The sequence below is a fragment of the Candoia aspera genome, chromosome 1 (genome assembly GCF_035149785.1).
Source record: "Candoia aspera isolate rCanAsp1 chromosome 1, rCanAsp1.hap2, whole genome shotgun sequence".
NCBI classification, from domain to species: domain Eukaryota; kingdom Metazoa; phylum Chordata; class Lepidosauria; order Squamata; family Boidae; genus Candoia; species Candoia aspera.
Window position 1 is genome coordinate 98,644,747 of NC_086153.1, and position 144,179 is coordinate 98,788,925.

Here is a 144,179-nt window from a genome sequence, read left to right on the forward strand (position 1 = left end):
AAACCTTAATTTGCTTCCTTTCATGGATCCCTTCCATGAAATTCAGAAACTGTCTGGCTGGGGAATTCTGGGAGTTGAAGTCTACACATCTTGAAGTCACCAAGGTTCAGAAACACTAGAGTGCCCAGACTGAGAAGACTAGTGGCATATACTGTACAACACACAAACCCTTTATTTCATTTTATTTTATTGATAAGGCTGCCCCTGGCTTTGCTTTCTCCCATAGCTTCAACAATTCCGCAGATACTGATGCATATTAGAGCTGGAGCCAAGTTCCTATGAATGCCTGTATTGTTTGTCTGTAGGTGGGGGAGAACAATAAAATATATAGTGTTAATCCTTAATTAATTTAGCAGTCCTTTTACTTTTTTTCTCTTTCAACAGTCTCAGAACATGCTCTTTCTTATCCTTCTTTAGAATCTTTGTATTCCATATCTGTTAGAAGTTGAGAATTTCACTTTATGGTCAATTATTCTTGGCGGTTATTTACTTAAATGTAATAAGCGTTGATATTAACTGAATGGAAATTGTGATCCCAATACATTTGAAAGGTACTGGAATGGGGAAAGCTGCTGGAACGAGTACTATACAACTCAGGAATCTATGTGAATTTTATCACTATACTATTTATGCTAGCACTATTTATTTATTACAATATGATCAATCCTGTGGTGGGAAGCACTGTTCGGAGGAAAAGCAGCAGTGCCTTGACAGGTCCATGTATATTGTAGGTTTAGTTCCTTGAAATCTAGCTAGTGTGAGCACAATCATTATTGATGAAATTTTAGAAGGTATCAGCCTGTACTATCATACAACGGCATAGCTACTTAATTCTAATGAGTGCAGAGCGCCACCTATTGCTTACAGAGAGAAAGTTCAACCATGCCATCATTTTGTTATGTCTTATCTCTACATCTTCAGCATCTTGGATCAAGTACAGGTTAATCAAGTCTGAAATTTGAAAATTAACAGGACACAAAACGTTGCATGATTAATTCAGTATCCAGTAATATTAATATTTTGCTTTAGAAAATACACAGAAAAAAATAACTGGTATTTGGGGCATTGGGATAAATTGTAGAGGATTCAATCCTTTGGAGGAAATGTGGCTTTTGTGAGTAGATCCTAGAAAGCTATTATCAGACAGCACAAGGTACATTGTCTTAGTCAACCACTCTTTACAAAAAGTAGCGAACAGAGAGACAAATCTTAATACTAATACTAGTCATATGATACAAAGTCATATGCCCAATTCATAATAATTTACAGTTGTGGTTCTCTGAGATGAGATAGCCAATGAAGTTGTCACTGTACTTCAATCCAAAATATGTTGTTTGGGATCCAAACTTATCCTATTGAAATTCTGATATAATCAGAATTTAAGTCAGGCATGAGTAATTAAAATCCATTTTAAAGTAATGATTCTATTCCCATTTCAACCTCAGTGATTATATTCTAATCTGGATTAATCTGATTTTCATGAAGCAAAAAAATATACAGTTGGGTCATGGAAATCTTGTCCAAATCATATACAAATACTATATTTTAAACAATACAATCTTTATTATAAAACATAGGTCAATCCTTTGGAATAGGTAAAATATACCAGGAAGAAAATGCTTTAACAATCATTACTTTAACAGGATCAGTTATAAGCCAATAAACCCATACCCTAACTCAAGCAAAAAGTTTATGTTCCTAGATCTTGTGAAGGCATGACTGATATAACACATTTTAATGTGTTTAATGTGTTTTCCTCATGCTGAAACAAAATTTAAAAACAATTGTAGTTGTCATGGATTTACTTTAGAAACTAATAAACAGAATTTTGAGTTCACCACAGAAGCCAGTTTTGAGAAAGCAAAATAACAAATGCACTCAGGAGGACTTCAAAATCCTAGGTGAACTCGGTTCATCTTGACATTTTGAAGGAACAAAAAAAGCATTTTTGTATGACTCTGTACTTCAGTACATTCCTCACTGGAGTTCAGATTTGAAAAAGGTTTCATGGGGTTCATCAATAGATGCATTTCCATTTTCTTTAAAAATCAAGCTTCCTGCTGTGTCAAAAATACTCTGGGTCTTAGCTGCTGGGAAAATTATGCTGTGGTATCAAGGGTGGCAGAGAAATGTTAAAGTCAGCAGAGCAGGAGCTTTCCAGAAGACTGCACCAGACTAGAGTGGTTGCTACAATGGAAGCTGAGGATGGACTTTTTTGGGGGGAGGGAGGGAGGGAAGACGTGTCCTATTTCAAGAATATCCCATATTCCTTCAGTATCCACCAGCTTCTTCCTAGTGTGACTCCTATATGGAGTCTGATTGATAGAGATGGATACCTATTGTGTTGTACTCACAAGGCTTTCTAATGTCCTCATATCTGAGGCATTTTGTGAGAGTGATCGTGAATGTATTATTAAGATGCTGGCTGAGATCCCATGGCTGCTGATACATGGACAAAGAAATTCTTCTGGTATAAGACAGCTTCTTTCATTATTTATCTGTTACAGTTTAGAGCTGGATGCTCCTTTTACTATATTGTTGAAGTTGGGAATTTTTCATGAATTCCTTAACCACAAAGAGCACTAGCAAATTCTCTCTCTACTCTTTAGCAACGTCCTACATTTGTTAACCTTTTGCTGTGTAGTTCATTCAGAGAGTCGTCCTCAATCTAAATTAGCTGACTTCTGTAAGGTCAAAACTTACATATGTAAAGTTGGTATATTCTTGGCCTGGAGTTAGTGATTTTGATATGTGCTTATGTGTACTATTCTATGTATATCATGTGTGTGTGTGTGTGCATGTATGTGCACATACGTAAGCTCACACAAAACCTAATACCTACATTTTATACTTATTATCAGAAAGGGCCCCAAGTTATTAACCAAACAGCATTTGTTGTTGTATTTCATTATTTGCAATAATCAATTGATTGTATTGAACTTCATTTGTTACATGACTGAAAACAATTCTCAATTTTATCTGCAGATACCAGCTGTGATTTGTGAATAAATAAACTGCTACTTGATGAATTTGAAAACATAACTGTAATTTTTTGACAGCGCCATATTCATTTTATCCAGCTACAAATATTTTATATTTCAGAGTCTTGGACACACTGGCAGTGCGGTTTGTGGGTAATCACCCCAAACCAAGCATTTCATAAACATTAGGAATCCATTGTTTTTTCTTCCATCTCTTGGTTTTCAATGGTGGTATCAGAAGTTGAAGCTTCTCCACCTTCCGCTCCTTTAACTAAAGAGATGTGAACATGAGAAAAAGTATTAGGTTTACAAAGAAGGACTCAGTCAAAACATTCAGATCATTAAGAGTTTGGAAGTATTTTGCATTATGTTTGCTTAATGTAATACTGGATGCCCAGAGTTCTACATAGAATTCAGAGAATATAGGCAGCTTAGAAAATAAAAAAATAGCACGTCTATATTATGCAAGAGTTGAAAGGTGGTGTGCTACCTGTTACTGTGGTGAAATTACAAACGAGGCAGCTTCTTGGCCTATGCGACTTCCCATGAAGTTGGAAGGATCCTTAGAAAGTTACTTAGTAATATGATGCTTTTACAAAGAACATTTCAGAAAGGTATTCAAACAGTAAAAGCCTTGATAAAATCAAGGCAAGGTAGTTCTTGATTCTCAAAAGTATTACCTTCTGACATGGAGAGCTCTGCTAGCTTGTGTGGCAGTTCTGACATTCCAGCCCCAGCAGAAGAACCCAGGATGTCCGGCAAGGCATTTCGACGCCCTGCCCGTCCCGACGCAGCAAAATCTGTGACTACAGGCTCAACATCAGTCATCTCTGACTTCTCTCCTCATAGCAGCATCTCCTGAAAAACACCGAGAGTTTCTCAGCTTCAACAGCCTGGTGGCCAAATGCAAACTCATCTTGTTACTTAAGAGAAGAAAGCACCTTGTCTTCTGAAAACCAGAATGTCAGGAACCAACTCTTCCTTGGAAAACATAGACCGGTCTCAGCACATCAATGTTGAAACTTTCTCTCAATCTATTTCCCGTTTTCCCCCACCTTCATTTTCCACTTGCCAGAGGTAATTGTTTGGACTGTGAGCAGCTCATTTCCACTTATTTTATAACAGCATTCATGAACAGAACAAAGAGAAATATCCAGTGACTTCCTGCAACTCTACATATTTGAGTGAGCTGTTTCTTTCTTTGTCATGTCTATATTGTTTCACCAGTCAAGAAAAAGAACACAGACTTAAATAAGTGATCTGTATTTTTTTCTCAACCTGTAATTATTTGGTATATGTAGAATGTGCAAATGTGCAATAAAGTATTTTCCATGCCAAGTTATGAGTCATCAGAATAGGTCAAATATAAACATTCATTTATGAAATATAATGTTTCCAGGAGTCTTTTTGTTTCAAGAATATCAGGACCAGTAGGAGCTGAAAAATGAATAGGCATTGCCTATCTGGGGAAAGAGTGTTTAGAATACAGTGCAAAGTAAAGTAAATAAGCAAGAAGATGTATTCAGATTTTCATACAGACTTCTTTTAAAACCAGCCAAGTTTAAAACGGAAAACTAAGAAACAGAAATTGATACATTCATCTCTATCAGCAATTTAATTTCCATGCCAACCTACCTGAGGGATATAAAACATTTTAGGTGAGTAAGAAACAATGTATTTCATATATCCTATGGACTACAGCAGATGTACACCCGTTTATAGTGGTTGGAAATAGAGTTCTTGCTGAAAATTGCAACGTCCATGTGTCATCTGTCTCCAAACCATGATCATGGAAGTTTGACAAATCTCTCTCCCCTCTCACTGTACCATTATTTCAATATACAGTCCATGTAGATAAGAATTATATCACTGCACTACAACTGCACAGTATGAAAGGAAAAAGTTTATTAGGAAATGTGATATAAAAGAATTACTCTCCTCCTACACAGGATGCTACAAGAAAAGCATCACTACTTGGATGGGGCTGCACTTTGCCACTCAAGACTGGGGCACTAGTTGGGGGTGTTTCTGGACTCACAGCTACTGCTTGAAGAGCAGGTGGCAGCTGTGGCTGGGAGGGGCTTTGCACAGGTTGTGCAGCAGTTGTGCCTCTCCTCAATCAGGAGACCATTCAGACCATTCCTCATGATTGGATTATTGCAATGTGCCCTACATGGGGCTGCCCTTGAAGACCACTCAGAAGCTACAGCTGGTTCAAAATGCAGTAGTGTGAGTAGTAACAGGCACTCTAGGTGTGCCCACATGTCACCACTGCTATGCAAGCTGCATTGGCTGCCAGTTGGCTTCTGAGTGCAATTCAAGGTGTTATTACCCATAAAGCGGAGGGCCTGGATACCTTAGAGTCCGCTTGTCTCCAATCGTTTCTGCCCTCCCAGTCCATTCTGGCAGAGTGGGTGCCTTCCAGGTCCCCTCTATTAAACGTTGTAATCTTGTGAGACCGAGGAAGCGTTCCTTCTCTGTCGCAGCCCCCACCACTGGAACAGCATCCCCCAGAGATCTGCATCCTCCTCCTTTTTCTAGTTTATCAAATTAAATGCTGCATTCTAGTTTCCTTTTGCCATGCTTTAGCAATACTGTAATCACTAAAAGATTGGCAATTTCCATTTTCTTTCTTTATAGTCTAGAACGGGGGGACACAGTCTGGTGCTTTTCAGATCTTTTGGATTCCAACAGTGATCACCCTTCACCACTGGCCAGATTGGCCATTGTCATAATGGCAGTTTAAAATATCTGTACAGCATCAGGTTTTCTACCTCTTTTTAAGAAAACAACCGAAATTATTCAAGATCATCATTTCACTAGCCTGCATAAGAATGCACAGGATCTTCACCAGACCAGGAATAAACATCTTATTACTGCAACTGTTATGAGGACCAGTGCCAAGTCCAGGTTTTGGAAGGCCCTTAAATAAAATGAACTAAGCCTACCTCCTTTTCTTCTATTCCTGGTGCTCATTTACTTGACTTCTCATTTTAGATGCCACCTGACTAAAGGAAGAGAAATAGACAAGTGTTCTTCCTTCTCACTCTTTTTCTTTTTAATATTCAGGGAGCAATCACAGGCAAGGATTCTAAGAGGATGAGTGGTAGAGTAGGGAAGTTTCAGAGAAGGTTAATGGGCCCCTACAAGAACAGGAGGTGGGAATCTGCAGATAATTATACATTTATTATGAGCATTTTTAATTTTTATTACATATATTTTTATTATTAGGACCTGAAATGCCAGCTCCTGATGGCACGGTAAGTAGGGCCCTAATATGAATTTCTGCCTGTAGAAAAAGGACCAAAAGATGTTTTTGTTTTGCAAGAGAGTTATCCAATTAAAGATCCAAAGTCTTTGCAATACTATCCGGAAACAAATAACCAACATAATGTATTCTCCCAATGTCATTCACCTTTTGGCTATTTGTTTCTCACTAATATAACTCAACTCACATGACTTTCCTTATTTAACCCTTACATTCCAGGACAGACAATGAAAACCCATCAGTTCTTCATATTCTTTTTCAAGTCCTGAGGTAGACACAATCAAAGAAAAGCAGCAAGGATTCCAGGAATGTTCTTTATTGTTGTAGGGCAGAATAACAAAATCCTGAAAGCCTGTCAGAGTTCCTCTCTGCCCCATCTTATTTATACAAACAAAATCAAGGAGGGATTATTTTGTGTCTCGTGGTCATGATTTCTATTTTTTCAGGCCTGAAATGTCCTTTTTCCTCCCTAAATAGTTCACTGTCCCCTTCCCAGGCCAGATCTACATTCTTTCACAGGTGTTGAATCCAACACATTCCTACTGCAAGTTCTTTATTCGGTCCAGTTGAAAAGGTTAATGTTTTAAGTTATTTGTGTTTACTGAGTTGATTAATTGGTTATGCAAAGATCTTCCATGAAGCTGTTGAGAAAATTTCACTTAATTTATCCTTTTTAAAAAGGATTTCAAGTGACTGCTAAAACAAAACAGAAGAAAATCAATATGAAAACAAAGTGTTCCATAAACCTGTATTGTTTTTGCTGCAAGATATATATTTAGAAGAAATCCAGTTACTTTTCTGATCATTCTAATGTATAAATCAGCTTATGTGTGGATTTGACTGATTGCATATTTCCACAAAAAAATAAAATTATATAAATTCAACAATTATACAATTATATAATAAAAGTATTGCTCCTTTACAATAGGGAAACAAAATCCCAAACTTTCTTTAGCTACTTATTCAGGTTCTTGACCCCAAGTGATTGCCCTCATGACATCCCCAGTTCATGAATGTTAAATTGTCATTAGCTATACTGGCATTAAAATACTATTTTTCTCCTCATTCCTACAGTGTTGGACAACAGCCCCAGGATATGTACAGTGTTACCCTTCAGCACCATTATGTGGGTGGCAAAGTCAAATGACCAATAGTGGATATTATCAAGGTGGTACTTACTGGATGCTTTAGGCTAATGTGATCCTGACCAGCCCCTTCTGCCTACGTTCTTCTTTTGTCTGCCCAAAGAGATAGATAAAGCTGAACATATAACATCCTGAAGGAAATGCATTATCTAGCATGTATTGTTTCCAAAAGAACTTCATGGATGTGTCCATATGGTTGCTCCAGGGTGCAAGCTTAACCTGAAGACAACTTTGTGTTGGATCAGGAGCTGCTCCATGCTACTGGTCCATTGGATTTGTACAGATATGGCAGAATATGTACTCCTGAAGCACGGCAGACTGTTTTTATGAAGTAGTAGTTGTTGTTCTCTGTCTACTGTTATTGATCCTTCCATGTTGTATGCTTGGAGTAAATTGTGTTAGAGAAAATTCCAAGAACAGTAATAGAAGTGTGACTACCTTGTGCTACAAATGGAAGTTCCATCCTCCAATGAGTTAGTTGAATACTATGGATGTGTTCACATGATCACCAGGAGTTGAGCGTGACTTGATACTTCGCATTACTAGTTAAATGTAAAGAACAGGCGCAGTGAGGGCCATTTCTGGGTCAGCAGTCAGATTAGTACAACACTAGACTGCTCTAATTCATTGTAACTAAATGGCATTTTCTGTTTTTGTGCTTTGCTGAAATAAATTATACTATTATCATAATGGGAAGGGGAGAGAAATCCTAAATAAGAGTGCTGCCTCCCTCAACCTGCTGCTAGTGACTCAGTTTTCTGCGCGGGCCTTTTGTTTTCTCCATCCCCCAGGCACACATTCTTTCTTCTACTTATGTGAGGGTTGGAATACTACTATGGCAGAAGGGCTTGGAAGAGGGAGGGTGCAATATGAGTATTTGCCTTGTATTGTAAAAGCAGTAACAGGATTTTACATGTGTTTCTTTAGAGTAAGCTTTACAAGTTTAACTGCAGCATAAAGATTATTTCACACAAATAATTGCATATCCAAGTCCTGACAGGTTTGAGAAAGCCTCAAATTTTGGACTAGCACAACAACTATTTTGGGAGGAAAAAAACATCCTAGGGAGAACTAAATATCCTGGCTGGTTTAGAGCCATTCCATTCCATTCCATTCATAATAAAACAGAGCCACTCCCCACTCCGCCCAAAACAAAGCAGGTTGGCGCCTTATAGAGAATATTGCACCCTGTAACATTCTACTGTCACTCCCACTCCGGCACTGCTTCTGTTGGAATATATACCATAACACCTTGTCTTTTTAGCTTCTATTGGCTCTCTTATTTTGGAGAACAATCTCACAATAAGCGGGGGGGGGGGGAAAGCATGGTAAACATTTGACATTTTCTAAGAACTTAAAAAACCACCACCACCAAAATTAGGACCATTTTCTCCTAAACTATACACCCTCAAACAAGTCAGATTATTTTCCAGTGGCGGTATTTGTAGTTGGTGACACAATTTTGCAATTGTACAGAGGAAAGGAGGCAGGCAGGCATGGAAAAGAGCCTGCTGCTGCTAACTGAATTGCCCTGTTTGCTTGAGGATAGAGAGAACATCTTAGCCATCTGGATTTTATTATCTTTTGATACATTTATCTTTTTATGTCATTGATATTGTTGTATATTATTGTATATTACATTGTGGTTGAATGTTTTTATTGTGAACCGCCCAGAGTCCCTCCTTCTGGGGGAGATGCGCGGTGATAAATTTGATAAATAAATAAACTGTGCTCCTCTAACACAGCGGCCACTGAGCACAAGTATTATGTGGGAGAGCACCAGGAGAGGGGGAGAAAGAACTGCAGATACCAGCTAGGTCACCATTTGGAACTGGAACCACTGCAGTATTTGAATGAATTGAGCTGCTTTGCAGATTCTGGATACAAACAAAACAAACACACAGGGCAAATAATAATAGGCTTTAAGGCAACTTTAAGGCAACTCCCGAACATTTTTACTAAGATTCATGGGGCTCAGTGGAGTAAATCTGCTTCTCACTGTATATTATGTTCTTTATAATCAATGTTTTGGTTCAATCAAGGTCCGAGGCAGCCTTCCCCACCCAAAGTGCCCTCCAGATGTGGAGACCTGAATTCCTACAAGTCTTAGTTGACCATGCTGGCTGAGGAATTCTGAGATTTCCATGCATTTGGAAGATGCCCAAGGTGAGGTAGCATAGTTTAAGAACTTCCTTAATAACTCTACAAAAGAAACTAAACTATATCCTGGGATATAGTTCTGCTTTCATCAAGTCACTGATGCAACGGGACTTACAGAGCTTATGGCCTTACAGAATGGGACTTACAGAACCATATGGCCTGGTTGGGTGGGTGTTATCCCACTTGTGTATTCCATTTCATCTGTTTGGGCCATCATCAGACAGAATGATCAAACATCCTTCTCAGTTCTGAACAACCCAAGCCTCTAGTCCCTGAAGCGGTGGAGAGACAAGGTAAAACATGCCAGCACTATTATGCCTAGTTGTTTAGTGAAGGATGCATCCTAAGAATGCATCCCATTCATGCCTATTGTTTCAGCAAAATCCGTGTAGTCACAACTCTGATATACACACACACACACACATACACATATATTTATATATATATACACATACACATACATATACATATACATATACATACACACACACACACACAAAAGCACCACTAGTAGACTACTACATGCTCAAAAGAGGAAGGGTTCAATACTACCCACAATGGAAGAATGGTTGGTGAAGACGACAGAGCTTGCACAGATGGCTAAATTAACTTCCTTGATCAGAGAAAAGACAATATCTACATTTATGGTTGACTGGAAAGCCCTTGTCGACTTTTTGCATGAAACGGAAAAATATGCCCTTACAGTTTGTAGTTTTGATGATTTGAAAGAAAAAAGGTAATAGAAAAAAGTGAGCTTTTGTTGTAATCATAAAGTAAGATATAATTTCAAAATCATACTATTTATTTTTTTTAAAAAAGCACTGCTGAGGACTCAGAGAGGAAAGGGCTAGAGGTATTATTTTTAACTCTAGAGAGGGAGCTTCCTGATTCAACATAAAGCATTTTTTTAATCACAATACTGTAGCAGCAGTATGCAGAAGAAAAAAGAACATTTAAAAATTGTTTCACCAATGCTAGTGTAATCCATTGCCCCATATTAAAGGCTGGATTAGTAAGAAAGGAGTTTCAGTGCCCCACAAGGTAGTGCAGATTACAAAAAGAGCTGAGGATAAATGAAAATTCCAACCAAAAATTCACCTAATATAACAGTAAACTACTCAGATCTCCTTCAGCAAAGGACTGTTACCTTGTCGTGGTGCTGGAGCTTGAGCACCTCAATGACACCATGAGCTAAACCATGAAGGGCCACCCAAGACGGGAAGGTAATGACAGAGAGGTCAGACTAAATGCGATCCCTGGGGAAGGTAATGGCAACCCACCCCAGTATTCTTGCCGTGAAAACTCAATGGATCAGTACAACCAGAGATATGTCGGTATACCATCGGAAGATGAGACCCCCAGGTCGGAAAATGGTCAAAATGCTACTGGGGAGGAACAGAGGATGAGTTCAACTAGCCCCAGACGTGATGACGCAGCTAGCTCAAAGCCGAAAGGACGGCTAGTGGCCGACGGTGCTGGTGGTAAACGGCGAATCCGATGTTCTAAGGATCAACACGCCATTGGAACCTGGAATGTAAGATCTCTGAGCCAGGGCAAATTGGATGAGGTTATTGGTGAGATGTCAAGATTAAAGATAGACATTTTGGGCATCAGCGAACTGAAATGGACTGGAATGGGCCACTTCATATCAAATGACCACCAGATCGACTACTGTGGACAGGAAGACCACAGAAGAAATGGAGTAGCCTTCATAATTAATAGTAAAGTGGCTAAAGCAGTGCTTGGATACAATCCAAAAAATGATAGAATGATCTCAATTCGAATTCAGGGCAAGCCATCTAACATCACAGTGATCCAGATATATGCCCCAACCACAGATGCTGAAGAAGCTGAAGTAGATCAGTTCTCTGAGGATCTGCACCACCTACTGGACAATACACCTAAAAGAAACATTGTTTTCATCACGGGAGACTGGGATGCTAAGGTGGGCAGTCAGATGACACCTGGAATTACAGGTAGGCATGGCCTGGGAGAACAAAATGAAGCAGGACATAGGCTGATAGAATTTTGCCAAGACAACTCACTCTGCATAACGAACACTCTCTTCCAACAACCTAAGAGATGGCTTTATACATGGACTTCACCAGATGGACAACACCGAAATCAGATTGACTACATCCTTTGCAGCCAAAGGTGGCGGACATCTATACAGTCAGTAAAAACAAGACTTGGAGCTGACTGTAGTTCCGATCACGAACTTCTTATTGCACAATTTAGGATCAGACTAAAGAGATTAGGGAAGACCCACAGATCAGCTAGATATGGACTCACGAATATTCCTAAGGAATATGCAGTGGAGGTGAAGAATAGATTTAAGGGACTGGACTTAGTAGATAGCGTCCCAGAAGAACTATGAACAGAAGTTCACAACGTTGTTCAGGAGGCAGCAACAAAATACATCCCAAAGAAAGAGAAAACCAAGAAGGCAAAATGGCTGTCTGCTGAGACACTAGAAGTAGCCCAAGAAAGAAGGAAAGCAAAAGGCAACAGCGATAGGGGAAGATATGCCCAATTAAATGCAAAATTCCAGAGGTTAGCCAGAAGAGATAAGGAATTATTTTTAAACAAGCAATGCGCAGAAGTGGAAGGAGACAGTAGAATAGGAAGGACAAGAGACCTCTTCCAGAGAATTAGAAACATTGGAGGTAAATTCCAGGCAAAAATGAGTATGATCAAAAACAAAGATGGCAAGGACCTAACAGAAGAAGAAGAGATCAAGAAAAGGTGGCAAGAATATACGGAAGACCTGTATAGGAAGGATAACAATATCGGGGATAGCTTTGACAATGTGGTCAGTGAGCTAGAGCCAGACATCCTGAAGAGTGAGGTTGAATGGGCCTTAAGAAGCATTGCTAATAACAAGGCAGCAGGAGACGACAGTATCCCAGCTGAATTGTTCAAAATCTTGCAAGATGCTGTCAAGGTAATGCATGCTATATGCCAGCAAATTTGGAAAACACAAGAATGGCCATCAGACTGGAAAAAATCAACTTATATCCCCATACCAAAAAAGGGAAACACTAAAGAATGTTCAAACTATTGAACAGTGGCACTCATTTCACACACCAGTAAGGTAATGCTCAAGATCCTGCAAGGTAGACTTCAGCAATTCATGGAGCGAGAATTGCCAGATGTACAAGCTGGGTTTAGAAAAGGCAGAGGAACTAGGGATCAAATTGCCAATATCTGCTGGATAATGGAAAAAGCCAGGGAGTTTCAGAAAAACATCTATTTCTGGTTTTTTGGCTATTCTAAAGCCTTTGACTGTGTGGACCATAACAAATTGTGGCAAGTTCTTAGCAGTATGGGGATACCAAGACATCTTGTCTGCCTCCTGAGGAATCTGTATAACGATCAAGTAGCAACGTTAAGAACAGACCACGGAACAATGGACTGGTTTAAGATTGGGAAAGGAGTACGGCAGGGCTGTATACTCTCACCCTACCTATTCAACTTGTACGCAGAACACATCATGTGACGTGCTGGGCTTGAGGAATCCAAGGCTGGAGTTAAAATCTCTGGAAGAAACATTAACAATCTCAGATATGCAGATGATACCACTTTGATGGCTGAAAGCGAAGAGGAACTGAAGAGCCTTATGATGAAGGTGAAAGAAGGAAGTGCAAAAGCTGGCTTGCAGCTAAACCTCAAAAAAACCAAGATTATGGCAACCAGCTTGATTGATAACTGGCAAATAGAGGCAGAAAATGTAGAGGCAGTGAAAGACTTTGTATTTCTAGGTGCGAAGATTACTGCAGATGCTGACTGCAGTCAGGAAATCAGAAGACGTTTAATCCTTGGGAGAAGAGCAATGACAAATCTTGATAAAATAGTTAAGAGCAGAGACATCACACTGACAACAAAGGTCTGCATAGTTAAAGCAAAGGTATTCCCTGTAGTAACATATGGCTGTGAGAGCTGGACCATAAGGAAGGCTGAGCGAAGGAAGATCGATGCTTTGGAACTATGGGGTTGGAGGAAATTTCTGAGAGTGCCTTGGACTGCAGGAAGTTCAAACCAGTCCATCCTCCAGGAAATAAAGCCAGACTGCTCACTTGAGGGAATGATATTAAAGGCAAAACTGAAATACTTTGGCCACATAATGAGAAGACAGGGCACCCTGGAGAAGATGCTGATGCTAGGGAGAGTGGAAGGCAAAAGGAAGAGGGGCCAACCAAGGGCAAGATGGATAGATGATATTCTAGAGGTGACGGACTCATTCCTGGGGACCGACAGGAAGCTCTGGCGCGGGCTGGTCCATGAAGTCACGAAGAGCCGGAAGTGACTGAATGAATAAACAACAACAAACTCAGATTTCCCTTTCTCTAACATGAAATCACCAGACGGACTGCATGAAAAAATTTTGAGCTCTACACCCTGGTAGGCAGAGATGTGTTATGCTTTTAAATGCCTAAATAATATAGAAAACAAAATACACTTTCACAAAGTGAAGGAACTCATTCTCTGTTACTGACATATTTTTGCTTCAAAACTAAGCTTGCAAGTCTCATGTTTCGACCTGCAGTTTCCATTAGTGAATTTTGTATTAAAACTGCTGTTGGATTTGAGTGCCAAGATGTCCCCTTTTCAAAGATGGCTTAAATCTGTGACCTTCTCCCCCCAGTCTCTTTTTTGGCTTGAGTTAACATTTATTTATCAAGTTATGCTTTCATCATTCTCCTCCTTTAGTGTCACTTCAGGATATTTATTTTTCTTACATTCCAGTATAACTAAATAATATGTCAGCAAATTTGTAAGCAACTGGAACTTCGCATTCCACAAATGTTTATATCTCACAAATGTGCTTTCTTCAGAAATGAACAGTTTTGCAAATAATCACACCTGCACAATTACTCACTCAGCATTCCATTCCTTTTGTGAACCAGCACATTTAGAAATTCTAACCTGCTGTAGATTGATGGGTAATAAATCATTCCTACCCCCAATACCTGGTTGGTGATGCTATACCAGTCCTGGTGCAATTAAACTTTTGAGTCCTTGTACCAAGCCCACCCTGGACATAAATACTACCATCTGCTTCACATCTGTGGATCAATTCATTATGGCAGAGAAATCTACAAGGTCATGTCTACAAAAGTCTATGCAGCAAAATACTGCTGGAGACCCACCTCTACTCTGTATCCATCATGAGTGACAGCAATCATACCATCTATGTGTGTGAGGTTGTCAACTGCACTATTTTTCCCATTCAAAAATCCCCAAAACCAATAGCACTTCTCCCATTAGCTTGTGAGCCTGTATGTTCTAAACTGGAAGCCTAGCCAATTATTACATTATTTTAAGAAACATACCCCAGTTATTCATCTCTCATTTTCAAAAATAAGCATTTTTTTAAATCCTCATATACATCTCTGGAGTCATTTTATCCCTAATTGTCAAATCTACAGATCTTATGTTAAAATTAGCATCGCACAGATGGACAAAAGGACAAAGCTTTGGTACAAAGCCCTACCCTACTATGACAGACAGGGGATATTGTCTGCTTCCCTTGATTTATGGGTAGGTTAAAAATAGATATTTGTACTTTATTCATGGGAAAATGCTAGTTGCAAAAGGGTCTTATTATTACTTCCTAAATTATACCTTCCTAATATTACAATATTCTCTGGAACATAATTAAGAATATGCCATTATTGATAACAAAAAAAAATCATCAAGCTGAAACAAATGACCTTTTAACTTTATAACAAAGTCATATTGAAATGGCCACCCACTTTCATTGTCAATATTTTTGCAAGTCTGTCACCGTTTATATGTAATGGTAGAAAATTATAAGTTTATAGTCAATGAATGCAAGTTATTATTGCTCTTCTCATAGGGAGGTTCACCTTTTTGAAGTATTTTTATCTACCTTTCCATTTCAAGACCAAGGCAAGGAACAACAATAATAATGCCCATTATTACATTGTTTAAAAAACAGCAGCCAAGAGTCAAGAAATAGAGCAGCAGAAGAAATAGAGAAAAAAAAAAATAAACACAGCAGCAGAACAGCAATACTGTACAATATTCAATGGAAAGGAAGATGCCTCTGAAGGTAAGACAACCTACATCACACCCCTGAGAAGGGAAGAATTAACAGAAACATATAAATACAGAAAAATCATGTGCATGTCCAGCATATACCTTGCCAGTCTAGAGCCGTTGCTTCAGTTGCAACCAATCCTAGCGATTTCTTCCAACTGCTCAACTAATTTATACATGTGACACACTTTCATACGTATATGCAGATATATATTATCATTGAATCTGAAGCCAAAAGGATGTTGCAGAGAGGGTCAGGAATTTCCTTTTAAATAGATGCACCTTTTCTTGGGTTTGTATGGTAGCCTGGGAAAATACAAGCTTAAGTTAAGAAGGCACTGACAGAGTGTAACAAGGTCCAGCTTACGGTCCATAGTGCATGGTCCAGAGGGAAATGGAATGTTCTGACACATTTTGCATGTCCTTAATACAAATGTGCCAGAAGCCACACTGTCCACAGGAAGGCAAGTCCGTTGGGTTAGGTGGGGACTGATTTATTACTGATTAACAGTAGAGTTGGCTGCAAAATAAGGTACATTTACAAAAATGGATCTGCATTTGCATGTAACCACCATTCTCTCCTATGAACACACAGAAATACACAAATACAGGGACTTGCATGCAGAATTCCTTCTCTTTTTCTAGCAAAAACAGTACAAAAAGAAAAAGAAAAAAGAGGAGGAGGGAGATGAGAGATGGGCTAAGAGGAAGCTGTACCTGCACTGAAAGAAAAGTGGATCTGGGAAGGGAAAACTGTATGAAGAGGAGGTAAGAGAAAGAGGTAGCTGGAGAGGGAGAGAGAGAGAAAAGAGGGAAGCCAATGCTTAGGTGCTACTGAAAGGGTTAAATTCACTTGGCACTCCTTGTCAAGCCAAAGCAAGCTTTGGGCCAATGTTCAAGGCATTAATGGTTTTGAGCAGCGAGGTATGCAATCATTTGTACCATTCCTTTGTTTTCCACAACTTATTGACAAATTTAAGATAATTCCCCTTTCCCAATTCACTGGTTATTCCAGAAAATTCCTTGAATATACTATATACAAACATCAGCTTGAATTACATAATAACCAAGCTCTTGAGACTGAGCCTTCCACAAGAGCCAAAAAATAATTCTGCTACTACTAAGGCCCCCAGTGTCATATATCACGAGGAAGTCTTCACTATGTATGGAAATGAATAGGTTGTGTCTGTAGTGTGTGTGTAAAACATACCTACCACTTTTCTACATTTGATGCTAATACTGGGCATCAAGATGGTGTAGCTGCCCAAGTATTGGAATTAAATCAGGAAGACCTTCCTAGATAATTTTTTTCTACCACCCGTCATAGGATTTTGGTGAAGATAGCTTCAGACAGTAGATCAGTGGTTCATAAACTGTGGGTAATTACCCTGCACCCCCAAAATGATCCTGCTTCCTCTAAGGCTCCCAGTGTCATACATCAAGAGGAAGCTTCACTATGTATGGAAGTGAATAGTAATTTGGGGTAATTTGGAGTAATGGAGCAATTTGTAATTGCTTGTTTGTGAGTTGAAGATCCAGTTGAGGATCAGCTGAGACTGCCACGAGCTAAGGAACCAGTTGGGACTGCTGCTTCTGAGACATTTGTGTAAAACAAGTGTGTCTGGGTTTTTGTGAAGGTAAATTACATTATTCGAAACCAAGAAAAGGGGTAACTGTGTGAAACAGTTTAAGAATCACTGGAGTTGAACCATAGGTACCATCCTGCACTCCATGAAGCCCATGAAGGACTAAGGGATAAGTGGATCGATCACTAGTAGTCACTGTTGATGAAAGTTATTCATCAATGGAACAAGAGGCCACTTTTCTGATTCCTCTTTCCCATTGCATTGTAGCCTCTCCACGTCTGTTTTGGAGGGTTGGGGAATTGGTGTAAGGCATCAGACGTAAGGCCTGACGTAAGGAGATCCCTCCGTTGTCTTTACACAAGCTTGCTTCTTCAGTACATTAATTCTTATTACCTATGACTAACAGCCTCTCTCTCTACTTCACAAGGATCCTGTTTTTTGTGTTCATAGTTGCTCCAATTTTTTATATATGCTTGTGATATTTATAGCATTTAACTCTCTTTTGTAGTTTTTGTTCTAAGTACAATTCTACTGAAATGGGGAATAATGATAGTAAAAATTACAACTCAGACTATGGGAACAGCATTATCTTTGATAATGGCTACTGTTATAGAACACTGATAAAATAACCTGGCTTTCACAGGTCTTCCCTTGCTCTTGTTTGGCTTACACACACAATCCCCACATCCCCGGTCTGTTCCAGGGATCCCTATTCTAAAAACTCTGGAAGACTTGGGGGTTTGTATGGTGGAAGGGTCAGTATACTGGAGAGTAAAAAATCACACTGCTGTTGGATGCCTTCCCATTGGTAGGTAGATACTATAGGCTGCAGTTAAGAAACAACTATCACAGTACAACTTTTATTATTGCCAATGTGTACTACATACAGTATTTGCAGCTTCTATATTTCGTCAAGTTAAATGCCCCCCCACTCCATTCTTTTTAATACCAACCAACCAACCAGAATAAAGAACAATGGTTCTATTTGCTTTAATCCCTGCAGCATCAAAGTAATGGGGGGAGGGGGGAGAGAGGAAGGGTCTGCGTACAGTAGTGTCAAATAGAAAACTTGGGAAGGAGTGTGAAAGCATCCATGGGTGCAAACATCTGGGAAAGCAAAGGAAAAGAATGGGATTAGTGAGGAGGGGGGAAAAAAAGTCACTAGAAGTAAAAGGCAGACACTTGGAGATCTCCCTTCCCTGCAAAGACAGGAAGGACAAGAAGCAGGGGAATGACCAATAGGGACCTGCAGTGGACAATCGCCTGGACCTGCAGCCAAACCACTACAATCGGAATTGGAATTTGTTAAGTCGGCTTCAGGAACATCCAGGAGCAGCATAGGAAATAAGCAGCTTAGGCTGTTGAGCTGAACTGCTGAAATTCCTCTGGTCTAACTTCATTCATTTCACGCTGAGCATGCCAGAAAGATTTTATGAATTCCTAGGATATCTGCTTCAAAACTAGAAAAAAGAATTCTAGATACAGAGCTCGGTAGCACAGCAGAGGAGAACCTGTATGAATGGAGCTGTACAGTATATGGGCTCTCCGTTGAATCTTCCCTCCTTAGGACTCAAAAGCACTACAGAGCGGGTCAGGAGGTGGAAAAGGGATATATGCCACAACATTTTATTGCAGTTCCCAGTTGTGTCTCTGCTACAACTGTACTAAAAACAGAATAGGGCTTTCCTTATACACAATCCTAAGAGCAGTCTTCTGTTGACAGTGTGAAAATATCAACTTCTGATACATGAGTAAATTACTTGGTTCCAGTCATTAGAGAGCAGATCATCACATTTGGAAAAAGCATATGATACAACCCTTCAGAACACAGGAAGATCACAATTTAAAGCTCAAGCAAGTACACTCAGACTGAAAGACTGAAGCACTATCATATGTCTAATTCACATGAGAGATGAGAACAAGGCTGTTTCTCAAGAGAACTGAATTTGTTCACAATAGGTAAGACATGTACAGGCTTTCTATAGTCTCAGATCAACCTGATAAATATTAACACAAATTAGTCATGCTATCCTAAACACTTAAAATGGATAATTGAGATTTATAGCATTAAGTCCCAGATTATGGTATTATTCAGTATGAAACCACAGGTAGTCCTTGAGTTATGACGGTAATTGGGACTGGAATTTCCATCGCAAAGTGATGTGGCCATAAAGCACAATGTCACAGGACCATATCGCTTAGCAATGGCAATCCTGGCAATCCCCATTGCTGTTAGCTATATTCCACTGGTCATTAGCCGAGGAACCACCCCAATCCAAGCCACTCCTGGCTTGATCCCTCCCAGCCCCGAGCCTCAATAAGGTAAGGGACTGCCTCCTCTTCAACTCCCCCCAACCACCTATTTCCCCCCCATCTCTGCTCTTTTGGCCACCTTGCATCCTGCCTTGCAGGGGGGCAAGCAGCCCCAGAATTGCATGGCTCTGGGGCTGCTTGCCACATTGTGGCTTTGAGGCTTCTTGGTATGCCACAGCTCCGGGGCTGCCAAGAAGCCTCAGAGCCACAGCGTAGCACGAAGCCGCAACCTCCCTGGGAAGCCGCAGCACCCCAGGAAGCCGCAGCACCCCAGGAAGCCCCAGCCACACAACATGAAGCTGCAATGCCCCGGGAAGCCCCAGTCACCCCAGCCCAGTCCCAGCTTCAGTTGCCCTCACCACCTTGCACTCTGAGGCCCCTGCTACCCTGCGCTCCACCACCCCAGCTGATGTTTGCTGTCCTCTTGCTCCTGCTGACAAGGCATGCCCGGCCTGGCCCATCACAAGGCAGCTGCTGGCCACGTGAGGCCATCTTCCCCAGGTCTTGCAAGGAAACTGCTGTTTATGACTTGGGGAAGAAAGCCTCATGTGGCCAGCATGAGCAACGGCAGTAACTTTGGGAACCAGTCGTAAGGCCCTTCGTTCAGCACCACTGTAGCTTCGAACAGTCACTGAACAAATGGTCGTTAAGCAAGGACTACCTGTAGTTAAATCTGTAAATAAACCCATTAACATGCATAACCATTCGACTGTTACTGAGGAACATGATCTCTTAAACAGGCTATCTAAAATAACCTGAGGGAAGGGATTACAACAAGTTCATCAGCTTTGGGAAAAAATGTAGGAAAAGACAAATGAGCTAATACCGAGGCCTGCAGAGCCCTTTGTTTTTTCTTTTGTAAAGCATGACAGTGGGAATACATTATGCCACTAACAAGCACCACACTGAAGCTTATTCATGTATCATGTTTGGCAGATATCAAACAGCTCCTGTGAGTCACTCCTGCATTCATGCACATCCATGTGTATTACCTACACTAGCCTGACAAGGCACATCAGAGGAAAGGCACAGATACTGAGCTGCAGCGCCAGGCACAAACCAAATGATTCCTTTGTTTTTAGATGACGCTATACTGAGAAACAGATGCTTGCGTACAGCTTTTGGCCGCTGTTTCCCACACAGGCGTATCGCCCAAAGTGTTTTTCTTCCTCTCTGCCTCTGGGAGCTTCGGGGCTACTTCACTTTTCAACAAAATGCAAGGTTTGCAAATAAAATGCACATGGTTTTAAAACAATTTGCATGAAATTGGTGCCAGTTCCTGAAGCTGCAAGCCTTAGAGACTTGCCATTGGATAGATTTTGACAGTGTTTTGGCCTGTTTTAAATAATGTGCTTTTCCTTTCTTTTTTTTTTTGTATTTGATTATATAAATTTGTGCATGGTTTTGAAGATTATGAGGGGCAGAAAAGTAACTTACCATGTGTTTGTGTGTGTATAAAAAACCCACGGAAGGTATACTCCTTTGCATATCAGATTCTTGGCTAATTTGAAAAGACTTTTGTTAAAACATATACAAAACTGTTAGGCAGGTTTTGTAATGAGAATATTCCATATAATTTGGAGGAACTAAGACATTACAGATTAGATCTTGAGGAACCTTGATCAAAGGAATCAAATAATGCATTTGCTTAGCCCAGCTCCTTTCCTGCTCCATGCTAAGATTCCCCTCTATACTTTCAGGAAGAAAGAGAAAGAAGCTGGGCCTTTGATCCTATTCCTGAGAGACTTATTTCTAAATTAGCATGCACTGAGTTGTCCATGTCAAACACAGAAATTTAATATCACATTAGGACAGGCGTAAACAATCCATGACTCACAGTGATGCCCCCAAGCCTTTTATTTGCAGCCTCCAGAGTGAACCATGCTGAGTTGAGCAGCAACAGCCAAATTGTAGAAATGCTTGGCTTTTCAAATTAAAGTGAGGAAAAACTAAATAAATGGAAAGCTAAACTGGTCCTTGGACAGATAGTCATGGAGAAAATCTATCTCTGTAATCGCTAAGAGTTGATGCTGATGTGATGGCTCATAATCAGTCAAAACTGGTCCTTAGTTGTTCAGGATCCACTGACACAGCAAACACATAGTGGATAACCGAGCTATACAATTGAACAACAAACTTAATTGGATATGTGAGCGTCAAGCCCTGAGACTTCAACTCTCTTGCTACTGCCATTACTCAAAAGTTCAGCGCTGTTAATTGTATTGCTCCTACTAGCATGGGTGAGGCTGGCAATAAAACACTGTAGTTGATCACTGAGTACATATTTACTTTCTCTTCGTTAGCCACACAGAACTCAATAAAGATATTTATGTTTTCAAGTTATATTTCAAGTTGCTAGCTTCCCAGTTTGGCTTTCAATGAGACAGACAAATGATTTTAAAAATGGGGGAAGGGGAAGATATAGACCTTTTACTATTGTAAGTGGAAACAGGAAAGTCAAAATAGGAACATAACTACCCAAACTAGATTTCTGCAAGTTTTGTATACAAGGTTGGGAACCAAAGCTTAAATATGTATTTTAAATTGTTGGTCAGGAAGCGGGACTTGTGGGCAAAGGCCTGTGGTCTTGCCTGGCTGATAGTTTTGAAGGCAAAGCTTGAGTGGACTTAAACAGAAGACGGTTGACCAAAGGGAACAGTGATGGAGATTGAAATGGTGGTGGTCTCCAACTAAATGCTGCTTAGATCGCTATCAGATCTGGAGGGAATTTAAGGTAGGACTCACTAGCTGCATGAATCTGTTATTTAGTGGAGCCCACAGACATGAGCGGCCTTCTTCTCCCCAGAGGGATCTGCTAACCTTTAAACACAGAAAAAAGACCAGATGTTTGTCCATTTCACTGAAGAATGTTGTTTATAATACCAGGTACCTCTGCATACCTTAAGATTCTGCCCAAAACCTTTAAGTGGCTTGTAAGTGACCCTGTTTTGCTTTGAATGACTGGCACAGGGATACCCACGACTGCTTTTAGGGAGAATGTTTATTTAGAGAGTATTCACAGTAGCAGGCTTTCCAATTAAGGAACTTAACACAAGGGGATGAAAAGAAGACAAAGAAACAAACAAGGCAGTAAGCAAACTCAGGCACTAATTCTTCAGAAGCACTGGTGGGGGGGGGGGGTTTAACAGCAATGATAATTAAATAGCCTTAAATAAATCTGGGGGAGGGCATTAATGAATCCCATGGCCTAGGCTAGTTTGGGAATACATATATACCTACATACCTAATGAAAGAAACCATATCCACACTGTTGCCAAAAAACAACATGGACTTATCCATGATACCAAGAGGGGTCCAGCTGTACTCAGGAATGTATTTATTTGATCACTCTATAGGCCAGAACATCACCAGTGTAACTCTACTAGATTCCAAGTAATTTTTCCCTGAACACTGATTATTTCCCTACCTCTGGTCAGGTAGAACATCTTTTTAAGAAGCCAAATCTATAAAACACCACAGCTGAAAAGATTAGAAAGTTGAGTGGTCAGTTCAGTAAGCCTTATCATTGCCTTCCCCAGAAACTGGTTCATACTACAGCTGAAGGATGGGGGTTCAGAGCTGCTGATAAATACATTCTCAGTTATGCGCAGGATGAAGGGCAAACCATGGAAACGTCAGCAAGCTGCTAGCTCTTCCCTTTTCATATGATCCCGATGCAGCTGATATTAGCTAAAGGAAGAATTCTCTTTGATCCTCAAAAGGAAGGGGCCTGCCTAGAATGAGGAAAAAAGGCAAATTAGATATTGATTTGGGATGCTATGCAGATACTTAAGCTTGTGGAACCAGAACTTGGAGAAAATAATCCAGAATTTCAATCACTATCAAAGCAGAAACTACCCATTTCAGGGTAGAAGAGAGAATTGTATGAGTAGCAACTCTGACTCGTGTCTTGCAGTCTGAGCATATGAATGTTAGTATGAAATGTACCAAAAATATGCCTGTTCTGTGTGGCAGGACTTTCTCACAATGTCACTAACATTAACACTGAGTATGTGCAGCAAGAAGCTTGTTTCTAGGCATTTTAGGTGTTAGATAGCAATACAGAACCTAGTTAATTTTTCCCCAGTAACAGCTATAGTGTGTTTTTTGAAAAAATCTTTCAATTTAACCATTCAAGACATATAGAAATGAGAGTCTTAGTTATCTCTGAAGTTTGCTCAGGACCATCAGAATACTGTTTTTCCTTGAAAAGTATGTTCTCACCATTCCTATTTAATGCCCTATAATGTCTTTTGGTTTTTTTTTAAATTTATATTTATTGAGAATTTTATATACAGTAAAAGTCAAATCTAAAGAAAAAGAGAAAAGAAAAAGGTACAAGAAAAAAGAAAAGAAACTAAAGTTATAGAATACGATTTTCACTTCAACAGATCTTATAATCCTCCCTCCTTGAGGTTATACAAATCTCCTTCAACCCCTTACTTAGTCCACAGCTTTTTCAATCCTCAAACCCATCCATCATTTTTTTCCCCTTTTTCAGCAAAAAATCCATACAAAGTTTCCAGTCTTTCAGAAAAGTTTTTGTTGTTTCTTCTCTGGCCCTATAACATCAGAGAACTTTGCTTAAAGTCTTGTTTTTGGGGAAAAAAGCCCATGCAAGGGAGGTTGTCAGCTAAGTGAAAGTTGTACTCATCTCTGTAGCTTCCATTTGTAAAGAGTTGAATGGAGTGAAGGTTAAATTCATCCAATTCACAAGAGGGCCTTCTCCTCTGACTCACTGCCTCCCCCCCCCCCAACATATACATGAAAAAAGAAAGCAAACAGGTAAACTAATGGGGGAAGAAACATTAACAATCTCAGATATGCAGATGATACCACTTTGATGGCTGAAAGCGAAGAGGAACTGAGGAGCCTTATGATGGTGAAAGAAGAAAGTGCAAACGCTGGCTTGCAGCTAAACCTCAAAAAAAAAAAACAAGATTATGGCAACCAGCTTGATTGATAACTGGCAAATAGAGGGAGAAAACTTAGAGGCAGTGAAAGACTTTGTATTTCTAGGCGCGAAGATTACTGCAGATACTGACTGCAGTCAGGAAATCAGAAGACGCTTAATCCTTGGGAGAAGAGTAATGACAAATCTCGATAAAATAGTTAAGAGCAGAGACATCACACTGACAACAAAGGTCCGCATAGTTAAAGCAATGGTGTTCCCCGTAGTAACATATGGCTGCGAGAGCTGGACCATAAGGAAGGCTGAGAGAAGGAAGATCGATGCTTTTGAACTGTGGTGTTGGATGAAAATTCTGAGAGTGCCTTGGACTGCAAGAAGATCAAACCAGTCCATCCTCCAGGAAATAAAGCCAGACTGCTAACTTGAGGGAATATCAAAGACACCCTGGAGAAGATGCTGATGCTAGGGAGAGTGGAGGGCAAAAGGAAGAGGGGCTGACCAAGGGCAAGGTGGATGGATGATATTCTAGAGGTGACAGACTCGTCCCTGGGGGAGCTGGGGGTGTTGACGACCAATAGGAAGCTCCGGCGTGGGCTGGTCCATGAAGTCACAAAGAGTCGGAAGCGACTAAACGAATAAACAACAAAACTAATGGGATGCTGCTAATCTAAAGTAGACCCACAAATTTAATTTCATTTTCCATCCTGCTGACTTTTAATCCTTGTCTTAGTGACTTTCCATTTTGTAACAGTCTTCGGTTCCATATCAGTTTGGCTAACTACACTCTTCAAGAAGAACACAGCACAAAGAAGCATCTGCAGCAAATGGTTGCAGTGCATAGCCTCAAGCAGGACTGCTATTATTCAGGGTGTCAGCCAGCTAGTTATACCTCCCCCTAGGTACAGGAAGTCCTCATTTCATGACCACAATTGGGTTCAGTAATTTGGTCGTTAAGCAAAGGAGTTGCTAAGTGAAACTGCAACTGTGCTTATGGTTTTACTTCAGCTTTCCTTTGCTCCACAGACCAGCGAAGGTCTTAAATGCAAGGATTGGTCACAAAGTTACTTTCTTATCACCACTGTAACTGCGAATGGTTATTTAAAGTTGCTAAACGAGGACTACAAGCTGTAAGAAGCTGAAGCAAGCATTTTGTTATTCCCTTCCAATATTTTCTCTCCCAACTGACCATTCTATAGCTATTTAACTTGCTGGATTTTCAGACGACTTCCCTGGAGAAGGAATAAGTTCTTAGGGGTCCCCCCTACCCCAGAGATAGAGAGATAATTCAAAATAACTTATTTTCCTTTACATGCCTGGTTTCTGAGATCTTCTGGAGAAGACCCTTCACCTTGTTTTGCCACCACTGGAGACACATCTGACAGTGAGAAGCGAAAAAGGCCTTATTGGGAGTTCTGGAAGTCAGGCTGGTTCCCTTCATTTCTGTCAATACTCAACACCTTTCCACAAAGGTTTTGAGTCAATAAAACCCCCAAGTGCAAGATGAACTAGGAAATAATAAAGTACAAGCTACATTATAGCAGAGTGTACTGACTATACTAGAAAGGAAAAAACAGGATTGTAACCTGGTCAGGGAGCATCCCTGCCACTGATTTAGGTAACTATTCTTTTATCATAATTAAAGGATAAAAAAGTTGAGAGGAAGTGCAACTAAAGGAAAAGATGTCATCTCATTTGCAGGCCTATCCAGATGAGCACAGAACTAGGTAGACCTTTTGGGAAATGGTACAGACCAACACCATACAGACTGGTCTTATGTTCCTTGGGTTTCGAGGGGGCTTTTACTAACAAGCAATTAACATACTCATTACTTATACTATATCTATACTACTACCTATATCTCTATCTTATTCCCACACCATCTATAACAATCTGTTGCTTGAGCTTCAACCAAAGTCTTTTAGCCACCTGCAAGTGAGCTTCTGTCAGCTGTTTTTCCAAACCGCTGCTGAAGCATTGGCTTTGCAGTTTCTCAGTCTGTGCTGTGGGAGAAAGGAAAGATGCTTTAGCACCTAGGTTGGCTGTAGCTCCTCAACTTTGTTGCTGGAGTGGGTAAGCTGCTAGGCTCTGCTTCTTCCTTCAGCTTGTCTGCTGCTGGTTTGGGAAAGTCCAAGCCTGCTCCTCCCCTACCACAGTTGCTTGTTGAACTGATGGCTGCTCTACTCCCTCAGCTGCAAATATTTGCTTTTGGCTCTCCCACATGACACATACCTTCTTCCAAATGTACCTACTCAAACACCCACACCCTGGTGCTGGTGTTTTACTTTTATAATTGAGACCAGATGTGGTGCAATGTCCTTCAGGCTGCCTTAAAGTCCCAGGGGAGAAAACAAAGGGAAGGAAAAGCTAATGCTAGTCACTAGTTTCTTCCACAACCATTAAGCCATTGGGAATCACATCTCTAGCTGCCTTCTTTTAATCATAATAGCAGCTGTACATCTGGCAGAGGGGGCTACCCTGTCCCCTCTGCAAAGATACTGGGCATCCAAATTGAATAATATGATAAACAGACAGCCTTGAGAAATATGTTCACAGAAAGTGGTACAAAGAGAAAGCATTCTCAATCAGATTCAGGAGCCCCTGCCTCTGTTGAGACCTCCCAATGGCATTTCTAGTTGTGTTTCAAGTGTACAAATTGAGATTATGAACTCTGGCATATAAATTGGGAATTGATATGAAGATACAGTATATGATATGACCCAAGAGTCTCTATGCTACCTGATGAAGGTAACAAGAGTTGGATCAGATCCCCAAATTGTTTCATTGGGCAGAAGGACACAGCTGCTACTTCTTAGGTTTATAAATGAAACTCAATTATATACCACCATTACTACTACTATAGAAAAAATACGTTCTACAAATTCCCATTTAGAAGTTTCCATTCCTACCATCAGTATTTCCAGGGCTGCAATCATTTTCAGCCCACCCTCAGATATGGAAGCTCACTGGGTGACCGTGAGCCAGTCACTCTCTCTCAATTCAATCTACACCATAGGGCTATTATCATGGCAATGAGGGATGCCCTCCCCCAATGTAAGATGCTCCTGGAGGATAGGCGGAATACAGATCTAAGAAGTAAATAATAGTTATTTTCCATACATATTGTGGTTGACAAGTCTTTTAAAAAGTGAAATCCAGCTTCTTGATCAGCTATGATTTTGTTCAAGTATGTTACTATGCTTCTAAAGCAGTACCATGATTTTTCAGCCTAATTTGTATGAATGCTTAGCTTTTATAAATGTGTCTTAAAGCAAAAATAATTTATACATGAAGAATCACTTAAGGCTGCATCTGAAAGGTGATTTTCTAATTCTGCTGCTGCATAAGTTTACTTTTGACATTTACTCTTAAAAGTTTCTTAAGAGCAAAGGCTTTACAAAACAACCATTAATCAACTCTCATCTAGATACATAATGCTTTATGTATTATGCAACCTGCAAATTTATTATGCAACCTGCAAATATCTAACTACTTCAAATGCATTTTAAGGAAAATGGATGCTGTCTATCTCAACATCTAATTCTGCCAGGACATATAAACCTTTCTTCTTTGATAAATTAAAAAAAACCAAACAGGGAGGAAAGAGAATACTTACTTTGGGTGGCAATCTTAAATGAAATCAGCACCAGCATAAATATAAATTGCTGCAATTCTGCTTGCAGTATAGATGAAAAGAACAGCTGTGCCTGAACATTGCAGTAAGTCAGATTCTGAAGATTTTTGGCTTAACAGGATATAAACAGTATGCTGGCACATCCTGCTCAATTGCTACCACGTGGCTTTCTCTACCATTGAGAACAGCTACACTCTTTAACATGACATACAAACCAGGCATTTTGGTTTGCTCCCCTAACAAGCCATAACTGGAAACAAAGAATAGATTCTTGACTCCCTAAATAAACCACAGGAACTTCTGCATTATGTTTAATCCATTCCATTGGCAGGAGAAGTCAATGGAAAACAATCAAGCTTGTTAATACTAAGCTGCTGCTGTTTAGAATTCTGGGTTTGTGTGCTGAGAAAACACAATTTTAAAAGACATAAAATCATAACACTTGATTACTCTGTTGCCAGTTGGCTGTTGGCTGTTGAATACTCTAGCTATGAATTGTAATTTCAGGCAAAATAGCTTGATCAAATGTGCTTAATCTGAGGGAAAAAATAACATTTTGCATCAGCTCAACAGGGTGCTTTTTGCATTTTGGTTTACATGTTTTGTTTTTTTTTGTTTTAATATGAGCCAGGTATATAGTTTTTCTAAATAATAAAGTGTAATATATTAACAAGCAATTTAACGTTACATGGACTTCCAGCAGCTTCTAAAATTATATATTGAGCTTTTACCGATGTCCTTAATATCTGCTATACTACCGGACTTGCTATTATCTCACAGGAGTTGTGTTCTACAATGTTTATTAAGTACGGATGACATCAAACTGGATAACACAAACACGTTAAAGTTTGTGCCATCGTTAATACATTTACAAGGTAGATTTTAGGTTTTAAATGTTTAAAGTCAACTGTTGCTTTTAAAGTCAACTGTTGTTTTTCTTCACTTTGTGATAATATATTCAGCAAAGATCAAGCCTCCAAGCAAAGTTCTACAGCCCTTCAGTTTGTGCCCAATTCATCCACCCCGAGGTAATGAAGTAAAATCAAGAAATCCTACAGAAAGTACACACAACAAAACTTAGCCAAACAAAGTGTCTTTTCCATTCCAATTCAGTTAAGAAATGTACGTGCTTACTCATTTGCATTCAAACATCTGGGTTGTAAATATGCTTAACTACGTATCAGGACCAGTATTTGGGTCTAAAGAGAGATTGAAGACATGCAGAGCCCTTCCTTGTTGTGGTTCCCTCCCTTCCCTCTTTTAAAAATAGTTTTGACCCAAGAACCATTATCTGAATTTGTACAACTATTATATCATACTCTTCTTAGTTTCTTAGTTTTGGTCTAGTATATTGCATTAACCCCACCATTGGGCTTTATAAATAATAACTTATGAATATGTATTATATATGGAACCAACCATTGGAGTTTATTCAACAAACCATGGCTACGGTGATGTAAACCTGAGTCAAAATCCAAAAACAATGACTCTGGATAGTTCATCAACAGCTGCAGTCACAAACCAACACACAAGGTTTGTTGAACAAGCCATATGAGCTTGGTTTACATCTAACATTAAGCTGTAATGGGTGGGCTTACACTGTCCTAAGCAAAAACTGAGCAAAATAGACACATTAGGGAATTATTCACTGGATCTTGATGTACCAGTAAGCTAACATTAAAGCTATATTGAAAATTTCATTCCAGCTACTGATATACATCCATTTAAAATTTGCATTACACCAGCAGCTTGAAAAGGTATAGGTAAGGCTAAAACTCTTTTAAGTCAAGCTTGAATTGGCCATATAATTTTCATGGCAATAGCACAGCAATAGTGTGCCACTACCAACTTCAGGAATATTTTTTCAGTTCTCCAGTCTAGTCTACAGCACTAAGAATCCTATCCAAGAACTAGTCAGTCCACTCCCGGCTCAGATAAGCCTCCCAAGTGTTGCCACCTGCTCCTCACTCATCTGGTCTTTTGGGAACCCTACTAATAAGAACAAAACAGCTCTAAAGCCTCCCTGTTGATATCAGCCAGATGAACAGTCCCCATTTCTGCTTCACAGCAATGAAAGGGGAAGTGAAACACAACCAGCTTACAAACAGCCAGGTGGCTTTGCTTGTTGGGACTGGTGTACCATTTCAATTCCTTTTTTTAGTAGACAGAGTTCACAGTACAGGGGGAGAAATCTCTACTGTACACCAGATCAAGTGGTAATTATAAGAAACAAGTTTCAGGGAAAAGTAATTTAGAAGAATGATGCACAGGAACTACAGATATGAGCTTCACCATACTGTATGGTTCTTTTTCCTGAAAGGAAACCACAAACATGATTTATGGAAGTTAGCTACTGCCCTCATTGTCAAGGATCTATCTATCTATAAATTCATTATGCTTTTTGTTTTTTAAAGTAGCTTGATGATGAACTAAGGATGAAAAACATTCTAAAGGAGAGAAAGTCTGGTTCCTTTGCTCCTGCTTTCTCTCAATCCTCGGCTTTCATGGAGCTGGAACTTAAGGTGGTTCCAGAGACCCACCTGCTTGTTCCTCCTCAGAAACACAATTCAAACCCCTGTTGGGCTCAAGATGAACCCAGATTTAAGAATGAGGCAGTTATTTAAGCAGGTTGCCAGCCTATTGGGAAAAGGATGGTACAAATGCAAGACTGCTTAACAATTCAATTAAATATTGAGGAAAACAAAGGACAGAAGTGTGGTACAGACTGACGATGTCTTCTCATCTCCCCAGCTTGCAACCCATTTAAAACCTCAGCATCTTGGTTTAGGACTGAGCTTTTCTGCAAAACAGTAAGATCTTGCACTGATCTCTTCCTATTAATTGCATGTTACCATTTTCCCTCTTTTTAACATTTTAATAATGCTGTTTAAAAAGATCACCTTCACCCTTGAGCCAGCAGGAATCCTTTTTCAGATGGGGTAGCATTTGGGAGAAGGGCAAGGCTTCTTATTTGCCCCATACAAAGTATTTTTTCTCCCACTACCTTCTAAAATCTTTTCCAATATCTCATGTGGGCTCTTAGGTACCTACATATCGGCATTACTTATATATTATGACAGTAGTAACGTATCAGAATATGCAAAAACAATAAGACAAGATACTGTAGAAGGCAAACAAGATGGACAGAATTATCAACCAACTGCATTTCTTTGGGCCTTTCCCCACTGGCACTTAACCATGGCAACCACGATGCTGCCTTTAAGGGGTGTAAAATCTGTTGCTCTGTCACCCATTACATTAGAACAGTGCTTCTCATGGCTGGCTAGAGGATTCTGGGAGTTGAAGTCTACACATTTGAAAGTCGCTGAGGTTGAGAAACACTGCATCAGAGGGGAATCGGGACAGCAAGGCAAAAGAGGCAGGAGAAAGATCAGCAACGGAGATGGCAAAGTTCATACAGTCTGATGGAAAGATGTGCGCAAAGTGCTTCAGCAATGGGAAAAGGACTTTTCCTAGCCTTCTTTTAGAACAGCCCCAGAATCTTTTCATTAATTTTTTTTATTATGGTTAATGTTTCTTCCACAAAACAAAAAAAACCCATAATGATACTGGAATAATCATTAATAGCACATTTGTACAGCATTGTCCCGTATGCCCCAGCACACCCCAGTCTCCAGCATGTGGCATGAATCCTGGAAGCCACGTATCAATATCTGAATCTTTCTTTCAGGATAAGAGGTGAATGCTGGATTGAAAAACGCTGAAGAGCCATCTGTTTCCTATTAAAGGCTTTTTGTTCACAGCCACAGCATATTCTGATGTAAAAAGTCCTTGGCACTTAGTCTGGCTGATTAGCCCTGGGCTAATTCTGAGATTAGGTTCACAAAGCTTCCTAATCTTAAACCAAACAAGCCATAGGATGGTTAAGTGCAAGGTGCAAATCCTATCACAAAATAAAAAATAGAGCAAAGGCACTTGAGAACTGCATTTAAAGGAAAAATGGAAGGAATTCATTCATAACATTTTGCCAACAAAGAAAGTCAGTTTATTCAAGATACAAATACACATGCATTTATCTTCAAATCCTTTTAAGCTTTTAACCTCCTTCAGAGCAAATATCCAATCACCAAAAGTTTCTAACCCTTGAGAGGCAAATATAACCTCCTTCCATAATTATGGATTTTTATATAATGTCTCAGAGACCATATGCATCCATAGGCACAGACACAATTCCTAGTTAATTTGCAAAGAGAGAAGAGTTTTCCACCTGTTTACATAAGTAAGGCCAGATCAGTAATAGATACAATCCATCTTTCAGGCAGCCTTAAATAAATCCTAATAGCAGATTAGCAGAGAACTTCTATCTCCTCTGGAGACTTCATTAAACAGAAGCTTTCAGAGTCCTTTTCCAGCTGCTGGGAAGCCATTTAAAGATGATGTTTTAAGAGCAAAGAACAAAAATGCTGGTGCTGCTGAATTTTTTATATTTGCTTTTCTCAGAGTACAAAAACATCTGGCTGATACTTTAAAGAAGCTCTCAACTCATCAGGGCCAGGCCTCTTCAAACTATATAATATGGCATGCTATATTATGCAGATTAATGGAGTTATTTTTGTGAATATCTCTGCACAAAAAATCAATGACTGATTGCCCATACGGAAGCCAGTAAAAAGGAGTCAACTCTTTCCCACTCCATAGGGGACTAGAGAGGATTATATTGTGTGAACTTAGCCAGCTGTGGCTTCTACACCATAGTTATGGTATATAAACCATGGTTTAACATAATGGGTGAACTCTGTCACCTCACTGATCTAGTTATACATTGCATTAGCCCATGATTATGTCCCTGTGGTAAATTACAGTTAAGAAAATCACAGCTTATGCTTATAATTAAGATTAGCTTTTTTAAAAAATGCAGAAACAACAATAGAGTTAAACTGGAAGTTTAAGTATTGCAGCTTCTATCTTTTTGTTTTTAATAAAGTTAAGATCCTACTACTCATGAAGAAAAGCAATGACAATCCTTAACTCCCAAACTAGGAAACCAAAACACCACTAGCTTAAGCAATTTATTTTATAAATCTCACTACTTCTAGAGATAGCACATAAATTGAAAATGTTGATTTTCGACACTAAAACAGCACTAGAATTCTTTGGTCTCTGATCTTATAGGGAGTCTACACTGTCACTCTTGGTTCAGTTACTATGGAATATCACTAATATTGGCAAATATATCAAAAGGAATTCCATAAGAAATAAACATTTTTCTTTGAGCAAGCACAGACATTTTCATGAAAATGTTTCCACCGATGAAAAATAATGCAATACTATATGTGAACCCAGTTCAACAAAGATCATCTCTAAAATATGCTAAGTAATCTTGTCACTGTTAGAGCCTTTTATAACTAATCGTTTTTACTTAGGAGCAAATTTTTGATTTCCAATTATGTGCATATGTCCAAATGGCCATATTGTAAAAAGCAAAACACAAAACAGTTACTTAGTCAATGCGTCTTCTTGAAATCAGTGTGAAAATTAAGATAAAACCAAAAACTAATCGGCTGCAGTCTTCTGACTGATGGCTCATGAGAGTTCACAGCATTAAATAAAAGTCCAGATCATGAATTCCACATAATCGTTTTGTTCACCACTCAAAGAGAAGAAAATAAATACAACCAAGATGTCACAACATTTCTTTTTAGGACAGAAAAGGTTGTAAGATCTGAATTTTATAGAATCATAATTGAAAATCATATACAAAAGTTATACCTGTTACTCTACAGTAGACCAGGAATTCTGGTGTCTCCAGATATGCTGGACTACAATTTTGATAATCCTTGCCCACAGGCCATGGTGGCTAGAATTTACGGGAATTATAACAACAGACTGATTTTGTGTTAGTCATAATGTAAAAAAAAAAGTGGGCTTCAACTGTGCAGTTGTGGTCTTTTTTGACCTCCCCCCTTTGGACACTCCTTGAATAAACAAGCAGTCAATTTTAACACCCTCACCCCCTGGAACAACAACTGAATAAATCATGGTCAATTTTAACCTCTTTTCAAAGAATACTCCTCACTTTCCTCCTAAAAGATCATTTCAAAGTCTGTAAGAGAACTTGAAAGCTTATTGCTGAAAATAACCTTAAAGGTATCCCCATAGATGTTAAATGCTGGACTGTGGCCTTCATCAGCTCTTTCCATGTTTTCAAGAATTAGAGCTGGAATATATGAGAAATAATGGAACTTTACCCTAGCAAATTTTCACCTGATTTTTCACTTTAAAAAGGAGTGAATGAAAAATCAAGCCAAAATAAGAATTATTAAGCTTAAAAAAAAAGACTTTTTGGTGAAATTGCCTTGTCTCTATCATAAAAAAAAAAGGAGTTGGTTTACACTGCCTTCTACCTGTAAGACCCACAATTCATCCATAAAAATCTATCATAGAGGGAAAGGCAGAAAAGCCACACAATGCTTTTCAATGGGGAGCAATCTGACTGTCTAGAAAGTTCCATGCCACTCCAATTCCATTCCCCAATCTCCCACAAAAGCAGCTGGAAGCTGGCCTGCAGTCATCTTCTCTTTGACCCTTCCTTTTCTTGACTGATAAAAAGGTTGCCTTGTTCAAGTCATGGTAAGCTCCTGCTGACTTCAAAAACATGTCTTGTACAGTTTTCTTGGCAAAAATACAGAAATTGTTTTCCAGTGCCTTCTTTCAGAACCCTTTTGTTAAAACTTCCCCAATCTATTTTACAGCCCTGGGATTTAGTGGCAGTTTCCCATCCATGTTACTAAGTCCAACCCTGCTTAGCTTTGCAAGACTACCACTATCTAGAAGACCCAACCAACCAACCAACAGGAAAGTTCAGTTCTGTTGCCAAATCATTGTGGATTTGGGGGTAAGAAAAATGTCCCACCATGCAAAAAGGAGATAAAATAAATTGATAGCCCCATCACCATGCATGTTGTCTAATTTCTTTAAACCAAACCAAACTGTGCCATGAAATAAACTGGAAATAAGTGAGCATTGCTGACAGCTTCCCAACTTATATACAGAATGGAATCTTTCCAAATCTATAACTTATATAGCTGCATACTTTTAATTGTCTAGGTCTGAAAAGTAGAAACCCTTGTAATAAAGAAACAGAGAACCAATGAGTCCTATTTTTTGTTCAGTTGTTATTCTTTGCTAGTTCACCACTTTAGTATATTACTACATGGGAATGAATGGAACATTGTCTAGCTTTGTAACTTCTACTCTTCTAACAAAACTGGTCATTTCCAGTTCTCCTCCCAGGGTTCGCAGGTAACAAGCTTTGGCTGGGTCCACTCTTTGAATTAAGCCAAAATGTGGTTGTTCAAGTATCTCCCCTCTTTTGGGGGAGATGGGCGACGACATTTGAGAAATAAATAAATAAATAAAACCATGCTTAAATGAGTTGCTAGGAGCCAAGCAACATATAACTTTAATATATTATTGTTACTATTGTTATTATTATGTAAAGTACAAAGCACATGGACAGTGATTCAAATGCAGCTATCATATCTGAGCTGGAACGAGATACAGAAAACACTGTTTGCTACCATCTAAGGGCTGTCTGGATTTTTGCACCCCAGACATGGTAGCGAACTTGATAGCTACAGTATAGCATAGTGCATTCTTTCATGCAATACTTTCCTGGAGTGCTTTCCTTTTTCAGAAAAGATTTACTTCTGGTTTCAGAATTCCTCTTTAGCCCTGTTTCATCAATGTCCTGTTATAACCTGGGCTGGAATCCATGAAGTCCAAACACAGCTGTGATTTCAATGAAAAGAACAGTAGGCAGTTATTCAGCTATTGGGGCCATGCTTAATAAATGACTAAAAATGCAGAACATACATCGGATCTAGGTCAATCAGATTCTGGGCTCATGCTAGAAGAAGACAAATACTTGCTCACTTTGGAAGGGTAATATTCATTTTAATCTCCTTTAAATAAATTTGTCACACCAACAACCACCTCAAATGTTTAAGTCCTGCTTGTCTGGGAAAAAAAAAACCATACACAATGTGTAATTTGTCAGAAGTACCAAAAGACACACTGGAGCCTCATCAGTCATAATGTAATGTACCATAAGCATGCTAGTTTTTACCTTTCAATACAATGAAAAAGAAAAGAAAAAGAAAACAAAGCAACATGGATGTTCAGAGGACACATCTGACCAGACAAATGATGATTTCTAGGACAACTGCATGAGTGGAACTTTTCAGTTAAGCTTTATTATAGAAGTAATCCTCTAAATCTAGTTCCAAGCAGTTGGACTACAATTCCTGGCCTGGGGACTGTAACCAGTCTGATGGATTGCATCCAAAATGCAAAATTATAGGAAGTGAGACTCTTTCTCAGAGCTAGTCTTAATTTTTTTTTAAAAATCACTCCCTAGACAACAAAGAAAAAAGATATTTGTCAGTGGTACTGCTTTAAGGTTACTCTAGGATATACTGCTTCCCGGATCAAAGCTCTAAAGAGTTTTACACCAGGGAAAACATGCATCCTGACGTAAGCAACTGAAAGAAAGAGGAAGTCAGAAAGGCCAAGGAACGTACTTTAGACTCACTGGGCATTTAACACTTAGCTTTACCCAATTGCTACAAGTGCTCAGATATTCCAGATCAGAGTTCCTAAGGTACTCCAGCAGGAAATGCTCTCAGTGCTGATTTTCTTTTATTTCTGGGTACCTTTCAGGAAATATCTCAGTATGGCTTCCCCCGACATACTAAGGGTTCACAGTGGATGGACAGCCTCTCCCATCTCTGGCCAGAATGATGTACATCAAACAGATACTTTGGGAATTCTAGATCTTTAACTGCCAAATCACCACAGGCAAAGCACAGTATGATGAAGTGTTAAGCTTGCATTTTAACTCAGAAACACCTTTTGGATACAACTCTTTCATTAGTTCATTTTTATTTTTCCTATCATCCAACATCTTATATCTTCCCAAATGGAGCTAGATTTCCAAAGAAATCCCCATACATAAAAAGGTTATAAATTAAAAAATATATATTATTTTAAATGTTCTTCTGACATTGCTTAAAAGCCTTTATTAGAATTGCCACTCACTCCATATCCAATTTTGTTCTCCCATCCTTTCCCAGTGTAGCTGCCCCATCATCTTATCTCCTCTGCATTCAATCTTCATTTTCTTTCTTTTGCTAAATGAATCAATAAAAGTATAACTACACAGAACAACATTAAATGATCAACATCCGCTCAAAACTGATAAGCACAGCATTTAAAAAAAATTGCTATTAACAGAAAACAACAGAAAATTGTTATTAACAGAACAAAACATGGACCATACTGTTCGAAAGACTTCTTCCTTGCTCTTTGGTTGAAAAAAAAAGGTGTTGACAAGTAAGAGATATCAATAGTCCATCGCTACAAATCGGGTGTCAGTTTTTCCTTCTGGTGTTGCATTCTTTTACTCAACTCAGATGTGGACCACAAAACTGAGAATAATCACTAGAGGCAGAGTTTTCTATATGCCCTTTGCTGACATCCTTTGTCTGGATTTTTATAGCACACATCTGCAGCTATAGTCAACCCTCCAAATCCATAAATTGTGATATCTCAATACATTAAAATTACTGCAGCCAAGAATATCATATGCAGCTTTAATATGATCCAGAATCATATTAACCTTCTTTTTTAAGGAATCTGCTAAAAAAAATGGAGCAGAATGAACCTGTTCGCATATGTATGTTTTTTTTGCATGGACTTGTATGGCTCTATGTATGGGATTAGTATATGCGGAGAGGGATCAATTAGTGTTTGTATGTGGGAAGCTTTACTTTACAGGCAATTAATTTTAATTAGCAGTTGTTAAGTCAATGCAAACATTTATTGGGTGGGGAGAATCTCCAGGACTGGTTTCAGCTGGCATTGGCAAACCTAAGTTGACACGCTGGGGAAGCTGGGCATTCTACTAGATATTGCATTATGTTTATAATCGTTTTTTTGTCAACCCTTCAAGGGTAACTTTTCTTTCATGGTGTATTCTTACAGTTTCTTAAGAATATAGACAGTAATTTAAGAGACATGCATATATAATTAGATATGCAGAAATCCTGCCACATTATAGAAGTTTCATGAGATAATCCTTCAAGGTACTTCCAATTTGGTTTCAGCACTGTCTTTGTTAAGACCTTTCTTAACAATCCTGTTTTGTGCTCCAGATATATTTTCAAGATATTTACAGCTAATCTTGGCTAAAATACTACTTTAAACCTTATTTGCTAATAGGATTTGGTGATTTCCTGCAATGGTTTTGCCTACTAGTAAAGCAAATTCCTAATGTAAAAAAAAACCCAGCAAATTTTTAAAGCCTCACTAAAGAAGCCAAAAGCAGCAATGCATTTGAATTAGCCAGAGATAAAGAACCAGGACCAGATGATTTATGTGCAACAAAATTTCACATTTGCCCATTAAGGCATCACGTGCAACAGTCATTTTACTGAGCAAGTCATAACATCATACACTGGATCACGTGTATGCTGTTAGTTCTGCAAATCTTTGTGTCAACTTAATGGAAGCTCTGAATGCTTAATTTGTCTAATCTGATCAAACTATCTGATTCAGATCATGAAAAGGATTTCTGTACACAGGACATCCCATCCATGGTGACTGTCACTGGCTCCAAATAATGGCGCAACTGGGCAAATAATGCCTCACCCTTTTACGTACATGCAAAGTGTGAGGCACATGTTAAAAAGGAATGGGGCTTTGATTGCCAACCATGCCCACTATTTTGAAGCCTGGGCATTTGTTGCAGACACCGTGTGTCTGCACATGCACATAAGATATTTGTCTGAATCAAACTGGACATTCAGCCTGTCTCAGTTCTTGGACAGTCAATTATCCATCTCAAATCCATCTCAAATCCATTCAGACATTCAAACTGGTTTAAAATTGATTCAATTTTTCAGATCAGTTCAACAAATCAGATGGGACTTGACTTGCAGAGGCTTAATACTAAGCACCTATGATGTTTCTTTGGGGAAAAAAATCCTGCTAACTACAGTGCTGTTGAAAATGTACCTGATCAACTTGATGGAGGGGGAGAGCTTCTTCTCATAAGCTTTGCTGTCACAATCCTGCTTTTCATTCACATAAAAGAATAATACATATAACTCGATTGCCTTAGTCATATCTAAAGAAATAACAGCAGTCAAAAGTTGGGGAAAGCTCAGTCCCCAGGGAGCCTCTAAGGCTGGGCTGAACACAGACATATAATCCTAGTTGTGAGGTTTTTTTCTTTAATTCTTAGAATTGTATAAACTGTGGCTGGGTTTGAACAAATGACACATGTGGAGCTTTCGTATTCACAGTACTCATCATTAAATTATAAAATCTAATAGTCTTGGGTGTTTGGCAGCAGGTCTGAAATGTAAACTCTGGTTTAAAAGCTGTTCTTTAAAGCAGATCAATGACTGCTGATTAAAAGGAAAACTGAGTGTACATTCTTAAAGCTATATTATAGATAACAATTCTCTAAAGCTTAAGTATGTAAAGGATACATTTATCTTAGGCAAAGAATAGATGACTTGACATTTTTAAAAGGAGTAAGATGAATTAATTCCTAAGTTGCTAAAAAAATGACATATTAGTCTCACCTGCAAAAAAAGCAATTTTTTAAAGTTGTCCATTTTTGCTTTCTCAGTGCATCATATTAAATGTTATTAATTTGATGTATAGCCCTCTTTTTACCCAGAGGGCACTTAAGGTGGCTAATTTTTTACCAACTTTTGGAAGGACTTGAAGGGTGCGCAATCTAGGTTTTAGTAGGTCATGTATTGCATCCCGTTGCTATAAATTTGTAACAACAACAACAACAACAAATCCTTTACCTCTTGATTTTCTGCTTGCTTACACCACAGTAAAACCAGATGTCAAATTTAGCTGCCATGTAAAGCTATTCATTAAGCCAAGAAATAAAAAGAACTTTCAGGTTGCCAAACATTGCCCTTCAAATCTAGAGCCCAGTAATCAGACAAAATGAGGGCCAATGTGCTCTAGTGGTTAAGGTGCTGGACTAGGGGGAGGAGACCCAGATTCTAGTCCTCCCTTCAGCATGGAAGCCAGCTGGGTAACTTTAAGCCAGTCATTCTCTCTCAGCCCTAGGCTAGAACGCCAAAAAGCATCTATCTACTAACCCCCACTGGACAAAAGTGGTAGATTATGGTCCATAACCTTCAAAGAAAAGACTTTCATCTTACAGTGGATTGATCTGAGTTAAACACAGTAATCAGTCACATTGTTCAAGAGACAACTATTCTAAATTGCCACAATATTTCCTTCTGAGTTTCCACAGAGTCCTTATAACAAATACAAGTAAGTCTGCTTTCTCCCTATCTCTCTGTCAGCATTACATGCAGGAACTGTGTCAGCTATGCCTCTTCACAGACATGGACCAAGAACCCCGGAGCTCCCATTATCTGTAATGTCCTAGTACTCCAAATAACCCTGGGTAGAGGAAGGAAGTGAAGTTTCGCAATGTCTTACTCTATAGAGATCCACAAAACACAGCTACGTCTATGGTGGATTTGACCCACCCCACAAAGATTTTCCTGGTGTACATAAACAAAGCACAGGAAATTCTTTGCTTTCAGGCTGTTGCCAAGAAAACTGCATGGACAGCTTAAGTTGAAGGAGATTTTACTTTGTCTCTACTGATCACACAGAACAGATTTATTTATATTTTTGCCCTCCCAAGTTACTTTTACTAGGAATTTTGGAGTGCACATTTTTCCATTCAAGTAAAGCCCAGGAGCAGAACTAGGATTATATCTCTGCCTAGGGAATGGAGTTTTTTTCTTAGCGGTTTACAGCTCACATGATATGATCAAGAAAAAAAAGACTCCCATCACAAATTAAAATCAGGTTTCATCTTTTATCATTTAATCTTACTGGAAAAAAAATGCAAACCAGTTGGCTGCAGAAACATATAAAATATAGAAGTGAGATACGTAACAAAATGTTGCAGTATTCCTGTTCAAGATTCTACCTGGTCAAGAAAAGATGTCATTCTAGGGTACCCTCTGGATATTTTGTGTGGTTTTTCTCCTTTACTGAGTTAGGCTCCTGTGTCCTCTGATGATGTTCAGTCCTCAATGGTTTGTTTTAAGAACCCCACCAGTAAGTTAAGTTTGTTAAGGTTTTAAAAAACCTTTTAAAGGATCTTCTCTTGAGTTGCTGCTTATTTCTCTTTTGAAAATGGATGGTACTGTTCTGTAGCCAAATGATCAGCACTCAGAGAATCGAGTAATTAAGTACTAGATTTGAGGATGGAACAAGTAAAATAAAATAAACAAGAAAAGGCAATATTTCCCTGCAGTATTTTTGACAAAAGCTCTTCTTCTCCCCATGTTAACTATTTCAGAACAAACCTAACTTGTCAAAATAACTGCATACTTACTTCTCCCTGGCAGTTTCCTATTTATTTGCCCTGGTTAATCAAAAATATATCAGCAGCACCAATGCTTGCCATTAGTGCTTTTCTACATTTTTCTCTGGGAAAGAAATAGCACTGCAGAACAAAACCAATCTCCTTTAAAGCAACATTATTTTGCCTGATGCACAGGAAAATGACTAGAAGACCTATCCTATCCCAGCAATTATAATGAAATCAAGAAAGATTTTAATGTTTAAAGGCCTGGATTTGAGAGGGCTCGAATGGGAAAATGCAAAACCCTTGATCCCCAGCTTTGCCCCCCCCCCATTACTATCTCTCACCATTACTAGCAGCATTGATATAAATGAAATAGATCAAAAGCAGCACAGGAATCTGTTGCCCCACATGACGACACATCCTATCTATAAACGTAATTCATGCTACCCTTCAAGGCAGGACATTATCATCAGTTGGTAGAGGGGTGAGCTGAAAAGTAATTTGTTTGGGGCATGAATGGGAAAATGTTTCAATTGGGAGCTGCCCAACTCACTACTTAGCTGCTCTCTCAGCAACTCTTTAAATTAATTGACAGCCAATTATCAGTACATAGGTGAAATAATTTAAAGGAGTCTCATTATGGCATAAGCTGTCTCCCACCCCAGCTTATGCTGTAATGCATTTGTTATTTAAGATGCCATAAATGTGATATTGTACATTTTGTGGGGCAAAATGTCTATCCTTCTGAAAAGAATTAAAAAGAGTGCCTCTGATCATGTGCAAAATCCTTTTCCTTTACCACAAATTATAAATATATCCAGATCACAAATCCGCCTTGGCAATGCCTTCATTAGGCCAACTGAAGTTTCACAATAGATGCAAGCTTTCAGTTTTACTAGAATTCTTCATTAGGAAAGAGGCTTTAAAAAAACAGGAGGAAAGCAAATGGGATGGGGGGACAGAGTGGTTGATGCTTAAGTCTCTACAGCTCAGAGTCTTATATGATTTAGATTCACTAGAATACATCTGCAGTTCTATAGATTAAACCCTAAAGCTTACTTGCTGATTTTTGATAAGCCACTCTCAGTCTGACCTACCATCCTGTAATTTTTTTTTTTTTTTTGCAAAGTTTTCAGTCTAGGAGTGAACAATTTACGTTCCCAAAGCAGCAGTTCAGAAGGCCTCTGATGGCACAAAGCCTTGCACAGTTCATAACTTCAAAGTTCCCCCTTTGTTCAATAAGACATCAATCTCACATCCCACTAAGCCATTGTTTGCTTAACTGTGGTTTTAAATAAGCAACAACCATTGGGGTCACACAACACATTATGCTGAAGCTGAACAAGCCACAGCCTGGTTTAGCCCAAGCAAATGTTTCACAGTCACATAAATGTGTCGAAGGACTGCAGCCTAATGGAGTCCCTGGAGGTTTCCTTGGAAGAACTGTGGGATGAACACCTGTTGGTGTTTGCACTAGCACCTGCAGTTAAAATGCTCCCCCTGGCTAGAATACATCTTCAGTTTAAACATGCCCTCTTTCTAGCCAAGGTTAACTATACTCAGGTATTCGCAGACTGTGGCCTTAAAGGAGACATGATAACTGAACCCCAGCAGCATCCAAAAAGTAGCCAGCCAGGTCGTGGTGGAGATAATTCGGCTTCCTCAGGGATGCGTTCCCGAGCCACAGTGTCGTGCTTTTCAACAATTCCCATCTTGTTCCTCCCCTTCTGAGTCAGAAGCAACTACTATTATTAATGGGTCGGCATAATAAAAGTCGCAGTCCTCGGCTAACAAGAACCGGGCAAACTCAAGGAAGGATCGTAAAGTATACTTCAAAGGCGCTCACGTCTGGCTTTATTCTTCTAAGCAGAAATACTGGAGAGAGATGAAGCAGCCTGGGTAGATTTCCATGGTACCCTCGCTTCTGAGCGTCCACGGCCCCCCGCCCCCCAATCTATGAAGAAAAACTTGGGGGTCTGCCCCAGCCCAGGGAGGGCAGACACTCGTCCGGTACTTACCGCTTTGTCGCTTCAAACGAAGAAAAGCCGGGGAAGCGGCGCCGGCGGCCTCGAGACGCGCTCGCCCCACAGCACTTCCCGGCCTGCCTCCGCTTTGCTCCACGATCTTAAGCGCCAGCCGCTTGCCGACCGGGTAGGCAGCCTCGCAGACTAACGACCAGGAAGGAGGCCGTCGTAATCTACCAGCAGCTGGCGATAGGAATGAATGAGGAAGGGAAGGAGGCGGGCACTCAGTCTCGGTGACTTCTTAGTGGATCCTGTGAAATCCTTTCTGCCGGCTCCCCCCTCCCGCCGGGAGGAAGGGATTTCCGTATGCTACAGAAACTGGATCTGGTGACACAGCAGGACAGATTGTGTGTGTGTGTGTGGGGGGGGGGAATTCAGAGTCGCCTTTCCTTTTTGTAGAACGGTGTTGTTTTGATCTAAATTGGCTCTTTGTTTTCTGGTATTGGGGAAATAGTGGATGAGTTGTGGGAACGTACAAAAAGCAATCCAGAGATTATTTAAAAGTATATGTTATGGATGATCGCGTGAACATCAACTCTACTGTAGTTTTTTATCCTCTGAAATGTCAGCCCGTTGAGAAATCTCAACTAATTTCTTTGCAATCTTGCACAGGGCTAAGTCCCATTGAAATCAGCGGGATTCATGTCAATCGTTCTGAAGGCGTAGTCTCAATTCTATCGTTGTTTATGTGTACTGTAGCAGAAAAGCTATTTGAGGCCACAATCACACCGCTACGCTTGCACCAGCAGTGAGTCCTGCCTACCACGTCCGCATCCCGCCCGCAAGCGAGGCTCCCTGGTGGCGATTTCAAGCTCCTCAATGGGGCTTTCTGTCAGAGCGCGCCTCCTACGGGAGCGAGTGGCGTGTGGATGCCTGGTGGGCTGGTTACCGGGGATGACCCAGTAACTGGGTCCTCCGGTTGGTTCTACAAATGTGTCTGGGACCATCCCCTTCCCCTGGAGCCTGGGATGTCTGCAGGGTATGGTCAAGAAGTCAAGACGACAGCTGCGATAGTGCGATTGAAGCTCCTGGTTTTTGTTGGGTATATATGTATACGGTGGAACTTCACAACTGTCGTGGCCATCATCTTGACTTTTTTGACCATATGCTGAGGACACTCTCGCCTTGTTTGTGCAACAGTTGGACCACAAAATCTGTTTTCCCGAGGCTTCATTCCTTCCTTATTTTGTTTGGCTCAACTGGCAGACTGTGCAATGGGGCCACACAAATATAATACAATTGCACATCCCCAATATTTATCTCATTTAAGCTATGCCACCCATTCCCCTTCACAGGCTGACTCTGGCAAGCTGACCTTCCCTGTTCATCACAAGTTCATGTAAGGTTTCCATCATCTCATTGCTCTAGTGACTGAATGCCACTGCTCCCCATCCTGAAACTCATGGCGAACTGCCACTAATCATACCATATGCTGGATTGTGGGGCGGTGCTGTTGCTCTGGGTACATTTTGGAGATGTCTGTCCTGTGTGTGCTTTGTTCACCCATTTTGAACTGTGGTGTGTAGTTACATGGAGTTTTGAATCAGGGGCATTTCAGGAGCAATGCCCCAGCCTCTTATGGCAGTTAATGGCCAATTGGAGGAGAATATGGGGAGGACTAGATTCCAGAAGCACTCCATCACTCCACCATTTCCTTGTAGCCCTCCCAAAAGATGGTCAATGATGTCTCAATCACTGATGACTTGAGATGATTTTGTCATGAACCCTCCATCTCCCATGGAAATGATCACTGATAAAGTGCCTATTTCTGCTAACTTGGCTTCACCTTTTTTGTGCCAATAGCACAAGAATTGTGATTCCACCTGTGTGTGTGTATGTCAGTGTTCTCTCCTGGCAACTGCCTGGACTAATCCCTGCCGTTTTCTTAGCAAGCTTTCAGAAGTCATTTGCCATTGCCTGCTTCCTAGGGCTGAGAGAGAATGACTGGCCCAAGGTCACCCAGCTGGCTTTGTGCCTAAGGTAGAACTAGACCTCACACTCTCCCGGGTTCTAGCCTGGTGCCTTTAACCACTACACAAACTGGCTCTTGAGTCCACCACTGCTTGGCTCCATTTCCCTGTGTTCATCCCTGAGATCAGCATCATTATGGCTGATGCAGCACCAATCCCTATTAAGTGTCGCTGGGGCTATATGGAAGTGAGATGAGACCATTAATTCCTTGGAAATCTGGGGTTCAGCTGTTGAAACTTCTGTGTTTGAAAGGATAGCAATCGAACTGCAGGCAGGGCATTTCCAGACTCAGCAACAGAGGGTGGAAACAAAGCAAAGCCAGTGTGACAGGACTACAAGTGTGTCATAACCCACAATGCCAGGTCAGGCTACAATCCTGCATGATGCCTGTTGTACTAGGAACTGCACCACATTCTGTGCAGCCAGAAATGCATGTGTGGCTCCAAAAAAGTGGCACAAGGTATCCTGAAGCCACAACCAGCCAAAGGAGTGGACATTCTACCAGCTGGTGCTGGTGAAGAGTAATCCCTGCACAGGGGTGCCTGGCTTTGGCTGCGACTGAAGATTTCCTGCCTGAGCCACTAGCATGCATGTTGTGGCTGTGCTGCTGGGAAGGAGTAGGCTATAATCCATGCACAAATTGGCAATGTGTTTTCTGGTCTAACAACTCCAGCACTGTTGCAGAGCATGGGACACCATTTCCCTGCCACATGGAAATCCCTCCTTCCAAAGGTAGGACATTACCACCTTGAATAAGCCCACCTATATGCTGATGCTGAACCAGTCCTGATGGCATGGTCACTATGGCATGTGTTCCTGTGCCAACCCACCAACCCAGAGTCCCACTGTCAGACTCCACAATCAAATGATTGATGAATCATCAGATCATGTTCATCTGCCATGATGAGCCAACGCGTGTCAAGAACCAGTTGGGAGGGGGAACACCAAGAGTGTGAAACTATTCTGTTTGGGCTGAGGGGGGAAGTCAAGGTCGTACCATCAGAGACATCTGTGCTTGGCATGACTGACTGTTGGAATTAGGTGGGAAGAGATGTAAGTGGGGAGTGGGGTGTCTGCTAAGTTTTAATTGTGGAGTCTTAATTTGGAGTTTTAATTAGGTAGTTTAGTAGGGAATCTTCAATTGCAGCTTTTCTCTTCATCTGTACACATTCTCAATAAATCTGAATTCTGCATATTTCAAGTGTGCATGAGTCAGGTCATTATTGTTGGAATTATCAGGGATCAACTCAGCATTGTCTCCTAAGCATAAGAGGGTCACTCTAGCAAATCGCATCTCTATTGTGCTTGTGGGATGTCACGTGGGTCAACTGACTTCCTCCTCCTTCTTGGGCTTGGGGATTAATAATCTCCATTCCCTCATGGGCAGACATGCAAGCAGGAGGGCTGCAGAATGCAACTCCTCGCCCTTTCTATTCCACATAGAAAGTGTCTACAAAGAACCAGTGATGATTAAGTGCTTTCTACTATGAATCTACCTGTATCCAGATCTACTGAATAAAAGTAAACTATCTTTATTTTTCTTCATCTAACTACAGTGTGAAGACTGAATTTATTTTCTGAACATAATTAAGCTTAATGTGCAAGTTCCTTTCTTCATTCACGCTTCTACTCTGCAAGATTGCTGTTAGCTGCTTGGAGTTCTTTTATTAACCTTTAAAAACTCCATCAATTGTTGGGATCCAAAGTGTCAGTTCTTACACCCACAGTCCCAAGTGGAGCAATATACAATGTGCACAGTGCTACTTCACTTCCAAAGTAGCTTCTCAATTTGGAAGAATGCAACTCTAGGGGCAGGAATGTTCCTGCAGGCAGGGAAACACGACCCAACTGGCTGCAGAGTAAGTGGCCAATTAGGAGATCCACAAATTTCATTGCTATTAAACCCCTCCCCTCCAAAGGGGGGGGGCAGCGGAAGGGGAGCTCTTACTCTTTGAACTCCCATACTATATTGTTTGCCTCAGCCCCCCTTCAAAGTCCAGGTCCTTTTTATCCCCTAAAACAGGGTTCTCTAAAGTGGCCAATATCAATGGACTATCCAAGCGGTTGTTGTTGCTGTTGTTATTATTCATAGTGCTATTAGTTAACATAGTATTTATTAAATTATTTTCATATAATATATAATATAATTTCATATAATTTCATATAATAAATGTTTGGGGGTCAGTAAACAATCTGAAACTTTGTGAAGGGGTCGATGAGCTGAAGCGTTTAGGGACTGTTGCCCTGAAAGGAAGATGTTAAGGAAAGTGAGTGGCGGAGCCTCCGACTTGATTTCTCTTCCCACTGAGCTTCACCTGCCAGAGAGAAAACCAACTACCAGTTCTTCTCCTTATTGTGTGCAGGCAGGTGCTTTGAAATGGAGAGTTAGCCAGTTGCCCAACCCACTGGACACAAGTACGGAGAAAGAAGTGCAAGGAAAATCAGGGTGCTGCCTCCTGCTTCAGCCCACATGCTTCTCCCCCCTACATGACCTGTCAGCCGGGCTAGCCAGTGCAATGGAGGGAGGAAAGAGGGAAGGAGCAATGGATAACAAGTGAGCTTTGGTCTCTGCTAATGCTGTGCTGGAATGGCAGGGCTGCCAGCATGTGGCTGTTGTTGGCACCACTGAGAAGCTACCCATGGCACAGAGTTGGCAAAATAGTATCAGTTCTGCTCAAAGTAATAAAAACAGTCAAAGGTTTTTATTGCAAAAGAGTTAGAGAGAAATATGCTGAAGGCTCCCTTAGCCTGTGATTGGTCTGTAGGCTTCTATTTTTTCATGGAATGCCCTGAAAGGAAAAGAACAGAAAAAGTGAAAGCAAAACTCCACTCCATGTACTTCCCTGGGACTGGAGAGGTGGAGGGTGACTGATTATGAAGACCTTCTTTTCCCTCCTGTTCATACTGAAGTCACTTCTGCAGTCATAAACTGCTCTTTCTATTGTTGCTACCATCTGGAAAGTCTTCTTTTAACCTTTTGTGACTGCTCTGATATAAAACTACACATCAGGCATAATGACTCTGTTTTGAAAACACATTCACTGCATTTTGGCCACACATGTGATAATCTCTTCCTCGACTAAGCTCAGCAAACGTGCTGCATTAATTTGTAGCAGAAGGTGGCAGTCACAAGAGAACCTTTCTTTCAGATCACAAAAAGTGTGTATGGGGGTGGTGGTGGAGACAGACAGAGAGAGAGAGGTTACCAGGCAGAGCTGGTAGAGAACTGCCATTGCCACCAAGTTGAAGGGTCGAGCAGCTGACTGGTATGTTCAATTAAGTGAGGCTGACTCCCCTGAACTTGAGTATTTCGAGGACTTCATGGGGGCGTTAAAGCTGCATGTTGAGGATCCTCTGGCCAAGGCAAGAGCTAAGAAGGTGCTGAAGGATCTTACCCAGGGCCAGCTGTCTGTAGCTGATTATGCCCTGGAGTTTAAGGCTTTAGCTGGGAAAATCCCCGACTGGTCTCAGTCAACCTTAATAGAATGGTTTAAAGAGAGACTCAACTGGGACGTCCTGCAGTGGGCGTTGTGTAGAGACGACCCAGAGTCATTGCATGAATGGATCTGTCTGGCCGGCAAGGCTGAGCACGCCCAGCATACCTTCATGCAAACCAGACGACCTGAAAAACCACCAGCCACCATGAGGGGACCCCGAAGTGCTGCAACGGCTGCCTGGCCAGGCTATAGAGCCTGTGAAGAGGAGAGAGATCGGCGCTATGCGAGGGGTCAGTGTCTCCGATGCGGAAAGGAAGGGCATCGAGCAGCTGATTGCCCAAAAGCCAAGGCTGGAGATTGAGCGGGCAAGCTGCCGGCCAAATCGCCTCCCCCCTCGCGGTGGATGACAGCAGCCAAGGGTGCAGCCAACGCTGAGGAAGTATTCTACTTCTTGGGAGAGGCTGAAGATGACTCTAAGGAGCCGGTGGGAAACACCAGCCACCTGCCACGCAGAGCGCCTGTGGGCAGGTGGAGGAGGATGGGCGCGAGGATGCTATGGTGAGTGCTGACTGTTGCACTTTAGCAGTAAAAGTGAAATTGGGCTCCCGCACAAAGACTACAGAGGTCTGGGCTTTAGTTGACTCTGGGTGTTCCAGGTGTCTGATTCGCCCTGATCTGGTTGCTGCTTTGGACCTGCCTAGCTTTCCCCTCCAGCAGCCTTTGATCTTCACACAGTTGGATGGTTCAACGGGGGGGGGGGGGGCAGCAACCCATTTCACTGGAACTGTCGCAATGCAAATGGGCAGCCACCGTGAGACTTTAAAATTTGTAGTAGCACCTGTTGGCAATCCCTTGGTAATTCTGGGGATCCCCTGGTTGACCTATCAAAGCCCATTTATAAACTGGGAACACAGAACTGTGACTTTTAAAGATGGCTTTTACCAAGCTCCTACAGCGGAGAGAGCTTCACGTGCGGGGGTTGGAAGGGCTGCAATTGTCATGCCGCGCCCTAGCTTGGCACCTTTAGAAGGCTTGCCCGATCGATACCAAGACTTTGCAGACGTCTTTGGGGAAATGGAAGCAGATCAGCTACCCCCCCATCGTAAAACTGACTGTGCGATAGAGTTGGTTCCCAACGCTCAATTGCCCAAGCCAAAAATTTATCCAATGACTCAGAAGGAGCTTGAGGCATTACGGGGCTTTATTGACAAAAATCTGTCAAGGGGGTTTATTGAACCTGCAAATTCCCCAGTTGGGGCCCCTGTGCTATTCCAGGAAAAGAAAGATGGCATGCTTCGACTCTGTATGGACTATCGGGGGTTAAATTCCGTCTCAATTTGCAAGAAGTACCCTCTTCCGCTCATGAAGGACATGTTAGCTCATTTGTCTAAGGGCAAGATTTTCTCCAAGCTCCATCTTCGTGAAGCCTATTTCCGCATTCACATAAAAGCTGGGGATGAGTAGAAAACTGCTTTTAATTGCCCACTAGGATCGTTTCAGTACAAAGTCCTCCCTTTTGGGTTGGCAGGGGCACCTGGAGTCTTCATGCAATTGATTAATGAAGTATTACATGATCATTTGTTTAAAGGAGTCTTGGTTTATTTAGATGATGTTCTCATTTACACTGAAACCAAGGAGGAACACGAACGCCTCCTCAAACAGGTGTTAAGCAAGCTTAGAAATGCCAAACTCTATGCCAAACTTTCCGCCAAACTTTCCAACTGTGAGTTTCAAAAAACCCAACTTGACTATCTGGGCTATAGGGTGTCTGACAAGGGCATTGAAATGGACCCTGCAAAAATTCAGGCGATTTTAAATTGGGAACGTCCCCACACCCAGAGGCAATTTAGAATAGGCATTCATTACAATGAGTGACCTTGGGCCAGTCATTCTCACTCAGCCCTAGGAAGCAGGCAATGGCAAACCACCTCTGAAATCTTGCTAAGAAAACTGCAGGGACTTGTCCAGGCAGTCACCAGGAGTCAACACTGAGTAAAAGACACCCCTTCCCCCCACCCAAAAGAAACCCAAACAGCACAAAAGTCTGGAGCATCACGAGATGGCAGCAAAGGGGTGCCAAAAACTCCTTTTGCTTCTGTCTAGTGTCTTAATTTTTGCAGTCCTGATCTGCTAGCCCTAAATTTAATAATTTCCAGTGGAAATTTATGATGACTAATTTATAATTGGATTAGAGCCTCAAGCATAATGATTATTTATTGCATGAATTTAGTTCTAAGTTGAATGAGCAGAGGGCACGTGTTAGCAGTTGCCATTTCCTCACTTTGTCTTATCTACACATAAACACGCTTCCAACAGTGAGCAGGCAATTACAGTGTCATTTAGAACTACAATTACAGATAAAAATGTGCATTATAAATGATTACTATGATGAAAAACCAAGCAGATCCTCTGATAATTAATATAATCATCATCTCAAATCAATCCTACTGACAGAGTGAGGATATCGTAAGATGGGGAGGGCTCCCCCCTTTTTATTTCTCCCCTATTCAGTTCTGATGAATATAAAACCAACTGGGATTAATTAGCTGCAAGTGGAGCTTTGCAAGCTGAGTACATTATTAAAAATGGCTGAGTTTGGCTTGATTCTTCCTGATAATAAGAAATGTGTCAAATAATTTGAGAAAAATGTATTTAAATATATTCATGAACCTCTTATCAAATCGGCAGGGGAAAAAATATGAAATGTCAATTTAATAAATGTGTGTGATTGCTAGATGTGTATCTCCTTGATTATTTTTGATATATATATATATATATATATACACACACACATACATATACATATATACACATATATATATATATATATATATATGACATAAAAATATAGAGGCTGAATTGTTATTGTTGCTCAACTATTTATTCCATGGCTAAAGCACTGTAAAATTGAATGCTGTTAAATACTAGTACATGGGAAAGCAAAACAAAATATTTTTCTTCTCACCACTCCAAATGAGATGGTACAAAATAGAGAGCTATCTCAGGTGTTAAAGCAGGCGCAGAGAAAACAAGTTGGAAACTGCAAATATGAATGTTACAATTCAACATTTTACAGAAATAGAATAGGATCATAATTATTGCGTTCACACATTGCACTGAGCCATAATGTATAAACCCAACTAGTCTGTGATCTGGGTTTTCCATTAATGATGTAATTGGAGCTGAGATTTATAGCTTAGCATGATATGCAAATTGTGCTTTTTTCTGTGAATCAGGGTTAATCAAATCATAACTTGGTGTGATTTGCAAACCAGATGAATAGGAAAGTATCAATGTGTATTTCCTCTTGAAATGATCAGAATACCTTCCATTTTGTACAAAATCTGACAACTGAGTGGTTTTTCATTTCAGAATGGGTAATGAATGGCCAATGACCAAAATGCAGAAGAAATATAAACTTCCAATCTAAATAATAAGATTATCTTATAGATACCAAAAAAGCCAGTTTTAAACTATGAGATTTCTAAAATAAGAATGCAATAAAATGCATGCTTTACTCATTTAGGATGTGCTTCCTTAGAAGCAATTGTAGAAATATAATTGGGTAGTTTTCTTAAAGGTCTTGTTTTAGATCAGGAGGAGGGACATAAGACACAGTTCTTGATTCTTTTATTACATTTCTCATGTGAGATTTAACTCTTTCACAAACAGATATGGGCAGTCCTTTCCTGCAGCCTGGAATGAATAATCACCATTTCTATGTTAGGACATTTATTATGATTTAGCACCTTTGCATTGATTTAACCGGCTCCTCACTGATGATGACACTGTCTCCTAAGACATGAAGTTCATCAACTGTATGCCCTGCAGGTATAAATATATTGGTCCAAGATTAATGATCTAATTGGAGCAATTACAGCTGGAATGCAGGGTACTTCAGTGACTGTGAGTTGTGGCTTGATAATAAATGTTGTGGTACATATTCAAGAATTCTCAAATGTATTAAATGCTAAAAAATAAAAATCCTAGTGAGAGTTAATCTAACTGAAGTCAATCAAAATTACTTCTGAATATTCAGGCATTGAATTGTAATTCAAATTCCTTTCCTTTAAAGCATGCCACTTCATCCGGCAAATCCCTTGATTATGAATCTTCTTCTCGCTTCCTAAGTCTCTCCTTCCCAGTTTCCCATTTGAGATTGTGAGCCTCAACTAAATATCCTTTCTGTCATCCCTGAATCGATCATGGTTCTTACTTCTTTCCAATGAATTGGACAGAAAGGAAGGAAATAGAGATCTGGACAAGTCCAAGGAGGGTCTGAATAAGATTCAAACTCCACAAAGCAGCAGCTCAGGCTGACACTCATATTCCAAGGACAACATGCTAAAACATTGGTCTAGCCAAAGCATCCAGAGAGGGTTTTTTTTTTTTAACCTGCTTTCAAAGGCAAATGTCACAGGCATTTGTGGGTTATGGGAGCTACCACTTAGGACTCAAAATACCTCTCGTGAGTTTTTCCTGTTTTATTAACATAGCAAAGTACTGTAAGGAAAACCGGTTTCTATTTTCAGTTTTAGCCAGCATTCTGTTACAAGTCTGATTTATAATTTACAGTGTCCCCCCTTTGTGGGGAGATGGGCGGTGGTTAAATTTAATAATAAATAAATACATACATACATAAATAAGAGAGCTACATTTCATCCTCTATTCTCTCCATCCACCTGAAAACAGGGAAAGTGGCAGGGGAGTAATGAATCAGAGGCCATAGAATTCCTTACCGTTCACCCATTCAATAGATAGGAGTTCACTAAGGCTTTGCATTGCAGCCACCCTGCTACATCCCACCGTACATAATAATTTTAAAAAGCAACAATAATAATATACTCAATCCCATTGTATGTTATTATCATTGTTATATAATTTATATCCCACTTTTCCTCCAGCTCAGGATAGCTTGGGGCGGGGGGGAAGGAAAGTCTCCCTTTATTTTATCCCATATCAACCCTGTGAAGTAGATTAAGCTGAGAGGGAATGATTGGCCTGAAATCACCCAGGTATGAAGGGTAGACTTGAACCTAGTGTACTACAACACCTACTTTTATTTTCCTCAGACTTTTAGTTCTCTTATATAATAAAAAAACGGCTAACAATGTTTAGGAATAAGTAAATTACAGAGTCTAAACATTCTGCCAATATACCCCTCCACTATCCTTACCTTCACATGGTTCTTTAGTGGGAAATATGTATATGTATATGTATATATACACATACACACACACACATACATACATACGCACGCACGGATACATATACATATAAGAATATACAGGAGAAAACATGGGTGCAGTGTGCAACATAGCCATAAACAAGCTTCTTAGAATTCTAGACTAAAGCAACCAGACCTCACTTTTGGTCTCAGCAGAAAATGTTTGAGTTTATAGTTTGTAGTTCTTCTGCCACATTGTTATGGCTGGACCTGGTTGCAAAGCTCAGAGATGTAGATTGCCATGTGGGGACTATGACAAGTGATCCCCACAATCTGTGACAGAAAATTCACTACCCCCTCTATGCACACACACAAACACCATAGACATAAAATATATATCTTATTTTCGTTCAATATAATGTTAATGAATTATTCTACATCAATCAAGGGTAAGGTAAATCCATGTGGTTTAATAATCCAGTTGTTGCGTTACATACTGAGGTGTTCAGGACCAGGCAACAAGGCTCCTTAGTTCTCATTTTAGAACGGCCTTTTGCACCACTTGGAATCTGCACCTTAACCACAGATGTTTCCCTGCTTGTGGATTCCATCACTTTAACAATGCCATTCACCATCTTCATGACATGTTGACCACTGGTTTAGACAACTAAGGTTATATTCACTGCTGCCTTACAGCAAATCTCCTGTACAAGAGAGAACATAGCCACAAAGCACAACTGAAACCAAGAAGTGATCCACTTTCCTCCCATCAAGGAAAGGCTAGTAAATCAGATGAGGCAGCTGATTCTTTTTGGAGAGTTGCTCCCGTTCTCAATCTTCTTGTTAATAGTCCTCATGATCTGTGCTTTATTAAATGCATGTATATGCTGCCATTTCCCAAATGGCTCTGGGCTGCTTTCAAAAACCTAATTTCCCAATGAGCTTCTGTTGCAAGAACACACAATACATTTTTGCTTTTATGCACTTGATCCAATAAATTCCCTCAGCCACCAGTCTGCCTTTTATCAGCGATCAGAGAGTACAATGAGATATAAGCTGACCAAGTACCACTTGGGCTGCTATTCCTTCATTTGCAGAAATATCAGATTCCTCATGACTCATAATGCTTGTTTCAATAAAAGAATATTAAGAAAGAAAGAATATTAACTAAATACAGAGGTTCTGTTACTCCTATCAACAATTGGGAAAATGAACTGATTTCACTTTCAGGACAGGCCATCTTTTTTAGTCCAAGATCGAGCTTTTCTTTCTTTCTTTAAATGTTACCAACCAAGATTCCATCTAAAAAGCCAGCACATTCCAAAACTTTTCTAAAGCCAACCAACCAAGCAGTGTCTATATTATGAATTCAAAATGTTTTGTGTGAATATGAAAGAGCATGATTAGCATAACATCTTGTATATTTAAGCAATTTAACACTGTAGCTCCCTGTTCTCCTAGCCTTTCATCACTTCTTCTCTCTTTTGCCTGCTCCTCCTTCTCATATACCTTCCCCCTCCACTAGATCATTGCTTATCTTTCTGGTAGCTAGCCATTTACAGTGTCCTCCACTTCCATGTTCCCAACTCCCACAAAAGGCTCTTGCAAGGTCTTCATTCTGTAGCTTGGATTGTGATGAACGCCTACCCAGGTTTCCAACCAGACTCACACAAGAAGCTTATGGATATCTGATTTATTACTGGATAGCATGCAAGTTCAAGAGCAGAGCTGAGAATGGCAAAAACACGGGTCTCTCAAACAATTAAAGCTTAAACAGTTCCAATCCCTCCCCCCACCCCGAGTCAGAAAGAGTCCACTCCTTGCAGCCTCAGGTGCTTCTAACGGTTCCTGCCAGTCTTCGGGAAAGTGTCCTTGAACAGGCGAGGTAACCCAAATAGACTTTCCAAAGTCTCTACATCAGTGCCTGGTACAACGAACAAGAGCAGCCCCCTCCCAAACAGTAACATGTGTCAGCACCAGCATGGCATGGGAACTGGTTACGACGTTCACAGGAACATTGAAACAGGGACCATGACATGGATTCCAGTACATGCTGGGGGAGCAAACAGCAACATTCCTGTCCAGCTCTTTTCATGGCCTGCATAAGTGACTCCAGATGTACTCTCATGGGCTAAGCACCATTAAAAAGGTGCTCCAAATACTTCAGCTGAATGTTCGAATGGAAGCCTCCTTCTTAAGAGGATAGATATTTCAAGCTTCTTTTGGTCTCCAACACATAGCTTTTCCAGGAGGAACTTCTGAGAAGTGACATCAACAATGCTGTCATATTTCATTTTTGTTCAGAGAACTGATTAAATGCTTCTGCAACAAATTTGTAAAGAGCAATGAACTGCTCAAAGTATTTTTCTGAGATTAAAAGACAAAAGAGTGATGTATAGGCATAGTGTGTTTTTTCTATTATCAGAATCCACAGCAACAGTCAACTCTTCATTCATTCATTCACTCAATGACTATTAAACAAGGGGTCATACGATCTGTCAGCTCCCCCCACCATCATATTCACTGAAGTGTTCTAACAGGTGATTCAGGAAGATAAAGTGTTGTAGTATCATCAATGAAGTGCAGAAACAATCTGTAACTTTCTTGTTTTAGTTTTATTTGGTTTTGCTTTACCAAGCTCACAAAATAAAAGAAATGATAATAAATACAAATGTCACATTCAGTACTATTCAAATATTAGTAGAACATATGTTTTAATAACTAAAAATATTATATTATCTGATTTTTTAAAAAAAGGCCTGGAAACTTAGTATCGACACAAGAATTATCAAATTGTTCAAAACTCCTTTGCCAACTGTTAAAAAAAGATCTATTTACACACAAATAAACAACATATTCACAATCCACTGTTAAGACCGAGTGTAAATTTATCTTTCCAGTGTAATTATTTTGGATACTTCCTCTCCTTGTACAAGGTATCCATCACACTTGAGATGTTGATAAATTGAAATGCTGGAAGTACAGCCCACAAGGGCATACTTTTCGACTTACCTGAGCAGGCCCACAACTAGGGTCTGTGTCACCTGGGGCAAACATGGATCCCACGCCCATTTTGGCGCGCCCCCAGCACTCATTTTGGTGCCCCCCCCAGTGCAGCGCCTGGTGCACATGCCCCCCTTGCCCCCCCACTAGTTGTAGCCCTGTACCTGAGCTGTGTAAAATGCAATTCATGTTGTAGAATAATGTTTGAAACAGTTTAAAATATATCCCCTGGGGGTATAGCAGAGAAAGTATTCAGAAAAGAAATTGATTTAAGTACCATTTGGACTTGATGTCATTGTAGAAGCTCAGCTTTGTTGATCAGTTGCAAAATGGCAATGCTGTTTAAAATTAAATGGTCTTGCCTACAACCTGATCTGTTAAGCCATCATCCAAAATAATGACAGCAGAAATATCTTCCTGGAGTCCAGGTATCATCATTTGGAACTTCTCTGTGTTTTCCCATTAATTCCTCTTTTTTTTTTCCTTTTCAGCCCCCCCCCCCCAATGTGTTAAAGATGAATTGCTCCACTACACCTATTGTTTTATAGCATTAGAAGTGCCTGCCTAGATGCACTTATACGAAGTTGTTAAGTAGCTGTGTACTTCTGAAAGCAGCATCTAATATAAAAATAAATACCTCTCCCAATCAGAATAACACAAATTTAATTATACCCTTTGGCCTGATTATGAGGAATTAATCATTTCCTATTGGATTGTTTGACACAATCGAGAATTTTGGATTTATACATTTTACAAGGTAATACTGAATACAGTTCTAGCCACTTTCAAACTGAAGTTGTGCTTTCTGTAAAGTATTCTTAAAGCTACCTTGGTTAAAATCAAATAATGCACCCATGTACAATATGTTCTAGTTTAAATGTTTTCAACTGCACTGTACTCGTTCATGTCCCAGGTAGCATGGCTAATGATCGAAGAGTATCAGTGTTGACGACAATTCCTCTTCTGCCCCAGGTACAATGCCTGCAAACATGATTTAAGAGTACAAGGCATGTTAATGACAGGGATTGCTGGATTCCCCCACCTATGTGTTCCCTCCTCTCCTATCACATGACCAGTCAGTGAGAAAACATCTTGCAATCACTTCCTTTAAAGTTGGATGAAGCTGGGAAGAAGGTGAAATCTGACAAATGACTAGACTGGGAAGTTTAGATCTCTGTCCAAACTTGCTCTGCTTTTGTGAAAATATTTTTCGTAGAAGAAATCAAAGAGAGCCTACAGTGCTATTCCAGTTGGTGGCACGGGCAGGGAGAGTTGTGTTACAAAGCAGCCTGGAGCCACTTCTCTCTCATTTCATGAGGGACTGGCTCAGAGACCTGGTGGGGACTGGCAGAGAGCTTGGTGTGAACAAATCAGACTCTCCTGCTCCCTAAAGCAGAATGCCCCTAGAAAACAGGGACCAGGGATCAGTAGGGTCTAAAATGTAGGTTGCCACATCAGCCTAAAATGGCCATCCCTATTGGATGATGCCACCCCATAAGGTCAGTGGACTGTCAGTGAAGTGTGTTGGATTGTATCCATGAAAAATCTACATTTTAGATTAAGGAGGAAATCACTACTTTAACACCAAGGCAGTTAAGGATGAGAAAGCCAGTTTGGCCTAGTGAGGAAGGCACTGGGCTAGAAACCAGGAGACCATGAGTTCTAGTCCCACCTGAGGCAGGAAGGTAGCTGGGTGACCCTGGGCCAGTCACTCTCTCTCAGCCCTAGGAAGGAGACAATGGTAAACCACTTCTGAAAAATCTTGCTGAGAAAACTGTAGGGACCTATCCAGGCAGTCGCCAGGAGTCAAGACTGACATGACAAAAAAGAAAAAGAAAAGGCTGCCTCAGATATGCTGCCTGTGGATGGATGAGATGGGGACAATGTCACAGGGATACAGCAGCTAAAAGAGGTTGCCACAGCATGTTTGTCCTGCATTTAGATGCAAGTAAGGAAAGAGGCTAAGTCTCACAGAGAGATAGCTGTGGGATGTTGGCTTTATCTATATATACTGTGGGAAGTCTCATCTTAACCATGGCATCTAACTTTGCTATTAAACATTTACTAGAGTCTCTTACATGTTTTATCTATCTGCTTTATACATAGTTCATATGTTAAAGAATAAAATAGTCTGTTTTCAAGCATGGAAATAATAAGCCAATCCCCTTCTCAAAGTTATTTCACTGTTCAGATTGTTTCCTGTGCACTGCAGAATTAAGAATACAGTATATGAACTCATTTAGGTTTTAAACAATGATTGTATGGCTTCATTTATACACTTAACAAGAAAGTCTAGTTGGACAGTGTAATCCTATGCACCTGTAGTCATCAGTAACCCTACTGAATTTAATGGGGCTTATTTTATTCCCAGATAATTGTATCCAGGCTGTAGCCTTAGAACCTTGATCTTCCTTTTGCAAAGAAACAAAGCAGGGTAAGGCCGTTGTCATGGAAGTGACAATCACCTTTCCTTTGCTAGAAATGTGGTTTCTGTGTGAACATTTATATAAATAGGGAAATATGCCCACGCAGCTTCACCTTAGTAATGAGTAGATATACTGAGGTCAGATGTCTGTTGAAACTGATACTTTGAATGAAAAAAAAAACTGTTTCAGGCTGGTGAGTCAGTCATTGAAACAAAAGTTTATTTCTTGTCCAATACTGACCTCTGGGAAGTAGGGCAGAATTGCATTCTCTGCAGAAGTGAACTACAGCTCATGAAAGTTTATGCCTTTTAATAAAATTTGTTAGTCAGAAAAGGTGCTACCAAATTCCTGATGCTTGACACTTTGAAGAAAGAACTTTGGGATTGCCTTCTAAAGAACAGGTAGAACTAGTAGGAAGAATTAAATATGAAAGGCAGAATCGTTATATGAACATAGCCATGGTGCACACTATTAAGAGATCAAGGGGATTTATATCTGTGCTGGAGAAGGTCAGAAGCCACCTGTCTTATACATTTTTCTGTCTATTCTTGCACTGTTTTAGTTTCTCTTGTTTCTTTTTTAGACTTGTATTCTATCTGTTCTATATTCTGTATTTTGTGTTTTAATTATATCTTGAAAATTAATAAAGCTCTATGATTAAAAAAAGAGATCAAAGAGATAACTTGTTTATCAACCAGTTTGCTGAGGTCTGCATGCATTTGGTGATGTGCATCTCTTAAAGCAAAGAGAGTACTGTGTAAACCATCTTGAGTCCTGTTTCTAACCATCTGTTTTTCACTGCCATTGCAATGGATTTATAGTTTGAAAAGAACAGAACCTGAAGCTGCTTTAGGTACACTGGATCCCAAGCCATCATCTTTGCACAAAAATGGCCTTATTTTTTATATATGTCATTAAAATAACTTACTCTGATGTCTGATGTGAAAGGTCCCATGTGCAAGCACTGAGTCATGTCCAACCCTTCAGGGGGACGCCACTTTTGTGACATTTTCTTGGCAGACTATAGCGGGGTGGTTTGCCATTGCCTTCCTCAACCGTCACATTCCCCAGCAAGCTGGGTCTTCCTTTTACCGACCTCGGAAGGATGAAAGGCTGAGTCACCCTGAGCCAGCTACCAGAGAATCCAGCTTCTGCTGGGATCGAACTCCTGTCATGGGGAGAGTTTTCGGCTGCAATACTGCCACCTACCACTCTGCGCCACACAGGGCTGTTACTCTGATGTCTATAGATAGAGAGAGAGAGAGAGAGAGAGAGAGAGAGAAACTGTTCTATTTTTTCCACTTCCTCTTTCCACTAAGCAACAGCCTATACTTGTGCTGGGAAAGAGAGGGTGGATAATAGAAAGAAAAGTTGTGTTTTTGTTTTTAAACAGATGTTCTTTAGGGCACATCTTTAAAGTGCAAAATCAAACATGTGTTACGATTTCCAATGATAATGCAATTTGGGGAATAACCGAATAGCCTGCCCTTACCAGGCCGGGCAAGCTACTTTTTCAGATCCTCATCGGGGTAGAGAATAGGTTACTAGCCCGAAGTGTCTCGCACAAAGCTCCTTCAATTTGCAGCATCGGATTAACATCCAGACGCTTCTATCAGGCGTCTCACACACCCAACGCGGGAGTTCAACTGCGTTTGTCCTCCACGCTTTGCAATGCCTTAAGCAGATTCTCGCCTTTTTGCTTTTATCCGAGACACGCGGCGGAGGCGGCTGATCCTGTATTTCTGCATCGTTTTCCTACAGGCAGGCAGCTTCCACTTCCTCTATGAAGGAGTGATGGTGCGGGAAAGGAGGGGGAAGCCAGTTAACAAGAACCCGGAAGATAAACGCCTCTCTCTCAATTCAAACATTAACTCTCTGAGCCCGAAGAGGCGGCGACAGGGCGTCTCTTTCTCCGTCGACCTGGAAATGACGCTCAGCCGCTATCGCTGCTGCTGCTGCTGCTGCTGCTAGAAAGACGGGCAGGAGAGTAAACAAGCCCCTGCTGATCCGTCTCGCCGTCTCCATCTTTAAAGGGCCGTCGCAGAGCGAGGAGCAAGATGGGGGCAGTACTGGGCTTGTGCTCCTTGTCCAGCTGGGTAAGGAGGTGCCGGGTTGCGGCGCCTCTTTCTTTTCTCTCCCGGCGCCGGTGGGGCTCGGGGTGCGGGCGGCGGCGGCGGCGATGGCGGGCAAGCATTGTCTCTAGAGGCGCAGGCGGGCTGCAGGGCTGGACTCTCTCCCCAACTTCATCCTCGCCTACCCTCCTTTCTTTGTTAAGATAAAACAAGCTCTTTTGGCTTTATTTTCCGTGTTTCCCGATTATTGGATTATACCATTTTTCTTTGCATTCCGTCTCCGAATAAGACCGTCGAGGTAGAACTTAATAGCGTTCTTCAAGCGTGGCTAATATCCTAATAAAATTCTAGTGCGGTGCAAAGGCATTCTGCTAGTAAAGGAAGAGGTAGGTGAAGTCGGCGTCATTCTTCACTGCAGTACCTTGACATTTCTTTTTCCCTGGGTTTTCTGGGGAAGAAACACGTGGTGTCTCCTGATTGTTGCACTTTGTGTCCTAGAGGCATCATTTGTTTTCTTTGTTCCTACTTGCCCATCCTTCGTGATCCCGAATTTTACTTTGCCTGATGTTGCTAGAATGACAGGAGAAAACTATCCTAAAGTCCTTTTGAAAACGTTCATACAATACTACTTTTTAGCTCTAGTGTGTTCGGATAATGGTTATTTACTAGTAGTGCTTGAGTGCAGTTTGTAGCTGGGCCTGTTTTCCTTTGGAATGGGATACAGAAAGCATATGATACCCTTTAATATTCAAGTTCAGTGTACAAATTTACAGGTAGGTAGAAGTTACCTCTGGCAGATGTACTCAATTCACAGATCCTATATGAGAGTTTTAAGATAATGCTGTACACAGGATCTTCAAGATGCTTACAGAGTCCCCACTTCAGTCCTCTGGCCTATTTTCTGTTCCACTCCCATATCCTTCAGAAGCTATTTAAAAGCAATTACATGTTCATCTTCTAATCTATTGCCCTTAGAATGCAAAGACCTAGGAGTAAAAAATCATAGAATACATTGAATCCCTCAGGTCTTTCCATCACAAAAATCTTCTCGATCCTCTCTTCACAAGAGAAACTGCTTGGATTTTCTGGCCTCGTCTTTATTTCATGCTGCATGCATTTTGTCTGGTCATATACACAGAAGAAATAAATGAAAATCTACAGAGCGTATTTTATATAATTTCCCCAACAGTATGTGAGTGTACCAGCTCCACAAGGAACAGCATATATTTTTTTTTTAAAGTAAGAGTTTTACTGCAGTTTTGAAGATACCACAGCTGAGCTAGGAACAGATCAGTGGAGTCTTTGGATCACAGACAACTAGAACTGTTTGAATTGATGTGGAGTCCTTGTGTGGTAAGGCCCTTGGTCTGTTATAACCGGTGCTCTGTCTTTTTGCAGTCCTCGACATAGTCTGGCAACATAATCTACTGTCAGGTATGATAGATGATTATTGAGGCAGGCCTTCTCCTTAAAAAAAAAAAGTCTTACCTCTTCCAGGACAATTTCTGGCCATTTCCATTTTCTTTCTTGGCTGACATTTGATACAACCTCAGGCGAGAAATGGCTCCGAAGTGGACATCCACCTCAGTCTCAACTCTGTAATACAATTTATACATCCCACTGTGACCACACTCTAATATGTGTATGTATATTGGGGTGTTAATGAAAAATTAAATCAATAACTTTTTGACAAAGACTGAGTAGAGTCATCCACTTATATCTTAAAACTAAATAATTATAGAGGATGTGTGGTATTGGGGAAGTGAAAAATATCAAAAATAACCTAGAACAGTAATTGTTTGCCTGGATAGCTCCTGCCAACCTAGCAGTTCGAAAACATGCAGATGTGAGTAGATTAATAGGTACCACTTTGGCGGGCAGGTAACGGCGTTCTGTGTAGTCATGCCGGCCACATGACCACGGAAGTGTCTATGGACAAACGCCGGCTCTTCGGCTTTGAAACGGAGATGAGAACCGCCCCCTAGAGTCGGACACGACTGGACTTAATGTCAAGGGAAACCTTTACCTAGGAAATTTAATAGAATGTTCCTTCAGTTTTTGTTAATACCTGAAAAATTGGTTGACTTAGGGTGAGGGTTTGTCCTGGACTGGAAATTCTCTCAAATATGTTTACTAAGACGTAATATCTATGTTGTATTCAAATATTGAAGTATTAGTGTCATGGAGTAAAAGGTTGATTTGGGGTTATACATAGCTTGCAGTCAGGATTATTTCAATTGAATTTAGGTTTAAGACAAAATAAACATAATCAAGGCTTTCCATGTGTTTTTCCTCCAAAGCATTCTTTTCAACATATGAATATACAGTTTGTAATTCAGATTATATCTTTGAAACCCAGCATAAAATAAACACATACTTATTTTTAATACTTATTTTACAAGGCTTAAAAGGCACTCTGAACAGCCTATAATCCCCATCTTTATAAACTCCAATTTAAACAAAAAAGAACTGAAACAGTCCAACAGTAGTGCATGAAGGTGGTACTTGCTCTGTGACTGAGATTCCACTTTTTGTTGACTGTGGTGTGAACAGTACTTTTGGCGAGGAGAACAATTAAGAGCTTTTTATGAGTAGTCTCTTCCTTCCACATAAACTGGCAGTCATGGGAATGCATAAGGGTTGATATTGCAACATCAGCTCTGCTGTTTCTTGCTTGTGACATAATGCTCTAAGAGCCCAATAAACATCTTCAGATTTCAGATGTCCAGTACATAAACATATCTCCTCTAGATGACAAATTGAAATATCTTAGGCACCCAACTGGGCAAGGTTATCCTATCAGATATATTGGACCACACTTCCCATAACTCTCAGCCACCATATTATGAAGCACATCCAGATGGCTCTAGGTGGGAAAGACTGATTTAGGATTATTGGTCACAAATTATAGTTAATTGACGGGGTGCTATTTTCAAATATTGTGAAATCAATTAAGCAAACAATTAAGTCGGTGACCAGGGATCTTTAACCATATTGCTCCTTGTCTTCTTCCTTCTTTCTTTTATCAGATACCATGTTTGTGTGGTAGTGCCCCCTGTCTACTGTGTCGTTGTTGTCCCAGTGGAAATAACTCCACTATAACAAGATTGATATATGCATTCTTCTTGCTTCTTGGAGTGAGCGTTGCATGTGTAATGTTAATACCAGGAATGGAAGAACAACTGAAGAAGGTCAGTTCATTACTGAGACAAGTATGGTAAAATTATTTTGGTACAAACACTGGTGTCTTGCATCTACCTCTTCTGAAGAATTCTTGCTCTGTATGCTATTGATCAAACATGAGTCATTGTCTATGATAGTATAGTAAAGGCCATAATGCTTGCATAATGGCTTAGGAGAATAAAGCTTATGTTTAGAATGATAAGGAAGGAGTCTGGAATGTTCAAGCTAAACAGCAAAAATTAAAACGAAAGTATCACAGCCCTGCTGAAGCAAGCACTCAGTTCCTGGAAATATCTTGATTTTCAGAACCTGATTGCAAATCTGTGTCTATATATGGTTTTTGAAAACAATGTAGTATCTATCTGATGTGCAGTTTTTGTATTGTAAAATATGTGGAATGAATCTATTTATTTGGAAGGTCTCCAGTTTGCCCTATAGTGAACACATGAAATAGTCACTGATACTTACTTATTACAAAACAGACATTTTGGATTCTTCATGAATACCTTTTAATAAGTTTTATGCTGTTTGTTACAGATTCCTCGGTTCTGTGATGGCCAGGTGAATTGTGATGTTCTAGTAGGGTACAAAGCAGTGTATCGTGTATGCTTTGGTATGGCTATGTTCTTCCTCTTGTTTTCCTTATTGATGATCAAGGTAAAGAGCAGCAGTGATCCAAGGGCAGCAGTCCACAATGGGTAAGGAGGAAATACCTGCTTGTGTACATGTACTTGTATCTCTGTATTTGTTTCACTTGGTGCTTTCCAGGTATGTTGGGTTGCAGATTCCAGAATCACGCTGGTTGGAGAGTTGCAATCCTAACAAAAATATGTGGTTGGAGAAAGCTGCTATGTCACAGCTAGACATAGTAGACAGAAACTTAAAAAAATGAGAGGATACAACATACTCAAAACCCACAATAATGATCCAACATAAATTTGGTAGAAGCAAAACACTTCCAACAGGACAGTAAGTCTCATCCTATTGGTCTATGAATTCAGATGACTAAAATGGCCAAATGAAATGACTTATTAAATATTAGCTCTGTAATGGATAAATAAAAAAACTCTCAAAAAAACTAGAACTCAACATGACAGTGATGTAAGTTTCAAGATACACAAAACAAGTTTTAGCTTTTCACTTACTGAATTATGGCTATGCATTATGGCTATAACCATAATTTTGGCTAAGAGCTTCTATAAATTTAAACTCATGGGACAAAGGAAAGGGGTTGCTATCAGCCTATACCATGGCAAGTAATTTCTAGCCCAGGCAGCTCCCTGGCACCTAAAGCAAAAAAAAAAAAAAAAAAGGGGGGGAATGCATGGGAAATGGGAATGCTCCAATTCCCAATTTTAAAATCTTTGAAAACAGGCCAAAATCATGCCATTTAAATTTGCCAGTACAATTCTCAGATTAAAACAACAAAATAAAAATGGCTGTGACAGAACAGAGCCTTCCCATATGTCTCTCCCTGCCTCCCCAACTGAAAAATAGGCCCCATACTTTAGGTAATTTTACTAGGTGATTGATAAGCCTTCTGTGAACCACCAGTCCATCAGAAGGTCCAGCTGCTATCCAGAAAGGATTGCTCACCCTGTTCTACAGCATGATTGCTTGTATGCGTCGTTGAGATGTTCACCTGGCTGCCATGGGGAACTTAAGACCAAGCCACTTAGTCTGAATCTGAATGGTAATTCTTGTATTTTCACAGCACCAAGTGTTTGTTTCCAATAACTAGCCAAATCTTTAGTGCTGGGCATATATTACTGTAGCATTCAAAGTAGTCCACCTTCAGTCATACGATTTGAGTCAGTCATACCTTCTCTCAGTCCAACCCAAGGGTGGTGGTTGTGGGGAAAAATTGGAGGAGGGAGAACTATGTACCACCACTTTGAGGTCCTGTACAAAAGTCAGGATATAAATCTAATAGAGAGATAACATTTTACATTGTGTATCCTGTACCTTGTAGATGTAGGCATTTTCTCTAGGAGTATGACTGTATAGATAAGTTCCTTTTGTAGAGAAACAGCAAATAAGGTTTGACACTCATGACTCTCTACCTGTTGAAGCCATGGATAAGCCAGGGTACAGTATATAATGTCTTTTTATTTGGGAGATTCTGTGCTGAAATTGCTCATCAGAGGAATATGTTATAAAGGGCAGACTTCATCCACTGCGCTGCTGCCTGCTGAATTTACATGTGGATGGTTATAGTCTTATAGCATTTTCTACCCCAGTTATATAAACAGTGTTGTTGCTGTCGCATCAAATATAATGGAATTGATAAAACTATAATATTCAAGAATTATTTTGGGTTAAAAATGTTGTTAAGTATTACTGTCACTTAGATTGTATATGGTGATTCTTTCAGATTCTGGTTTTTCAAGTTTGTCACAGCAGTTTCAATCACAGTGGGAGCATTTTTTATTCCAGAAGGACCCTTTACAACCGGTAAGATTGCACAAAGTCTCTAATATTTCAGCAAAAGTAGTTTCCTGTGGCTTTCTTGGGCTCTATAGAAACCTTATTTGATCACTTTTCTGTTCTGTGCTGTTTTGCTGATGGATGAACAGCCCATTTGGCTAACCCCTATTCTCATTCTTAATTAAGCTACTTATAAATATTTGTAACTGCTTTGTATCATGTTCCTCCTACAATTGTTGTCTCTCTCTTCTCCCTCCCCCTCCTGTCCCATTTTGTATTTTCCCTAAGGTCCATGAGGGGTACACTTAACTATTTCTTAGCCACAAAAAGGTACATTGATTGCTCTGAATCAAACAGTAATAATGATTTGGTGCTAAAAATAATCCTAATGCAAAATTAATATGTTTTCTATTATTTTTCTTAGTATGGTTTTATGTAGGCATGGCTGGAGCCTTCTGCTTCATTCTTATTCAGCTGGTTTTACTTATTGATTTTGCCCACTCTTGGAATGAATCTTGGGTTGAGAAAATGGAGGAAGGAAACTCAAGATGCTGGTATGCAGGTATGTCACAGTTTGTGGTTAAATATGACAAGGTTGGTTTCTTTGGTCTTAAACTGAAATGTATGAAGCCATAATCTTAGTTTTAGGAGTTATGAGCTCAGAATGTGCTCTTGATCTTCATATCCTTTTTTTTATGTTGTTCCTTTGAGTCAGTGTTGACTCTTGGCAACTGCCTGGACTAGTCCCCACAGTTTTCTTGACAAGATTTCAGAAGTGGTTTGCCCTTGCCTGCTTTTTAGGGCTGAGAGAGAGTGACTGGCCCAAGGTCACCAAGCTGGATTCGTGCCTAAGGTGGGACTAGAACTCATGGTCTCCCGGTTTCTAGCTTGATGCCTTAACCACTACAGCAAACTGGCTCTACCTTTATATCCTAGTTACTTGCAAAATAATAATATATACCCATCACCAACCTAAAATAAGGATTTTGCATTTTTCACAATCCTTATGATACCTGATACAGGAGAATTGTGGGAATGCATTTTAGCCCCAAATAGTGCAAGAGCTTTCCTCCCACATACCAGTTGCCCAGTATGAATTCTCCCCTCTTGTAGATCTAGTTTTTGTGAAAGGCCAGTTGCCAATGTGCTGAATGTATGCATTAGTACTTAAGAAGATCCGATGTCATTTTGCTAACCCTTTCAGACTAACATTCCTCAGCCTGGTGTCTTTGAGCTGTATTACATTTAAAATTCCCAACCATCATGGGAAAAATGTGAAGGTACCAGATTCCCTGGGGAATTAGCAGTTACAAAAGTAGCATAGTTTAGCTTTTATTTTTAAAACAGCCCAGTAGTAAAACCTTCTTCAAGGATGCTAATGCAATCTGAATCCCCTTTTGTTCTTGTTTTTTTTTTTTTTCAGCACTGCTGTCTGCCACAGCCCTAAATTATCTCCTGTCTCTGGTGGCAGTTGTCTTATTTTATATCTACTACACTCATCCAGTAGGCTGTTCTGAAAATAAGGCCTTTATCAGTGTCAACATGATGCTGTGTATTGGAGCATCTGTAATGTCAATTTTACCCAAAATTCAGGTATGAGTTTTTAACAAATATTTAGAGAATGCTTGAAAAATTTTAAGCAATCTTTTTTCAAAGTTCTAGTTGGTTGTTTTGCTTCTCTCTCTCTCTGCATATAGGAATCACAACCAAGATCTGGCTTGTTGCAATCATCTGTTATCACAGTTTATACAATGTACCTTACTTGGGCAGCAATGACCAATGAGCCAGGTAAAAAGACTAAATGATTTTATAAACATATTTTCTATACAATTTTGTAATAAAAATGGCTCTGGCAGAACATTTTTGTTTACCGCTCTTAAAGATACTTGAGGTATTGTGCATGTTTATGAGCGTGGTTGACCTAGCCAGATTTCATAATGGAGGCTAATTTAATTGGCACACCATTCCCTTATTCTCCTCCTTTATATATAATGTAAGTCTACATACAATGCATATGTAGGAGGCTGTTCATAAGCATGGTTCTTTATCGTTTGTGCATTATTTACATAAAGTATTGTGTCTATTTTAAATACAGATTCAATTTCAATGAGAAATTTATATTCTGTTAATAGCTTAGAATGTCAATTTTTTATGCCTTTACCCATCTAGACAGACAGTGCAATCCGAGTTTGCTGAGCTTAATTGGATATAATTCGACAAATCCTCCAAGCAAGGGTCAGCTTGTACACTGGTGGGATGCCCAAGGGATTGTTGGGCTCATTCTGTTCTTACTGTGTGTTCTCTATTCAAGGTGAGTGGAACTTTCAGAAAACCCTTCTACCATATTCAGCTGTTAAACTCTGTACCAGCTGGATTTTTAGTGAAAATACTGTTTTTCTGGATTTGTTTCTACATGGCAACCACTTTTTGACTACTTGCTTGTGTCAGAAAAATGAAGTTTTGATTTTGGGTTTTAATGATTAAATGGTTTGACTTGATAGAAATAACATTACTAAGGTTTAACTAACGGTAAGAGATTATATTTACAAATGTATTCATATCTGTATTGGAGAAGGTCAGAAGTCACTTTCTGTTTCTGTTCTCTGTTCTGCACTTTTATAGTTTGTCTTTTTTCTTTAGTTCTGTATTCTGTCTTTTCTATATTCTACATTTTGTATTTTAAATATATTCTGAAAATTAATAAAGTTCTTTACAAAAAAAAAAAAAGAAAACCTCTACATCGGCTGGATTTTTAGTGACTACCCACTTTTCCATTTGCAGTATCCGAACATCTAATAACAGCCAAGTAAACAAACTTACACTGACCAGTGATGAGTCAACGCTGATAGAAGATGGTCTTCCTCGGAGTGAAAGCTCTCTTGACGATGGAGATGATTTACACCGTGCTGTTGACAATGAGAAAGATGGAGTTACTTACAGTTATTCTTTCTTTCACTTCATGCTTTTTCTTGCTTCACTTTACATCATGATGACATTAACCAATTGGTACAGGTATGTAGATTTATAAAAAATTGGGAAAATACAACTTTTTTGTGCCATTTACATTTTTTTGACATATCCCCACTACTCTTTGTTTTGAAAGTGCTTTTCATTTATGAAACTTGAAATGAGGCAGCAGATCAAGTACTGGACTTCAGAATTGGATCCAGAACTCTGCATATAGAATAGGCAGAGAGCTTTTGATTTCTGCACACTATTCTAGTCCATTCCCCATCAGTTTTCTCTGCTGCCCAGCCCCACCCCAATCTTCCTCTGAGAATCAGTGTGGTGGGGGTTGAATAAGGGAGAATTGGACCAATCCCTGACAAGTGGTAGAGGGGAATATCTGCAAACTAAGTGAATTCTCTTTTGAAAGTGATTACCTTGTTCTCACAAGTGAATCCGGAAGCCCTTTCCACATTAATTTCCCCTTTTTTTCAGTCCTGACCCTGCCTCTGCATCAATGACCAGTAAATGGCCATCTGTCTGGGTGAAGATTTCTTCCAGCTGGATCGGTATCGTCCTGTATGTGTGGACTCTGGTAGCTCCGCTTGTTTTAACAAACCGCGAATTTGACTAAGCCAAGCAACTTTTCTGAAGGCTTTTATTGTTTTGTTGCTTATTTGATGCTAATGCTACGCTGTATTAAGAAATAATTGTAAATATGTGTTTGTGCACTTACTATTAGTGTAGTTCATCCTGTGTATTATGCATGGTAAGTTTAAATCAGGTTATCTTGCCATTTCAATGACTGTTTCCTACTTTAGCTTGAATATGATTGCTGCTAAATTCAGGGCCAAACTAGAAGTGGCGACAGCAGTTCCATAGGCTTTACTTAACAAAAGGCAAGCGGGAAACAAAATAGGAAGATTGCTGTGTTCCACCAGCAGTTGTTAGCAGTCAAAGTGTTTGCGGAGCACCTTACACTTACCTAGTGTAAGGTGTAATGAGCTGCGAAAGTGCTATTGCAAGCACATGCAAAATCTAACTGTTTGATGTGTTACTTGCATGGGGTGAAAGTCCAGCAAGTAGCACCGGTAGTGTTTTAATTAAAGAATTCTCTGATTTTATAGAAGTGAGGTATCTGACCTTTAAAAGCAAAATGGATCGCCATTTATTTCTCCCTTGACACCTTTATTTCAAGGGCAGTTCTGATACTCGATGGGATCTGTTTAAGAGGCGGACATGCAGAGAGAGGATCTTAGATTATAATCTTAGAGGAGAAGCATTTAATTTGCTCATCTTTGTGTCTGTTATCTTTATTGTGTCTGTTATTTTAAAATGGGGATGCACCCTAATTTCCACACAATGGGATTTTTTTTCTTTTTGTATTTTTGAACACATTGAGAGATAGTCGTTTCATCTGCATCTGCTTTATGTGAGGACTGTGCCAAAATGGGAGGAACCCGTATCAGTGATTCGGGGAGAAAATTAAAAGTAGGATAGAATGTTCTTCTTCTTAGAGGGACCAGACCAGTTTAAAGAGTCACCTGCAGTGTTACTAGAATGTGCAGTGCAGTCCTTGCACTGAATTGGGTGATTGATTGATTGATTGAATTGGTTGAACAAGGGAGGACTAGAAGTTAGTAATCACTATACAGTATATTTGTTAAAATAGTTGAAGCAACCAGTTTAAAGGCATTAGTTTGTTGGGTGATCCCTGCCCCTACTTTGAAAACGTGTTGTGCAAAAAGAGGGACTGACTTTAATTTTCCAGTGAGAAGAACGAAGCAGACATAGTCAATACAGTTAGACTGCATTTATAATTCAGAATCTATTTTCACGGAAGTTTCTCCTTTTCAAAATTCTACCCTAAAAGCCATTCTGTTTAGAGGTTGATAAAGTTGTCACACAAGCACCTAAGAAACCAATTATTTGCTCCTTGCCTAAAGAGTGTGCCTCTCTACATGATGTTTAGTTTAACTACAGGACTTATATTAAAAGAATCTGAAGCAGTCATAGTTTTACTTAAAATGGATGGAAAATCTTGAATTTTCTACCCATGAAAAATAGTTGCATTTTGTACACATTGTGTTTGAAGTGGAATGCAGTGTTAGTTCTATTAATAATGCATGTTATTGAAGTTATTTTTGTATCCACTGAATTAAAAAAAACCCTTTAAGTATTTAAAGGTGGTATTAGGCTGCTTGAAAGCAATTCAAACTGAGGCCTAAGGGTCTCAAGTCCCTCACTGCTAGTAACTGTAAAATAACATAGGAAATGCTGATAAAGCATCAAAAACAGGAACAGTAATCTTTCTGGCTTAGTGATTGTTAGTTTGCAAGTAAGAAAAAATTAGACTCATTTTAATAACAGCTGGATGTATTGACAGGTATTAATATTCTTAAAAACATTTGCATTATTGCAGCTGATATCTACAGTGATGCCATGTTTTTTCTGCACAGGATATTAAATAACTTTTAAGTAACTTTATTTCATCTTGTTACTAGTCCGGTCGGGTGCAACGCAGGCAGTCTTTACAAGTGCAAATTCTTAGGACTATATACTTAGAAGCTATTGGTTCTACTTTGCAAAGTGCTTGAAAAATATTCAGCTTCTGGTTTTTGTTTGTTTGAACTGTAACTACATCTACACATTGCTCCAACTTGATTTCTCCAGTTCGATTTCAACTGCAGGTATTTTCTCCAAATTCCTGAGTGTTCCTAATTGTTAAAATTTATTCAGTTCATTGTAATACACAGAAAGGCTGATGAAATTGAACCTAAATGCAATTACTGCTTAGTCACTTGAAGTGTATATGCTGTAGCTATCAATAAACATTCATATTGGCTATTTAATCTTGATATCTCTTAAGATGCACCTTTGGGGTTAGTTTAATGAAGCTGTAAGAATTGCATGGATGGAGACCTCAACCTGGTTTATCTTGGCTATTTGATCCGTTATAACAATGTGACTATGGTCTCAATATATTTTTAGAGGAATTAAGTCAGGTTGCTTCGTTGACCTTCAAGAAAACATGTAGCAACTTCTTGATGGAAGTAAGTTAAAAGTGCCTGGTACTACATGTTGGATCTCCAGTTGATTCTATAGAGAGGACAAAAAGTATGCCATGCAGCATTGGATGCCACCTCTTGTATTCTAACTGAATATAATTGATAGAATAGGGTAATGTTTTTATTTAGCCTACAATGTAGGCAGTTGCAACAGTGGTTTAACTGTATGGCAGATTTGCTTTGTGCCTTCACAGCAGTCTTGATTCCTGATGACTACATGGACAAGTCCAGTGTTCTTGGCATGATTTTTGGAAGCGGTTTGCCTTCTTTCTAGGGCTGACAGTGAATGACTTGGCCCAAAGTCACCCGCCTTCTAAGTCTGTGGCAGGAAGAAAACTTGGGTTTCCCCACCTGAAGTCCAGCACCTTAACCACTAGACCAAAATGGTTGTCATATGTCACATACTACACTTTAAATAATTTAATATAAATAATATAGCCCTGTACCACGTACTTAGTTTTTAACACTACGAAGTCTTTCTTAGAAATTAAAGCTAAGTGTGCATCATTAACATATACTTTAGTTTTTAAGGTCACTTTGCAGGTGCTATGACAGTGTAAAACCTTTACTCACAATCCTCCTAAACAGTTTGCCAATGAAACTTGAGCTTTTAATAAACGGTGGAAATTCATTCTTATTGAAAAAAAGGGCACAAAAATTAAATTGTTTTGATTGCCCATTCTGGCTAATAGAAGCCCAACTGTCCTCACAGGTTCACTGCATGCATAATTTGTTTAGAGCAAAGTGCCAGATGCCTAGCTATGACATTCATTCAATTGTTCTTTATACCCATGTATTTCAGAGCTACGTGTCTCCACTTCTTTAAAGCTATTTTAAACACACAAAAACTGAAGCTACTGTGTATGTAGTGTTGCATTTGCAGATAGACGTTCAGATAAAGGTTCTATTTTCTGCCACATGCCTGGAAACTTTTTTCCAACCTTCCAGCACCAGGGTTGGTATGGAAGGAAAGAAGAGCCACTAAGAAATGGCTTTCAGTTATTAAAACATAGATTTTTGTATGTCTGAGGCAAAAATCCAGCTACATTGTTAGACTAGGTTGATCCCACTATCCCACAACCAGAAGTATCTTCATGCAGAATTCCTTTCAGGGCTGCCAGTGGAAAAGATTAACCCCAGGCTGGGAGCAAGAAAAAGTCACCCCCTCCCCCAATCTTCCCTCTGCTTGCAGCACTCTTATGTCCTTAAATATGCAGTGCTTAAATAAAGGACTGGAGGTTAAGCGACAGATTAAGTTCTGGTCCCCCAACAGTTTTATTTAAACAAAGTTGTAAAAATAAAAAACAATGAGTAAAACTTGGAAGTCCATGACTTCAAAGTCAAAAAATCAAAAACCTTGCATCAGTCATACATTAGGACCAAAAGTGAACATTAACACAGTGGTTAAAACAGAGCATCTGATCATATGTATTCAGAAGATAGCTGGTAATTCCAAGTACAACAGCACTAGAGTATAATGGACTAGTGTGAATGAACTGTTGATGGTTTGTGTAAATATTTAAACTGCTCTGATTTTGTAGAAGCAATAAAATCTTTTCAAATCCCCATTAGCTGCTTTCACAAAATGTTTACAAAAGATAGACCCCCAAACACAGCCTAAATAAATAGTTTGTCTTAAACATAATTGGGTTAGTTGTTCAACAATGGCATATCAGTGTCCATCGGCACAGGAGCAAGTTCACACAAATAAAATAACGTAGCTTCACTGGCTTCTGCTTCCGTCAGCGGTTCCAGACGAACAAGTTTACTTTGGGTTGGTTGAGTATCCAGACTGCTTTCGAGGAGCTCATCTACTTCTATTGGTTTATCTACAGAAGGTGTGGTTTCTGGTGTACTCTCCGTTGCTGTGCTTGGGTTTCCATCAAACAATGCAAGGAGGGGGAAGGCAGTATATTGAATGAGCTGCTTATCTACAGTGGAAGAAACAAGCCAAACCAAAGCAATTATTTTAAACACCCGCAAACATCATTTGTGTATTTTTACAGAATGAAAGTGAACAAAAATATGTTCAATATAGGGCATTATCAGTATGCATTGATGACTACATTATGCTCGTATCTAAAAAATAAACAATTTCCATAAAATGTGAACACTGGACAAACAATTTTACAGTATGAAAACTCATAGTCACCTGCTTTAGCATTAGAATTAGGCACATTTTGCGAGTCTTGTTGAGGACTACTACTTCTCATAGTTTCAATTCCCTTTGTTTCTACCTACAAAAAAGATGAGATGAAGAAAATGTTATACTAAAGAACAGAGCCTATCAAAGTAAAATACAGGTAGCCCTCACTTAATGGCTATTTGTTCCACGACCGTTCGAAGTTATGACGGCACTGGAAAAATGGTACTTATGCCCAGTTCTTGAAGTTATGGCCATTGCAGTGCCCCTGCAATCACGTGTTCAACATTTGGGCGCTTGGCAACTCACCCGCCTTTACGACCATAGGGTGTGCTTCAACTTCCCCCAACCCACCTATCTCTCCCCCCATTTCTGCCCTTTTGGCCACCCTGTGCTCCGCTGCCCTTGCCGCCCTGTGCTCTGCCACTCCCAACTGACCTTTGCCGTCTTTCTCCACTGTTGGCGAGGCATACCCAGCCTGGCCTTTCACAAGGCAGCTGCTGGCTGTGCACCTTTTTCCTGAGGCCGCACGCAACCTTCCTGAAGTCACAAGCGGCCAGCAGCTGCCTCATGAAGGGGGGAAGAAGATGGTGAAGGTGAGTTGGGGGCGGCAGGGGTGGCAGAGCATAGGCTTGCTTGCACCCCCTCCCACCCCCGGCAGCAGCCATGCCCAGTCCAGATGCAGTCCCGCTGGGCCATGGCACGCACTTACCAGCCTGCCAGCCTGCTTGCAAACCACCCAGGACTCGTGACTTCCTGCCAGCTTCCCCATTCACTTTGCTTGTTGGAAGCCGGCAGGAAGTTGCAAGGAGGTCCTCACTTAATGACCCACAATTCTTGTTTAATGATGGCAATGGGGACTGCCAGGATTGCCACTGCTAAGCGATGTGGTCATGTGATGTTGCGCTTTATGACCGCATCTCTTAATGATGGAAATTCTGGTCCCAATCACTGTTATTAACCGAGGACTACCTGTATTCTGCAGCAGTCTTTAAAAATCTGTGAGATGCTATAGCTAGAACAAACAATAGAGTATTCAATAGAACACAGTGACAAACTTACATTCAGCAATGTACTTAGAAGTAAGTATTTGGAATTTTAAATATTTAAAATTTGTATTTCCTCTACACATATGAAAAACAGCCTGGAGACATTAATACTATAATATACAAAGAGTAATTTTATTCCAACCACATAAATACTTTAAGATGTGCAAAGCATTCTGTACACACAGCAGCTTGTTTTGAATGGTCTGGTCCTGAACCAAAATATACATGTATGCAATATTCTGGTCCATCCATGGAACAAAATGGGGCTGTTTTGATATGGGCAGAAATGGTTTTAAAGGAATGACGAGGGAAAAAGCCAAGATGCTGGCAGATGAGGAGAGACAGGGAGAAAAGGAGGGTTATTGGAAGGTTCCGACACACGGGTCTGCCAGTGGGACATGCTGTGCTGGAATACTGGCAGCGGCTGAAGGGAGGGAAAAAAGAAAAGACCCTAGAAAGGTGGAGTGAGAAGCAGGCTGGGGATGTGCAGTGCTGCAAGCTGCTAAGGGAAGGTGCGGAGAAAGGAACTTTGTCCAATTTGCCCAGCCAGATTTTGTTTCATCTGAAACGTGAAACAACCTCATTCAGGGATTCAGTACTGCCAAACTGTGGGTCACCTGAAATTGTTCGGCAGAGCTTCTGGAACATAACAGCTCGTTCCAGGTTCAAACCAAAATAATTTTCCTCATTTTACATACCTCCATAGTTCTAAAAACATTTTCATGAAATTGTAGCACATTCCTGTAAGGATGTACTAGATAGATAAAATAAAGAACGTGGAAACTAGTAAACGTGTAATGTAAAAGAGGCTGAGAACAGTCTAGTACTAGACAGCATGGCAATTAAACAGAACTAGTCTTAAATTATGACCTTGCTAAGATTCGTATATTGTTATATAAGAACATGTTACATTTTAACACATTTCACTGCTGTGCTAATGTAAAACTTACTTTTGTACTACTGATATGACCTGTTGGGTTCATCTGCACGGAACTTGAAAAAAGCTGAGCAAGACAAAATATATATCACATTAAAAAAAAACATTCTAAATAATAAAGCTGGCTATTTTTAAACTGCACCAATGCTTTGTTTCTGAAAATATCTATATTAGAAATATCCTTCAAAAAACTTAAGTACAAACTTTTTTTTTGTTTTCTCTGAAACTTTAAACTTTGCAGTTGGCATTAATATAGAACCTTAACATAATATTTTTTTAAAAAAAAGAGTTTTTTTATTTTATAAAATTGAAGCCAGAAAAAAAAAAAGCAGTCAATATTTACATCCACCAGAAGATCCGGATCTATGCTGAACTGCCGTCCTGACAGCATGGCCTGAAAATCCTCTAAACTGCAGTCAATGCTCTCAAGGTAATCCAGGAGTTCCACCCTAAAAGAAAGACAAGTCCATGACACCCTAGCTTTTTGAGCAGTAAGTTCTCAGAGTCCGTCTTTGGGGGGAGATGGGTGGTAGTACAAATTTGAGAAATAAGTGAGTTGTTCCCTGCTTGCCACCTTGCGCTTCTAAAATAAAAGAAAAAGATGCTCTTCTTTTCCATATAATGTAAAAATATTTGAATATTTTTTTCTCCAGTCTCCAAAGTATCAACTAGTACAAAGTATGAAATCCAAGGAAAGCTTGGCCTACATAAAGCCTTAGAGACAACCACTCAGGCTGAAATTCATCTGTAACTGATGCATGATATTTATCAAGAAGAGAGACCAACAGTGTCCATGGAAATTGATTTGACAGAAAAACCTAATTATTTAGGAATTTAAAGATTTAGAATACATGTTTATTATTGTGGATTCAAACAAGCAGCCCAATTATACTAAAACCACTGAATTCAAAATTTAAGATTCTACAGTAAACAGATTGGGATCTTGTGCATCTAGCCTGTTCCAAAAAGTAGAACAGATAATAAGCATATTTAAAATATATGTGCAATGCAAAGTTTTTAAAAGGGGGAGAGAATAAGATGGTGCATGAACTTTAAAATTAAAGATAATGTGAAGAAAGTAACACATAACTCACTTTCCAAGAAGATTGATATTTTGTGAGATCACTCCATTTTCACTAAGAATGGAATCCATCATTGAGACTGGGTCTTCTGCTGTTAAAGTTGATTGGCTGTTTAACTGAACAGCACTAGACATTAATGGGTTTGCACCCTCAGTGGAAGGACTCATAGATTCATCAGATGAAATACCAACTGGTTCAGCATTTGTATTTTCTTGAATTATAGGAGTATATTCATCCTCATTATCATCTTCTACTATTACAATGTCAGGACTATAGCTGAAATGAAAATGTAAGATTAAAGAAAAGAAAGCCTTTTCTTTTGCAGTTTGATTGAAGTAAAGAAAAGCTATAAAACTCTTTTCCACATGTGATGTTAGATAGGATTTCTGTTTCTGTACTCACCTCTGAATAATCGGATGTTCAACATATTTTTGAGGTGGTAACAGAAGGGAGACTACAGGCTTACACAACAGACGTAATTTCACACATTCCAAATTCACATTTTCTTAAACTGAATAATGTGACACCCTAAAGACTAACCAATGTATATTTATGTAGGCTTTTTTTAAAAAATCACAATCCATTTCATTAGACCCAAAAAGCATTTCCAACAATACATGTTAGACTTTATTGCTTTCGCTGCAAAAAACAAAAACAGTTTCTTTAGGTGAGCAATTTCCAAAAGAGCTCTGCAAAGCAAACCAGGATTATTAATAATTTAGTAGTTGTTTGCTACTAGTTCTTATGGCTGAAATGATCTGAATCAGAAACTCTTACCAGATCTTAGCACTACTATATTAATAAAAATGTATGAATTCTTACAACTTTATTTACAGAAGTACAACTACAGACATCAATGAAGGATTGCCCAAAATTGCAATGCTCATAACATATAGATGTTTCTTACTTTGAATCTGAAACGGTGTCTTCACTGGCTTCTGGAGTAACAGGTGCCTTTTCTTCATCCCCACTATCATCAGTGATGTCATAGATAATAATGTCATCTGACAGTTGTTCTCTTTGCTTTAAACCATCATTCCTGTTGTGTGAAACCTGTCCATTTACAAGCTGTAATAACATAATTGCATAAGAAATAAAGATAAAACATAGGAAATAAGGGTAGAAATACCACTTCCTCAAAGTGGATGAAAAACAATTAAAAGTACTACATTCAGAATGTATTTGAAATGGATTTACAAATCATTAGTTCAAACACATAATTTCAAAGAAATTATTTGAAATATGATTTCTAACAGGATAATTATTCTTACAGCATTAAGAGTATTAGTTTGACTAAAAGAAACACTGTATTGTAACACAGAGGTTCTTCTTTGATTTGGGGATTTTGCGGGAGGGGAAATGAACACACTTGCACCTAATCCCAGCTACCAAAGGAAGAATATTTGATTCTTCCAAAGGTTTATTAGTAGTTTTCACTTCTGTCCTGGAGACATTAAGTTTCTCAATTTAAGCTATACAGGAGATGGTTCTATCTTTTATCTGTCTCTTTTTCTCCCTCCCTCATCCAGCTACATTCCTATTTACAATTCATTATGCAAGGAGCAGTGATCAATCTTTCCTTACATCCCAGTGACATCAATTAACAGCTAAATTCCAGAGGTACAGTTCAAATGTCTGTAATGAGGAACCTCTGCTTATGTGCAAAGTCTTTCACATTGAGCCAGAACTCTGATAGTGGGATTCCGGTCCAGGGTTTTGGACAAGGCTTCAATCTCTTAATGTTATCTATGCCCTTAATTTAACAGGCTTTTCTGAGGTTTCTGCCTATGGTACTGAAGGTTTCTATATGCTGCAACCATTAAAATTAACTAAAGCCTACCAATACCTCCCTCTTGTAAAGTGGTGCAGTTCTGATTACTTGAATAGAACTAACATTTTACCAGATCTAAAACTGCCCTTTTAAATTTGTCTTTTAAACTGCAAAAAAAAAAAAAAAGCAATTTTAACCCAAGAATTTAAGGGTATTATGCAACCCACCAAGAAACCAAAAACCTTAGTTAGGGAAATGAAGATATGCCACAAACACAAGAATAATTAACCTCATGATCTTTAAATTACAGTTTTCTCTCAACTGGAACTAAAACTTTTGCATTACATTGTATACTATGGTTTAATATAAATAATTATTTGGTGTCTTTGTAATTCAAGCCATTATAGTTTAAGGAGAATTGTCATATTCAACAGAGGCAAGAAGTGTTGTATTCTCTTAAAAACAAAATAATAGGCACAAACATGGACCAGCCATCAGTGTTATTAAAAAATGGACTGGTCACAGAAAAGAAAGTAATGGGTAGAATCCAGGCATGTTTATTCCAGTGGAAACCATTTCTACTGATAAAACCATGGGGAAGGCAATGCTCTCTATTCCCCGCAACTTGAAAAATGGTCATGGAGAGCTCAAAGTTCAAGGGCAGATTTAAGGAAGCACTGAGGAAGGAGTCTGTCTGTGCAAAGTGATCTGTTTCTGCACAACTTGGATTCTGCCGTAATCTCCTAGTCTACAGATTGGCTCATTGGAAGTCTCTGTTTAGAAGTGCAATCACTAATCTCCACTTCACAGTATAAAACAAAATTTCATTTTAAACTGCTTTTCACTTGTGTCTCAAACAGCCACATTAAGATAGTTTCACCAAGGTAGATAACCTTTCACTATTTTAAGTATACTTTAAAACTAACTCACATGATGTTTGTTTTCTGCTGGCTCTTTAACTATCTGCTGAAATAAGTTGGACTTTGGAGCCCCATTAGTATTCAGAAGCAGTGGGCTAAATCAGAAAAAAATAAAAATATGTTAATTCCGTTCTAAAAGCTGTTTTTTTTTAAAAAAAAAAACACTTCTTCCCCAGAATTTCCAAAAATAAGCTTACCGTTTGCGTTTCAGACTCACAAGCTGATTATTCTGAACAAGAGTAACAATGAACTGCACAATCTGCAGAAAAAAACAGAAGGTTCTGTCACATTTCAATCTCAAACAAAAATACATATCCCTTATTAGAAATAAGTCTAATCTTAATAGAATTTGTTAACTTGCATTGGAAGAGAATAAATTGTTAACCATGTTTTGCAAAAGTAAAAGAAAAATTAGTAAGTTCTCTTTTGGATCTTTTCAGCAAATAATCAAATATCAAAGCCTATATCTCAAGATTCACTCCAGCCTGCGGACTCAGATAACATAGGGTGTTCTGTAGCATAAGCAATACCACTTTGGAACCATGTCATTCCTAGCTGCCTCAGGTGGCTCTCTGATGTGTAAGGGTAGCTGGTCCAGGAAACTCTCAACACCTCTCTGGTCCCTTGATACCTTTAAAGAGATACTGGTGCACTCCCTTCTGAAGAAACCTCCCCCAAAGCAAGCAATATTAGGTTACTATTGTCCTATCTCCATTCTTCCCCTTTTAGGAAGGTTGTTGAGAAGGTGATGTGGCTCCAGCTGCAGAATGCTCTAGAGGTAACAGATTATATGGACCCTTTTGCTCAATCCTAGGCATGGGAACAAGATGGCACTGGTTGCTTTGGTAGATGACCTTTGATAAGAGCTGCAGGGTAGTGGGGACACAGCCTTCTTGGTCCTACTTGACCTCTTAGGAGCCTTTAGACTGCCTACTATGGTTGGAGATTTGAGACACTGTTTTACAGTGGTTCCACTCCTTGCAAAAAAAGCAGTTCCAGTCAATGGTAATGGGGGAGAAAAGGCTGGTTCCATGGATGCTCCCTGTCAGCTTCCATAGGGACTGAATCTCTTGCCCTTGTTGTTTAACATGTACATGAGACTGCTGGGAAAGATCGCAAGTATGTTGATGATACTTTTATTTATATATTTTGCCATTCAGGGCAAATTAGGAACTATTTTTTTCTATATTCATTATAGTTTTTAGAAAGCGATCTGTATTATTTATTTGTGTTTGTGTATGTATTTTCTTAATAATATCAACATTTACATATACAGGGCTGCAACTAGGAGGGGCCAAGTGGGGCATGTGCCCTGGGCGCCGCATTGGGGGGGTGGGGCGCCATCAGTACCTTCAGCTGGGGCTTTGGCAATGAGCACAGTTAATGGGTAGCCAGTAAAAAAATCTTTGAAATAATTTCTACATTACAGTGTAGCCTAAAGCATCAAGTGTTATATAAATGGATTTCTGTGAAAGTAGTAAGACTTCACATTCCTTCCCCACACACATTCCATATGTGCCCTGATCTATTCTGGAGAATCTTCCAAACTTTCAAAGCTAATTTTGGGATATACAAGGTAGTACTTAAGAACTTAAATGTATTGACAAAGAATAATAAAATGGATGCAACCCAGTCACTCCAAGGGTAGTGAGGTTTATTTCTCCCCCACATAACTGAAGAGAACAAAGATATGATTTCTCTACTGCTGCAATCTAAACACAATGCTTTAAGGCTGTTGCAGTTGTCATTACTTAGAATTGGGAGAAGTCTTATGAAAAATTAATCTTACATCCCACAGCGGTTGCAATTTCATTTTTGTTACGTAAATAATTATTTTTTCCAAAGACCTAATAATCATCGTATACAGCATTTGAGTTATCTTGTATGGACAATTCAGTTTTGGACACATTTTGCTTATATGCATTTTTAGTGCATATTGAATAGAACAGCATCAAATGTATTTCGTTCCTGCCTTCTGATTCTCAAATTATTAATCTGTATATAGTGGATTAATTTAAACATTTTAATATATGACAAGAGCCAGTTTGGTGTAGTGGTTAAGGCATCAGGCTAGAAACCGGGAGACTGTGAGTTCCAGTCCCACCTCAAGGCACAAAGCCAGCTGGCTGACCTTGGGCCAGTCACTTTCTCTCAGTCCTTCCTATCCATCCATCCATCCATCCATCCATCCATCCATCCATCCATCTATCTCAAACTGAGATAGTAGTTTCCTTTACGACTGCGTACAATTGTACTCTCCACTAGTGATTTAACCTTTTTTGCCCTCTCTTATCTCAAGAAAATACCATTTTAATATGTTTTCAAGATTCCCAATTTTGCTTGCATTCTTACTTTCCAATTGCTGTCAGTAAAAATGATTTAATCTACCAATCTGTGTTATTTTTACTAAAGCCAGTTTTTTGTTTTCCGTTGCACTGTAGATTATATATGAAAATGAATCTCAGAAAAATTAATATAATTACCTTCCGAATAACTTGTTGCTGCTGCAGATGTTTTGCTCTCAGTTCTGCTACCTCCCGCCAAAGAGATTCGTTTTCTCTGTTTCAAGACATTTATAGTTAGTGCAAAGATAAAAATGTTTGCACGTGAATACTTAGAAATATATTCTGAAAAGTAATATTAACAATCACTAATATGACATAGATAATTTTAAGGTTAAATCAGAAATTTTCATGTTAAAACATTTAATATTAAAAGGCCAATTTTCCCAGTTCTGATAAACAATGAAGTTACATCACACAGACTATCATGTATTTACCTCTTCAATGCAGAAAGCCTGGATTCAATAGTTTCTTGTTTAATTTGAACCTTCTGAGCACTACTTATAATTTTAGACAGGTCTTCTTGACGGATTTTATTTTCTTCAGGCTTTGAAGAAGAAACCTGTAAAAATAAACATTCCAGATACAAATGAATGATAATATCCATCCTGATAATAGCTTGAAATAGGTCTTCTGCAAGATTAGGACAGGTAATTGCTATGTGCAAACAGAAATTTGTTTCAGAAATGAATTCCAAAGTGCTATAATGCCTATGAGATATACTGTCTAATATAGGTTAATTTCAGCAAAAGGTTATATGGAGAAAAAGAACGTTCAAACATCTATAAAACTTTTCACTAACCTTTCTTTTAATATGTTCCAGTAAGTCTTCCCGTCCTTGCTTGAAATAGGGGTGTTGGAACTCGACAGGACCATCTCGTTCCAGTTTAACAATGCCAGAGTCCACATGGACCACTTTACGGAAACCATCTGAAAAATTAGATCCACAATGCAAAAACCAACTAGAATATCCAAGGCTTCAGTTCTCATTCAACAGAGTGAAAATTTCCAAACTTATACAATGTAACAAACTGCAATTCTTGGGTAAATAGTTTCACTAATGCTCACAGTTCTATCTTTCGCTATCACCAAAATCCATTCTGTTAAAGATACTTTTAATTTCTACAGAAGCCAGTATCATTATACAAGACAAATGACAAACATACTGTAGGAGGCAGTACCTGATCTCTTCGTTTCCCTTCTAGCTTTACAGATAGTGCTCTATTGCTGGGAAGTACAGGGCATTTGTACATGCAGCAATTTTCTTACTATACTGCAATTTGATATTAAAAAAAATACTATGAAAGTATAATTCACCTCTTCTGCTAACTACAAGCCAGTTAGTCTAAATCTGGAAGCAAAAATAAGGAAGATACTATATACTAAACAGTGCTAAGCATGAAGTTCTAAATATGTTTAAGAAATACATACAGTTATCATAATATAATGCATAATATTGCAAGGAAGCTGCACTGATGTAAAGTTTACTACCATGGATTTCATTTGAAATTTTAGCCAACCAGTAGAACTTTCTCCCAAAAGATTCCACTCAGCATACTCATACTGATGAAAAGGGAACAGAAATGGATTTTAATCAATTCTCACTCTCTCATCACCTTTTTCTACATTCCAAAGAATGCCCTAACCTTCTAGAATAAATTTTTGGGTTAGGGTAAAGAGGAGTGCAAGGATAGAGGGAAATCAGCAGAAACTGCCTCCTTTCTAATTCAATCACTGGGAATGCTCTACTGTATCAAACGTTTTCCATTGTTGGAGGGGATTCTTCCAACTCGCATGAAGGCTATGATGAATCCAACCCATAAAGTATACAGTAGATTTTCTTCCCAACGTTGGAAGATAAACTGGCCCTGCTACAACAGAGCAAAATCTAACCTTTCTAGGTGATATTTATTATCAATGCCATAGAATTTTATCCACAAAATCCTTGTGAAAAAAATATTTTCACTGATGTTTAAAGACATGTTGCAAAAAATCAAGTACTTTCATAGTCCTGCAGCTATAATAATCAATAATGGATATAAAGCATGAAAAAAGTATTAACTATCCTTCCCTGGTTTTAGTGTTTCAGGGGACTTAGAACACAAGGGACTGAAAATTTACAGCAAATGCAATTCCTGGGAAAGACAGCAACTACATTCCTCAGAAAATTGTTTGTGTTCATGACCACAGACAATTTAATCCGAACGACTGATAGAATGTACTAATGCAAAACACAACAAAATGAACCTACTTCAGGATTAATAGCATAAAATATTCTATATTTTTAAGTGTAGATTTAAAAACGTAATACTGCATATTACTAAAAAAAACCTCACACATATTTAGCTGTCTCACAAAGCTTGCCATGTTGTTGTGCTTGAAGTACTTTGGAAGAATCTCTTTGGCAAACCTTTGTTCATCCAATACGAGGAAACTCTGGCCATTCTGAAATTAAGAAATCACACACAATTATGGTCAGCACCTAAACAGAATGAAAAACATTTTCCAAATATTTGGAAATCACTTCTCACTGAAGCATTCTTTAAAATGCAAATATAATCTCTAATTTTTTTAAAAATATAGTTAATATCCTGTACAAGATCGGAAATCATGGAGAAAGCTTTCTTATGGAATCACCAAGAGGTGGATATGACTGAATGGACAATTCAATTCGATAGTTAATATCAAAGTTACTAAGAGCTTTCACTGAAAATGGTCAAGATTATGAAGAAGTTTAACATGGAATTTTGAAGAGGCAAGTCGTGAATGTGTTAATGACACCAACTCAGACCAATGTACAGGACAGTTTAATATTGTGCTTGACCATGTGATAACTGCCTAACAAAGTGAATTTTGGTTACAGGATAATTGGTTGGTTCTCAAAGACATAATTTTTATTATTTCAACCTGTTTCTATTGTTTTGTGGTTATTACGTGTCCAGGGAAGAATGTGAAGAATGATGGTGGTGGCACAGTAATGGCAAGGAGACAAGCTAGAAAAGATGCTCTTTTCCTTTTTGATTATTTATTCAATTGGGGAAATATTATTTGCCTAGTGAGGTAAGTAACTCAGACTGTCAGGGAATATGGTTCTCAGGTTCTATGAAAAAAGGGAATATACATGTGAATAAATTTGTACATGTGAATAAATCTATGAAGAAAACTAAAATTTAGAACAGGAGAATAAAACCAAAATATGAAGGATAAAGACAAGGTGTCTAAGCAAAAATGCAGTCTAATTAATGGACTAAGAATAAGGGAACAGCAAACTGATTAAGAACCCAGAGGATCTAACAGCAAATTATCTACTAGAACAGCTGGCTAAGAAACCAGAAGAAATTAACTGGTGAACTAGAAAGCAGAATATGAGGAAACACTGGGTAATAGAAATAAAAAAAAATGAGATAAAATCACTGTAAGGATCAGACAAAGCTTTGTTATATAAAGAAACTATGTATTACTTACAAAAAAGAAGAAGAAAGGTAGAAAGAGAGTTGGCACATCAAGCACTATAGCCCAACTGGGCCCTGGATTGATATAGCCACAGCCTGGCATATGTGACACAGACAACTTATTTTTAACTACTGTTTTAAAATAGCAGCAATAGAATCTCTAGCATATTGCCAGATATCATTATTTCAATTACATAGACTTTATTATGTATACGTATGTTTGTATGAGACCCAGTTTAGTGTAATGGTTAAAGCACCAGTTAGAAACTGGGAGACCATGAGTTCTAATCCTGCTTTAGGCACAAAGCCAGTTGGGTGACCTTGGGCCACTCAATATCTCTCAGCCCTAGGAAGAAGCAGGCAATGGCAAACCAATTCCAAAATTTTGCCAAGAAAACTATAGGGACTTGTCCAGATAGCCGCCAGGAGTCAACACTGACTTGAAGGTACCAAAAAGCAAAAGGAAAAAAAGTGTGCATAGCATTTTAAAGTGTTTGAAATGTTTCATATACATTAACTAAATTCTTGCAAAAGAGGCTTATAACACAACTGAATATTAGGTATATAATCCGAATGAAGAGCCAAGCCTCATGGCTTTCCTGAATCAAGCCAGTATTCGAATTTGAGATTTTTCTGGTCATGTCCCTGAATTATATGCTTTGGGCAGAGTAATCTTAAACACAGCTGTGATTCTTAAGAGTGCCAACGATAACATCAAACATATGACAATGATTGCACAGCAGCAATGACAGATATTCCAAAAGCAATACAGGTAACCTGCCTATCATCTGTCCATTATGATTATCAAGAGAATAAAATTTGTCAACAGTGCAGAAACACTACAATAACATTACTCTACTCAGTCCATATCCCCTCCACACGAGATATAAGATCATCATTTTTTTTTTATACCAGAGCTGTCCTGCCAGTGTATGGGTTTTGTTCGTAGTGGCTTACTAATAGCATCAACATAAAATCACGTTGATACAGATTTATTACACCAGTGTATCATGGGTTCTGCCAGCAAAGGGGATTTAGAAACTATTCATATTCTAGAAGACTAGGATTTATAGACTTATTTTTCTTCATATTCTTTCTTCATATTATTAAGATGACCCAATAGCCTATTTTTACCTACTAGTGATTAACCTCAAAATCAAACATTAGGATCAAGAAAAAAAAAACAGTTATATTTTATCATATGCTAAAAATAAAATGACACAGGCAAGTGGCCATGACATAAAGGCAATGTAAAATATGAGTGTCTCCTAGGATCTGCTCAATGTTTGCTTTAGTCATCTAAAGAGTATGTATGAAAATTGATCGCCCTAGTTTCCAATCCCTCTGTTCCAACCTGTACAAGGTCTAAAATAATCTTGGTAGTAATAAAACACATCTATTCCCTATGCCAGCAGAAATAGAAAGAAAAGTGGTACAACATAGCTTCATAAAAATGTTTTTTTTCCTAATATAATTTACATTCTTTTGAGAAAAAAAATGATCAACTTTGAAGTCTTAACAAGGAAACAGATTTCTTACAACAGTTAAACCATCTCTTGATTCCCAAACATAATTATCTGACACAGGAACAGATGCAGTTATAAATTCTCTCACCCTTCATATCCAAGAAATTATTTGTAAGCACATTCCTTGGAACAAAAATAGTAACTTAACTGTTACTGTTTCATTCTATTCTCTGTAACATTTTGAAACCAAATACGGATCTATGGAGCAACTCTCTCTCCTAGTACTGTAGAAGGCTACATTTGCACTATTTCTACATATTAAATCAGAGTCAAGACAATGACATTCATATCCTCAAAATACTCAAATACCTACAAAAAAGTCTACTGAAGTAAGCTCTATTTGTGAACCTTAAATCTACTGATATTATACAAGTTTTTTTTTAACATGAGGCTGATGAAATAAATTTACAAATAATTTTGTAATTATTTGCTATTTACAAATAATTAAGGGATAGTATTTATTGCCCCAAACTGTTTCTGTGACAAACAGAAAAGCAGCTTGGCTACCTACCAACAGTCAGTAACTAAACCCTAATTGGATTTGCTTGCTTTTTCCTTACCATGATGTTTGAACCCAACCATTGTAATTTATGTGATCAAAGCTACTATGTTTGACATTTTATTTACAGTGATGCATGAATGTGGCTAGTAAGCTCTTGCTAGAGTAAAGCAAAGTAGGAAGTCAGGGCCCTTTGGTTGACATTCCAGATGACAGAACAAGTGAACCCATTTAAATGTGATCAGTAAACAGATCAGAGCTAAGATAGCTAACAATAAAAATAACAGGCCATGGACACAATACATAAATACAATATAACAGTGACCCCAAATAACTATGTATTATCCTATACAACACTCCTTCAGAAAATGGTTTCCTCATTGTAATAGCCACTGACAGATACTTAGCCACCAAGAGTAAATGTTGGGATTTTATCTTCCAGCAAATATTGAATAAGTGGATCTGCCTGGCAGTGCAATCAATACAGGTATAATCAATCAATGGTGGGCTCCAGTTTAAAAATTGCACAGTGAAGAATGTGGGGCACAAACTCCACTTCCTGTTCATTACAAGAACAAACCCTCAAACACAAACACATTTTTCTTGCAGAAACTGTGGGGGGAGTACATTCAGTCTTGCCCAAACAAAGGTAGCAGACTTCTGCTAAGATAAACAGCTGGCTGGGGGAAAAAAAAAACCCCTTTCAAATAAAATGCCAAACTGACTTGCTGAACAAGAAAAATAAACATAAACCAAGAAATCCTTAAGAAACTTTTTATTATTGAAAGTGCAGAATTATATCCTACCAGATTAAGAAAAGCAGATGATAGCCTAATAAACTGGCTGGGTGACCTTGGGCTAGTCACTCTCTCTCAGCCCCACTCACCTCACAGGGTTGTTGTTGTTGGGAAAATGGGAGGAGGAAGGAGCATTAGGTTCACCATCTTGAGTTATTTATAAAAACAATAAAGGTGGGATAAACATTACATAAATAAATAATACAACAATGAGCTCTTCAGGCTACCAGAGCCACACTAGAAAATGTGTGGCCAACCACAGGGAGAGAGGACAATTACCCTGGGTCTAATATCCTAAAGATCCTGAAGGCTGTTTCCCCAGGTGCTTGGGCCAAGAGGCTAGGCAAGCTCTGCTGCCTAGTGGTTTTTATGATTTATTATTTACCTCAAGTGTCAAGGGTCATTGCTTGTAGCTGCTGTTTTAAACCTTGTAAGCTGCCCCAGAGTCACCATTATGAGATGAGCAGCCATATAAATTACTTAAATAAACAAACACTCTCAGCCAGAAGTTCAGGGCATAGAGCCAGTGTAGCAAATGTTGAACATTAAATTGGAGAGTGCTTTTCAGAACCCTCTTTTATGTATAGAGTTATAACTACAGAGAAGCACAATATACACAAAGTGCACATTCCTTATCCACGGAAACAGCTTGTGTGTGAGCAAACGTGTCACAAGGGATGCTTGACTGGCTAACAGATCGGCTTCCTCACCCAGGACTACAGGGCACGTCAGGGCTCTCTCAGTCGGCACCAAGGGACCTCTCCAGTCCTGCATACACCCCCAGAGACGTGCCCCGTGCCGGTCTGCAATGATGCTTTCCATTAGGAGGATCCCGCGGCGGCCTTGCAGACCGCTTTGGACGCCATGTGACAGTTGAGGCCTCCCGACGGTCTCGTCCCTGGAAAGGACGACTGCGCGCTGCGCGGGCCACGGGAAATGACTGATGGGGCAGAGGGAGAGCTTGCTTGAGGGGTCGGAGGATCCGATGCTCATCACTGATCTCAGGAGAAGACTTCGCCAGAAAAAAGCGTGACTCATGCCGGATCACGCCCCCTTCCAGGCCTTTTGTCCCGCCCGAGGGGCCGTACAGGCGAGAGAGGGGGTCTGACCGCGAAAGCAAGGCTCTAGGCCAGGCGGGAGAAGGAGAAGGAAAAGGCGCCCCCCCACAACCTCGCGGCTGGCCTCCCCCAAGAGCGCCTACCTGGCTCCAAGTGATGAGCTGATTACTCGGCGCGTCGCCCACCAGCGCCCAAAGTTTACTCAGAAAGGCCGGGACCGCCGTGGCGGCGGCGGCGGCGGCGGCGGCGGCGGCGCCAGTGCTGGCCGCCGACATGACCGGCTGCTGCTGCTTCATTGTGGCTCGGCGGAGGGGTTAGAGCGGAGCAATCAGGTCCGCTGTCCTTCCTCCTCTCGGCGGCGGCGGCAGCGATCGCTCCTCCGCAGGCGCGCTTGCGCATGCTCGCGACACGCGCGCTGGGCCGAGAGCCGCTTCACCCCACCCTTTACATAACGGGACCACGTGCGAGGCCCTCGCGAACCACAACAGCCAGAAGCCTTCGCTGCCATTGGAGGAGAGCTTGCGTGCTCGCCATTGGCTTGGCGCGGCGGGAGACGGAAATTTCCACCGACTGGAATGCAAAAGAGCGAGTCGAGGCAGCCAATGAGAGAAGGATTCACCTAATAAGAATGAAAGAACCGCGTGCGTCAGGTGAAGTGGGGTGGTTGTTGTCTATTGTTGCTGCTGCGGTGGGAAAGTTCACCATAGCAACGCAGTACAGCAACCTTGGAGAAAACACGTCGGCTTTTAATTGAAGATTAACTTTCAGTCTACGTTCCTCTGCTTACGTGTGCAACCCTGTCCCATCCAATCTGAAGGAGCTAAATTGGACGTAATCAGCCTTTGTCTATAAAACTCAGTTCGGAGTGAACTGTCCGCAGTGAAATGTATAAGTGTGTTCATAAGGAACTCATGTGTTTTATAATAAACAGATTGGCCATTTCCGTAGCTGGTACAGTAGTTGTATTCATGCTGCAGAGTCTTTTACTGAGGTATGTACTTGAATAATTCTTAGTTCATTGTTATGATGACTAGCAGAAAAGAGCTGAGGACGGCAGGAATGAGGTGCCCAGATCTAGAGTTAGGGTGGAAAATTATTTGGATCTGGCAGATGTACAACTGACTGTTTCCAGAGAGGTTTTGGAAATGAAGCTAAAAGCTGCACAAATTAGGTCAATGGCTACAGTTTGCCCAGGCCTGATGTAGGAGTTATAGTAACACTCATCCAGTTTATTTAACTCAGGTTTTCATTGCATTCAGTGGGATTGAGTTATCCCATTAGAAGGAATTCCCTGCCAGACAGAGTGACAGTCTATTAAAAGCCAGTCAATAACCTTAATAAATAGATTTAAATAGATTTAAATTATGCCTTGCTGATTTTTTTCTTTGTTGTACCTTATTATGTTTTTATGTGTACTTGTTTTTTATTGTGGCTTGGAGCACACACACCTGCTCTTAACCCCAATGATGCCAAACTGACAAAGTATGAGTCATGATGTTGCAGCGCTAGCTCCTCTCTTTTGTACTTGGGTCATGACATTGCATGCAAATGCAACAGGGGTGGAGTTTTCTTCCAAATGTCACAATGCACATTTTGTTACTTGCCTCACTCCTGTGATATCTATGGCTAGGAACTTCAGAAGCTGGAGAGAACCCCAACAGCTGAATAATCTCAGGACAAAAGGCAAGAAATGCCTACAACCATCCACTGCTATTAACTTTTAGTTGACCATGAAAGGGAGTTCCACCAACTTGGAAGCTGTTCATGAGTTATTGTTTCCTAATCTATCATGATCTTAGTTGACTATCGTATGCTCAGTGCCTGTGTGAGAGGAAGAAACACTTATTGGGTTCTGCCATGTTTCCTAATTTATTGATTAAAAACATCAAGATCAATGCAGGAAACTAAAACCAAAATAAGTTTTGAAGTACATTGAACAACATTTTGTTATGGCATATGATGTCATGGGCTGCAGTCCACTTCAGTAAATGAATGGAGGATTTTTGTGAGATATATTTTTATACATAATGAGAAAGATAAAAAGCAGAGATACACTCTGAAGCTTAACATCAACAGGATGTTAGACCCCCCCCCCCACAAAAAAAATTGTAATACAAATCTCTATGTGAGAGGTGCCATATTAAGAATATGGAACAAATACAAACCCAGCTTATGTCCAAAAATACCTTTATTGGTTTCAGCACAGGAAGCATTTCACAGACGAGAAACTGCAGGCAGAGAGACATGGTTAACATATAAGGATTTATTAATACAGGAAGATGGAGAACTTAAGATGAAGTCAAGAGAACAATTGATTGCAGAAGGACATAGTTTTCAATGGTTCTCATATGCACAATTAAAAGAAAGATTTAATGTAGACAAGAGGGTAATTGGAATTGAAAAACATAAAACAATTTGAAAATGAGTTATGTACAAATGATGAACATGTAATTGCAAAAATGTATAAAGTTTTGTTAATATTTGAAACTTAAGAGGAACAAATTAAGGATTGTATGATAAAATCAGCTACCAGTTTTGGCCATAATATACAGAAGGATACATGGGAAAGAATGTGGGTTATTGGGATAAAATTTACATTATGTTATAATCTAAGAGAATTTTTTATAAAATGTATAAACATATAAAGATATAAAGGTACTTCAAATCAATGTTGGAAATGTGAAAAACGTGAAGGACATTTTACCATGAATGGTGGACTTTAGAAAAAGCCAAGAAATTTTGGATAAATACAATGATACAAAGAATTTTAAAGATTAATAATGCAAAGAAACCAGACATTTTTTTATTGGGACTCATGGATACTGAATTAGAAAAGACTCATGGAAGATTAATTTTGTATATGGTATTACATGCACAAAGATGGAAGAGTATTGAAATTCCCACAACAGAGGAATGGATCATACCGTTAGAATTAGCAGAAATGGCAAAACTGACCTGTTTAGTCAGGGAGAAAACAACAAGTGCTTTTATAAAAGACTCAAAACCTTTTATGGACTTTTTGCTAAAAGAAGAAAAAAGTGAAATGATGATTTATGGATTTAATGATTGAAAAAGATGATAATTTAATATGGGGTTGAAGGGATTCCTGGAAGAGGTAAGAGGGAGGAGAGATGATGCGTTTGTCAATATCTGTTGAAGAGAAGGTCGTAAGTCATTATATTTGTTTATTTTAGTTTTCTTCCTTTTTTCTTTTTTTCTTTTCTTGAACTTTTTCTTTCTTCTTTTTTCTTTCTTTTTCTTTAGATTTGTCTTTTACTTTATGAAAAATTTTCAATAAATATAAATAAAAAATAATAATTCCTTGTGGTTTGACATAGATAATTTTGGAATTCTGTTCCTTCAGTCTATTATTTTTTTTAAGCTTTTCCTTAGCTTTTTTCAAGAACAGAGTGTAACAAATATTCAAGCAATAGGCCTAAGGACACCAATGTTCTTAGATGTTTTCACACCAAGTAATCAGATACTTTTAATGGAAGTAGCCCAACTGGGGCCAAGTTAAATCTTAGCCAAGAGTCATACTTTGGTTTCAGTTCTGGAGGAACAATCCAAATACTGCATTGGTGGCACATCCAGGTGTTATAAATAAGGGCCTCAAAAATCATGACTGTACTTTGTCAAAAGGACCAAAGTTGAAAAAAAGGGCCTAACTGCATCCACATGAAAATTGTGTGACTATTCTTGCAGTAAATAATTTGATAGCATCTGGAACTGAATTCCTTCCTTGTCTAATGAAACTTTAGCATTGCAGTTGCATAAGGAAAAGTAACTTTCCTTCTAGAAGACTGAAATGTAGCTCCTATATATTTAAACAGTTAACCTGTCCTGTGGCCAACGGATGTATGTAAATATCCTTTTCATTGTACAATCCTCCCTGCAGCCGCCCTGGCTTGCCATTAATTCTAAGGGAACACATCAAAAGAAGCACCTCCCAATGGTGGCCTTTTGCTCTTGTCACTGTTAAGGGTTCTGCTCTTGTCAGCCTTTTGAGGTAGTCCAGATCAGGAAACCAAAATCATGAATACTAATACTACTTTTATCGTAAGATTACAGTAACAGAATCTTGCAGGTCTGAAAGTGGTTCTCCCTTCCCCTGCTTTTATGTTCCAGAGAACTAGGGAGGATCTCTTCTGAGTTGCTTTCTCCACCCCTGTTCCTGCTTTGGACTGAGATTTCTCTTATCAGACCCACCTGTCTTTCAAGATTATTCTCACAGCACATTACATCTCTTTTTCTCTAGGAGAGAAAAAGGACAAAAAGAAACAATTTAGGGTGGTAGAGAAAAAGTACTGGAGTCATATGGCACAGAGATGTAACAGTTGGTGTCCTAACTGATAAAAATTGTGGGACTATTACATAAATAGCTGGCTGCAAGCTCCCCTATTTTCAGCAAAGAGACCGGTATCTCACTAAATCAAAGAAAAGCTGTTGGAACAAAAATAGAGCTGGCTAGTCAATTTCAACCCATGGATTCCTTGGTGCTCTCTGAGCTTGGTTGTTTGCTTGTAGACATTTCATTACCCAACTAGGTAAGATCATTAATGAGAGTGAGTGTGGGGTTTGCTCCCTGTTTATATACAGTAGCTTGCCCTGCCAGTTTGGGTGGGGGTGTGGTTTTCTCCTTGGTAGTCCTTTGATTAGGGTATGGTTTTCTGCTTGATTGTTTGTCTGATGTTAATCCCTGCTTATCTGGGTGTTGATTGCTGGAGAGGATTTTTTTGTTTCTGTCTTAGCTTTTTTATTGTCTCTTTTGAATGTTGTATAAATAGCTCAAGAAGAAAAAACAAGAGTTATCTACAACATACTATGTAAGGACTGTAAGAGCCACTATGTAGGACAGACAGGCAGAAGACTAGCAGAGCGCATCCATGAACACCAACTAGCAGTCAGAAGACATGATGAAAACTCCTTAATCTCACAACACATGGACAGACTCAACTGCAGTTTCAACTGAGAAACTGCGAGCATCCTTTGTTGTTGTTAGTTGCCGTCGAATGACCAAGCTAAATCCAAAAACACTAGGGAAATCCTTGAAGCTTGGCATTCAGACAAATCAGCCATCAATAGATGCATAGAAATAAACCATATTTACAGACCATTTAAAAGAAACAATAAAAAAACTAAGAAACAAAAAGACCAGGACACATCCTCTCCAGCAGCCAAGGGCTCCATAATTCAACCCTGAGCTACATATATACTCTTCTATTGCAATTTCAACCTGCTAAAACTCTTGGGACAACCTGTTCTTTTGGGTCCTTTCAAAGCTTTGGAAAGAGGAAGAAAAAGGCACAATTAAGAAAATGGGAGGGCACCCATGGTCACATCACAGTCCCCACAACTTATTTGTGTACCTATGGGAATATCACCCTCACTGAAGACTTGCACTTGGTCTTCTGTAAGGTCAATATTCTCATGACCGAACCAAAAAAGATGAAACAAGCTATTCTGGTGAGGTATCCAGTTCCTTTGGCAGCCACAGCAAAACTTGCCATGGAGACACAATGCTTAGCAGCTGGACAGGAAGAGTCTGTCCTAGAGTGGGCAGTACAGACCTACTGTAGCCCAGCAGGTCACTGACCTGCAAAGATTCCTCCTTCATGTGGCCTAGAATATCCTTATAAGAAGTCTTCTGCTGTGATACATGGGAAAACACTACTTTCCTGCTGAAATATCTTGGGCTATCTTCAGTGTAAATTAAGATTATGTATGGGTTGTGTGCTTGGGTAACTTTTAGGATAATTTTTTTTCTATTCATGCCAGTCGGGGGTTGGGTTAAGGTTATGCTTCCTGAGGTTTATGGTTAACTTTAAGTGTAGAGTTAGCTTAGTGAGTTAGTGAGATTTTATAATTGGTGGTAACTTAAGTTAGAGAGGAATTGCTTTTCAGATACCTTTTTGGATGAAGGCTGGGTTAGGCTTAGACTTCAGTGAGCTGTTTGGATATATTTAATACAGTAGTAGATACAGCTTTGAGGTGAGTTTTTGTGCTGAGGTGTATAGATTTATGTTACATGGGCAATTGCTCTTTGGGAATCTTGTAACACTAGGGTAAAGGTAGGGTTTTGCCAAGAAAACTTCAGGGACTTGTCCAGGCAGTCTCCAAGAACCAGACGTGATTGAATGGATTTAAAAAACGGTATGGTTAGGCTCCATTGAAGACTTAATTTAGTAATTTTAGTAAATTTAACTGTGTGGTTTTGTTTTGGGGTGAGTTTTTGTGCTGGGTGGAAGTACGAGATTTATTTTATGAGAGCAACTGGTTCTCAGGAATCTTTCTGGACTAAGATTTTTCTGTTGCACAGGAGGGAAAATAGGATTAGCTTCTATGAGGTCTTTGGCTAAATGTAATAATTGGGTTATTTTGGATGTGAGTTTTTATGATTAATGGTAGACTTTGATTCAAATAACTTCCAGAATACTTGCATCTTAAGTATCTTTTAGGATAAGTAATTTCTGCAGGCATTGTAATGAAAATTGTGTTAGGGCTCGGTTACTAGGTGTCTTTGGTTAGCTTTAATAGTAGTGTTAGCTTCCAGGTTATTGTTTATGCTGAGTTGTAATCTTCAACTCATAGGGAGCAACAACTTTCCAAGTATCTTTTTGGAGTGAAAATATTCTAATGGTAGCAGATATAAGGTAGGGGTAGGATTAGTTGTGCTCTTACATTAATGTCATGGTAGATACAGCTTGTGAAAGTAACTCTTCGAGTAGAAAATTTCTGTTGACACTAGGTTGAACGTAAGGTTAGGCTTAGACATTCTTGTGTTCTGTTGTTTAGTCTGGCATTAGGGTTAGATTAATAAGAAGCTAGTGAAGGTTTATTGGTGAATCAAAGTAATTATGGATCTCTCCACAAGCCCCCCACCCATCTCTTTTTTTCATCAAGGTTGTGTCTTTGGGAATGTTATGTCTTCAAATTGTTGGTACTAGCCTTTTGAGGTGTTTGTACAAAAAAACTCTATTATTTGAGAAACATGATCACAATTCATGCTCCTGTATGCTCAGCTCAAAAGTTCAATCAAAACTTATTAGTTTTTTTCTCATATTAAAATTGCCACCTTATGTTTTGGGGCCTTTTCCAATTTAGCTCCTATTCTCTTGGCTTCATTATGAGTTTCATTTTAAACTTCATTTCCTGAAGTTTAAAAATGTCCTTAAAATGCTTCTTTCTGCAAGATCTTTTTGAAGCTGGAAAAACCTTCCCTCTCATCTACTGTAGATTCATGTAAAAATAGTGTTAATATTAGGATTGTTTATATTGATTATTATATATTGCTCTTTTCTTACATTATGACATTATGATGATACTGTTTTATATTGTATATAATTTGGATACACCTAGACTGAGCTTTGTTATAAGTAGACGTTAAATAAAACTAATATTACTACTACTAAGATGGAAGCATGGAACAATATACCATAGAAGGGGTGTTGGCTCAGAAAATGTTGATGTTTAAGGTGAAATTAGACAGGGTAAGAGCAGTTCTGTGTGTTTATTGAGAATATCTAAGTGATACTGGGTTTATACTAGTCCTCCATACCCAAATAATCCAAGCCAAGAAATAAGGATAATGCAAACCGACTAAAGCCATACCAATGGATACTAATCAATTATTGGGCATTCTATCTAAGATTTCTGAACATTGCATAGATTTAGGTCTAGATATATGGTCTGCTGATGTTTCAGGTTGATCAGTTATGAACTGTGAGGGCCAAAATTGGTAAGACAGAAGCAGAAGGCTGAAGATCAAACAAGACTATTATCAAACACAATTCAGGTGTTCTTCATGTTCAGTGCTGAGAAGTGAGCAGTAAGAAATCTGTTACCAGATAAGGAGAGGAGAAAGAGATAAAATAGTTACATCCCAGGGTTGTTATAAATAGAGAGTTTGATTGCTTGATTCTGCAGTAGAAGATCTTCTGTATTATTAGGGATTCTTGTTATCAGCAATAAAAGCAATTTATCTCTCCGAGACTTGTTTTTGGCTCTTCACTATTAATTCCTGAGTGTCGGTTTGAGTTTGTAGAGAGAAATGTATTGCCAAGCCCTGGGTAAAGGTCTGGCATGAAGAACCAGTAATATTCTACAGTTCCTACCAGGGGTGGGCCTCTGGGTTTCAGAGGCAAGAATGGAAGATTATAATTATCACAGTGCACTGCAGTTTCATGCATAGCAGACTCGAATCAGATGTACCCTATCCTGAAGCATTACAGTATGAAGGGGAAAAAAGCATTACAAGTTTGAAAAGCTATGTTCTTAAACCAAGTTGCCTGGCATGGCTTTCCTCTGACATAACCATGTATAAAATAAGAATTTTCACACCTTGGCTCATCGCTGACAGTGATTGAAAAAAACATCAGCATTTCCTAAATAAATGCCCTCCAGAAACATTGGGATAATAACGCTTGGCAATTTTGGAAGCCGTAATCACCACACAAACTGAGGATACCAGATCACAGAAGGATGGCATCCAGGGGTGGGAAATACTCCCAGCCACCATTATCTTACCCCATTCTTTCTGTCCAAAGGTTTATTTTCTTGTTCGGTTTCATCTATAGCAGTGTTTCTCAACCTTGGTAATTTTAAGATGTGTGGACTTCAATTACCAGAATTCCCCTAGAGACGATGGTCAAAGTGGGGCCACTGAATTATGTAATTTAAGGGGTATCAAAAAAGGCAATTCTTCTGAGAACGAGAATATGAATATTGTTTGCTGTGTTGTACAGTTTTTTATAATTTTGAAACTCTATGGAATAAAGACAAGATCTTACTGTATTCTTAAATGTAACCTCTAGATGGTGCCAGTGCCATTCCAATATTTAATTTTTTGTATAAAAGAAACTTCATGACAGAAATAGATCATTTTTGGGATGAACTATGTTCTATATACCTAGTAATTCTGGTTTGTGGATAGAAATACATCACAGTAGTCACTTCTACCAAATAATGTACTGATAGATAGATAGAGGATTTATACAGCTGACCATCTCACTTTTATGTGATTCTAGGCGGCTGACAATAAAATAAATAAAATACATAAAATTAAATTACATTATCTAGTTATAATGATGGCTTGTACTGTAATTTATGTTTTATGGTTTTAATTGTTTGTTTTATTGTAAACCGCCCAGGGTCCCCCTTTTGGGGGAGATGGGCAGTGATAGAAATTTGAAATATAAATAAAGAAATAAAGAAATAACACCCACCCACACCTAGTCCTAGTCACTAGGACGCAAGCGCTCAGGGCAAGGTAGAGTTTACCTTTCTAACGCATGATAAGTTATGATTTGCAAGGATGCAAAGGATTTTTCTATACAAATTAAAGTGGTATCTAAATAACCTTTTAAATAAATAAATAACCTTATAAATAAACAAATAAATAAATAGATATTCCCATCCTATGAATTCTAAGGTTGGGCTGAAATCCCTCTTCCTGAAAGTATGGTTCCTTTGTTAAAACAAACAAACAAGAACCAATGTCCTCCTGTAAAAGAAAAAAAAATTACCAGATATTTTCCCCCACCCCTAACTCCCTCACAATTTACTCAGGTCAGATCCAGACATACCTTTTGGCCCATTGTCAGAACTAGCTGGCAATGACAATGTTGCTCTCCTTTGACCCTCCAGTCACTCTCAAAGCAACTTCCAAGTGTGTTTTTCTGCTCCAAAAATGCAATTTTTCTCTTTATGTCGGCTCAGGCGTTCTTGTCCATTTGGCTGGAGAGCTTCAGTTTGCTGCAGGTTAATTTCCACAGGTTACTGATTACTTTGTGGAGGAGAAAGCGCCCCTTCAACTGAGTTGGTGCTTATCATGCACTTGAATAGGTTCTATACCTCCCTGTAGAAGCAGTAGGAAAACAGTATAGCAGTTAAGATCTTCACTTAGCTAGTTTGAAACATTTTTGTTTGTCTTTTTAATTAGGATTTTTCTGGAGTAGGTAGTTTTTTCCCCACACTGTTTTGGGAAAATAAAACATCTCCAGTTTTATTCTTTTACCACTTTTTCCAGTCCCCTGAGGTAGGAAGCTTTCACCCCCAGTTCCCAAATAGACCAAGTAAACGTATGAGTTATCTGGAACAAAACTACATCCTCTCAGTCATTTTTTCAGCTGGAACCTGTGATTCCGTGGTTCTTCACCACATGTCCCTAAATTATCATTAGCCACTGTTTTGAGAGTCTCTCAGAGAGTTGGCACTTTCCCTAAACAAGCAGGTTTGTATAACTTGGGGATCTTCCTGAATTCATGGCTGCTGCCTAATGGGCAGATGGAGATCATGCTCAGGAAGGCCCTTTCCCAACTAGTTCCCAACTACTATCGGAACACCAGTTGAGGCCCTACCTGGACCTCCATCTCTACTCATTTGGACTACCTACGTGCAATGCATTTGAAGACCACTTGGAAGCTTCAGCTAGCTCAGAATGCAACAGCCCATTTATTGGTTGTGGTTTGTTACCATGAGCAGATTACCTCTGTGCTTTAGGTCCTGCATTGGCTTCCTTTTGGCCTTCAGGTACAATGCAAAGTGCTGGTTGCTGCCAATAAAACCCTATGTGGTTTTCCTTTGAGGTACTTGAGAACAACTTTAGAACTTTTCCAAATGGAATCCACCCAGGCATCCAGGGAGAAACTGCTGATGATCCTCCACTTCTGTGAAGAACATGGGGTGGAAGCTCATAGATGCTGCCACTGAAAGGCAGTAGCTACTGTAGATTATGGCATAACTTCCTCTTGGAAATCAGGCTGGCCCCCCACATGGCTAGCTTTCTAAAAATTCATTAATTAAAACAATTATTTACAGTAATAAAGTCCTGATGAATAATAAGGCAAGGTCGTTCCAATCAAGACCACCCAGGCAATGACAGAAGAATGGCAGGAATGGCAGGAGGAGGATCCTCTGAAGCAGCTTTTGCAGAAGGCAATTCTTTGGAGGTAGAAGACGCTGGTGCTGATTCCACTCTGGCTACAGGTGAGACCTCCAAAGCAGGTAAGGACTCTTCCGCAACGGCTGTGAGCTCAAAGGATCAGTTGTCTCCAGCAGCTTGCTCTTCGTGCATCTGCCTTTTATGCCGATCCCTTTCGAGCCTTTTTTCTCCAGCAGCCAATCAGGCTGCTTTCTGGTTTGCACTCTTCTCAGCTCTCCTGTTTCACACGCTGATTGGTGAGTTCAAATCCCCCACCAGAGCTTGTCTAATCCCTGTTTGCCATTTCTCCCTCTCTGCTGAGTCACTTCCTGGTTCAGCTTTTTCAAGCCTCTCCTGAGCAGTTTCAGTTTTCCCGTCTGACTCTGGATAAGTTTCGTTTTCAGTGTCAGACATGGGCTGAAACCTCACACAAATATAGACCAGAAGTTACAAAATCATTATATTTGTTGGATGTGTAGGCCTGTATATATTCATTATCAGTGTTCTTAAACTAAAAATAAAGAACAAAACTTACCTCTTTAACATGAAGCTTTCTAAATTTGAAATAATTTTTAAATAAATCATGATCTCTCACAGAACCCCTAGTGACCTCTTGCAGAACCCATGGAACCCTGGTTGAGAAACCCTGCTGTAGGTAAATGATTTCTACTACTACATTTATGACAAATGCAGGACATTTTAAAGGCATATCTTCTCTAGAACACCAAGGACAAGCATTTTTGTTTTGTAGCTCTGCACTCTGCACTTCCAATCTTCTGCCCTCTTCTTCTGAGATAACTTTTCATTGCCTCCTCCCTCCTACAAATGCCATGCTCATTTTTATCTAGTGACAAAGAATATGCCATAGCCTGAAGTTGAGCTCATATAACAGTCATGCTTTTATCTGTTCTTTAATACTAAACACTAATTTGTCTCTAATCACGTTCAGTAGAGACCCCAACTCACGATTATTAGCTTTAAGTTTACAGTCAGTCACAATGTAATGCTTAATTTCATCAATATGAAGCAGAGCTTGAGTTCAAAAGAGATAAGGTTTAAGCACATTTTTATATGAGATGCAGTACATTTTAAGCTGCATGAAGATTTCTTCATTATTGTTGTTTGACTTTCTGAAGGCTTATCTTCTGCCCCCATTGCTGTCAAATACAATTTAAAACTTTGCTGTCAACATTTAAAATTAAGTTAAAATTCATGAAAAATCATGTAAAACATTTGGCTATTTCATAAAGCTACATGACATCAACATCAATTCATCCTCCACTCCCTATTCATTATTTCTTTGATTTATATCCCACCTTTTGTACAAGAACTCAAGGTCCTTACGTAATGCTCCTTCCTCCAATTTTTTCCACCAACAACAACCTTATTTAGGGCAGTAATTTCCATGTTCTGTTGGAGGAGCTCCCTCTCTCCCGCCCCTTCCTCCCCATTTCAAATGAATAATTGAAAAAGTAAGTTTCACCCAAGCCTGAAGAATTAATTGGCTGGTCAGTTGTACATATTACTTGTTTTTTATTATAGAGATAACTATGCATTTGGGAAAATGTATTCAAAGTATAGTTGACCTATAAAAGACCATACATTAAAAAAGCTTGTAAAAATTCATTTACATAAAAAGGAAGTAATCCAAGAAGTTTTACCCAATTTGGGTCATATCCTTAAAACTAAGTACTATAGGCAGTTTCTGTGCTGCTACATTTGGCATCCTTTATCTTTCCTCTCTATAGGACAGTGGCTGTCTGAAGGACCCTGGGAGGTGCTTCAGCCACCACTGATTTATTAGGTAAGGCTGCCAGGTGGCTTTTTGATGTTGGTCATCAATAACTACCTGTCATGAGCACCGTTGCGCTGATTGTGTCAGCACAACGGCACACATAACAATACAAGGAAACAGGGCCGAGGGATTAAAAAGATATGCAACTAACTCACAAAGAAAGGCAACAGACACCGGCAACAAGGTAACGACTCAAGCCAGAAAAACCCAATCAAGAAGATACATTGTTGCAAAGGGTGAAACTGACAACGCCTGAGCACGAGGCACACCCGGAGCTGTCAAAGAAACATGGAAGATTATCGCCCGGCTTAAAGTCATCACCGGCCGAAGGAAGAAGATTAAGCAGACGCCCGGGGCACCAGCAGGGGCCCCGCGACCCCTCACCCACCGGCAACGGAACATTCGGGGCTCGGGGCTTACACAATCCCAGGAGGGGGGAGCGCTGACCGGCGCGGGCTATTTAAATCCTGTACCGGCGCGCTCCCTCCACTCTCAGCTTTTCACTAGGCACGCATACTCTGCTTAAATAAACCAGAACCTGATTTCGCCAGAATTAGCGTCTGTGTATTATTGGGCAGCAGGCAAAGCCTGACACTACCTAAACCAGTGTTTTCAACCTTGGCAACTTTAAGATGTGTGGACTTCAACTCCCAGAATTCCCCAGCCAGCATGAAGTCCAGACATGAAGTCCCCCAGCCAGCATGAAGTCCACACATCTTAAAGTTGCCAGGGTTGAGAAACACCGACCTAAACATTTGACATTGCCCTACATTTTTTAAAATAACTGTATTGGATTGGGGGATCCAGACTTAGGCAAAGTAATAATGAGTGGGGCTTAGGATAGTTTTTAGCAGACCTGCAAAACAGCTCATGGAACAAACGGCTCACTCATCTTTCCTAACTTATACTGGTTTTCATCTTTCCTTGGCTTCATTTTCTTTCTTTCTTTTCCTGTTTGAAACTTTTCTCTGCTTAAAATGACTGACATGATGCTTATGATGTTTCCACATAAGCCATAGCATATGGGAACCAAAACATATCGCAACCTTGACTTCCTTCTCTTGTGGCCATTTCTCTCATTTCTTTCCTTGAAAATCATGGAGAGGAAGTCATTTGCAAATGAGCTCCACCTAGTGACAGTGTGGGTTTATATGGATGAAGTCAAACTGAATTTAATATATCATTTAATTTTGCACCGAAATAATACTTGTATATATAAATGATAAATGTCATAGAGACAGTAATTATTTCTGACATCGTCATAAATTAATGTAATGTAATCTGTATGTTTTATGTATTGTCTCTTTCCAGCGGTGTCTGCAGGATGTGATAAAAAAAAGATGGCAACCACAATGAGGCAATCGAAGATATTTTTTTATGTGTGTTGAATTGCTTAAGACACAGATACTGTCTGCTGAACTGAAAGAGAATTTTGTTTCTAATATATACAGTAGATAGCCTTATCAAAATCTATCTTGCTGCCATTTATTAATGCCAATCCTGAAACTTTTTTCATTATCACAGCAGAAAATATTGCAATCTAATAATTTTATTTTCACAGAATTTTCACCGGCACCAAGTTTTTTCATCTGTAATACTGCACTATCCTTTTCAAACAAAATACCGATAAGTGTGAATGACTAAATGTGGCATACTCTAACTATAGTGGGTGTTCTTGTGTGGAGAGATCTCTACGGAATTGATTGGTGTTGCTGCTACCACCAAATATTTTCCTGATCTGGTGATATGACTTGGTGGAAGGTAGGGAAGGTAGAGAATAGCACAGTCACTTTGTTTAAATGTTATAAAATTTATTTCTATAACTTAAAAACGGATGTAAACAGGTCTTCTTAACATTACAGTTTAGGTTAACTTCTTTACAGTATTCTCTTAATTCACAGCAAGATGATTGCTAGTAACTTATACAAAAAGAATATCTTGGCTACTAATCTTTGTCTTCCTAGGTAATAAATATTTGTTTCAAACCTGTCATTCTGTGTGTGATTATGCTTACCAGAGAGTTTTGTAATAGGTATGCACAGAGTACCAATAAATGAAGCATTACAATTGTAAGCAAAATACAGTTTTCCCCCCAGAAAGCAATGATGAATAAATTGCACAGTGAACTGACTGTATTTTGATTTGAGCTAATTTTCTTCCACAGAAATTTACTGTTTGGGACTGAAAAAATCTGAAGCTAACAATGGAATTTCAATGGATCCCACATATTCCTACCTTTGACTTTTTCATGATTGCTGGTAAAGATTTCTTTTTTTTTTTGTCTTTCCTAGCTTAATCATCATTTGATCTACCCAGCTTCTTTGTAATGATTGCCTATCTCAATAGACTCAGACTCACAAGCAGGTACTTAATGATATCTGATTTATTAGAAGAATAGTATGCGAATACAGAGAAAGCTGAGAATGAGTAAAAGCGCGCCAAATACAAACTAAAAACCTTCGCTCAAAACATAATCCCGCCCCTCGCCCTGCCGTTGCAAACTCCCCCCCCCCCCCCAGGTGCTGGTAACCGTTTCTACTGATGTCCTGGGAAAATAACCTTGAACACATGAGAGAACCCAAACACATTCCAAACCAGCAGCCAACAGATAACAACCCCACGAGATGGAATCCTCCTCCCTTCCCAGATGAAACACATATCAGTGAAATGACATGTGAAACGTTATGATGTACCAGCAACACTGGAATGGCGAACATGATATACCGCCCCCCCAAAAATACTAAGGAGCAGGTTTCATCGGATAAGCCAAATGAAAGCGTCTAACTAAAACAGGAGACTGAACATCACGGGCAGCCACCCACTCAGGGTGGGGAAAATGCTTCCACTGAATGAGGTACTGCAAGGTGCCACGAAGCCTGCGAGAATCAAGGACCTCCTTCACCTCAAAATGTTGTTGTTCGTCAATCATGATTGGCGCAGGAGGTGTAGGTTGCAGGTGCCACCAATTGGAGTGGTTGACAGGCTTGAGCAAGCTGCAATGAAAAACAGGATGTAAATGTTTGAGATTGTGTGGCAAATCCAATTTAAACGTGACAGGGTTCACAACTCCTACAATGGGAAAAGGACCAACAAATTTAGGAGCCAATTTTTTCGAGGGCTGAGGAGACTTAATGAACTTGGTGGAAAGGTAGACCTTATCACCAACTTTAAAAGTAGGTTGAAGGGCCCGTCTCTTATCAGCATGCAGTTTATAGGCGGACTGGGCATCTGCCAACGCTTGTTGAATTACCGGCCAGGAATCAGCCAGGTGTGCAGCCCAATCAGAAGCAGAACAGGGCGGTGTAGTGGGGTGAGGCAAATCAGGAATGGGAACAAAATCCCGGCCAAAAACAGTATGGGAAGTGGTGTGCCCTGTGCTCTGATGGACGGCGTTGTTGTAAGCCACTTCAGCAAAAGGCAGGAGATCAACCCAATTGTCTTGCTGATAGTTGACAAATGCTTGCAAAAATTGTTCAAGGGTCGAATTAAGAGCCTCTGTAGATCTGTCAGTCTCCGGATGCGACGCAGTGGACAATGCTTGCTTAGTGCCCACCAGCTTTAAAAATGCCCTCCAAAACTGAGAAGTAAACTGTGTTCCGCGGTCTGTGACCAAGCGGGAGGGGCTCCCGTGAATCCTGTAGATGTGGACTAAGAAAAGACAGGCTAATTGCTGAGCAGACGGAATGGAGGCACATGGAATGAAATGGGCTTGTTTAGAAAAGTAGTCCTTCACCACCCAAATCACAGTCTTTCTCTGACTAGGAGGCAAATTGGCAATAAAATCCATGGAGATCTCCTCCCAAGGATGGGAGGGGCTGGCCACCGGCTGCAGCAACCCTTGCGGTTTGCTCCCCTTCCGTTTTGACATGGCACAGACAGGACAAGAAGCAACATAGTCTTTGACATCACATCTCAATGTAGGCCACCAGAATTGCCGGCGCACCAGGTGTAAGGTTTTCACAAAGCCAAAATGACCAGCCACTTTATCATCATGAGACCTACTCAAAATCTCCATTCGCAAACTGTCAGGGACATAGAGTTGGTTTTGCCTCCATGCGAAGCCTCTGTCAAATGTAACATTGTCTCTATTCGCTTGCAACCAAGTGTCAGATTTCAGTTCGGAGAGAAACTGTTGTTGCAATTGCGAAGGAATTGGCGTCCTTCCCCCAGCCGGTGAAACTGAAGCTGAGGGCAGCTGCGCACGAGTCTGACTGCGAGTGACAGCTTGCAAACCCAACTGGGGTTCTGTCCACAGTGTACCCACAATGTCCGGTGCCTGGACCAAATCTTGAGGCAGGCGGGAAAGCGCATCAGCCAGGAAGTTTTCTTTCCCGGAATGAACTTCAATTTAAAATCAAAGCGACTGAAAAATTGAGCCCAGCGGATCTGCTTAGGACTGAGCTTACGGGGCATGCTGAGCACTTCCAAATTCTTATGGTCAGTCCAAACCTCAAAAGGACATTTAGCCCCCTCTAAGAGGTGGCGCCACGCTTCCAAAGCAGCCTTGACTGCAAAAGCCTCTTTTTCCCAAACATGCCATCGCCTTTCCGTCTCAGAAAATTTGCGGGACAAATATGCACAGGGCTTCAGGCGGCCCGCAGCATCCACCTGCAGCAAGAGCGCTCCAATGGAGAAATCGGAAGCATCCACTTGCACCACAAAGGGTCTAGTGGGATCAGGGTGTTGCAGAATAGGTTCAGCAGTGAACAGGCTTTTGAGTTTGTCGAAAGCCAACTGGCATTCAGGTGTCCAACTGAGTAATGCTCCCGGGTTCTTCACCTTCCGGGTGTCCCCCAGCCCCTTTGTACGTAATAAATCAGTGAGAGGCAATGCAATTTCTGCGAACCCCTGGATGAACTGGCGATAATAGTTGGAAAAGCCAAGAAAACTCTGGAGCTGCCTGCGAGTACGCGGGCGCTCCCACTCCAAAATAGCTTGCATCTTCGCAGGGTCCATTTCAATACTCCTGTCTGAAATTCTGTACCCCAAGTAGTCAAGCTGAGTCTTATGAAATTCACACTTAGAAAGTTTAGCATAAAGCTCAGCCTTTCTCAGTTTTGCTAAGCACCTGTTTCACCAAGTGCTCATGTTCCTCCACCGTTTCAGTATAAATCAAAACATCATCCAAATAGACTAGTACCCCTTTGAACAAATGCTCATGTAACACTTCACTGATCAATTGCATAAACACCCTGGGTGCCCCCGCCAAACCAAACGGCAAAACCTTGTACTGGAAAGAGCCCAGAGGACAATTGAAAGCAGTCTTCCACTCATCCCCCTCCCGTATAAGGATGCGGAAATATGCTTCCCTCAAATCCAACTTAGAGAAGATTTTCCCCTTAGCCAGATGTGCTAACATGTCTTTTATTATTGGCAGAGGATATTTGTTTAATATTGAAACCGCATTTAATCCGTGGTAATCTGTACAAAGTCTCTATGTCCCATCCTGCTTTGCTCGAAACAAGACAGGGGCGCCCACTGGCGAATTTGCTGGTTCAATAAAACCCCTGGCCAAGTTTTGTCCACAAACTCCCGCAGCGCCGCCAGTTCCTTTTGTGTCATGGCCTAGATTTTTGGTTTGGGCAGTTGTGCATCTGGGACCAACTCTATTGCACAGTCAGTTTTTCGATGAGGTGGGAATTGGTCCGCCTCCTTCTCACCAAACACATCTGCAAAACTCTGGTATTGCTCTGGCAAGCCTTCCAGTGGGGTGACAGCGAAATGCGGGGTTGCTGCTGCCGCCCTCCCCACTGCAGCCTGCGGAGCATCGTCCTCCCGGGGGGCTTGATAGAAACCATCCCCAAAAGTCAAAGTCCTGTGCACCCAATTTATATATGGGTTTTGCTGGACCAACCAAGGAATCCCCAGAGTGACTAAAGGACCCCCCACAGGCGCTACTACAAATGGCAGCCCATCACGGTGGCTGCCCATTTGCAACGCCACCATGCCCATGGAATGGGTGACTGGCTTCTCCCCCGCTGTAGAACCATCCAGCTGGGTAAAAATCATGGGACGCTTTAGTGGAAAACTGGGTAATTCCAAAGCAGCCACCACATCAGGGTGCATCAAGCAGCGTGAACACCCAGAATCGATCAAAGCCCACACTTCAACAGTTCTTGTGCGGGAGCCTAGCTTCACTTTCACTGTCAGTATGGGATAGTTGCCACTCACCGAAATATGGTTGCGCCCTTCCTCTACCACCTGCCCAGAGGCGCCCTTTAAAGCAGGTGGCTGGTGTTTCCCGCCGGCTGGAGTATATCGGGCTCCCCCTCGTCCCTGAAGTAAGGAATTTCCTCCACTTCAGTCTCAGCCAAAGCCGCCTTCATTTTCCTGGGTAAAGAGGGAGATTTCCCCGACGACTTTCCCGGACGTTCCTCAGCCTTTCCTTTTGGGCACGCCGCCACTTGGTGACCTTCCTTCCCACATCAGAGGCATTGACCCTTCGCATAGCGGCGCTCTCTCTCCTCTTCCCAAGCACGTTGCCCGGACTTTCCAATGGGTGCAGCAGTGTGGGAACCCTTGCCGAGCCTAGGATATTTCATCACCCTCCGGTGAGCAAAAGTTTCATGAGCATGCTCAGCCTTCCCTGCCAGCTGTATCCACTCATATAGAGAATCCAGGTCGTCTCGCCCAAGTGACCACCTTAGGACCTCCGTATTCAGACCATCCTTAAAAAGCTCTATCAGGGTGGATTGGGACCAATCCTCAACTTTCCCAGCCAAAGCCTTAAATTCCAGAGCGTAATCTGCCACTGATCATGGCCCCTGGCACAGCTCCCTCAATGCCCGTTTTGCTCTTTCCTTAGCTAACGGGTCTTCAAAGTGTAATTTTAATGCCCACAGGAATTCCTCGAACTCCTCCAGCTCAGGGGCCTCCGATTGACATAACTGTACGTACCAATCGGCCAGCCGCCCCTTGAGCTTAGTGGCAATGGCATTAATTTTGGCTCTTTCTGAGCGGAAACACTGTTCCCATTTGTCCATATAACTCCTTGCATTGGTAAGGAAGAACGACAGCTTAGTTGGATCTCCGTCAAATTTAACGGTAAAGTCCTTTACCCCCATTCCGGGTGGTCCCTTCGCCATCTCTGGACGATCGAGCTTCCTTCTAGCCCCCAAGGACCTCTGCTCTCGAGGAGGGGACCTTGAAATTCTTACCCTCGGCGCTCTCATTTCCTCTCGGTGCCGGGTTCTACTCCTTTCCTCCGGGGAAGGTGGGGGCGAAGAAGGAGTCGAATACCTATGACTAGACTCCTCTCTCCTTCTCTCCCGTGGACCCCAGTTCATGGACATTTTCCGAAACATGAAATCTAAGGACTCCAATTTAGCCTCCACCAGTTTTATATGATCAGGGGTTTGGGAATCCTCTTTTCTCTCTTGCCTCACCACGGTTGGGGACAACAGGTACTGCTGCTTCCAAGACGTTCTTGACGTCCCTGGTAGGGTTCCCTGTGTCTCATCCCAGGTGAGCAACTCGCCTGGTGACTCGCCGGTCGGTTCAGGGGCTCTTTTACCTCCAACCTCCTCATCTCCTGGGCTGAAGCTCGACCCCTCCCGAACTTCTGAAGTCTCTCGAGGAGGGACTTTTTCCATTCTTATTACTGTAGAGTCGGGTTCGCCCTCACTCGATTCCTCGCTTTCCATGGTTTGGGGATTTGGTTTGCTCATCGCTAGCACTTCCCCTCACAAAATAAATTTGGGAAGGGGCTAACGAAATTTTTTTTTTGTTTCTCAGCTTTATGTAATGATTGCCTATCTCAATAGACTCAGACTCACAAGCAGGTACTTAATGATATCTGATTTATTAGAAGAATAGTATGCAAATACAGAGAAAGCTGAGAATGAGTAAAAGCGCGCCAAATACAAACTAAAAACCCTCGCTCAAAATGTAATCCCGCCCCTCGCTCTGCTGTTGCAACCCCCCCCCCCCCAGGTGCTGGTAACCGTTTCTACTGATGTCCTGGGAAAGGAACCTTGAACACACAAGATAACCCAAACACATTCCAAACCAGCAGCCAACAGATAACAACCCCACGAGATGGAATCCTCCTCCCTTCCCAGATGAAACACGTATCAGTGAAATGACATGCGAAACGTCACGATGTACCAGCAACATTGGAACGGCGAACATGACATTCTCATCCTATAAATATTCAGAACTGGCTCTATAAAGTGGAAACTACTTTTATTCATCTTCTTCCTCTCTGAGTTTTGAATGTTTCTGGTTGGGATATTATGTCTGGAAAATGCCAATTCTTGCCAAGGAAAAGACTCAGTAGGAATTTTTTTGCTGTACTAATGCAGATTACATGGGTAATGTGTGAAAACTAGGCAGTTCAGCTGCTGCAACTAGGCATATATTCCATTATTTAGAAGTAGTCATTTTTTTCAATATATTGTTGTGTCCCAGATATGTATCAATAGGATTTGAACTGTTCCCTTTGCATAATTAGGATGGCTGCAAAACTAAAAACCCAGCTATCCATCTTACACAGAGATGCACATTTTTTTAGATTTTGAATCTCTTGATTAACTTCTAAAATCCACAAACCTCTGCAGTCCTTCACATGAAAACCAAAGCAAACACTGATATCTTTGTAGTTAGCTTTAGCATAATGTACAGAGAGATCCTTTGTCTGGCACTAATGAAAAAAACATTTTGGAATTTCTTCTCAATATATATTGAAGTATTGCCTATATTTCAGGTTTGGTGTAGTGGTTAAGACACCAGGTTAGAAATTGGGAGATCCTGAGTTCCAGTCCCACCTTAGGTATGAAGCCATCTGGGTGACCTTGGGCCAGTCCCTTTCTCTCAGCCCTAGGAAGAAGCAGGCAATGGCAAGCCACTTTTGAAAAATCTTGCCAGAAAACTGCAGGGATTAGTGCAGGCAGTCATCAGGAGTTAACACTGACTTGAAGGCACATGCACGCACACACACACACACACACACACACACAAAAGAGGCACCTCTATTTTGGGTGTACTTATCACAAATAAAAATGCCACTGTCTAAACACTGCTGCACCACTTACAAGGTTTTGAATGGGGTTTTATTACATGGGTTGGCCTAGCAAGTGAGGTTTACCTTCCCAGTTTGGCATGCTATATCTGTATGTATGTATGTTCAGACATCAGAAGGAAATTTCAAATGAATTGTACAGAAAAAATCCTATTTTTTTTAACTTTTAAAAACAGCTCTTCCCTATACCATTTTCTCAAAATAATATAGTAATATAATATTTGCCTTGCACATTGAAGAACTGGAATGAAAAGTTGGTGAACAGATGCAGGGCATAGTTGTATATTTTTTATTAACTATGTTACATCCATCTTAGGCTTGCACTACAGTCTTCATGTCTCCTCTCTTAAGCTTTGGAAAACCATAAATCGCTGTTGTAGTAACATGTTGTGGAGCTTGCAGAAAAGGTCAAGCACTCTGGAAGCTTTAGTGAGAGCAAAAGGCCATTCACCTTTGCATCCTATCATTTCTACAACACTCAGCTACTGAAGGATCTGCACTTGTTTTCCAGATGAATTCAAGGTGTTGGTCTTAAGTCATTTAAAGCTTTACAGGCTCTCCTGGATATTGGAGGGACCTTCCCTCTTGTTCTGAGTCTGTCTGGATATTATGATCTGCAGGACAGGCCTTTTTGAAAACATCTGTACTCATAGAGGTCTGGCTGTCAGGTTTGTGGTAAAAGAAGTTCAACCTCCCTTCCAAACTGTAGAATGCATCAGCTAGCAGAACTTTGATTTTGCTCTCTTTCAAACTATAAATGAAGGCATTTGCAAAAAAGGAAGAAATCCTCAATGGGTGCAACTCATGGGAAAGGTTTCTTTCCTCAGCATGGCCGTGGTCTGGATATAAGAACCATGTGAGCACCTAGTATTCCTAAGAACCTTCAAAGAAAAAAGGCATGTCTTGGTTATCAGGTCGTCCACCCTATAAACAAAATAGAGAAAGCAAGAATTGGCAGTTGATGACACTGCCTGCAATTTGTGCTTGGAATAGTTTATAATATAATGAAGGATTGCAGCTTGCTGTGACATAGACTTCAATCATTTTAAGACAAAACATTATCAACTTATACAATAAAGTCTCATCAGTAGGACTCTATTTTCAGCTAAAGGAGATATCCATGCTATTCCAATTGTTTTATTTTCAGAAAGGGAAGAGCTTGATAACATGTGATGAAATTTCTTGATACTGGTAGACAGTGATTATCTATTTGATTCCAATAATAACTAGAAGTGTAAAGTGTAATGTCCTGTACAAGTAATAGATGAAGAGAAATGTACAGTAGTTGGTTGGCTTGCCTAGTATTCTGATCATCGCTGTCTTCTCTCAGTATTTCCATATCTTTATTTTTTTTATTCAACCCACTTGAACTTTAGACTGGCCTGTAATATAAATAACAGAATAAGAATATAAAATTTGAAAGTAGCAATAAACTATCCACTTTATGCCACCACCACAATTTTTGTTACTGCTTTTTTGTGTTCCTTTGGCAACAAAAATTAAAATCTACACAACCCATTCACCCAAAATTATTTTAGACTTCTAAGCTTCCAGGTTGTTTCTTAATGTGTAAGTGTCAATAAACCATGTGGCTATATAAGGCATCTTCCAATCACACAGAATCATGCTTTCTGCTGCAGATTCAAATGGAAGAGCAGAGTAGGGTCCATCACTGACTTTGCAGCTGTGGCACAAATCGGATGTGGTTGCCTTAAGACCTTGTTAAGGCAAAACCCTAATTTTATATCCTTCCTGTTGTATGCTTTGTTTTGGCACTAGCTGGAATTGCCAGGTAAATTGCTATCTTTACACATCTTTAGGAGCCCATGTTAACCTTTGGAAAATCTTGTGGCATGTATTTTTGTACAAAAGAAAAAATAAGTTAGTCAAAAACAGAGTGTCAAAAACATTGTTTAGTTTAGGTTAGATTTTACTACTGGGGATTGACAGTTTTATTTTAAAAATGAAAAATGGAATATCTGTACAACACGCAAAAGCACTGTGGCAGCTCCTTGTGGTATATCATGGTAACTTTTGCAAAAAGTTCCACATTTCTGAGTTTTCACATGAGTTTGTCATATTGGGTGAAGTTAGGGAGACTACTTTCTCTTAGCATGTGTAGCTGGATGTTAGTTTCCAACCAACTTCTTTGCCTTTAGAGTTCTATAATATTGCTTTTTATTGTTGGTTATTGCCTTCCTCTGGACTGGCCAGGCAGCATTAAGTTATGAAATAGTCCCTGTCTGGCAAGTATGGGTGGGGACAAATTTAATCAATCAATTAAATAAATAAATAAATAAATAAATAAATAAATAAAAGTATGTTGGGATTATATGGCACAGAAGGCACCGTATGAATCGCAAGTGCTGTTACACCGGCAGGCTGTAAGTAGGGGCTAAAGAAGACCATTTCTGTGTAAAATATTTTCAGCCATTTATTTTGGTAGGATTTTACGAGGAGAAAGCAAATTTCTGTGGTCAGTTGTATATTTTTATTCTAAGGCTTCAACTGGTTTTGAGAGTTATGAAATGGAACCACTGCTGCTTAACGGTTCCCAGACACTGGCAGTGTTAAGTTGATTATTCTTAACTTTTCATGTGATTGTTCTAAAATACTTTCCTGTGATTTTATATATATGGTATCCATGCCCAGTTCACTCCAGTTATTTTATTTGTCAGTTTTGTATAAGTGCAACAGCACTGGTATTTTTGTAGGAACTATTGAAGCAAAAGCGGTAAACAGGGCTTTTAATGTTTCTTGGGTGATAATGTGTACAATTTTTTCATTGACACCTTGACTGAAAAAGCATTGGCTGACATCCAGAAGGCCCAACACTGAATTTTCCTTGATAGCTTTGGAGAAATCTGTTTGAGAGCCCAGCTTTTAGTTTTTCTTTAGCTAGCCATTGAATCTTGTTTGCTTGTGGTCTGCAAGCACAGTTTCCTTGAGATGTACAGTATATGGATGAGGCCAACTCCTTCAAGTAACATTAACAATCTTCATTTGCATAGTCTTAATGACATTTTCAGAGAGCAATTTAACTATGCAAAAGGCTGATTCATGCCTGAGAAGTTTTCTTGTTTCCATCAACTTCTTGGAACAGAGTTTGAAAAACCCTGATTTAGAAGACTATCCTTCTGATGCCTTGTAGCAAAAGTGGGGGAAAAAGCAGAAACACCTGAGAAATTAATTGGATGACTGTAGCCTGATACTGCCATTGAAGATGGCTCAGGAGATTCGGAAGGTTCAAAATGATAGTTCAAACATGTTTCATCTGAGGATTTTGAGAAAGACTAGACAATCATATTACACTTGCAGCCCTCACCCTTATCTACTGGTTCCTTCTTCTTGGTTTCCACACCAAAATAAGCCTAGTAAAGAAAGAAAAACAAAACAGCTGCATTACTGCTTTTGGAGTGGAAAAACAAGGAATTCTATATCAGAAAGACAGTTCAGGCTAGTCTGCCTTTACATAACACTTCAGTACAGTTCTTAATTGAATTCTCTTGAAAGCAATGAACCAGCATCTGACTTACATTAAAAAAGAAAATTGGTTTATTCCACTAATATTCCCATGACTACAGTTATTAATGTTGCTAATGCAGGCATGGACTTAAAATATATTAATGCTTCTGTGGCAGGTTCTAATAAAGGAGTTCCATGTGTTTCTGGTTAGCTCTTGCATGTGTTTGACTAATAAGCTCTTTCAAGGTAAAAGAAAAAAAAAACCCCTCTTTGTTGGCTACAGGCCTTGCTGTAGCAATGCTTGGATCTATATCCTGTCTAACATTTTGTTTCAAGGGTTCTGAATCGATGGTATCAGTCTTGTTTTGGCTCTTGATGGCGTTGTGTGATATGATACAGCTTGCATGCTTGCTAGATGAAAGCTGTCCCTTCAGGTTATTAAAGTTAATCCATATAATTGCTCTTTTGGAATTCATGCAAACTGCAACAGTAATACAATACTCTGAGAGAGGTAAGCAGCCTATAACAAATGCAGTATGACAGTATTATGCCTAAACATTTATATCCCCACATTTTCAATTTATTAACAGATCCTGAAAATATGTAGGAATTATGCTGAGTCATTCTATGCTCTGAGTCATCCTGGAGAGATGGGACACATCATCTGTCATACTGCATTTGTTATAGGCTGTTTACCTCTCTCAGAATATCATATTATTGTTGCAGTTTGCATGGATGTGAACAGAACTATATGTTGTTGCTGGGAGCGAGAGGATCTCACATTCCACATGCAGAAAAAAGAGAAGAGAAGAGAAGAGCAAGTGGGTGCATTTGTGGAAGCTTTTGGAAATGGAAGGATCTGACACCTGCAAGGAAGACCAGACAGAGGTAGTCTTGGGCAATAACGTAACCCTGCTCAGATAGAAAAGATGCTCCATCCAAGGAGGGTTAAGTGATTTGTCCAAGGACAAGTAGGAAATACATAGAGATAATCCTTTTGTATATGACCTACCAAAGCTGTTTTTATAAAACGTGTTTTCACTCAAAATAAACAGGATTAGTAAACATGACCAGTACTGTATAGCCATGGATCCTTCACATGGAATACATTGAAACAGCTGGGAGAAACATCTTTCGCCTATTAACACTTGGTTCCTATGGCCTTCTAGTGTGTGTGTGTGTGTGTGTGTGTGTGATAACTATCTAACAGTAATGTTGCTATCAACCCTTTTATACTAAGAAATACCAAGAACATTTCCATAATGCTTCAAGACATGGGCACTATTAGTTAGGAACAAATGGGATATTACGTTAAAAGACTTGAAAAATGAAGTTTAAATGGCAGTAATTGCCTGTCTTTCTGATTCTGAAGCGAGCCGAGGAAGTAGCCAAGGAAGTGCCCTTCAGCTCACTTTATGAAGTATTAAACTTGTATTGCAGTTTTGCACTTCAGGGCTCATATACAATGCCAGTGCCAGTGTGACTTTTTATAGTAACACTTTACACCAGTCTTCCCCATCTGCCTTCCAGATATGTTGGAAGAGAATCCCCAGAATTCCCAGCCAGTTCTGGTGAAGTACTTGCAACTCCACTTTCTCTGACAGTTTCCATCTGTATTCCCAGTGGCTGTTTTCCATCAGTCAGTAGGGGAAGTTCTGTGCTTCCAATGTTTTTTGCAATCTTTATGTTCTTCCTCTTACTACAAACTCTACCACCTGGGTGGAGGTGGGGAATATAAAAAGTGTGCTTCTTGTTAATGCCTCACTGCAGTATTTTATATAGAAGCTAGCAATTTGGCCTAATTGCCAGAATTGTTCTCTTCAGCCAGGCTGCACATTTCACTTTGCTGTGTCTCGTTTCATTAGCTTACAATTAATTCACTGCAGAAGAACATGATCCTCTTTTCACCTGTGGCTGTATGTGAGATCCAGTAAGCTTTCTTGAGATGGGAGCGGGGTGGATAAGTAATCACATGGCAATATGGCAGGAACTACTCTGGCAAATGCTTTCATGTTGCCATTATTCTGGGTGACCCTTCTCCTAGACCTGGGACGTTTTGCTGGATGAGATCACCTAATCTGCTCCCAACTAGACATTTATAGTAAGCTTCTTACTACACATGTACCAAGGTATCCCTATTTCATCTTCCCTAGCAATTGATATTGAGAGATGTATTGCCTATTTTATTTATTGGTTAAATTTAGAAACTGCCCTTCCTCCAGGAGTTCAAGGAAATGTACATAGCTCTCCTTCCTTTGATTTTCCACTACAACAACAACCCCGTGAGTAGGTTGGGCTAAGAGAAAGAGAGCAACTGGCCCAAAATCACCCAATAGCTTTCATGACTCAAGGCAGCCTTGAACCTGGATCTCCCTGATCCTAATTCCATATCTTAACCAGTATATCCTGCCTAACATGCTGGAACCAAATATAGTTGCCTCTGATAGCGCAATCCACCATGAAATCCAGGCTTCACTGAATGTTGCTTGTAAAATCCAAAGCTGACATTCCTATTGCAAATATCAGAACTTTGTTCTTGACATTCCTGAGTGACTCTTAGCAAGGGACTGTAAAACACATTTTTGAAGCTTACTAAAGTAGCACGGCAGTCCTGATCTCACAACAATCTGCTGTCCTTGATCCTGTTATGGAAAAGGATAATTGGTTTCAGTGACAGAAGATGTGTGTGGCTAGATGTATGGTTTTAGGGAACTTTGTTTTTTTGCTAAAAAGACTCCTTTTTCTCTCTCTTGGTTTGCTGAGTCTAGGAAGAGTTAACAAACATTAAGAAAAGAATTAGTATCAATTATTGGATGAAGCGTGAGGAGAAAACTGAAAAAGAAAATGAACAGAATGTACTGGCCAAGATTTATGAGTATTGCCTCTGTATTGGTATGACAGAAAAGGAATTATTCCGCAATGAGCATAACATTCTTTCCTTTTGAAGTGCTTTTTCTTGTTCATAATTTAGACACTGTAACTGTGATGAAACATGAGGATATTATTTTTTAAAAAATGATTGTTTTGATTAGATGTGTTTGATCTGAAAAGCTTTGCATGCGATGATACGGAGATGGACCACGGTGGGAGCTCCATGTGTGCAGCTTGACTTCTGTGCTTGTTTTTTCAGCAACAGCTCTTGTTCTACAGTTCTTCCTGACAAATTGCCCTCGTAACTTGGAGGAGGTGTCTCTGGATCTAATGTAAGGGTTCATAAGAATAGGAACAAGTCATCTTCCAGCATCTGGGGGGCACATATTTCACAATATTTGAGATGTTCGGAGCAATCAAAGACAGTTTCTCCCCTGTCCTGGGAGCCAGAAATGTATGTGTCACTTCCATCCACCCACACACTCTGGTTTTGTGAAGAGGATCTTTGTAGCAAGGTATATAGTCATTATACAAGAGAGAGACCGAGACAGAGACAGACAGACAGACAGACAGTTTGGTGTAGTGGTTAAGGCATCAGGCTAGAAATGGGGAGACCATGAGTTCTAGTCCCACCTTGGGCACAAAGCCAGCTGGGAGACCTTGGGCCAGTCACTCTCTCTTAGGAGGCAATAGCAAACCACTTCTGAAAAACCTGCCAAGAAAACTGCAGGGACTTGTCCAGGCAATCTCTAAGACAGGACACAATTGAACACACGCGCACACACGCGCACACACACATTCAGTGTAAAAGCAGGCAATGCCCAAAACCAGATTGTCAATTAAATAATCTCTTCAGCCAAACATCTACAACCAAGGGGCTATGACTTATGCATCAATTAAGCATTTGTGATGAAGGAAAAAATCCAGTTTTATGTAATAATTGCAACACAATTCTATTTTTGTCATCTTTCAGTTGCTTGAATAGGTGTGGGCCCCTTTTGAGTTCATTCAAGCACTTTTGGCTTCTGCAAGAACCAAGACCAATTATGGCTAACTGGAATTGCAAATAAATGAAACTTTTGATTCAGGTCCAGGAGTTTGGTTCCAAAATTAATATATTTGACACAGCTGAGTCTCTATGTTCTAGTATTAGTTGACTGATCAGGTGATGTGCTGGTAACATTAATATCATTGGAAGAAATGGATAGCTTTGCTAGATGTGCCATGAGGTTTATTTCTCCCAGTCACATGTCTTAAGAATTGGTGTTGATTTTGGATATTTCTATTCTGCCCTTTAAGCAAAGCACTTGTAGATGCCATGTCTTCAATAACAAAGTTTCTAGGTGGGCTTGCCAACATTAAATACAACAGTGGAAAAACATGAAGCAATTTATCAAAATGAGTGAGCAAAAGCCAAATCAAGCCATCTTTAAGCAACTGAAGCTTAAGCAGCCAATGGCCCTCTTTGGAGATGCAATCCCAGATGGATATTGCTAGCATTAACAAGGTACTCTCATTCCATTTTGGAGGCTTCAGATTACAGGACTTTTCAAGAAAAGCCTCTAGAACACTTGCACAATGTGCTATTCATGCTGAACCACATTAGTAATCCATCAACTTTATTTTTTACGTACCAACTTTCCAAGTAGTTTTCAAGGATACAGCCATGCAGAATGCACAACAGCAAGCCATAAAGAAGGGGAGGAACAGAGAAGGAATATTGTTAGTTTGATTGATTGATACCCCACCTTTTCACTCATGTGAGCACTCAAGACAGCTAGAAAATTATGGGGAGAAGCACAAAGGGGTCCTCAACATAAATAGGGAAGATGTTACATTGATCAAATGGAGAACTGATCTACAGCTGGGATTTGTTAGCTGGTTTACACAAGAATATACAAGAAGCTTTAATGGCATTTTAAGAGAAGGGAGTCTTTGATATGTACTTTCTTACCACCATTACCACTTCCCTACCACTGTCATAGTGTCTCAGTTTTCAGCTGTTCTATGTAAGTTAGTCTTCTTGGACAGCTATTAGCTCGCATCTGTTTTGCATTATACCCAATACATTTCTTCAGTCCATCATCTGCTGCTTGAGTTTTGCTCCACTAATATCAAAGTGGTTGCTGATTCCTTATCAGATTTTTTTCTTATCCATTGTTAAATTGGAGCCAAAGTGGATTTCCATAGTGAATGAGATTTGCCTGATTTTTGCATGCATGGGAGTGAGAGTGTCATAGGAAGAGCTTCCTACTGATCTTGCTCCAGGTAGCAGCTCCTTGCAGTCCAACTGCAGGCTGATTATCCAGCTGGTACAAAAAAGTGTGCAGATCTCCTGGGGTCTCTGCAGGCTAAAAGAAGAACAACCATGAGCTGTGATTTCCCCATTCCCCATTCCATAGGAAAATGATTTCTCTTGTGAAGCAGATGACAACAGCACATGGTGGCAGACATCCCTGACCTATGAAGGGCTCACTTTATTAGGTATTTGATGTTATAAACACAATTTTCCATTTTTTCACTTTTCACTTTTGGTAGAGGTTCTAATTCAGGCTTTGTTTCTTTTAAACAATCCTTCACAGTCATCTTTGAGGTTGGCTTTTTATTTCAAGAATAAAGCTGATGTGCAATTAGAAACATGTCATATTTTATTTTAGTATTTATAAATGAGAAGAATTCCTTTCAGTCTCCAGCCCCCAGGCTGGATCATTCTGAACATTTAAAAGCAAGAAACCCAGAAATGTGCTTCATTCTGGAGTGAACAGGGTAACCTACTGATGACCTGTAACATTCAGGGAAAACTTTTGAGAATAGATAAATGGAGGTAGGTGGAGAGATGGGAGATCATGTGACGTCTTTCTGTGAGCGTGCGTATTTGATTGAAATAATTCTATTTAAGCTCGAATGTATTGCCAGTTGAACTATTTTCTTGCCGTGGATAAAACAAAATGTGCTCTGAGTTATTTAAATCAAATACACAGGATGAACTTTTTGTAATTCTTCCAAAAGTCATGACACACCAGAAATCCTTCAGGTGTTCCATTGTACAAGAGAGACAACCTCCCCAAAGAGATAATATATCTAAAATTATGAATTACTTCACTGTTATCATTTTTAAACCACTTATTTATCATAGTTAGGCTAACTGTATTTATAAACATTATAATAGGTCCTCTTCCATTCCAAACAGATGGAAAATTGGCATCTTCTCAGTATCTTAGTTATTCATTGGGTGAAATTATGCATGTGATGGACCGCAGTACATTGAGGGGCAAGATATGTATCCCCCACCATGGTTAGGTGTGTTTTACATCCCATAAAGTGCTCTTTTGTCTGATGCAGTCAGTACTGCAAATGATTGGAAGCTTTGTGTTCAGTGCATGGGAATGAATCAGTCATGTGAAAGCAGGCTGTGCCAGCCCAAATTATATCTGAGCTGGGATTTTTGCATTCAGTTAAGTAGGCTGAGGAAATGGAATGGCTCTACTTCATAAAAAAGCGAGCTTATCTGTGCTCTAATAGTGGGAGATTAGGATGGATCTCTTCATGATTTCAAGTAAGGTGACAAACAAGAGATGCCTGTTAAGCTCCCCAATCAATTCTTATTACTGCAATTTGTATCAATTTTATGTAATGGATACATAATTGTCCTTTTTTTCATGGTACCAAATGGTTGTCCTACCATTTGGAGGGGCAGAGAAACAGGATTTCCTCAATATCTCCTAGCTTGAGCTTGATGTGTATCTAGATTAAATCTATGCTGTATATCATTTGGTTTGATAGTTACTGTAATATCAAATCATTTTTATAATTTCCAGAATTAATTATAATGAATGGCCACATAGTTAGACATAAATGGATATGACTAAAATATTTCTGTAGAATTGGATTGGATTTCTGTAGAAAATATAATTGTAAACAAGGATTTCACTTGAAATGTTTTATTTAAGGAGTGGGGAATTATACTTTTAAAGGCATAAATCTTTTAATATTGTTGTTTCCAGTGACCCGACCATTCACCTTAAACTTTTTCATCCGGCATTCATTTTCTTTTGATTTTATGAATGTCAGTCATAAATCCCTGGCATGTAAAATCATCTCTATGGATTCTTCATTCACCACATCAGTATTACTGATTAGACTGTTTATTATACACAGGATAGAAAAGAATGACAATGATAGAACTGAAACAGACAAAAAAGGTGTCCTGTCTACCTATTTGCTTTCCCCAATCTTATTTGCTTCAGATGTGCCAGGCTACAATTTCCAGCTTTCCTAGGGAATGACTGTTGGCCATACTAGTTGAAAAATGTGGGAGATATAGTCCAGAAAAGCTGGAGGTCTCTACAGTAAGGAAGTCTACGTTATAATACCCATAACCTAACAGTTTCCTATAAATCAGCACTGATTGAATTATCAAGTCATGAATTTATCAAGACACCCATCTCCACTGGTGTAGAAAAGGAAAACCACAAGCATAAAAATCAGCAGTTCAAGATTCTCCATTTGCCTGTCCTGTTTGTGATACATTTTCTGCTACTTTCAAACAAGAAATGCTCTAGTGAACTGTGGTTTAAGACAGGATCTCTTACTATGACATTTATTTTTTTAAATAATTATATTTAAAGCTGTATATTCAATTGTATATTTAAAACCAAAAAAATTGGTCTTGTTCAGATGCCTCTATTTCTTCCTTTACACATTTTGGAATGATAATTTATGACATTCAAATACTTATTTTGATCTGTAGATGGCAGCAATCTTCTGCAGAAATGATATTTCAAATGTTATCAGAGTCTAGGCTGCCTGCTTAGTTGCATAGACAGGAAATCCAAGGGATGCCTTATTTTACTCTATCTTACTTTTTTAAAGGCTGGCTTTCATTGTGAAATTTGCTTCTGCTGCAGATTTGAAGCTGAAGTTGTTAATCTTTGACTGTTGTAGCCATATTTCTGTTTCCATCTTGAAAATACCAGCTTGTAACCATTGCCAATTCCTGGTCTTCTCCACTATTTTCAGTTTCCTTTGGCCTTGTAAAGGTTTACTCTCCAATTTCCTAAGTAGTTTTCCAACAATTCACTTTTATAATCATTTTTTGCTTCTGCTACTTTCAAGATGTTTCCTTTGCAAACTGCAATGAGCATTTTCCCTTTGTTTGCCTTGATGTAATCATGTAATCCATGTTTTCCTTCTTCAGCTATCTGTTTTACCTGCAGTAAACCTCAGCATCCATTTTCTCATATCAAGGATAGTCAATCAACATCAGTTTGTGAATATAATATGTGATTCAATGTATCAGTTTTCAGAAAATTTATCTACATTTTCCTATTCAAGCTGGGTCTAATTTACCACATCAGCAGCATATAAGATTACTGGTATTCCTATGTGTTTATGGCTTTGATTATATTTCACCATTTAACTTTGAATTTAGAATTTTTCACACTCATTTGAAATATTCCAAATTGATTTCTTTTTCATTTCACCATGCAAGATGTATTACTATTATATCTTACTATTATATCTACTACTGCTACTTGAATTGGAAATTCACTTTTTATTTTTATATTATTATTATTATATTTCTAAATGGTTCCCAATTTTTATTATTATTATTATTATTATTATTATTATTATTATTATTATTATTATTATTCAAACCTTTATTTTATATTCTAAAAGAATATAAAGAACAAATAGCACAAAAACGCAATTCAGGCACAGATACTGAAATACAGATAGATAAACAACAAATCTGAAATATCATAAGACAAATATATTTCAATATATAATTAGAAGCTTATAGTATTATGAGATAAGGTAAAGGTAAAGGTTTCCCTTGACGTAAAGTCCAGTCGTGTCCGACTCTAGGGGGCGACGCTCATCTCCGTTTCAAAGCCGAAGAGCCGGCGTTTGTCCATAGACACTTCCATGGTCATGTGGCCAGCATGACGACACGGAACGCCGTTACCTGCCCGCCGAAGCAGTACCTATTAATCTTCTCACATTTGCATGTTTTCGAACTGCTAGGTTGGCAGGAGCTGGGACTAGCAACGGGAGCTCACCCCGCCGCGCGGATTTGAACCGCCGACCTTCCGATCGGCAGCTCAGCGCCACCGCGTCCCTACTATTATGAGATAATTCATATCAATTTGCTAGTAAAAAAAAAACACATATCTATGTATTTAGGGGCTGGATAGTCATCTATTAAGGATGGAATAGTGAATCCTGCAGGGGGCAGGGTGTTGGACTTGATGACCTCTGAGGTACTTTCCAACTCTTTGGTTCCATGGTTCTGTTGAGGTTTAAACTAAGTTGGTTAACATTGTTCAAATCATGAAGAGAAACTAAACTAGTAAATGATGCATTACACTAAAAGCACAAATACTTCTATTAGGAATGATTCCAGAGAATATAAATTAAAAGTATCCACTATTTTTTGAGATATATTTTGATGGTAGCAAGAATTAACCTGGGAAAACATTGGAGAACATGTGACAACATGTGACAGTGGAGAAATTGACTATGTATCTAATCCTTATAGAAGTCTAGTTAGACTTCTATAAGGATTATATACAGTCAATTTCTCCATTGTCCCAAATTCAATGGCTTGCTCCTGTGCCACATATTACACAGCAAGGCAAGCCAAGACATTTAGAATACAGTTTTTGAAGAAAAGAGAGAAATTGATTAAAAAACAACTGATCAGTATGAGTCAGATAGATATAAACAATAACCATAAACATATATACCATGAGATTCTCTGGTGTTGCCTCCTGCCACAGGGAGGCAAGACCTATTAGATTGGTCTGCCCCCAGTGACTGATAGACCCTGATGGGTTCCAGAGGGAGCTGGGGGTTATTCCTGATGGTCTGCTGCATGGCCCGACTGAAGCCTTAGCTGACACTTGGCACGAGAGGGCAGCCAAGGCCTTGGAGTGGAGCAGCATTGGTTTCCAGTTTGCTTCTGGGTGCAATTCAAGGTCTTGGTTTTGACCTTTAAAGCCCTATATGGCATGGGACCAGGTTATTTGAGGGACCACCTCTTCCTGATTACATCTACCCATTCCAATCAGGCAGGAGGGGTATCCTGTGGGTCCCATCCCCAGAGGAGCTCCATCTGGTGGGATCCAGGTGGGGTGCATTTCCTGCTGTAACATCATTCCCCCCAAGGGGAAATTAGTTCCATTTCTGTTAGCTTTCCAGATGGCCCTTAAAACATGTTTTTTTACCAGCCTTGGGGATCCCAGGGAAAGCCTGCAGTATGAGAATATTATATATGAAAATAAGTGATGTTTGTTTTTGTAGTTTCTTGGGTTTAATTTATTTATTTTATGTGTTTACTTGATCTGTTTATTTTATTTATTTTTGATTGTTTTTAGATTGTTATGGAGTTTTTAACTGTTGTTGTGTAGTATGCCGCCCAGATTTTTGTGAGATGGGCAGCTATATAATACACTAATATATAATACACTAAATAAATAAATAAATAAATTTCTTGCTTATACTATATAAGAATATATATATATATATATTCTTATATAGTACTATAAAAATAATATATAATATATATTCTTATATAATATAAGTAAGATATTTATTTATTTAGCATATTTATCTTTATCTTGGTGTTTTACTTTTGTACAATGCTTAGGCAATAAAACAACTAATAAGACTTAATGAAAACAAGTTGATTTCGGTTTTCGGGTGCAAACTTGGGTGCAGCACAAATTTTGGGGAATACCACAAAGTATGCTGGCTGGGGAATTCTGGGTATTGAAGTCCACACATCTTAAAGTTGTTGAGGTTGAGAAACACTGCTCTAGAGGCAAAGGGAAAAGTTAGCAAGAACTGCCGTAAGTTTATTTATTTTCTGCCTATGCTAAATAATATTTTATGGATTCTGATATTTATGTTCTCCATATATGCTAGAATTTACTTTATTTTATCTTATCTCTACCTTTTCCTTCTTTATTTGCAAAGAAGGCAAAGAGACCGATTGGACTGAGGAGGAGGTTGCCATCCCTCAGGAAGACGGGGGGATAATAAGAAGATAGGGCCAAGGGATTCTGGGAGAGCTTCTGGGGAATGAAGATTGAGGCTTCCAACCTTTCACCCAGTGGGTTTAGCCCTGGTACTACTATCCACTATTGATCCTTATTTTTCATATGGATGAGAAACAAGTTATGACTTTCCTCCATGAAATTCAAGATAGCATTCATAATTTACCAGGCCATATTGCTTGCTTTCAGCAAAGTTGCTTAGTAACAATCAGTCTTCCTCAAGCTGGTAACTGGCAAATGTGTTAGAGCTACACTCTCAAGGTTCCTTATTAAACTGTCCTGGAATTCTCAAAGTTGCTTTTTAGCAATTTAGATCTGGCCATTGATAGCCCAACTTTGTTCGTTCTGAGAAATTTTAAACTGTGGTTATTACTCAAAATCCAATTAATCAGATGTTTGTAAGGAAAATATGCTAGTGTGAATGGTTTAATCAAGGTTTCTCAAGAGGCAATGTTGGAAAACTGATTATAAAAATGTACTCTGAATAGTTGCTAAGAAATCTGTAGGAAAAACATGTCATAATCTACCCTGAGGTCATATGTACTAGAAGGTATAATATACATTTGAAAATTATGATGTTACTCTGAAATATGTCCTATAATGACTGAGACCGCTCACTTTGTTGCACTTGCCATCTTTTATCTTTATTTTTCATGTTTTATTGATTTTATTGTAATTTCTTTGTTTGATTGTTATGAGTTGCCAGAGTCATTGAGAGTTGGGTGGCACACAAGTTTAATAAATAAAGTTTAATAAATTATTATTATAATTATCTCCAGTGTTCACTAATTTTTAATTTAGCCTAGATTTTGGCATTTAGTTGGTTAGTTAGTTAGTTGCCATCTCCATAAAGACTCATGGTGGCTTATAACAATGATTAAAATGTGCATGGTACAACACGCATAAACAATAAAACATCCACGGTGAGATCTAAAATTACAGACATCAGCACAACAACATTAAGATGTCCAAATGAACAAAGACAAACCAATAGCATCCCAAAACAAAGCAATTAATTATTATTATGATCATCATTATTTATCTGACCTTTTTAATATATACAGTAGCTCAAGGTGGCAAACATTCCTAATATTCCCACCTCGTATTTTCCTCACAGCAACAACAACAACCCTGTGAGGTGAGTTGGACTGAGAGAGAGTGACTGGCCCAAGGTCACCCAGCTGGCTTTCATGCCTCAGGTGGGACTAGAACTCACAGTCTCCCAGTTTCCAACTTAGCACCTTTAACCACCGTACCAAACTGGCTTTCTTTAATCCACATCACCCTACCCAACTCACAATAATAACATAATAAAGTCTCATTATTAGTTACTCATTTTACATATTTCTTCACACACACACCTACTATAATAGTTGCTTCTTTACCTGGGGCCCTTCCTTCTTTGCTGCTGATTTCAGGGTTAGCAATCACTGCTGAGATTTGTATTCTTCCTGGGAATTGGTACATTGCCATGTAATCAGCCCAATTTGCCTCATGATAATATCCTTAAGATAAACCAAAACCAGTATATTCCCAGGACAATGCTGCTTGTACCATGCCTTGGAAGGGCATGACAGTGTTGTAGTGTTTTGGAGCCAATCAAATATGCAATGGCCTAAGGTGTGAATAATGCCAGCTCAGAGCTAAGATAATACTCCGTAATTTGTATTAACCTCCCTCAGAATACCATGTCTTTTTGAGAGCTCTCCCCAAAACATAACAGAAAGAGGATTTATTTTTATAAGAGGAAGGGTATTCCTGGAAGACCTCTCACACTTTCAGTCTAGCCTTATTTTTTCCATTAAGCCAGGGGCAGACTCTCATGTTTCTTTTGCCAATGAAAGCTGAGTCCCTTCCAGAACAATACAGGGAACACAAGTCCAAATGAAGTGCACATGGCAACAGAGAAGAACCCTAAAGAAACCCAAAGAATACAAGCTGAATTTTCTTAAGGGAAAATAGTTGGGAAGTCTGATAGTTTACTAATTATCACCTGATACTGAAACTAGTTGATACTGAAACGGTTTGAGAAAGTCCTAACTGCTGTTTGTGAAGATTGTGTTCTGTCACATTTCTTGATTCCACAATAGGGCATGAAGCAGTGAGGTTTCCTGCCCTGAGAGAAGAGATGGACTCAGTAACTAAATGACCCCTCCCTACTCTATGATCCTCTTGTTTGAACAGAACTCCAGCCAAGGAGAATCTCTGGGAATGTATCTTACTTGATGACTTTGAAGAGAGAAGACATTGTGAAAGAGACAAGATGAGAGAGAAGTGCAGCCATCATGAGCCCCCCCCCCCCTCGCAGAAATAGCCCTCCAACACAAATGGGAAAATAAAGACAGATTCCCAAAAGTCACTGTGGTGGAACAATGTGCGTGCTTGCTTAGGAGCTGAGAGCAGAAGTTCAAATCCCCGGTCAAGCTTGACATTCACTGGGCTAGTCACTACCCATCAACCTAATCCAACTCACAGAACTGTTGCTGACTTTTTTGCTTCGGCTTTAAATCTTTCACCCTCCAGCAAGAGTGCAGCCATTGGATTCTGTTTAGATTACTATCTGTCCTAAATTGTTACCCCCAAGGAAGGCTGATTACGAGCTCATTCTAAACTAATTTGGGAACCTGAAAAAGAAAAACCCTTCTGGCTCCCGATAGGGAAACCAGCAAATTTGTCTCATGTAACTTGGAAAGCGCAGCTGGGGGTAGGCCACGTTACTTGCTTTGTGAACTGAGGCCAGACCCTGGGAGGCTTCATAGAAAGGCTTGTCCCAACTGCTCCTTCTGTGTTTCAGAAGACTCCTTTCTTGTGATGAGGCTATCACCTGGCAAAATTCCTGGGGCCAAACAGCCCAGGCTGAAGATCACAGCCAGCAAGATAAAAAGACCTAACTGTGCGGCCAGGAAAGCAACAGATCTTTAGAAAGCATAATCATCCTAAATGAACTTGCTGAAACCATGGGAATTATAGGGAGAGTCCAAGTATTTTTACATGAGCATTTATGGGCTTGTTTACCCTTTACCTATACCAGAATGTTCCCTAGAGGCAAAGATAACTAGGCTTAGACTCTCATACTTTGGGCACATCATTAGGAAAGACCGATTGCTTGAAAAGGACATCATGTTTGGCAAAGTCGAGGGCCAGCGGAAAAGAGGAAGACCTTCCATGCGATGGATTGAAACAGTTTCAGCAACAATGGATGCAAACTTTGGAACAGTCAGGCATATGGCGCAAGACTGAACAGCATTTCGTTCTGTTATACACAGGGTCGCCATGAGTCGTAAACGGCTCGACGGCAACTAACAACAACATACTAGACTCAAAGTGTCTTACCTCTACCACCACTAGTCCTCACACCCATTCAACCCAAAGTCTAATTAAGAAAGTCTAGAACAATGGCATATGGATGTCTATCAGTGCCCTGCAGGCAATCAGGAAGTGTGGGGAGGAGGTGATGATGATGATAATGATGATGGTGATGGTGATGATGTTGATATGGAAGTATGCCTTGATTATCTAAAATAACTTTGTTTTTAAAAGTAAACCTGTTACAGAATTAAATTCAAATTGGAAACCATTCTTGGATGACACTCTCATACATGGAATTGTGCTGGCTGGGGAATTCTGGGAGTTGAAGCCCACATATCTTAAAGTTGTCAAGGTTGAAAAACACTGCTCTAGAGAGTAGACAGGCCTTAGAACATGTAGTACCTCTGTACCAATTTGATTATCCAGCTTTCTCCAAATTTCGGCTTAAAACTAAGGCTGAGCAAAGATGGTAGATCCCCTAATTTCTGGGCTCTCACCCAGCAAATACTATTTAATTTTCAAAAAGACTTCAAATTTTATTTTATTTTATTCTATTTAAAATTTTATTCTATTTAATTTTATTCTATTTAAAATTTTATTTAATTTTATTCTATTTAATTTTCAAAAAGACTTCAAATTTTTCTCTCCTGAAGAAAGGGAGGAGTTTGAGGAAGATCTGCATACTGCATATTTGCATATGTGTGTATTGTGTATTCCATGTTTGGGAAGTAGCTTTAAATTCTGTGGATGCCAGGTGGCATTTCAGCAATAGCCTTGCATTCTTTTGGTTTTGTAGTTATTAGCAAAGAGAAGTGAAGCAGTCAATGATATGCTCATATCTCTGTTTAAGTCAAATTTTATATCAGCATGATTCTGCACATGAACACTCACTTATATTACTGTGTTGCAAAATTCAGTACCTTGGACAATTGAAAGGAGAGCTTTATTCTACCTGTGTATTTGTAGGTCTGTGCAAATTAGGCCAGTTCAGTTAAAAATATGGGGCAAATGACATTCTCATTCAGTCCCAGATCCAAGTCCCATGACAATGAAATATCTTGTGAAGTTACTTTGCCTTAAGGTATAATCACAGCCTAGCATAGTCATCAGCATTAAATCATGACAGAGAAGGGCAACATTAGGAATGAAATGGCGAAAGTGGCAGTAAGAAGTTTACTCCATCTCTTGTAATACTGAAAACTGAGTTCATCTAATGAAACAGAAGGATCAGTTCTTAGTGATCACAAAAAGAAGCCTTTGCCAGAGAACATCGTTAAGCGGTGAGACCCAATGTTGTCCAATGATTAAGCTGTTGAATTAGGATGGGGAGACCCAGGTTCAAATCTAATGTCAGTCATGGGAACTCACGGGGTGACCTTGGGCAAGTCACTCTGTCTCAGCCCCATCACCTTCACAGAGTTGTTCTCGTGGTGAAAAATTGAGGGCGGAAGTGCCTTGAGGACCAGGAGGAGAGGTGACATATCCATCTGACAAATTATTTATCATGTGGATTAGCAATATTCTGTCTTGTAGGTACCAGGGCATCCACTGCACCCTAAAAACTCCCTCAGTTAATTTTTCAAAAAAAGACATAATCTTTCAAGATGACCAAGACACTGTAGCTGAAGCTGTTCGTCTCCCATGCTGCTCCTGACTCTTCCTGAAGGTGACTTAATAAACTCCAGTCCAGTGATTTGGCAACAGAGCCAGGTTGGTGCACAATTCAGACTATGACCACTGCAGACCTTGGTTGTTCCCTTGCTCCTTGGCTTTCCCATCTGTGCAGGGAAGGCAAGCTTTGCTGGCTGGCTCCATATGGGAGAGTCTCTTTTCTTTTTAGGGACTGTTCTGTTTTCACTAGTCCCCTTTCTTTTCCTTTTCTTTCCCAGATGTTTTCACACATGGAAGCCTTCCTGCTCCCTTCCCATATTCTCTCCTTTGACACTAATGCAGACCCTTACTTTCTTGCTCTGACGTTACAAATTTCTAAGCGAAGGGAACAGGTTGTTCCTTTGTTTCTAGGTTCCACTGTAGGTCCATAGAAACTCCATAGCATGGAAGAACTGATGACTGAGCTTCATTGAAGCAAAGAAGCATAATTCATTGAAACTTTGTAACTTTGTTCTAACATGCAACTTAATTTTAAAAAATAAATGAAAAAGAAACATTAGAGTACAGAGGGCACACGGTGGAAAAGAAAGGAGAGTATGTTTTACCCAGTCTGGGCAGAAACCAAAAGGGCACTCCCTGGGAGACGTAAGATGGAACGGAAGTATGCTGGCAGAAGAGGTGGGAAAAATATGCTGGCCGGCAGACTTTACTGGACTCCATAGTCTTTATGGGCCATTGCTGGATCAACTGAAAAGGAGGAAAACACACACACACACACACACACACACACAACACACACATACACCAGGAAGCTGCTGACAAGCTGAGAACAGCCTGGGATGAAATGTCCATTCAGGACACTTTACAGCCATTGCAGGGGAGGGGCCTTGTGAGGTGCTATGGCCAATCTAATTTGGAGTTGTCACTAGACAGAAATGAAGCATTGTAGACACTCAGAAGGGCTTAAGATGACTCAGGATGGAATATAGTATTTTTGGAACAGTGCTTCCAACTACAGGTGGGGGGTACATTTGCAATGAGTTGCGGGGAGGAGAGGAAGATATTGGCTATTCCTACACTCAGGAAACCGTGGGCAGGTCATACTAGTGATGGAACAAGCAAAAAGTACAGCTCTGGATGTCTGCCAGTTAGGATGTCTTTTAAGAAGTGAGATTTTGGAAGGGTAATGTAATAAAATACTATTAATACTATTAAACCAGCCTTTCTCCATCTTTTGACCCTGGAGGAACCCTTGAAATATTTTTCAGGCCTTGGGGAACCCCTGCACATTCAGGCTCAAATACAGGCAAGAAGTACAAAAATATTATATTTGTTTCATGGGTAGGCCTGTATATATGCATCAACAGTGTTCTTAAACTAAAAATAAAGAATGAAACTCACCTCTTTAATGTGAAGTTGCCCAAATTTGAAATAATTTTTTAAATAAATTGTGATCTCCCAGGGAGCCTCTAGTGGAGCCCTGGGGTTCCACGGTACCCTCGTTGAGAAATCCTGCATTAAACTATTAATCAGTATAGTATTGCCAGAATCAGATGCAGCATACCACCGAGAACCAGTCATTTGATGAATAACACAGGGAATGAGCTGTTGCCTTCATATTTTGCCTACTGACTTCTCCTATGCTTTTAGTTGAGGGTGCTGTACTAAACAGGTATTTTGTCTGGCCCAATAGCAATAATCCTGTGTTCTCATACACAGTCATTTTAGTATAGCATTGCCACAAGAATAGGCCAAAATAATGGTTGGCTATTAATGTAATTGGGAATATGGAAGACCTCTGGCCTCATTTCAACGCCACAACACTGAAAAAGTTCTGCAGAAGGGCAAAAGTTGGCCTTAAAAGCAGCTATTTTTTCTTCATTTAAAAAAAAAAAAGACCTCTTCTAGACCTAAGAAAATACAAGAAACTTGGCACATATTTAAAGATGTATAAGAATCCATAACATCTCTAAGAACCCCATTATGATGGATGATTTCACCAAATCCTTCTCCTTTCTTCAGTCAAGATTTGAGTTTCTTGTGCCAAATGTGGTATAGCAATAGCAACTTCCTGCCCTCAGAAACCTGCAAAGTTCTTAATGAATTTCAAATCCAAGTGTGCCCAGACTACTTGAACCATACTGGGACAGGTTTCATGTTTTATTCACTATTCAAAGATCTATGCAGGTGCTCAATATCATTTATCAACTTCCTTTCCATTTTTCACTTGCTGCATAGATTTTCAGTAGGTTCCAGTAAATGCAGTGCATTTACAAGAAAGGTAATCAGAATAATTCTTTAATTACTTTAGAGTTATTCAATTCAGAAGGAATTAGATACCATAACTCAAGTCATATCTGCTTCTATGTTATAGACACAAACTCTTATATTGGTGGAAATGACAAGGAATACAATGACAATATGTGGGGGCTAGTCCACGCTGAAACAACAACAACATGGTTAGAAAAGAGTAAGTTTTTGACCTTGCACACTGTGTATGCAGAGCAGAGGTATATTCTTCAAAGTAGCAATATGACACCAGAGCTCTGCAGGAGCCATTCTGCTCCCTGTATATTCAAGGTACAGGGTTACAGCTGTTGTATATTAAGTGGGCCCATTGCTTCTCCAGATACTCAATATAGCTTAATCTCCCTTAATAGAATGCTTTATCTGAAGATAAACTTAACACCAGGAATGCTTTTATATTGCTATGTCTCAAAAAGAAGTATGCCTATACATGTTCACAACATTCAGGAGTATTAAATGCAAGGGGACACATACATTATTAAGTGATGGGCTTGGCACCTTTCCCAAGGTGTAATGATCTTATTTGCATCTGTTGAACAATGGCAGCTTCTATGGAGCATAACTTTAATTTGTAAGTATGAGAGGGATTAAGAGAAAGAGTGATATGGGAGCAAATACTGGTCAAATGTCTCCAAAAACAGGAAGGATGTTGATCTAGTTTTGTTAGAGGGTCACCATCCTTTTGAAGGCAATGGGTGACCAAGCTTGGTAAAGTTCAGTTTTATAAAGATACTCCACTGAAAGGTGTTTTTACAAAGATGCCAAACAACATCTATCATAGTAATAATCTATGCAGCTGAAAGATTTATTTACCGCTCACATTAAATGAAATTTCTGAAATGGCCTGCCCCATTTTAATTATTTCAAAAACTCTTATAGATGGGTCAAGGCTATTATCTGGATGTAAATTCTGTCCCTTACAAAAAAATAAACTAGAGCACTCTCCCTACCTATACACATGTGTTCTGCTTGCTGTTACGTGATTCCCAATCAGTATCAACAACCTTGGCTTTTTCTCTAATTCCCCTTTCCCCAACCCAGGGTCCTCCACATGTGTTGAGATTATAACTTGCAGAATTGTCAGCCACCATGAACACCTAGAAGGCCTCAGACTGAAAGAGACTACTCCAGTCATTTTACTGTTTATATGCAATTATTCCTAGTTGGTCACTTCTGTTTCCTTATTATTGCTGGCTTATAAATAACTGTTCTCCAAATTGTGTCTTTATTGCCCAGAATGTTAAAATGTAAATTAGATATTAATCCACTCACCCAAGAGCACTGTTACATACAGAATGTGTGTGGAAGGGAGCTGGGATGCATTAATTGAGCAAGCATTCTACAGGAGTAATATCCTCTTTTTTTCATAAGGTCAGATCTTTATTTCTATAATGCATTGCTCAATGTTCTGTCTTAGTTAGCAAATGTAAAGCATATGATCAAACTTGAGGAAGAATGACAGTCTGTTAGCAAAATATCAACAGCATCTACTCAAAGCTGACTTCACCAGGACTTAATTAGAATAAACATAAATGGAATCAACATTACAGGACTAGCATTTGTTGAGCTGGATGGATGTCTGTAATGCTCTTTTGAGCAAGCAGAACCAATTATTGTGTTTAGATTAGTGCTCTCTGCCTTGTTTCTCCATCTCTTTCCTCTATTATATAATATGATATACTCAGTGGAATTATTCCATATGAGAGAGAGGTCTGATTCACATGTCATGCTAGGATTTACTTTGTTTCAACATGGTTTGTTGAACAAGCTATAATTGGCTGAATTCCCTGTAATGCTCAGCTGTCATTGCTGTGCAGATCTTCAAAGGGATACATCCTTTTGATCAAAGGTTCATTAAAGCACCCCTTTGAAGTGATGCAACAAATCAAGGTGCCTCTTCTAAAGGTCAGAGTAGTTACAACTCCTGCTGCTTTGCTTTGGGCTGATGAGAGTCTTATCAAATTAAATGACCAGTTGAGTAGATCAACTGTAATGCTTCATGGAAGTAGATTGCATTTCCTCCATAAGGCAATGCATCTTATTGAAGCAGTGTGTAGATTCAGGGCAATCTCTGTAGGCCTATGAGCCATAAACCATTAATCAAATTGCAGGGTTTGCGCAACACAGTAAGCCAAGAAGAAATAATCACATAATTTACCATGATGAATGAACCCAATTTTGGGGTGTGCTTGGTAAATATAAACTGAATCTGACCAAGAATTTCATTATTATTTTCTGAAACTGAACTTGTAATCATATAGAATGTAATCTTCTGTCTAACGTTTAAGTGTCCTCAGCCGAAATGAGAATATCTGGGTTCTTGGCTGGCACCCATTTACCTTTTGTCAAAATTGAAGATTTCTTTTTTCCTTACTGAAAAATGCTGGTTTAAACAAAATCCTTCAGAGAACTGGAGAAAGATTTTGGCAGATGACACACAATGGAAATACATTTTGGTTGCTTAATAGCTTTTGCAAAGCGAAGTCCTGAATTTATATGGGATCTTTCATCTTAAAGTATAGTATTGCATTTTCTTTTAGTTTCAGTGTTGTGAGCCTCCAGTATAAGAAATTTGCTGTCATGTGAGAAAAACTCAGACAGGTTTTTTTTTTATTATTACTGTTGCAGCATGACTGATAGAGGTGAGCATCAGCACAGGAAGATAGAATGTAATGTTATAGTAGAAGCTTGTTTATACAATGGCTTTTTCTCATGCTTACTGAATTGTCCCATTACTGAATTATCCCCACTTTCCAAATCCTCCAAAGCTTGTCTGAGGCTCAGCAATCGCTTCCCTTACCAGTTTTGTCAGCAAATATTCTCTTAGTAGGGGTGGACCAATGAATTTTACCTAGAATTGGTTACTGAAGACAGAAACTGTTGTGAGAATAAGAGTAACATATCTGTTTCTTTTCATTGGTTTATATAATACTTGACATAGGCTTGGCATATTCATTTTCCCCACCAATTTGAATTAATTGATATAATTCCTTTATCTGAAATAATAATAAATACCTTTAATATTAATAAACAACAACATCTGCCTATCCCAAGTCCTTGGGAAGCACTCGGTAGGTGGACAAAAATGCCAAATTCAGTCTAAACATCTGACTGACTGTGTGACCAATCATCATCATCATCATCATCAGAAGTCAGTTTAGGTGTCACTCTGCCCCCTTTGTGTGTGTGTCTATGAATGTACAGACAGAAAAACCGTGTGTACTTTTAGTGCTAGCTAAAACAGGAGAGTTACAAGACATCCTTGTCTGTAAATTACTAAGCATTATTATGTGATCCTGACAACATGTTGTGACTCTTGGCAGATTCCTTGATCCCATGATATAAAGAGACCTGCACATGATTTCCCAGAAAAGCAATATGAATCCCAAAGAAGTATATCGAATCTGCCAAACTAACACGTACTATTAATAACTCATTAAAGTGTTGAGAAATAATTTTGCTCACTTGTGCCACTTTTGGTGACATTTCTTTCATAGATCCTTTATTAGAAGACATTACTGTAGGGGAACACATGTTCTTTGACCCTTGGAATCCCTACTTTCCCATTTGCAAGCTTAATCCCCTTGGAGAAATACAATGTTTCTATGAAGGGCAAAGTAGGACCTTCAGCCAAAATGGTTCCATAAGTAAGTCTCTAACTGAAATGTTGGCTCTCTGTGAAAAGAACATCTATTTTCAGGTGGCCAGCTAGTTAGACTATCTTAAAAAGGTACATATTGATCTTATCTTTTTTTTTTAGATTTTCTATCCCGCTTTTATTATTTTTATAAATACTGTAACTCAAGGTGGAGAATATACCTAATACTCCTTCCTCCTGTTATTTTTCCCACAACAACAGCTCTGTGAGGTGAGCTGAGCTGAGAGAGAGTGACTGGCCCAAAGTCACCCAGCCAGCTTTCATGCCTAAGGCAGGACTAGAACTCTCAGTCTCCCGGTTTCTAGCCCATTGCCTTAACCACTAGACCAAACTGGCTCTTACTTACTCTGCTTACTTATTTTATTAAGTAAGATGTAAATAAGATGTAAAATGTATAGAATCTGCCAAACTAACAAATACTATTAATAACTCATTAAAGTGTTTACTTACTTACCTTATTATTTACATCTTACTCTAAAAATAGCTCAGTTTGGAGAAATAACATTACCTGTTGCAATAAAGTCCTGGAAGAAAGCACTTTTCTCTCCAAAGTTCTTATTCATTCTGGGATTAGGGAGGAGTTGCTATTAGTTCTGGGAAGATTTTGATCATCTTGGTGGTTTTTAAATACATAACCAGGGTATGTGCAGCACTTCCATACCAAAGTTTTGCAGCACTTCAGGAATATCTTAGAACCTGTTTGACAGAATGTAAAGGTTGGACTAGATGATTCGGATCTAATGCCACAGCATCCTTGACAGGTGGTCATCTAGCCTCTGTCTAAACACCTCCAGTGAAGGAAAGCCCACCAGCTCCCAAGGCAGTCCATTTCATTGCTGAAAAGCAATTATAATTAAGATTTTTTTTTCCTGATGCCCAACTAAAATCTACATCCTTAAACCCATTGATTCTTGTCCTGTGTTTTGGAACAATTCTAGACAAATTTGCCTCATCTTCTGTATGATAGCCCTTCAGATACTTGATGACAGCTATTATGTCTCCCTGTAGTTTTGTCTTTTCCAGGCCAAACGTACCCAACTCCTGCAGAGATTCCTGATAGGCTTTTTCTTCCAAGCACCTTATCATCTGGATTGCTCTCTTCTGGACATGCTCCATTTTGTCAATCTTTTTCCTAAAATGAGGTGCCCATAACTGGATGCAATAATATAGGTATCAACTGAACAATGCAGAACAGAGAGGAATGAGGATTTCTCTTGATCTTGAGAGTATACTTCTGCTGATGCAACTTAGAATTGCATGTGCTTTTGTTGTGCATCCCATGACACTTTTGGCTTTTATTCAGCTTGTGATCCACCAAGAAACCCAGATCATTTTTGCAAGCACTGCTGCCCAATTGGGCTTCCACAATCTTATACTAATGCCTTTGATTTCTTTATTAACAAATGTAGGATTCTGCATTTATCCTTGGTGAAATTCATCTTGCTGTTTTTTTTTACCCATTGTTCCAGTTTGTCAAGAGCCTCCTGAATCTTGATACTTTGCTCTAAAGTGGTTGCTATCCTCCCTATCTTTGTGTCATCTGTGAACTAATAGTCCCATCTATTTGGGAGACAGGTTCTTTGAGTTTTTAACTGGGTTAAATCTATTTTGAATGTTTCTTGCCACAAAATGGTGAAAAGTCACAACACTGATTTTCAACTCTCTTGGCACCAGAATTTAGCAGTAGCTCTGAGGGCTGCAAAAATGATTCAGGGGACCATGTGGCCCTAGAAGGACCATAGACTATCCACTCGTAGTATAAGACATCTTCCTGTTTTTAGATGGTATATCGAGGCATTTAACTGCTCAAATTGGAATGACAACTGTAAAAGGAATGCATTCTTGACTAATCCCCCCTCCAAAAAAAAGAGAAAGATTAAGAAGAATATAATCAGGCTTCTTCATTTTATTTGGGTAAATGAATGAAAGGACCATGAGAAGCCAGTTAATATAAAATAATAATTTTAAAAATGGATAAGTAATAGGACCTCAATGAAACAAAAAATTTGGAATAGAAAATGTTAACATGGAAAAAAGTATCCACGAATATAGAGTAGGACATGAATGCCAGCCTGCTTGGATACAATCCAAAAAACGACAGAATAATCTCAATTCGAATTCAGGGCAAGCCATCTAACATCACAGTGATCCAAATATACGCCCCAACCACAGATGCTGAAGAAGCTGAAGTAGAGCAGGTCTATGAGGATCTGCAGCACCTACTGGACAACACGCCTAAAAGAGATGTTATTTTCATCACAGGAGACTGGAATGCTAAGGTGGGCAGTCAAATGACACCTCGAATTACAGGTAAGTATGGCCTGGGAGAACAGAACGAAGCAGGACATAGGCTGATAGAATTTTGCCAAGACAATTCACTCTGCATAACAAACACTCTCTTCCAACAACCTAAGAGACGGCTTTATACATGGACTTCACCAGATGGACAACACCGAAATCAGATTGACTACATCCTTTGCAGCCAAAGGTGTTGGACATCTATACAGTCGGTAAAAACAAGACCTAGAGCTGACTGTAGTTCAGATCACGAACTTCTTCTTGCACAATTTAGGATCAGACTAAAGAGATTAGGGAAGACCCACAGATCAGCTAGATATGAGCTCACTAATATCCCTAAGGAATATGCAGTGGAGGTGAAGAATCGATTTAAGGGACTGGACTTAGTAGATAGGGTCCCGGAAGAACTCTGGACAGAAGTTCGCAACGTTGTTCAGGAGGTGGCAACAAAATACATCCCAAAGAAAGAGAAAACCAGTGCAGTCAGGAAATCAGAAGACGCTTAATCCTTGGAAGAAGAGCAATGACAAATCTCAATAAAATAGTTAAGAGCAGAGACATCACACTGACAACAAAGGTCTGCATAGTTAAAGCAATGGTGTTCCCCATAGTAACATATGGCTGTGAGAGCTGGACCATAAGGAAGGCTGAGAGAAGGAAGATCGATGCTTTTGAACTGTGGTGTTGGAGGAAAATTCTGAGAGTGCCTTGGACTGCAAGAAGATCAAACCAGTCCATCCTCCAGGAAATAAAGCCAGACTGCTCACTTGAGGGAATGATATTAAAGGCAAAACTGAAATACTTTGGCCACATAATGAGAAGACAGGACACCCTGGAGAAGATGCTGATGCTAGGAAGAGTGGAAGGCAAAAGGAAGAGGGGCCGACCAAGGGCAAGATGGATGGATGACATTCTAGAGGTGATGGACTCATCCCTGGGGGAGCTGGGGGTGTTGACGACCAATAGGAAGCTCTGGCGTGGGCTGGTCCATGAAGTCACGAAGAGTCGGAAGTGACTGAATGAATAAACAACAATGAATGCCAGCCATTAATCCCATTGTTCACAGATTGTCTTTTCACCTCATGCTGCAGATCTGAATTCATCAGGAGCCCTTTCAAGAGCATGGGCTTCTTCATATAAGCAGAGTGCTAAAAGAGTAATCACTGAGTAATTAATAGCAGAATGTATCACTTAAAAATGGTAAATACTCAAAGTCTTAGAATTACAGTATGGGCTTAGCCCAGTTATCAGTTAATGTATCCCTTATTATATCTGAAGTAAATGGTAGATTTATTAAGAAATACATGATAGAAAAAGCCTCATCTCTATATCAACTACATCTTGAAAGGGGTGGGGAGGGAAGGAGAAGGGAAGTTCCCTTTCTCTCTTAAATATAGACTCTCTAACAATAGGCCAAGTGAGAAAGAGACCCTAGGACAGCATGTGAAGATCCTTATCTATCTCTCCCCACTTGCCCTAGTTGTCAAAATAGGCCACTGTTTAATCATTTACTGCATAATGATTGTTAAGTCATGCATTTGTAATGAGGAGAAGGAAAAGAAAAAGAAATTACTTAGCATGATGTAATAATTTGTTCCCTCCATAACATCCAAGAGAAAAATGATTTACTCAATGTATATCCTATGAGGTATTTTCAGTTACTCTGACCCACAGGAGGCATCACATGACCAGTTTCATCCTTATTGGGACTTCTCAAAGAACTGTATTTATTTATTGATTGAATTTATATAGCTGCCCATCTCACTTGCAGGTGACTCTGTGTGGCGTACACAATTGAAACAAAATTAAACGATCAATATGATTTATCCATTGAAACAGTTATAAGCAATTTAAAACTGTAATAACAAAAGACAGGGAAGAATGCAATCAAACTTATACCAGCCATTTAATGGGCTCTATGCTTCCATAGGATCCACAATGACAAAACCAAGTTTTGAGGGCCTTCCGGAAGGCCAACAAGATTGGAGCTATGTACCCTGAAAGGGGAGGAGTGGAAGTCATGTACCTGGGGGCATGACATAATATAACATCTGTATTCCTCTGTTCTGAAAGCTTAAGGAAAAGTAGACTGTCTATATCATTCTGATGGCTTCTAGATATAGTGCCCCTTCCTGCAACTGCTGAGCCCCAAGACCTGGATAGCTCCTAAAGCTAAGGCATTGTATATAGACAATAGAAACATGGACATCTGGAGTTCAGTTGTGGTAGTGGGTTGACCCCAATAGAGTAATATCTGGCTATCCATGCCTGTAATGTGGGAATGATCTTGGGAGACTGGGCCCAGAGGCACTGCCTAGGAAACAGTCAGATAAGAGACAGCATAGCCCACAGCTGGATGGTGGGAAGGGCAAGAGGCTCAGAAGAGATCCTCCCTAATTTCTTGGGGCTAAAGGAGATGAGAGGAAAATTGTACTCTCAGACTTGCAAGATTCTGTTAATGTAACCTTATAATAAAATAGAATTAGCTGATCTGATTGTTTCCTGTCTGGTCTACCCGGTAAGGCTGACAGTGTCTGAGGAATCTCAAGCAGGATGGAACTGATCATCGTGTGCCTCCTGGTGGTCAATATAACTATTGGTCTAGTGGTTAAGGCAATGGGCTAGAAACCAGGAGACTGAGAATTCTAGTCCTGTCTTAGACACAAAGCCAACTGAGCCAGTCCCTCTCTCTCAGCCCAACTCACCTCACAGGGTTGCTGTTGTGGGGAAAATAGGAGGAGAAAGGAGTATTAGGTATGTTCATTGCCTTGAGTTATTTATAAAAAATAATAAAGGTGGGATGGAAAATAAATAAAATAAAATAAAATTATACACACACACACACACACACACACGTGCGTGTGTGTAAGGCCTTTTTGCTATCAAAAGTTAATTCCTTTGATCCTGCTCTGTGGCTGATATCCTGTTTGAATCCCATGTGCTGTATTTAACTTCAGGGCTTAATCTAAATTCTGGATTGACTTAGGTCCCTGAACATGTGCATAGTAGACCATATTAGCTCCTTGAGCATGAAAGCAGAAAGCATTTCAAGTCCTTTGGGGCCAAAGATTGATCTGTGAATTAAGATGGACTTAAGAAGTAATGGAAATTCAGCCCTCAGCAGCCCTCATCCTTGGCCATACTGGTTAGAGTTGGTAGCTTGTATAATTCTGCAAAAAATGAAGGTCGGACTCCAAAAAGGAGCTAAATAGAAGCTCCAAGTTTCTATTTAAGAGATGAATTTGGAGAAAGACTGAGGGGTCAGAAGAGTTATTGGAACAATGCCCATTATGCTTCAGATAATTTTCTCTTCCTTCAGGGCAATTTTTGTTATTCTACTGAGGATAGAGCAAGCTTGTGTCAATTATTCCTTCTTTTTTTCCAGTAGAACAATGAAAATTGCCCTGAACAAAAAGAAATTTGGGCATTTTTCCAGTTTTGTTTCAGTACCTTCTGGCTGAAAGGTGGGGTGTAGACTGAATTATTATTTGTAATAGAAATAATAACCTCTTAACATTGTAGTTCAGCAACATCTGGAGGGCAACCAATTCCCCACTTCTGCTATAATGGTTTCTTTATGGAGCAGTCTGCAGGCTGAAATACTTGAGAAAAATATCCTTTGAAATGTAAAAATAATCACTCAGCAGAACTTCAATAATTCTCTTGTCCAAAATATTAAGGAGGATTCTGTGTCTGTCCTAATAAAATGTATATGTTATTGATAACACTCCATTTCTGCTGCTTGGGGCCAGGGAAAGATCCCCATATAGTTAGCTGGAGAATCATTTGGGGTTCTTTTTGATTAAGTGATGAATTCATTTGTCCAGATCACACAATTTCTAACTCTAACCACTATACAGTTAAAACCAATGCTTCACTGCCACTGGTGCTGATAAAAAATTAACAAGTTTGAGTCAATAATTTATTGAACAATCTAACTTTTCCAGAGTCACAGTTCTTCAGGGACATTTTCCCCATGAGTTTGACAGGTATTTGTCATTTGCCATTGTTATTAGTGCCCTGCAGAATTCACTAGAAATGAAGTAAATGAAGTAAATGTAAATGTATTATGTACGGATGGATAGACAGACAGGGACAGATGGGGAAATGTGTGAGAAA

The 144,179-nt window shown here is 39.6% G+C and overlaps 3 protein-coding genes across 4 annotated transcripts; 1 reads left to right on the forward strand and 2 right to left on the reverse strand.

Moving 5' to 3' along the window:
- Positions 1-3,025: 3,025 nt before the first annotated feature.
- PKIB (cAMP-dependent protein kinase inhibitor beta) lies at positions 3,026-43,546 on the reverse strand. The gene is made up of 3 exons (XM_063310524.1): positions 43,465-43,546; positions 3,662-3,839; positions 3,026-3,252 (listed from the first exon to the last, which is right to left on the reverse strand). The coding sequence occupies exons 2-3, from the start codon at positions 3,807-3,809 to the stop codon at positions 3,167-3,169; spliced, it is 234 nt and encodes a 77-aa protein (XP_063166594.1). The 5' UTR covers positions 3,810-3,839; positions 43,465-43,546; the 3' UTR covers positions 3,026-3,166.
- Positions 43,547-61,408: 17,862 nt separating this feature from the next.
- On the forward strand, positions 61,409-72,954 carry SERINC1 (serine incorporator 1). Its single transcript, XM_063310537.1, has 10 exons — positions 61,409-61,570; positions 64,576-64,737; positions 65,267-65,427; positions 67,104-67,183; positions 67,581-67,718; positions 68,580-68,749; positions 68,854-68,944; positions 69,326-69,467; positions 69,938-70,168; positions 70,598-72,954. The coding sequence occupies exons 1-10, from the start codon at positions 61,532-61,534 to the stop codon at positions 70,734-70,736; spliced, it is 1,353 nt and encodes a 450-aa protein (XP_063166607.1). The 5' UTR covers positions 61,409-61,531; the 3' UTR covers positions 70,737-72,954.
- A 1,466-nt stretch (positions 72,955-74,420) lies between these two features.
- On the reverse strand, positions 74,421-91,146 carry HSF2 (heat shock transcription factor 2). Of its 2 annotated transcripts, XM_063310550.1 has the most exons (13): positions 90,890-91,145; positions 85,751-85,859; positions 84,217-84,344; positions 83,852-83,976; positions 83,556-83,631; positions 81,270-81,331; positions 81,083-81,167; positions 79,289-79,449; positions 78,394-78,657; positions 77,643-77,748; positions 77,313-77,366; positions 75,323-75,407; positions 74,421-75,101 (listed from the first exon to the last, which is right to left on the reverse strand). In XM_063310550.1, exons 1-13 carry the CDS (start codon positions 91,040-91,042, stop codon positions 74,821-74,823), a joined length of 1,689 nt encoding a protein of 562 aa, XP_063166620.1. In that variant the 5' UTR covers positions 91,043-91,145; the 3' UTR covers positions 74,421-74,820. The 2 variants fall into 2 exon arrangements, with proteins under 2 accessions (XP_063166620.1, XP_063166630.1); XM_063310560.1 differs by lacking the exon at positions 77,313-77,366 and having other exon boundaries at positions 90,890-91,146.
- Positions 91,147-144,179: the final 53,033 nt, after the last annotated feature.

Bases quoted from the DNA above. Each gene is read 5' to 3' on its own strand.
- HSF2 (XM_063310550.1), bottom strand. From the start codon at position 91,042: ATGAAGCAGCAGCAGCCGGTCATGTCGGCGGCCAGCACTGGCGCCGCC. The intron at 84,345-85,750 runs GTGAGGTTTTTT...CTAATTTTTCAG, and splicing joins TGTGAGACAGCTAAATATGT to ATGGTTTCCGTAAAGTGGTC. The intron at 81,332-83,555 runs GTAATTATATTA...TTTTTTCTGCAG, and splicing joins AGCAACAAGTTATTCGGAAG to ATTGTGCAGTTCATTGTTAC.
- PKIB (XM_063310524.1), bottom strand. From the start codon at position 3,809: ATGACTGATGTTGAGCCTGTAGTCACAGATTTTGCTGCGTCGGGACGG. The intron at 3,253-3,661 runs GTAATACTTTTG...ACATCTCTTTAG, and splicing joins AGAGCTCTCCATGTCAGAAG to TTAAAGGAGCGGAAGGTGGA.
- SERINC1 (XM_063310537.1), top strand. From the start codon at position 61,532: ATGGGGGCAGTACTGGGCTTGTGCTCCTTGTCCAGCTGG. The intron at 65,428-67,103 runs GTAAGGAGGAAA...TGATTCTTTCAG, and splicing joins AGGGCAGCAGTCCACAATGG to ATTCTGGTTTTTCAAGTTTG. The intron at 68,945-69,325 runs GTAAAAAGACTA...TTACCCATCTAG, and splicing joins AGCAATGACCAATGAGCCAG to ACAGACAGTGCAATCCGAGT.